At 34.2% G+C, this 144,179-nt stretch overlaps 7 protein-coding genes, 3 long non-coding RNA genes, 1 other non-coding gene and 3 pseudogenes across 14 annotated transcripts; 5 read left to right on the forward strand and 9 right to left on the reverse strand.

Annotated features, from left to right (window-relative positions):
- Positions 1-2,038: 2,038 nt before the first annotated feature.
- On the reverse strand, positions 2,039-4,140 carry LOC142609503 (protein EARLY RESPONSIVE TO DEHYDRATION 15). The gene is made up of 3 exons (XM_075781097.1): positions 4,035-4,140; positions 2,539-2,885; positions 2,039-2,421 (listed from the first exon to the last, which is right to left on the reverse strand). Exons 2-3 carry the CDS (start codon positions 2,849-2,851, stop codon positions 2,264-2,266), a joined length of 471 nt encoding a protein of 156 aa, XP_075637212.1. The 5' UTR covers positions 2,852-2,885; positions 4,035-4,140; the 3' UTR covers positions 2,039-2,263.
- Positions 4,141-10,567: 6,427 nt separating this feature from the next.
- Positions 10,568-39,331, forward strand: LOC142609500 (N-acetylglucosaminyl-phosphatidylinositol biosynthetic protein gpi1). 4 transcript variants are annotated; one of them, XM_075781092.1, is made up of 10 exons: positions 10,568-10,667; positions 31,404-31,620; positions 33,014-33,406; positions 33,545-33,685; positions 33,792-33,895; positions 33,991-34,212; positions 34,759-35,253; positions 38,042-38,466; positions 38,699-38,792; positions 38,917-39,331. In XM_075781092.1, the coding sequence occupies exons 2-10, from the start codon at positions 31,453-31,455 to the stop codon at positions 39,029-39,031; spliced, it is 2,157 nt and encodes a 718-aa protein (XP_075637207.1). In that variant the 5' UTR covers positions 10,568-10,667; positions 31,404-31,452; the 3' UTR covers positions 39,032-39,331. The 4 variants fall into 4 exon arrangements, with proteins under 4 accessions (XP_075637207.1, XP_075637206.1, XP_075637208.1 ...); XM_075781091.1 differs by lacking the exon at positions 10,568-10,667 and adding an exon at positions 30,335-30,548; XM_075781093.1 differs by lacking the exon at positions 10,568-10,667 and adding an exon at positions 30,356-30,548 and having other exon boundaries at positions 33,014-33,449.
- On the reverse strand, positions 10,653-15,450 carry LOC142609502 (V-type proton ATPase subunit c''2). Its single transcript, XM_075781095.1, has 4 exons — positions 15,032-15,450; positions 14,847-14,924; positions 11,186-11,356; positions 10,653-11,070 (listed from the first exon to the last, which is right to left on the reverse strand). Exons 1-4 carry the CDS (start codon positions 15,151-15,153, stop codon positions 10,902-10,904), a joined length of 540 nt encoding a protein of 179 aa, XP_075637210.1. The 5' UTR covers positions 15,154-15,450; the 3' UTR covers positions 10,653-10,901.
- On the reverse strand, positions 21,671-24,148 carry LOC142609232 (protein FAR1-RELATED SEQUENCE 5-like; annotated as a pseudogene).
- On the reverse strand, positions 30,129-30,202 carry TRNAI-AAU (transfer RNA isoleucine (anticodon AAU)). Its single transcript has one exon. It is a non-coding gene; the product is annotated as a tRNA-Ile (tRNA).
- A 7,294-nt stretch (positions 39,332-46,625) lies between the features above and the next one.
- LOC142609233 (O-fucosyltransferase 13-like) lies at positions 46,626-48,336 on the reverse strand (annotated as a pseudogene).
- A 121-nt stretch (positions 48,337-48,457) lies between these two features.
- LOC142609234 (guanine nucleotide-binding protein-like NSN1) lies at positions 48,458-55,220 on the forward strand (annotated as a pseudogene).
- A 6,762-nt stretch (positions 55,221-61,982) lies between these two features.
- On the forward strand, positions 61,983-68,926 carry LOC142610347 (uncharacterized). Its single transcript, XM_075782151.1, has 8 exons — positions 61,983-62,177; positions 63,552-63,664; positions 64,080-64,151; positions 65,833-65,868; positions 67,263-67,308; positions 67,569-67,656; positions 68,222-68,279; positions 68,731-68,926. Exons 1-8 carry the CDS (start codon positions 62,099-62,101, stop codon positions 68,779-68,781), a joined length of 543 nt encoding a protein of 180 aa, XP_075638266.1. The 5' UTR covers positions 61,983-62,098; the 3' UTR covers positions 68,782-68,926.
- A 2,757-nt stretch (positions 68,927-71,683) lies between these two features.
- Positions 71,684-77,781, forward strand: LOC142610348 (uncharacterized). The gene is made up of 5 exons (XR_012839815.1): positions 71,684-71,776; positions 75,439-75,484; positions 75,770-75,857; positions 77,174-77,233; positions 77,645-77,781. It is a non-coding gene; the product is annotated as an uncharacterized LOC142610348 (long non-coding RNA).
- Positions 72,093-73,669, forward strand: LOC142610346 (pentatricopeptide repeat-containing protein At1g80150, mitochondrial). Its single transcript, XM_075782150.1, has one exon. It carries the CDS (start codon positions 72,232-72,234, stop codon positions 73,429-73,431), a length of 1,200 nt encoding a protein of 399 aa, XP_075638265.1. The 5' UTR covers positions 72,093-72,231; the 3' UTR covers positions 73,432-73,669.
- Positions 77,782-93,272: 15,491 nt separating the features above from the next.
- Positions 93,273-94,700, reverse strand: LOC142609235 (ubiquitin-like modifier-activating enzyme atg7). The gene is made up of 7 exons (XM_075780828.1): positions 94,688-94,700; positions 94,436-94,653; positions 94,047-94,238; positions 93,892-93,946; positions 93,696-93,790; positions 93,485-93,571; positions 93,273-93,416 (listed from the first exon to the last, which is right to left on the reverse strand). Exons 1-7 carry the CDS (start codon positions 94,698-94,700, stop codon positions 93,273-93,275), a joined length of 804 nt encoding a protein of 267 aa, XP_075636943.1.
- Positions 94,701-94,901: 201 nt separating this feature from the next.
- LOC142608633 (phosphatidylinositol:ceramide inositolphosphotransferase-like) lies at positions 94,902-95,423 on the reverse strand. The gene is made up of 3 exons (XM_075780332.1): positions 95,269-95,423; positions 95,133-95,179; positions 94,902-95,050 (listed from the first exon to the last, which is right to left on the reverse strand). The coding sequence occupies exons 1-3, from the start codon at positions 95,376-95,378 to the stop codon at positions 94,920-94,922; spliced, it is 288 nt and encodes a 95-aa protein (XP_075636447.1). The 5' UTR covers positions 95,379-95,423; the 3' UTR covers positions 94,902-94,919.
- Positions 95,424-97,330: 1,907 nt separating this feature from the next.
- LOC142609609 (uncharacterized) lies at positions 97,331-97,845 on the reverse strand. Its single transcript, XR_012839637.1, has 4 exons — positions 97,818-97,845; positions 97,648-97,703; positions 97,501-97,555; positions 97,331-97,422 (listed from the first exon to the last, which is right to left on the reverse strand). It is a non-coding gene; the product is annotated as an uncharacterized LOC142609609 (long non-coding RNA).
- A 968-nt stretch (positions 97,846-98,813) lies between these two features.
- LOC142610161 (uncharacterized) lies at positions 98,814-99,184 on the reverse strand. Its single transcript, XR_012839778.1, has 3 exons — positions 99,128-99,184; positions 98,947-99,026; positions 98,814-98,826 (listed from the first exon to the last, which is right to left on the reverse strand). It is a non-coding gene; the product is annotated as an uncharacterized LOC142610161 (long non-coding RNA).
- Positions 99,185-144,179: the final 44,995 nt, after the last annotated feature.

The following is a 144,179-nucleotide window of genomic DNA, read 5'->3' on the forward strand; positions in this document are numbered from 1 at the left end:
TTTTATTGTGTTGCTGTAACTTGTGTTTTTTATTTGCTCGTAATGAATTGGCAGGAGATGTTATGTAAATAAAATATTCATATTTGTGAGGTTACAAAAGGTAATCGGAAATTAATTTGTCAGCAACACTGTTTTGTTTCAACAATGACTATTATTCAAGGTACAAAACTACAAATATTTCTAAAATACAATCTTCTTCTCCCTCTACCACCGATAATTTTTTTCCTTTTGAATTGGGAAGATTGTAAGACAATATTTTTTGAGTTCTTCCTGTAAGATTGTTGGTAACATAACTTTTAGGCGTTCTGGTTTGAAGTTTAAATGGTAGTTCTGCACCACTCCTGATAGTGTTTTAATCTAGTAGCATTTGTTTTTCAACATCTTCTAGAGAATATGGATTACTTTTTCTTCCTAACCATTAATGACCGATGAGACGTTTTGAGCACATTCTTCCCTGCACTAATTCCAATTGAGTGTTTCACAAACTCTGAGAAGCAGCAATTCTATCATTAATCATGAAGAAGATGAACTTTAAATGAATGAAATAGAATTTATAATGAGATGGATTTTCAAAGTGTAGTCTAACTGCTGGATTAGGCTTTGGTCTGATATATACCTGGAATTTGTTGGTATTAACAAACAATTCATACCTCTTTCTTTCTTTCAGGTTTTTCCCATGGTTCCTGTGTTTCTCAGTACACAAACATCTTAGTCAAAAACTTTTTTTTTTTTTAACTTTTACTTTTTAAAGACATTCAAACTCAGTGAGTTAATGTAACAAAAGGTCACCAAAAATTAAAGAAAGCATAACTATAGTCTTCGGTAAAGTAGTACCAATCTACTTCAAATTTTCATCTTTTATCTGTTAAATCAACTCACTGTATATATATAATTTGATATTTACAACAGTGAGGGAAGAGTGACTTAAACCATGACTGGCTCTTTTAGAAACACTAACATCAGTTGAACTACAAGGTTTTTAGTAAAGATAACGGTTGTATTATTTCTCAAAACATACTTAAATTTTAAGGAACGATTTGTGCCAATTTAATTTCATCTTACAAGATAAAGACAACAGCTGTATTAGTCTCCTTTTTTTTTTTAATCTTTTGAAAATGTTGTTTTAGTCCTTATCAATCAACCTACGAAAGAGAATAATAAATATACAGGTATTGCGATAAAACAGATGAGTAAGATTTGTCAGTTGAGCTTGAGGCCCCATTTGGGCAAATTGTAATCCATACTTTCATAGTACTCACAGTGTAACAAAAGAAATAATTTCTTTTTCAAGCTAAGCATTTTGACATGCAAGTTATACCATCCCCACCCATAAAATATACACCCAAAGCAAAGGATGTTATCCTAATTGGAGAAGCAGCCAAACAATCGTATCTGCAGCAGTATTATGATGCGTGTAAATTCAGTATGGTTGGTCAATTGTCAGAATTAATAAATCTAAAAGAGTCCCTTGTACCCATCAAAAATTTAAGAGCTCAGGTTGCTTTCAAGTGCCTTCAGTATCTTCAACAGGGGATCCAATCTCGAACGCTGGATAACATGCTTTGGTTGGAAGTCTCTTTAGTCCCTTTTCCTCCTTTCATGCACAGCATCATTAATTCTCGTTAAAACGAGCTTGCATTGCCGGATCCAAGGCTTGCCAAATTGGAGGTTTCTTCACAACTTCCTCTCAAGTAAATTCAAATTTGACTATAATGGTAAAATCCATGCGTGTTTGAATTAAGAAGACAAGCATATGAATATGACCGTAACTTGCAGGCTTACTTTGGACTTTTAAGGCTCCAAAGTCTTTACAAGCAGAAGAGTTGCAAACATTGAATATCAGCCATCCGGGTCATTTCAACCACCCTAGTCTATGGGCGAATAATTGAATATGGAAACAGTAGCTATTTGATTTTTAGGTCTTCAAGTTTAATCCATGAAAAGAGAGAGGAAATGTGTAACACATTGGAAGGACATTTTGCTTGTCCTCAACCAATTTTGAACAAAGAACTTGAGAATCAAACAGAACACAATAGTGTAGGAAACAGAATCTTTTTTTTTTTTTCTTTGTTAAAATTTTACATTTTTTTAGTTTTACATTTTCATGAAGGTTTTGTTGGTACATTGACTGTAAACTGAACAAAAGAAACTAGGAATGAACAAGGGTGGATACAAGAGTTAATAGAATGCAAAAGCTACACATTACTTTGTTCAACTGCTGGATAAACTACAAACTAAAGTCACGGCAAGCCCTTGTTCTTGTTTAACGGGGCTGCTGGATGCGTCGGGGGCTGCATTTTGCACTCAAGCCCTTAGTTGCCTTTTCTGCATACTTTGCTGGTTGCACTGGAGCCTTGGGACTTCTTTCCTCCAAAGACTTCAGATTCTTCATCACTGCCTCAGCGGCATTCACTCCAAAGCCTATCATCCCAAATCAAGATAAGGTATTAGCAATTAAGTCCAATGGTCTAAAGGGGTTTTTGAATAATACAAGGACAAGAAATTCAAATCACTGCCATTACAATTTATTATGCCCACCTTCAGTTTCGGAAGATTGGATGAACTCCTCAAACTGAGCTTCCATACTTGAAAAATCGTCATCATCATCAAAATCAAAGCTCTCTGGCAGTAAATCAGCTACATTAACACCATTAAAGTCAACCTCAGCATTGTCATAGAAACCATCCTCGCCCTGATGCTGGCTTAGCCAGTAGTCACGGTACCATGTCGAGGTGGTGATCAGTTGCCACCATTCTGGAGAGAAATCCTCCACTTGGCGGAAAGCAGCAGGAATGAAAAGCGGGGCATTGGGGTTTAAAGTGGACGACCTTCCTCCTGAAACCAGAGCCATCCTTCCCGATCAAATCTAACTTTGTACTTTTTATCTGTTGATCAAGTCAGAAGAAAGAACGCGATAAGAAATGAGGACTTTGACTCGAAACAAATGCAGTAAATTAAGAACTCATACAATATTTTCAATCTTTCTCATTGGTAAGCTATTCACACACCCAATGGGTTTTAACTTTTAAATCCACAACTTCCCTCTCCACCCATTTGCATAGATTTTGCAACTACTTCACTGATAAACAAAAAACAGGCTTTGATCCAACCAACGATACAAAGATGAATTCTTTTTGCACTAAATCAGTTGTTTCTACGAAATTCAACCAAGACTCAGATTAACTTAACATAAAATAGCACATCTCAAACCCCAAATCAAGACTCTCAGCACCTGTTATTCCCAAAATTTTGAGACTCAACTACAGATTCTAAGAGACTCGTCAAGGTCAACGATACAACAACAACAACAACAACAACAACAACAAACCCTTGTCTCAAAATTTTGAATGTCTAAAACAATAACAATCCCTTATCTCAAAATTTCAAGATTATACTAAACAAACTAGTCAAGGTCACATGTATTCCGACCCTTCGATCTCACTCTTCACCCATTCTTTTGGTACCAACAATTCATCGCATTCTTAATCGTTTCCAGTACAATTCAAATCACAAAATTATAAAACACATCAATTACACATTCAAATTTTATAGCAAGAACAACAAGTAGATCAGATTTCATGTTCTTTTTTTTTTTCAATTTTATTTAGATATTACATAAATCGGAAAAAATTATCCTCACAACGAAAAAATTAAAATTAAAAAAAAAAAAAAACTTTATTTTACTTGTAGATCTCAAAGCAAGGATATCAAAAAAAGAAGTTTCTTCACGATCATCAAAATAATAAAAAATTCAAAAATTGATCAACGATCAAAAAGAGTCAAAATTCACAAAGCAATGACAACAAAGAAAAGGATCTTCATGATCATCAAAGTAAAATTTCAAAAAAATTGAATTATAAAAAAAAAAAAAAAAAAAGTCAAAATTCACAAAACATATCAACCTAATTCGTTTCACTTTCTCAGCAACCAAACAGACATTCAAAAATTCAAAAAAAAAAAGAAAAAAATCCTTTCAAATTTAAATCACACAAACAGATCGCAAATTCGTTTCTAGATCTCAAAAATAATTTTACCTTTTTTGAGCGAAAATATCTTCGACGAAGCGTTAGGTTCGGAGTGTTCGAGCGGAGAGAAGATAAGCATGAAACGCGTGAGAAAATGAGTGGGAGAGGTATCGTTATTTATAGGGCAAATAGTCCGAGCCTAGGTGGTTCGGAGTACGCGGTTTGAGGTTCGGGTAAACCGAGCCTGTCCACTGATAGTATGAACAGTTTGAACGAATGAATAAAAGTGTACTGTACGGGACTGCCTAGTCAGCGCTTAGTCGTCGCTACCCCTTACGGGTATTTTCTGGACGGTAGACGTGTCCTTCTTGTTCACCTCTCTAGAAAGTACAAGGTACAAACACAAAATCAATTTTTTTTTTTTAAGTTTATAATATTACTATCTTCCTCCTAGAGTTTTTACTTTCAAATTTATTTTTCCATCTTTAAATTTTAGAAAGTTAAAAAAAAAATTATTTTGTTTTGAGGCTATAATTGAGATGGAAAAATTTTAAATAATTTAATAATTTAAAGATAAACAAAACAATATATATATATAAGGTCATGTTAACAGATGTCTTTAGAGTAATTAATAAATCAAATTAACAAAATTTTAAATACCATTTTTATGGGAAATATAAAATTTGTCAAAAAAATTAATTAATCTATCATTTTTTTTTCATAAAATGTTTGTAAAAATAGTTTCTAAACTAATGCCGTTAGGAAATCAGTTAACATTCTTCAAAAAAATTACTTTTTTTAACTTTAATGATAGGAAGCGAGACATTTTTCACTAGTTTATGGAAAAAAATAAAGAATTTTTTATACTTTTTTTTTAAGAGAAAAGGATAGTAGACTTTATTAATTTAATAACACATTATATAATGTGAAAGAGAAAAAATAAGCATTCTCCTCAATCTCTTTTGCAACAGTAGCTAAAACTAGAGCAACATGAATACATCATAAAGTAACAATAGCAAAGGATATACTAACAAAATATTCCTACATTAGCTTAATATCCTCATGAATCCAAGCCACTTCCAATGACACAGATCCTATTGTGAGAGTTCAAAAGATCCACTAATTCAGTAATAATCACATTCCACATACTCCATTATGTAAGTAGCAGCTTGTGATCATTAGCGTCAGAACAATTCCATATCATTCTTTATGCAGCGCATAATATCTTCCTAGGAGTACAAATCTTGAGGGGTAGAATTTATGACTTCCTTAAACCAAATATGTATAGTCAAAACAAATGTGTTCCAAAATGAAGCCCTAAGCCAAATGGCTTGTGCTAAGAACATTCTCATAACAAGTGATTACATGATTCAATTTAGGAGGGTTCAAAGACCAGACTCAATTTTAGGAAGAGCGAAAATATGTGGGACTTCAATGCTCTATGTCAAACCCTATTATTCTTCAAGTTTACAAAAAACAATGAAAATCAAGTTGAGCTTCACAAAGAAACAAAAACTAATGGCCTGTTTGGGAGTTTAGAGAGGGAGGAGAGTAGAGGGGAGTAGAGGGGAGGAGAGTAGTGGAGAATGATTACCCTCCACCTTGTTTGGATGTTTTTATAATTAGTAAGGGAGAAGGGAGTAATTAGCCCTTCCCCTTGTTTTTAACATTGTAATTTTATAAATATAATAAGGGTAAATTAGGTAATTTACTTTATAAATAATTTTATATGCTCTACTCTCCCTCCAAATCTCTCCAATTTGGGGGAATTAAAAATGAGGGGGTTGGAGGTAGTTGAAACCCCTCCAAACCCCTCCAAATTCCTCCCCCTCCTTCCTTAAAAAACTCCCAAACAAGGTAATTGAATTACTCCCCTTCCCTCTACTCTACTCTCCCTCCTTTTTTAAACATCCAAACATGCCATAAGGGACCATTTTCTCTAACTGAACAACAAAGTTCATGAATTGCCTCTGGGATCCCAAGCCCACCGCAGTTTAGGTTGAGAATTTTTATGGGGGACAGGGAGGTTGAGTACCAACCCCAGTGATGGGAAAATCTGAAACTAGTTTCATCTGCTTGGTATGAAGTTCAAATTTGGTATTCAAATCAAAAACTATGGCAGACCGTTTGGAATGAAGGTGTGAAGGATTGGAAGAGCTTTTTGAATTTGAATCTCCTTTGTCTCGCAAAACACGCTTCCATCTACGAAGGGAATATTTTTTCAGCTCCAAATTCTTAGCATTTACATCCGCAATAATATTTTATACTTTAAGAAAGAAAATAATATTTTTTCTTAAAAAAAAAACATTATCATTTTTTGCAACATTTTTCATAACAATAGAATTAGTAAGATTTCATTGATTATCATTTTAGTACACTATTAAATATTAATGTCACTTTATCATTTACAATTCAAAACTTACCACTTTGACAATTGTAAAATACGTTTTGAAAATGAGTGTCTCTTAACTTATTGTTTGTTGTTTATTGACTTTCATCTCGTCGGAGATTTATAATGATGAAAGGGTATAACTTATTTGCATCATTTAAAAAAAAATAGGGTAAAAGTAAGATATAGTAATATCTTACGTCACTATATTAGGTTTTTGAAACATTTAGTTGCATTGACCAATAAATATAAGCTGTGGAGTGCAGAAATCCATTGAGGGGATCATACCACGGGTCATAGCGTAAGCCAGGGAGGCCTCTATAGCTCCAAGAAGATCACGTCCTCGGATGATAGAGCCACCTCAGTGGCACAATATTAGAGAAAGTCACACGGAGGGAAAGGAACTTCGGGGAATGTGCCAGCCCTGATTGAAGGGATGGAGGCTGCCACCATATTTAATGCCTCCCACCAAACTTCCTGGTCGCATTTATGTGGAGAAAACATTTAGACAGTGTTATCTTGGTTGTCCCGACTCAAAAAGAGCTGAGAAAGGTGTTTGATGGGACAGGTGCTCAAGTAGTGGCCTGGACGATTAACAAATGAAGGGCTAGGATTATCTAGGGGGAGCTATATAATGTAAGGGACCCTCAGGGAAGGAGGGGAAAAAAAGGGGCGAAGAAAAACACTGTAGTGCCAAGGACTGTAATCAGATTTGAGTTCAAAAGGAATATAGGCCAGGATCACTCTCCTTGGACGTTGCCGAGGAGGATTTCTTTTGTTTAAAGGCTTGTTCTCCCTACTTTCCTGCTATCTTTCATTCACTGTGTGTACTTGGATCCATTGAAGCCTAGCTTTTAAGCCCACTTTCTACAAATTCATTGTATTGGGCTCTTTGGACTTTAATCTATCCACCTCTTGAGCTTGAGAACCAAAAACCCATCCGTACATAAGCAATATTATTATTTTTTAAGGACAATTGAATTCAATGTAACCATGTATGTTGATCGAATTGGATAACCTAACGCATTGCACCTAAAATAATGTATTCAAGTGTTACCCTTAGATTTAATTATTCTTCAAAAAATATAATATTATATATGCTTTATTGGACAATGCAACCTTGTGTTTGAATTTAATTGGGAGACCAAATATATAGCACCTAAGAAAATTTATTCAAGTTCTTTCCATGGTAAAAATTCTTATTACACATAATTACCTTGATGTCAATTACTTGGTGATGCTACCAAAGTGACGTTAATAATAAACCAACTATAACCAGTAGTATCCCCCTAAAAAAAAAAAAAAAAAAAAAACTATAGCCAGTAGTAAGCTTAAATCAAAATAATGTTGCACAAATCACAACTTATAACAAGATAATTTTGAATTGATTGAATTAGACATTATTTTTAAAATGTCTAATTTTACCTTTTCATAAGGGGTTTATTTATTTTTCCTATAAATACCAAATTTGTATTTGAACAAAATTCCAAAAAATGCTTAACTTCTCATTTTATATTACTATATTAGTATTTTGGTAAGTTTAATTTTCTATTGTGTTATTTTAGAACTGCAAGAGTTAGAACATAGTTTAATTTTTTTTTTCTCGTGATATATTGTCAAACTTAAATGTGTAAATTAGGCAAATTGTATCTATTAAATTTATTTGGTCATGTATCAATTATGCATGATCATGGGTTGATTATTAGGTGTGATCATAGGTTGGTTAATTTTGGATTGGGATTCAACTCGTCACCCAATACTATCTATTTGGGTGGTAGACATTCCACCATTGCCATCCATAAAAATCGAATGGTTTCTATTTGCTCCCCATTTTTAAGCGGATCGTTAGGTATGATAAATATCAACACCCAACAAAAAAATATATACAATTTTATAGAAACTTCCTTTTAAATATTCAATTTTTAACTCTTATCAAAAAGCAAAAACTATCAAGTGTTTATGAAAATATATCTTTTAATATTTAAAAATAGCCATAAATACATGTCTAAACCAAGGAGCCAAGCATTGTCCTCATCAAGGCAGATGAAAGCTCAATTTGGTCTTTCATGGCCATGAGTCATCGTCTTTGTCAAGGTCCTCTTTGAGACAAGGTCATGTTGCTAAACTTTTCTTTAACATTGGATTTTTTTTTTTTTTTACCCTTTTTATGTTAGACCACTGTCCTTTTATGTACTACAGAATCCTCCATTCTTTCTCTACCCTCCTTCCCCATCACTTTGTTTTTGGTTGGTTGAGTCGGATCAAATGAGTGGATCTGATCTACAAGTTTGTTAACCACTCATAATATTAATACATATAGAATTTGAGTACAAATTATCAAGTCATTATATTAGTAAAAAAATTGTACAATAATTAATCTTTCTTTAAAGAGAGAACAAAGAATGTGTTACTCTTGTAAATTTTATTATTATCCAAAATTGCATTGTTTGAGGGATGCGTCCAATTAAAACGTAAGCATGCATCATTTTTCTTTTACTTACCAATTAAAAACTCAAAAAACCTTCGGTCAAAGTTGACGTGGTAAGGTAATAGAACAAAGAATAATGTTAAAGAGTTCCACCAATTTCATAATATAAACCTTACAAAATAATATATCAAATTTTAAATACAATAACTAATAATAAAAAATATTATTATATTATTGAAATGACATCAATCACAATTATTATTACATCAATTTATAAATATTCTATACTAAAAATCACTCGATAAAATTGATAGTTGTCTTTGGAATTTTTTTTTTTTTTTTTTGGGAAACCTAAGTCCATGATTAACAAGTTATTAACTTAAAATCATGTGGGCCTCACGCACGTGAACTAATATTTGACTTTATGCAAAGAGAAAACTGGAGAGTCCTAATCCACTGATGTGAACCCAAAAAAAAAAAGATTTATTTTATTAAAGGCCAATATGATTTTGCCAAATAGATTTGAAACTCTTTTGTATGGTGGTGGGACCAGTTTAGGTAATCAATACCCGATTATGCGCGTATTTTCACATGGCTTGTTGGTCGTTTAGATTAAAATTTTGGTAATGAGAATGATTCCACTTTATCCTGCCTAGCAAAAGACACACATTCTTAATCATAACTTGTTATCATAATCATATATTATAAGTTTAAAACCAAATTGTGGGATCCAAGTGGCACCATTTGTCTTTTCTTTCTTTTTTTTTGTTAAGGGGAAAAGAAAGTGGCACCATTTTCGACACTTACTCAATAATTTTATTTTATTTTAATGCATATATTATACTATCCTCTCAAAAAAATATATATATATATATATCATATTGTATAGATTATAATAAATGTTGTACTAGGATTAAAAAAAATGGTGTACTCTTCAACTATTCAATAGTAAAATTAGGAGGACGTTGAAAATGATTAATTTACACAAATGATTTTTTATTAAACTCAATGTTGGCATTTTTGTATCAACCTAATTGGATGCAGATATTGTCTATGAATCAAAATTAATAAATAAAGGACAAAACTTAGGTACATTACCTTAGGTGCCGTTTCTTAAATTCTCCTTTTAAGATTCAACCATGTAGCTACATAATTAAAAAATACGCTTTCATTCTATAAAAAAAAATTCACATGACAGAATCTTAAAAATGAAACTTAAGAAACAACACTTAAATACTGTACATAAGTTTTGCCCATAAATAACTACATAAAATTGCCTTTTCAAAAAAAGAAAAAATCATAAAACTGGAAGTCCCATTTAGAGCCTTGAATCTCTTGGTTATTGTTCAAATCTTCTTTTTGCTCCCATTAAAAAGGAAGAAGGAGAAATAAAAATACAAAATAATGGGAAAATAGTTTTAAAAAATGGAAAATTGTTAAAAAAAACAAAAAAGTTTATTATGCGCATGCAGGTCTCGAACCATCAACCTTCGCGATGTTAACACAATGCTCTAACCAACTGGGCTAATAGGCAATCGGTTGCTAAATTACTAGAACTCTAATTATAACGTTATTGTAACTAAAAAGCGCACCGTTTTAACCGCTGCTTTTTTTTTTTTTCACTGCTCCAAACTCCAAAAGTAGTAATTTCCCAGATTTCTCCTAATTGCAGCCTTCTCTTCCCAATTGCTTCTCTCTCTCTCTCTCAATATCCGATTCCTCTTCGCAGCGGCATCTGATTCAGGTTTGAGATAAGTGAAGAAACTTCACTGTTACAATCAGAGTTGCTTCAAGGCCATAGATTTCTCAGCTAAATTACTGTTTGGATGCCGATAATTTGCAGGAAAAGAAACCACAGACAGACTCAAACTCCACTAAAATCGAGGTTTTTATTTATAGATGACATCAAATATGAACGCATTTGATTTCATTTATGTTAGTGTTATTATAGTGCTTTTAATTTTCCTAATTTTTAAGATCGAATAATCTCTATATCCACACCAACTTTTATGATGCCTATTAATAACGGCTGAAAGTACAAGATACAAAGTCCATTTACGATACATAATACACTGCACTCTGTCTAACCGCTTCATAGTGTTCCAATGAGAACAACAAATTACGCTTTTGCCGGCCATGTGGCTTGAGCTGACATGATAATTCCCACAATCACTCCGAACAACCCAAGTGCACTACCAAAGATTTCGATCACAAGAATCTTCACAAAAAGAGTGGAGTTTTGAGCATCAGATAAAGCACAGCTGCTTCCAATGATTCCAACACACAACCTGTTGTCAAAAGAAGAATCAGAAGGATTGTAAAAGCAAGGAAAGAAAATAATTTTTGGGTTTTGATTAGGAGAATTCCAATGGAGTATGTAAGAGTAAGAGAGGAGATTTGAACCCGCAGACAAGGTTTGCAAAGCCCACGATAATCCCAGACGCAAAGATCGCATATCCTGCTCTAAGAGACTCGGGTTCATAGATCTGTGATTGTGGAACACTCTCTAGCTTTGTTTGTAGAATAATTGCCACAATGACACCATAAATAGCAACAGCTTCACAAAAGATAACACTGAAATAACAAAAGAACCGGAGCCATCATCACATAAAGAGGTATCATAGGTTTATACCACAAAATAATAAGTAGTTGTGCATGAGAAGTTCAACTAGAAGAAGTGCTTTGCTGGTCATTGAATGGGCTAAAAAAATATTCAATTCAAGGTATCATTGAAGGTAAAAAATTGCAATTTCCATATCCAGACATTATATAATTTGGAACCATATGGTATTGTGTGCTTCTATATCAAATTCTCTAAAGCTTGAACTTGCCTTAAATTTTAACATTGTGAGGATGATTGGAGCATAATATATAATACTTGAAAACAGAAACCCAGTTACCCATTTATAAAATAAAACCACAAATTGGGTTGAGCAACTTCATCCATTAAAATATATATATATATATATATATATATATATATATATATATCTCCAAGCTTGCTTGTACAGAAACGTATTTAAGGCATTCATCAAATCCAACTCATGATGAGCCAGAGAAGTCTATATACTATATAGTAGCTTGTACATTGTATTTGCTTGAAGACAATGTAAGTGAGAATTGTTTTCTATCATAGTTTGAAAGAATGCTATATCTCTAAATTAAAACAAAACGCTAGAAATATTAGTGCTCCAACTACTTTTTCATAATTTCAAGTTTGATGTCGAACCAATGCTATTTCTTCTATTTTGGGTAATATATATATATATATATATATATATATATATATATTGATAAGTAAGAAAAGATTTGCTAAAAAAAGACTACTTCATGAGAAAAGATCATAAGGCAGCCAAGAAGTACAAAGAAGAACAAAAAAAATGTTATTGGAAGAGAGCCACTAGATGTGAGTCCCCAAGCCCAAGACCAATCAAACAAAGGGTCCATAAATGAGGCAAGAAGCTGATTCCCCAAACCCTCCTCATCCTCAAATGTGTGATTATAACTCTCTTAGAATGCTCCACATCAAACACAACGGTGTCAAAATCCAAATATCAAACAAGCGCTAACCAATTCCTCCATCCAAATAACAGATCTACTACTACACCTAGATATATAAAGATTATATTGAAGGATATAAGACAATCTACCTCCTAGGCTTAAAAATCATCATGGCAAGAAACACCCCCACCCCCCCCCCCCCCCAAAAAAAAAAAAACACCCCCAAAACCCAAAATTATAACCAAATACACCTCAAGCGACCCATGGACAAGAGAGAGATAACATCATTCTCATCATAATATTTACCAAATCGTCTTGATTGATTTGCTTAATGCCAAGTTAGAAAAACTTGACCAAATGTTCTAGAATCTAAATGCTTTCAATTAAGTAGGACCAGAACAAAGTACATGGAATGTAAATTTAGTAAAAAAAGAAACACAAACGAAGGGGTGGTAAGACTTGATGGTCAAGGATACTAAAGTGACAACTTTCGATATCTTAGATCAATAATTCATAAAGATGGATAGATTGAAGAGGAAGTGAATCATAGGATAAGAGTAGGGTGGATGATGTGGAGAAGCGCATCAAGAGCGTTGTGCAATCAAAGAATACTAGAATACCTATTAAGTTAAAGGAAAAATTTTATAAGACTGCTATATGACCAGCTATGCTCTATGATATCGAATGTTGGGTATTTAAGAAGCAGCATATTCATAAAATGAGTATGGCGAAAATGAGAATGTTAAAATAGATAAGTGGAAATACATACAAAGATAGAGTTCGAAATGAAGAAATTTTCTTAAAGATAAGGGTAGCCCCTATTGATGAAAAGATGAGGGAGAGTTGACTTAGGCAACAGTGAGAAAGAACAAGTTGATCAAAGTTGAAGGAATGGAAAAAAGGACAGGAAGACCAAAAATCACATTAGTAGAAGTAAAAAAAAAAATGATATGACAATTAAGGGAGTAATAGAGAGTATGACTATAGATAGAGTAGAATGGAGGAAACTATCCTATTGAGAATCCATAGCCGACCCCAAAATTTTGGGACTAAGGCTTTGTTTGTTGTTTATAGGTAAAGAGAACTTTATTAAAAGAAAATAGAAAAAGTACAAAATGCTCCCATGGGTACACAAGCCGTGTACTGAGGGAATACAAAAACCTAAGCAAAAGTACACAAATCTAAAAAATCCAAAAGTGAAAGAATAAGCCAATCAAAAAAAGAAAGCAAAAAGAACTGTTTCAACTCAAGGATGGTTCTGTTCTCTCCAAATAGTCCCCATGAGACACAACAGAATCACCCCCCAAACAACTGCTATTTGACACCGACGAACAGCCCTATTCCAACAAGCTGCCAAGTTCACCACTTGCTTAGACATCACCCATGAAACACCAAACAGGCTAAACACAAATGTCCATAAATTATATGCATAAGAACAGTGCAGGAGCAGGTGATCCACTGACTCCTAACTATTCTAACACATGCTGCATCTGTTAACAACACATGTTCCTCTTTCCTAATTGATCTTTTATATCATCTTTAACCTTTCCTCCTGTTTCCCATGAGGTTTTGTCGGATTTTAAGTTAATCCTATTGATGAGGATGCTGAATTGGGAAAGTAAATTCACAGAATAAGGAATTTAGTGAAACAAACACCTATCTCCACAAAATATGATTCCCCTAAATACAACAATGATATCTAGCTCAAACAGCACCTGAAACCATTAATATCTCTGTTTTCCTTATTCGTTAAAACTTCCAATCAAGCCTTCCTGTTACCTATTAGAACTCTAATCATCAAACCAACCTTTGATTCCTAAACAAAACTGTAACCATTATTTTCTGACAACTTGTTTGTTTCAAGAAATAGTAGATTGTCCTTTTTTCCCATCTTATCGCCCTAACCCCATCTTCTTAAACCACGAATCCCAAGTCCACAATTTTTCATAACTCTAAACCCACCACAAGCACGCTAGATAGGTTTCCACAATTTGTCCTACGTCACCAAACCACTGAATACTAGGCTTAAGGAGTGAGTTCATGTTCTGCATAATACACAAATGCAATGCACATTTACTTACAGATTTCAATTCCACCATTGTAGTCTAGGATGCATGTATACTACACAGTAGAAGCCGTATCTGTATCCAATCCGGATACTCATGGGATACAGTGGCATAGTTCTTTAATTTTATTTCTCTCTCCCTCTCTCTCAAACACACGCGCATTTTCGGCTTCCTAACATTTCTTAGTTATCTATAAAAATAAAATTTAAATAATATGCACTAAAAGATAATCACAACTTCTTCAGTGACTTCTGCATAGATATGCATTACACTATGACAGAGCGACGTAACATAGGAAAGGGAAGGATCTCTTAATACATAGGGCTTATTTTGCATTTCAATTATAGAAAACACCAAGCAACTGTGAGTTTGTTATCAAGTTCAATTCAATTTTAACTGAAACTGAAGTTCAATCAATGGCTAATTAGATTTAAGATACATACCAACAAATAAGACTAATTTTGTTTTGAATAAAATATGAAGAAATGATAGAATACCTAATAAGATTTTTGGAAGTAATACGGGGAGCTTTGATCGCAGCGCCGATCAAACTGCTTCCGGTTATGTAAATACCCCTATCAACAACCACATAATTACAACATTAGGATTTTCACAAATTTTCATAAATTAAAAAAAAAATGATAGGAAAGATATTTAGAGAGTAGAGAATTGAGAGAGAGACCAGGCGGCGCCGAGGACGGAGACGCCGATGGCGATGGCGATACCGATGGCGGAGAAGGTGTAGGGGGACACCTTTACGAGCGCGTGGGCCCACGTGCCCGGATATGCTCCTGTGCTTGACATTCCGATCCGATCCGATCCGATTCGATCCAATCTGATCTGAATCTCTCAATGCTCTTCTGCTGATTTCTTCTTTTCTTTTTTCTGTGAAAAGCGTTTGGTGCTCGGTCTCTCTCTCTCTCTCTCTCTCTTTCGCTCACAGTGGCTAGCTTGATAGTTACGTTACGCAGTGTGTGCGAATGTGCGATTGGATTTGGTGGACCTTTGGTCCTTTGCTTTGGGCTTTTTTTTTTTCTTCTGAAAGACCCGCTTTATGTTTTGAGGTTGAGCTTATTAAGATACTGTCCAATATGTCAGTTTACGTTTTGAATTAGATAGAGAAACATTAGAAGGTAAATTCGACTTGATCCGTCGTTTGGGCTTAAGAGATTTTACTATGTTTGAGTGATAATTTGTTTGGGCTGGGCTGAGCGAACCAACCATTTCCAAGTACGTAAGATGTGGCTGAGTTGGATTAGAAATGTTCAGAAGAGTATAATAGGTAGCAACCCACAAGTGGGCTTTGACGTAAAGTAACCCATTAGCCATGGAAGTAGGGTAGATTCTAGCCTTTTGTCCCTATTGAGGGCAATATTTAGCAATATGTCCCTCTTTCCAAATTATATAGGGGTGTGTCCCTGTTTGGATACTCAATCTCCACAAAGCCGAGTTTTGGGCAGGTTCTTGCTACAATGGTGATCCAGCGTGGATTTTGGGCATTAAAATATTACTGCGGTACTGTTTAGAACTCGGTAATGGGGAAACCGAGTTATGTGCAGAATAAAAATGAATGAATTTTGAAGGTAACATCTCCAAAACAATTTGTCTCCCTCCCTTAGTCCGATCAGTAGCCACCCTCAGTCCGTTCAGTAGACGCATCTTCAACGCTTCTTCAAGTTCTCTTATTTCTACCTATAGGCCGAAGCTCAACCCAAACCCACATCTTTTCACTCTCACCATAACCCTCACCATAGCCGAAGCTCAACCCAATCCATCTTCAAAGTTAAAGTATTAAGGTAATTTCAAAATGCTGAGTTCAATTTTTTTTCCCTTTGCATTTAATATGAGTTAAGTGTGGCTTGTACATGTCCTCTGATTTGAGTGTGGCTTCTTAAGTTTTTCTCTATTAGAATTTTCTCTATTCATTATTATTGTTGCTGTTTTAGCTTTGTTGGGTTTGGTTTTGAACAAGGTTTTAGCTTTGTGGCTTCTTAAAGAATTCGGTTTTATTAAAATTGTCATCTGAAAAATATGAAAATGATGATGGGAACAGATGGTCATCAATGTTTTTTCTTTCTGTTTCTTCAAGAAGGAATACATTAGAAAGGGGAAAACAAAGAAAAACAAGAACATTACAGAGGAGATGAGGAAATCACTAAGTCTATAGCTTTATTGAGTCTGTAGTTAGTTTATTATAAGTATTTGGAAAAGAAGGGAAAGAAGAAGGTTTTAAAAATTGGTTGGTTTGTTTTTTAATAAAACAAGTTTTATAAGACAAACAAAATTGCCAGCCTTGTATTGGTAGCTGGCATCAAATTTTTCTGTGTTATTGATCTACCTATTTTAAAACACAGTTGTAGGATCAAGGTCATGCTATTAGTTGTAATGCATGATTAATATGATAAATTCACCTGATTGACTCCACTTTTATTGGTTCAATATGACTACTATTTCTTGTAACAATCTTAAATCATGTACAACCAAAGACATGGAATTACGTCGTGGTCTATATACATAATGCATTGCTTGCATCTTTTGGAAAGTAAAAAATAAGTATGTTCTTCTATCTTTTAAGGTTTTATTGAATATATGTGAAGGTTATTCACATATGACTACTATTGAATAAAAGGTGATTTGGTGAGTTATTTGAAGGTTATTCAATAAAAGGAAGCATGTTACATTAATGGGACTCTTTCTTGTATATAAGGACTCTTTCTTGTACTAGCATTAGGACTCCTTAGTTTGATCAGTGAACTAAAAACCTAATAAAAGGCTAACCTGGATAAACAAAATAAAACCTAAAATGCTTAAAACTCTTCACTGCTTCTTAATATCCTCTATTTGAAGTCAAATCAACAACTATTTTGCTTAGTCTTAACCTAAAACCTTTTCTTTTGTTTGTGCCGTGGCACAAGGGTCGACTTGTTGGCTACTGCTACATGAAAGCCAATTCATTTTACTTTCTTCTTCTACAAAGACGTACCTTGTGTAGTTTATTTTATTTTTACCATCCTTGTTTTGAAGATTATTAGCTCCCTATGATATAGGGTTGTATGTTTCCTATTTTTTTTTCTTTTTGTCATGCATGTATTTATATTTGGTGGCATATTTGCAGGTTTCCATAGCTGCTGATGATATTTTTCAATCCTTGAAGACCACCATGTTAGAGACTTTTTGAATTATATTTTTGAAGAGCATGTCTTACTTGCCAAGCTAAATATTTTTGGATAATTTCTTGCATAGCTAATAGAAAAAATATTGCACATACAAATGACAGCTAGAGGATAAGAACATATTGGACAACTTGTTTGATATAATATCTACCAGTTTTTGTTACTAATGAAGCTCGGCAAACATGTTTGGTTCTATATTTGCATGTTTGAAGAGTTTCTAGTAAGACACTATGATATATGTAAAATGACAAATATCTTTAATTGTAATGGAAATGTACAGTTCTATATGTTAAAATCCATGTGTGCATAACTACATATTATGTAATGAAAAAGTTTGGCAAATGTCTTTTTTGCTTCGTTTCTAGGTGGTGTTCATTTCTGGATTTTATGTTTGGAGATGTCTTCATTTCATGCTGCAAAATCATAACAGACAGGGGGTATATTACATAAGCGTTATGACTTTCCAGATTGCCCGTTATATTCGCAACTTCTTCAGAACAAGTGTATTTATTGAGCTAAGCACAAAGATATAGAGAAAGTACTTACAGGCTATCCAAAGCCAAGCACAATTACCAAAACAACCTAGCCAATGTTAACAATAATACAAGCAATTACAGGCCAAGACAGATTCCAGAATAAACTTCTAAAAAGAAACCAAAAGGCTATTCAACAACATTTCAGCTAATCTCTAGTGCAAACTTGAGGTAATATCTCCCACAAACACATATGGTAATAATACTAGATTCATAAATACCACAAGCAGGAGCCATAGTTTTGCCTTCATTTTGCGCTTCCTTGTCGTGTCAAATCATGAACTTCATCATCCCCCATAACATAGGCTACCACTTCACTAAGCATGTTAGTACTCAATGTTGTAATCCTCCTTGCGTGGTCATGCTCCTCAATGGCAATGTCTAACTAATACCTCAACAATCTGTTCCTAACGTCTCCATCGCAATAGCTGGTTCTTTTGCTTTAAGACGCCCCCCTGGACTTACTGTCGACATGGTAGGAGATGTCCACGATGGGGAAGCATCATACTGCACGTTCCTACCATTACGTTGCAAGAACTCCATGTATGCATACTCTGCTTCCTGTCGATCTTTGTATGACCTGTGTTCAGCGTTTGCGAATTTACAAACTTGTCTACTTGCTTCTGCCCAATTGTCGTATATGTCAGGAGCACAACCAATGAAAACAACATAATATCTGCCACCCTAAAAGAGGAACATACAACAGGATTGTATGTTAAAACCGCATGAGCTGTGCAGGGGTTAGAACTTACCAAGTTTTGAATCGGAGCTATTAGATAAACATGTACCATGTCGCTCTACCAACAGGTGCCAGTGGACTACAACAACATTGACGTTGCTTGTTCGAAGATTTGACAAACAGTTGCATAATCTACAATTGTACAATGGTAAATTGTTTAATCACAATTATAAAACATGTGGGCATGTTACCTCTAGAAGCAAAGGAGGCTTCTCTTCTCCATGTCTGAATATTTTCTTCTGTTTATACCCCCCAACTAGAATAAGAGGAAGCTGGCTTTTAATATAACAAGGGTACAATACTCTACTTCTATAGGGTCGGGTACAATACTCGATTATCCACAAATCAAGTTACGTGGAGGCTCGACCCATTTGGAAACTCTTCGACCCATCGAAGACAATCCATTCCAATGCCTCCCTATTGCCTGATTCAACTCATATTCGATTCCTCCTTGATTCCTATATAATTTGCCTATCAGAGAGACGAATATGTATAATTACTGTCCAACCGTTGTTAGGCGAAGTAAATAATACTCAATGTCCTCAGGGCTGAGTTATATGTAACATTAAACTCGATTTCAGTATAACCGAGTTATATTGCAAATCCGTACTGGGTTTTAATAGTACTCGGTTCTTGTATAATTGAGTTACTTATAACTCGATTTACATAAATTCGAATGCTGTTAAATTATGTCATCTCCCCTCCACCCTCTGGGACCACTGACCATTTGCCATGCATGAACTGTGGGGTTTCCTTCTGAATGTGTACCCTGAGTCTGAGAGTTCTATGTGATTTTATCACCACTTCTACTGCCAGTTTCAAGTTCAATTGACCAGCTTCACCAAGTGCAGTAATTGTTTGTTGTCCACGTCTTCTCCATTCTGTCAACATCTCACCTGATAGGTAATAACTGATAACACTTGTAGTACCATTTATGATAACACAAATTATTTGAATGTTGTGATAGAAATGGGGGGTATTTGAACATAATAATGTGGTACATGTTGCATGCTAGGAATTATCTCCCTTATTTGCAATGCTTCTGAATTCTCATTTGTTTAACAATATCCCACATGAAACCCAAACACATTGTGCGAACATTTTTGTTTTCGAAATCTCAGTCTAATGGACTAGATGATACAATTATTCAATACTATTTTTTTGCATCAAGACTTTATGACTCGCCTAAAATTTATGATAAAAAAGATGGGGGTTTTTTTTTCACACAATTTGCTTAGGTTTGTTTAGCTGCATGAACACCCAAACATAAGACATATAGTTAGCCTACGGTTTCACAATATTACACAGCATGATATAATTATTACTATTTGTGGTTCAGGTCCGTTATGAGTCCGCATTACTTCTACGTTTACTACGACGGGGAGGCATATATTAATGATTTGCATGAGCTATCATACCGAGGTTTAAACCAAAAGCAGACGCTTATTGAAGTGAAATGTGGGACATACATGAGAAAACTGAAATGGAGGATAATGTCAACTTTGGGGTTAGACAAGGATTCCTATGACATCTCCACTGTATTTCAGGCTCCTCAGCAACTAATGGGTACCCAAGTTTTCTACAATTCAATTCATTTACAATGCGACGATGATGCGGACATATTGTGGGGAGTGATAAATCAGGCACCGCAATTCATAGGTTCTGACTTGTATGTAACTGTTGACACTATTGGGTTTAATGTCGACGGGGGTTCGCAGTATGCCAGTAGAGCTAGAGAGCAAGAATCAGTTCCTATAACTAACATGTACCCTTCAGTTACAGCCGAGATGTCTTTGCCCTATAACGTTTGACCACGTAATGCGGTTGCTATAGACAATATTGAAGACGCCGAAGTGTTAGGGTCTATCCAACCCGTGAGGGTCGATGGTATACTCACGAAAATGAAGATATCCAAACCTAATTGGACAAGGCAATCGAAATGGATGACACTCGAGATGTGTACGAGGAGTTCATTGATAATGATGGACTGGAGGACAATCCGGAATTTTTAGATGAACTACAAGTTGAAAACAATGTGGATGCTTGCCCCAATCCAAACCCTAACCCCGAATGGTTCATGTCAAACACATGGGATAACGTTCATAACCCATCACCTTCCATGGAAACAAGTCTACTGAGTTGGCGATCGGGGGACGAATTGAACAAGGGGATGCTATTCAAGAATAAAGTTGCGGTTCAGCACGCGTTAACCGTGTTCTCTGTGGGGCTCAATAAGAAATTTAAGTAGATGAAGTCAGACCTTGAGAGACTGGTTATGACATGTGTACACGATGCATGTCCGTGGTCAGTTCGAGCTATTTGCAGCAAAAGGCACAAGATGTGGATGATCACAACATGTAAGGGTCCCCACACTTACTCGTCACTCCAGGTGGATCATGATGGAAGATGATGGATTTAAAAAAAAAAGTAATTAGTAGCATCATACCTGAGTAATGTTATCTACTAATTGTGATGGTTGTTCAACATTACTATGTTCTTTGTAAGAGTTAATATTAACTGAGGAATTGACCTATGTGGAAAAAAAACAATTGTCACATAAAACAAATTTATGAACCTACAAATTCATGTTCTATAATGGAATGTAAATGAACTTACTCTATTTAGGTCACCAAGTGATTGAACTTGTCTTGCTCCACTAGTCTTTTTAGGTTGAGCCTTCTTACTTTGAAATTTTTTTTTTCCCTTTCTAATGGACTTTTCAACATTTTTCTTGGACGACCTACAATAGGTTTTGTTTTGATCCCACATATGCCTTGAGAAATGTCCACATGTGACTCAAATCTAACATTCTCGGGAACAACTTCACCATGGACCTCACCCTCCATAGAGGACAAACAACATTTATTTCTCATTTCTTACAAATCCTTCAATATTTTGTGAAAACATTTATCAACATGTTCATACACCATCTCTCTCTCTTTTGTAAGTGTGTTAATTTGAAGACATTTGTGACTCAAATGAGAGAGACGCTTTCCCATTGACTCTTGAACACTACCTTTAATATTATTATCACGATAGTCCTTTATAGAACTAACCTTTGCATCTTGAGTTTATCTTTTCAATACATAATGGGCTGGAATTCTCTTAACATTTTTCTCGTCATAGACTTTCAAAGCGTGGGAACATAGAATTCTCAAAAAGCTAAACTTCATGCAACTACATTGGACTGTAGTACATTTCACTCTATATTCTGTGATAGAATCAGATTTATTAGCCTTGCAAATAGTACAATCCACAATCTTCACATATTCATCTTGAAACATTTTGAATATTTCTGGAGTGTACAATGCTTCAGCATGTCTCAACATCTCAAAATCAAATAGTAAAACCGGTGTTGTTTGCCTCATTTTGAACTCTGCTTGTAGTTCTTGACTTCGCTTATCATACAATACTCTAGAATAATGTCCAAAAAATTATAAAAGCCCACGTTTTGGCTTCATGTATTTCTTCAACACACTGTTTATTGACTCACTGCGTTGAGTGCTTTTCATATCAGCAGTGAACATATGTCGACCATATACTATAGACCATTTCTCGTTCACATCAAACATTTCACACAACCATGGATTATCAGTAAGATCATATGTCTCAAGCATGTTATTCCAAGCAACTATCGATTCATCTTCATCTTCAAAATCATACACACAATTACTAAGATCATTTCGAAATTGGCTTGATGAATTAAATATATGATGAGACGCTTGACATCATTCTGATAAATATGCCACACACATAGACGGTGATTTGATTCAGGAAACACATCTTCTATTGCATTAGCTATTGCAGCAGATTGATTTGTAAATATAGTTCTTGGTTGTTTTCCTGACATTGCATTTAAAAAAGTTTCAAACAATCACTTGAATGACATTATAGTTTCATCATAAAGTAAAGCTATACCAAAGATAATTGATTGTTTATGATGATTAACCCCAATGAATGGAGCAAAGGGTTGACTATATGAATTTGTTCGATAAGTGGAGTCAAAACATATAACATCCCCAAAGTGTCCATAATCAACTATAGATCTAGAATCAGCCCAAAAAATGTTTAGAATTTGATTATCATCGTCTAAAGTGATCCATCACAGTACGACCATCTCCTTTCTTTAAAGTCTCTCTCCTCTTGGAATTCACATGATTTTTATTATCAACATTCAAAAACCCAAGATTTTCATAAACACCAACTTGTGTACTCAACAAATCTATGGTTTGTTTTATTGATACCCTAGATTTTTCTACATCATCAACAAAAGCTTGTTTGGCAGGTGTAATTTTTTTATTTGATCTTAACATATGTTTCATTGGCGAAGGAGCAAACTCATGATTATGTTGTTCGTTAAAAGAAATAACTTCTAACATACCATCCTTTGAAGTTGACAAGTTATTTATGCTAAACAACCAATTCGTGAAATTGGGTGATGGAAAGATATTTGTTCACGACATTTGTCAATAGTTCGTTCACCTTGTTTTGAACAACAAAATGTTCTCCTCTTAACATGTCCAGCACTTCCTCGCCTAACATATTGTTTCCTTACACTGAAGCCCATTCTGTGAGCATATTGTTTGTAAAACTCATATGTACTATCATCACAATCAAATTTCATTCCAATCGTTGGTGCCTTAATTTCCTTATTGTGCTTACTCAGAGTGTTAGGACTTCCATCAGTAGGTTCTATTTGAACTTCTTCCTAAATCCAAACCAATAAAAATCAATAGTGTTAAGAATATTCAATATGAAAAATAATATTCAATTTTTTAATAAATGCAGCAAAAAAAAAAAAAAAAAACCATAGTTACTTATGGTCTTCCAAACAGCCACGATGAACAACAACAACAACAACAATATTTGGAACTCAAAATACCTAAAAATCTTATTCAACAGAAATAATACTCAAACTCCCTAAAAATAAATAGTAAATAAATCATTGGCACTAACAATAAATACCCATTCAAAATCAACAAAACCATCAGCTCTTAAGCTATAGAACTCAACTATGGTAATAATCATAAGAAAAAATATTCAAACTTCAAATATAATGCAATTTGAGAAACCAATTTGAGGAAATAATTATATTTAAAAAAACAATGTTTTTTTTTTCAAAACAATAAATTCAATGAAAATCAGACCTAAACAGATTGAGAACCATTGCATTTGTCACTGTCAAGGAGAATGCCGAGAAACAATGGAGTGGTAGGAGTGGTGGTCCTTGGCAGTGAATATATGGGAGTGGCATTAGCTAAGTGAGAAAGTGAATGTGGCGGAATCGGCAAAGGGGGAAGCGAGTGAAGAGGAGGAATGGAGATGTGGTCAGGTGAGATCGGCGACCACTGCATGTGGCTGCCCCTTTTTGGCCGGTCTAGGGTTTGAGAAAAACAAAGGTGGTGGAGGATGAGAGGGGCTTGGCTTAGCTGTGTGCCATATGGGTTAGATTGAGGGTCTGTTTGGATAGAACTTATTGCTAAAAACTGAAAACACTGTAGCAAAATAATTTTTAAATGTTTAAAAAATACTGTTCATGCCAAAAATTACTGTTTATTAGCCTAAAATCACTGTTCATGGCCAATGAACAGTGACAGACACGCTTGAAAAAAAAAAAAAAAAAAACTCAGATGTGGACATGGACGCGCAAATGCGCAATCCAAACGCCCTCTAAGAAAGTAGATGCCCTTGCTGGTTTGAGGTTGCTGAAGAAAAACAGAGGTGGCCGAAGGTTGAGAGAAAGGAAGCTCTGTGAAGGAGATGAGAGAGAGCAGTGAGAGGCGTGTTTGAGAAGAAGACCTCTTTCTGGCTAACAGTGTTAAAGTTAGGGTTAACAACACTCAACTTAAATGCACATGACCCTTGCTTATGTGTTTCTTTATGTGCTTGACACTTGTCCCTGTTTGCAGCAATTGCTGCAAAGATGTTTGGAAGAAATTTGTGTCCATATTAAAATATTATATTATTAAAATGAGATCGATCACAATTATTATTACATCAATTTATTAATATTTTATACTAAAAATTACTCAATAAAATTGATAGTTGTTTGTCTTTGGAAACTTTTTCTTTTTTGGAAACCTAAGGAGCTGTTTGGTAATGTTGTTCTAGTATCGTTATTTATATTTTTTGGAAATACGTGTAGGTAAAAAAGTGTATTGAAATACGTGTAATATTGTTTAAAAACTGAAAACGTATGTTTAAACACATGTACCAAACTGCCTAAAAGTTCATGATTAACTAGTTAAAACTTAAAACTCAAAATCGCATGGGCCTCATGCATGCAAACTAATACTGACTTTTTGCAAAGAGAAAATTGAAGAGCACCTAATCCACTGATGTGAACCAAAAAAAAAAAAAAGATTTATTTTATCAAAGGCCAATGCGATTTTGCCAAATAGATTTTTTACAATTTGTATGGTGGGATCAGTTTAGGTAATCAATACCCGATTATGCGCGTATTTTCACATGGCTTGTTGGTCGTTCTGATTAAAATTTTGGTAATGATAATTATACCACTTTAGCAAAAGACTGTTTGGTAATGATAATGATACCACTTTTAATGAAATTGATTAAAATTTTCACATGGCTTGTTTGGATAGAACTTATTACTGAAAATTAAAAACACTGTAACAAAATAATTTTAAAATGTGTGAATAGTACTGCAGAACCCATTTTTAATGAAAAAGTTGTTGAAAAGTAAAATTTGTAGGTGCATAAATAGGAATGGCAACGGGTCGGGTTCGGGCCGGGTTTTTGCATACCCGGACCCGACCCGCGGGCCAAGACCCGGAACCCGGACCCGGCCCGATTATTAATCGGGTTTTTTTTTTCGGGGCCCATATCCGCCCTGCCGGGCCCCACGGGCCCCGCGGGCCCCGTTTATCTTCTTGGGCCCAAATCTAGCCCAACAAATTTTTTTTTTAAGCCCATTAAATTTTTTCCCTAGATTCAAGCCTATTCAAGCCATTTAACATGGCCCAAATGCCAAAATTTGGCATTTAGGCCACATTATAAGGCAACCAAATCAAACCAAATTATAAGTTAATCATAAATCAATAAATCACAACTAAGATTTTAAATCAACAAATCACTTAAAAAGCTACAAAATAAATCCCACAAGTCTAAGAAATTACAAAATATCTTATCCTCCAACTAACAAATGAAAAAGACTAAGAAATTATTACAAAATGTCTTATCCTCCATAACCGGGTTTTTATCCGGGTCGGGTTTCGGATTTTTTTATAAAACCCGGACCCGACCCGAACCCGCTTCGGGTTTTTTTTTAAAAACCCATACCCGACCCTATTCTTTATCGGGCCGGGTAAAATCCGGCCCATTAGGGTCGGGCCGGGCCGGGTATCCGCGGGCCGGATCTAAATTGCCATCCCTATGCATAAACAATACATGAATACACTGTTTATGTAAGACTTAGTCAACAACTGCGGCTGAAAAAAAAAAAAAAAAGTTAAAAACGCGAAATGGGATCCACCTAGCAAAAGACACACATTCTTTTTTTTCTTTTTTTTTTTTGTGCTAAAAAAAGACATACATTCTTAATCATAACTTGTTATCATAATCACATATTAAAGTTTAAAACCAAATTGTGGGATCCAACTGGCACCATTTTAGACACTTACTCAATAATTTTATTTTATTTTAATGTATATATTATACTGACCTCTCAAAAAAATAATATATATCATACTGGTATAGATTAAAATAAATGTTGTACTAGTATCAAAAAATAAAAATGTTGTACTATTCAACAGTAAAATTAGGAGGACGTTGAAAATGATTAATTTACACAAATGATTTTTTATTAAACTCAATGTTGGCATTATTGTATCAACCTAATTGGATGCAGATAATGTCTATATGAATCAAAATTAATAAATAACGGAGAAAATTTATATACAGTATCTTAAGTGCTGTTTCTTAAGTTCCTCTCTTAAGATTTAGCCATGTGGCTACTTAATTAAAAAATATACTTCCATCCCATGAGAAAAAATCCACATAACAAAATCTTAAAAGGGGAACCTAAAAAATAATACTTAAGCATTGTACCTAAGTTTTGCTCATAAATAACTACATAGAACTGCCTTCTCAAAAAAAAAAAAAAACTACATAAAACTGGAGGTCCTATTTGGAGCCTTCTTCTTTGTGCACTTCTATTTGGAGTCTTGAATTTCTTGGTTATTGTTCAAATCTTCTTTTTGCTCCCATTCAAAAGGAAGAAGAAGAAATGAAAAGTCTCCAATCCAATTAAAATGAGTTCTATTTGGAGCCTTGAATCTCTTGGTTATTTTTGTTCAAATCTTTTTTTTTTTCTCCCGTTTATAAAAATAAAAAAGTATTCTTTTTTACTGTCAAGCCATGTTGTGCAATCTTATTTGTCTATGCTACATATTTAAAAATTAGTTAAAAAAAGTATAAAAAAAAGTTATTAGAAAACTATTTCAATTGCATATTTTAGAAATTTGTTAAAAAATTTGCCCCACAAATGGTTTTTCATAATTGGGCGATCAAAAGGTCGAATCACTATGTGAATTTGTTAAAAAAGTAAAAAATGTTATTAGAAAAACTATCTCTACTGCATATTTTAGAAATTTGTTAAAAAATGGGTGATCAAAAGATCAAGTAAAAAACTATAAAAAAGATAGTTGTCGTTCGTTAGCCCCTGGTTCTCCTTATTCAAACTTTTTTTTCCCTCTCAAGCCACGTCATGCAATCATATTTGTCAATCTATGCTGCATATTTTGAAAATTGTTAAAAAAAAAATTGTTTAAAAAAGGGAAAAACTAAAAAAAAAAATGTTTGTTAAAAAATGGGAAAATTATTTTTTAAAAAGGTTTTAAAAAAAATGGGAAAATTATTTTTTAAAAAGGTTTTAAAAAAAATGGAAAAAAAACCAAAAAAAGGTAAAAAAATTAGTAGTTATTGGTCTGTTAAGAAAAGGGAAAATTGTTTAAGAAAAATGTTTGTTAAAATTTGTTCATCACAAACTGCCTCGTGTGGCACGCCTTTTGTCACTTCACACTGGAAACCATCAGTAAAATTTGTTCATCTTTGTGTTTGAACCATTCTCCTCAATAAAAATTGAGAGTTTTTTTATATGTCCCCATTAGAAAACCAAAACCAAGAGGTATTGGTTGAGTTATATGGCTATTGACACTAACATGTTCTCTTAATTGAAAGAGAGTATATAAAATAAATAATCAAAAATAAAAAATCAAACAATCAAATGAACATTGAGAGTGAGCATATTGGGTGTGTTTGATAACTTTGATTGGCAAAGGTTATTTTATTTATGAACATATTTTTTTAAAAGAATAAAAATATAAAATTAAGTGGGCCATTCATATCGGGTTTTGTAAGAAGTGTTGTCCCAATGAGAAGATCTCAATTCTCATGCATAGACCCAATAGAAAACAGCCAAAAAGAATTTTCTACTGCTGGTATTTGAACTTGGATTCAATATTCAATCATATTGGATAATAGAATTGCTAATGTGCTACAACAAATTTCACGTCTTATTTATCATTATAAATCCTATTAAACCTGAAATTCCAAGTAAATGAGCTAAACCCTGAACTTTTTAAAATAACAATTAAACCCCTGGGCTCTAGCCAAATTATTCATTTTAACACCGTTTGTACTTAACAATAAAATGGCAGTTCAGTTCATTTCACGCTACTGGAGGAGAGAGGATCCCGGCAACCACACACCACCTCACGTGGCACGCCTTCTGTCACTTCATGCTGGAAACCACCGATAAATTTTGTTCATCTTTGTCTTTGAACCATCCTCCTCAATAAAAAATGTGGATATTTTTATATGTTCCCATTGGAAATACCAAGAGGATTTGGATGAGTTATATGCTATTGACACTAACATATTCTCTTAATTGAAAGCGAGTATATAAAAAAAATAAATAAATAAAAAACAAACAAACACCAAGAGTGAGCATATTAGGTTTGTGTGTGTGTGTGTGTTTTTTTTTTGTGGAGAAACCAGACCTGAAAGCTTGGCTGGGCTTTATTGAAACCAAAAGAAATTAGGAAACATCAGCCATAACCAAATGGGCTATGTCCTCGGGACAGTCTTCCAACCAAACTTGAAAGTCAGATTGGCAAAGGATATTTTATTTATGAACATATTTTTTTAAAAGAATAAAAATACAAAATTAAGTGGGTTATTCATATTGGGTTTTGTAAGAAGTGCGGTCCCAATGAGAAGATCTCAATTCTCATGCACAGAGCCAATAGAAAAATAGCAAAAAATTGGGAGTGTTTGATAACTTTGATTGGCAAAGGTTATTTTATTTTTGAACATATTTTTTTAAAATAATATATATACAAATAAAGTGGGTCATTTGTATTGGATTTTGTAAGAAGTGCGGTCCTAATGAGAAGATCTTAATTCTCATGCACAGACCCGATAAAAAAACAGCCAAAAAGAATTTTCCGCTGCCTTGATTCGAACCCAGATTTGATATTCAATCACTTTGAACATAGAATTGCCAATGTGCTACAATGGATTTCATGTCTTACTTATCATTATAAATCCTATTAAACCTAAAATTCAAAGTAAAGGAGCTAAACCCTGAAATTTTTGAAATAACAATTAAAACCCTAAGCCCTAGCTAAATTATTCACTTTAACATCGTTTGTACTCAATAATAAAAGGGTAGTTTAGGTCATTTCATGCTATTGGAGGAGAGAAAATCCTAGCCACCATATACCGCCTCACGTGGCATGCCTTCCATCACTTCACGCCAAAAACCACTAGTAAAATTTGTTCATCTTTGTCTTTGAACTATCCTCCTCAATAAAAATTGTGAATTTTTTTATATGTCTCCATTAGAAATTCCACGAGGTTTTGGTTGAGTTATAAGGCTATTGACTAGGCATGCTCTCTTAATTGAATGCGAGTATATAAAATAAGTAATCAAAAACAAAAACAAAAAAATGTTTGTTAAAAAATGGGAAAAACTGTTAAAAAAGATTTAAAAAAAAACGTTTTTTAAAAAATGGGAAAATTATTTTTTAAAAAAAGTTTGTTAAAAAATGGTAAAAAAAATGAGTAGTTATTGGTTTGTTAAAAAATGGGAAAATTGTTACAAAATAATTGAAAGCGAGTATATAAAATAAGTAATAAAAAAATGTTTGTTAAAAAATGGGAAAAAAAATGTTTGTTAAAAAATGGGAAAAACTATTAAAAATGTTATTTAAAAAATGAAAAAATTATTTTATAAAAAAAGTTTGTTAAAAAATGGAAAAAACCAAAAATAAAAAAGAGTAGTTATTGGTTCGTTAAAAATTTATTTGTAATTGGCCCATGCAGGTCTCGAACCTGCGACCTTCGCGTTATTAGCACGACGCTCTAACCAGCTGAGCTAATAGGCCATTTGCTGCTAGTTTACAAGAACTAGCAATATAATGTCACTATAAGTACAATTTACCCTACACTTTCGCTGCTTTTTTTTTTCACTGCTCCAAACTCCAAAAGTAGTAATTTCCCAGATTTCTTGTAATTGCAGCCTTCTCTTCCCAATTGCTTCTCTCTCTCTCTCAATATTCGCTTCCCCTGCGCAGCAGCGCCTGATTCGGGTTTGAGATAAGTGAAGAAACTTCACTGTTACAATCAGCGTTGCTTCAAGGCCATAGATTTCTCAGCTAAATCACTGTTTGGATGCCGAGAATTTGCAGGAAAAGACACCACAGACAGGCTCAAAACTCCACTAAAACCGAGGTTTTTGTTTATAGATGACATTAAATTTGAATGCATTTTGATTTCATTTATGTTAATTTAGTGTTATTATAGTGTTTTTAATTTTTCTAATTTTTTTTCCAGTGTTATATACTGTGTAAGATTTTCATTTTATATTTGGTTTAATTTTTGTTCATTTTTTTTATTTTTTATTTTATGAGTGTTATGATAAAGTTTGAATTTTTTTATTTTAAAATAATGTGTAAAATTTTCATAATTGTTAAAGATGGATTAAGTGGAAATACCCAAAAGATAGTATTTGAAATGGGGAAAATGAAAAGAGGAGAGAGAGAGAGAGTTGTTGTTGTTGTTTGAAATGGTTTGGTCATGTTTAGTGCAGAGTGATTAAAATGCACCAGTGTGAGTAAAAGTGAGTTGATTCAAATTGACGGAACAAAAAAGGTAGATGAAGACCAAAAATAACATTAGCAGAAGTGGTAAAAAATGATATGTCAATTAAGTAAATAACATAGATTACGACTTTGGATATAATAGAATGGCGGAAGAGAATATATATGTGGCCGAATCAAACTAATATGTTAAGAATTCATAGCCGACCCTAAAAAAAATTGGGATTAAGCTTGGCTGCTGCTGTTGTTGTTGTTTCTTATTTTATTTTTATTAGGAAGTAACACACACGGTACGCTTAGTAGGTTTTGAATCCACAACCTCACTCCTGAACCATTATTGTGGAAGGAGGTAGGGCCAATTGAGTTATAGTTCATTGTATGGAAATTATTTTAAGTGTTCTATGCAAATTCAATAATATTCACAATTTTTTGAGTTACTATGCTCAATGTATAAGATTATATAAATGGCTGCTTTACTCCATTACAGGATTTAGGGGACCATTGAATGGATAAAGAGGCACAATCATGAGGTGAAAATGAGAAGAAAGTGTAGGATATGGTGGCCGAAGGAGCTGGCATTGAGTGAACCGTTATCCTCCAATTTCTTATTTGGGTGGTTTGTGTCTTCTTCAGTTTCTCTTGACATAGTGGTAGCTTTTGCGTGTAGTGAAGGCTCTCTTTTGCATAATCAGTCTGGCCTTGAGGTATAGCACCTGTAATTTTTGAAGAATGCCTGTATACACTTACGGAAAATGGGGCCAGATACTCTTAGCATTAGTAATCAGTTGCATCCTCATTTTTTAAGTTCAAATATTGTAAAAGTATGACTTAAAGAAACACTATATGTTAAATGTTGGTTGTAAAATACCAGATTATGTTAAGAGCGATTTCTCATTTTTCCACCCTCAGGGTGAGGTAGAGAGGTGTGCTTGTCGTTTTTATTCTAATACACATTAATGCTTGCTTTGGTATTTGGGGTTTGTCTTAAATGTAGAATTCATGTTCCCACTTTTTAATTCATAACTTAGCAGGTATACATTGGAATTTTTGTTTTTTGATAAGTCACAAAAAAAAAAAAAAAAAAAAAAAAACTAGAAAAGAGGAAACTAAAGTACACAACACAAGTAGTTTACTATGGAATCCCAAGAGTTACAAATGCACATAAAAAGCATACAAGTAGACCGAAAAAGTGATAACTAACTGCCTTCAGAGTAGACATCCCCTGATACCTATTCTTAAGTTAAGCCTATTAGAGGAAGCTTTATTTTGTCATATTTCCTCCAATTAAATTCACACTGTATGGTCCACAACTCCACATTTGGCATAACAGTAGCATATTAGAATATTATATCCACAATGTTTTTATTTTATTTTGTTTTTTCATCAATGACCACTTGCTAGTTTTCACTTTCCACCCTGAATGGATCAAAACAGAACTTATTTTTTGGTTTTCTGGTGTCATTTCCCACTGTCTAACTAAAGCGCAATTCTTTATGTAGTATATATCTAATGTGATGTATGGAATACATGACAAAGGTCAAGTGTTGAAGCATATTGATTGATTGGTCATGTCATATAGGCTCAAGTTGGATTAGTGTATCGAATTATTGATTCTTGGCTAATGTACATTTCTCTAAATGTACCTCTATTGTTCTTCTATCCAATTATCTGTTATGATTTTGTTGTATAGGAGCTCTAGCACCATTTGAGCTCTAGCACTTAACTTCTAGATGGAGGGTGAGGTCATGGGTTCAAAACCCATTGGGTGCACCTATAACTTACCAATTAAGAATATGTTGTATAGGGGCAGTATGCTAGTGGTCACTTTTGTTTTATTATGGTAGCCCTTAATTTGGTGATTTTTACTTTTTGATGTCTCTACAAGAAGCTACCGAGATTTCCTAAGGAGCACCTGGGTGGGTAATTAGGAAAATATTTGGTTGGGTAAATGTTAAGCTATGCAACAACTCCAGAATGAAGTTTGCTCTTGTTATGGGAACCATAATGACCTTTAGAATATTTTTTTTCTTGGTTGGGTACCTGAAGGTGTTTTGATATGGTAAGTAAATTACAGTCTGAACAACTGCTTTTTATCAGGGGACACTTCATGATGCAAATGGGAACATGCCCAAATTTCTTCAGGATAAATCAAAGCTCTCTATACTAGGACAGCATGGTGTAGATCTTAACAATGATGGCCTGTTGTTAAGCTCCGGAACAAAAGAAGATCAAAGAAATTCCTCAATTTGTGGCAATGCTTGCGTGCAGAACAATAGAGGTACATTTAGAGAAAACCAAGGACACTGGACTTATGGGTGCCACAAATATGATGGATTATTAGGACAATGTACACAAGCTTCTATTGGAAGCAGTAATTGGATCCTGCTGCTAAATGATTTTCCTGAACAGTGTGGTGGAGAAATTTATCGGATTCCTAAATTGCATCACTTTCATTGGAATGGGCAAATAGTGTTTCAGTGTGATGTCCACGTATGTAAGACATGATGGCTACTTTTTTTCTTTTTTGATAATCGTAAGTCATGATGGCTTCTACTCCATGCTTGTGGCTCCTTGAAGCCATATTTGTTAGTTGTGATTAATCTCCTCTTGTTTATTTGAACAATGAAGGTAGTACTTTATGATACTCCCTCATATGGTGGTCACCATTTCTCGTTGCACCTGTGGAATTCATCTGAGCAAGTGAAAGCTGATTTCAAGAAACCCAAGTGGGTTGATGAACTTCACCAAAAGCAGCCACTAGTTGACTTGGTACCAGAGTTTGCAAGTTTTTTGCTTTGTTGTCTATTTTTTTGGTGCATTTAGACATTTTGGCTGCTTATTAAAATGCCTTTTCAATTTTTTTTTTAAAGTACAGGATACAGTAATTTTGGCAATTAACAGTGCTGCTTCTGCTAAAATATTTTTCGAGAGACATGTGGCTCCTAGGAGGCCCGTTGTTCGGTTTTTTATTGTTTGCAGGTATCTCTCTTGAAGACTCTAGTCTTGCATCCCGCCTTCCTTCTTCCCTCACACTTTGGCCTGCAATATCTGATGGCCTATGTTTTGGCTTTCAGGTTTCTTACCTTCATTTGGCAACTATTTGCAATGTCCATGGCTTCATTATCAACTTTATTCTACTTCATTCTTCAGCTTCTCCATATTCTTTTGAGTTCTGGATCACAATCATGGATATATATTAAATCAGCAAGGATATTCAGGTCTACATGGATAAGTATTCAAATCCGCTGCTGTCAGATCTTGTATTGGCCAATCTTCCTTCAAGATAATGGCCTGAGGTAAGATGAAGTTTCTGAAGAATACTTTTTATTTATACATCAGGTTTTAAATGCTAATTAATACTAGGGTTCAGTCTTTAATTAATACATCAGGTTTTACATCAGATTTGCACCTAAAGTTAGGTTTAAAGCCACTGTGATTTTCAATCGGTTTCTGCCTTTTCCTTTTTTTAGATTTAAGCATTTTAATTAGATTTTCTATCCTACTGAATCCCCCCTTACCAAAAAAGAAGAAGAAGAAGAAGCTCATTTCATGTAATTCTAGGGTTGAAGTTGATATTCAATTTGAGTATAAACTCAATAAATAAACATCTGTAGTCTATCTGCGGGGAAGGGAAGAACAAAAAAAGTTGGGTTGGGGGGGGGGGGGGGTGGAGATGATGGCCCAATCATTTAATCAGGGTGTTATTGCAGGCCTACAATACCTTGAAGGAATATCTTCTTAAATTAGCTAATGTTTTTATTATTTATTGGCTGAATTCATCGTTTGCAGTAGGTTCCTATTTTTCTCAACTCATCAACTGCATTTTTTATTCTTTTTTTAAGGTCTCTATCATGCGTTGAATATGCAGAGAAAGCTGCATTACGTAGGCATTCCATGTGGTCAAGCTTGGCTCTTGATGTTCTCTTGGGAAACTTGTTTGGTTGGGCACTGTTATACAATGCAGAATCTGCTTGCTGGTGGGTTATGAACTTTACTGGTGAAATTACATACAAATCAATGCGGTCAAGTTGTGCTTGGTTGATGGGAGCCCCTGCAGGTTTCAAGTTAAACACAGAATTGGCAGCCGTTCTTGGCATGGTTTCTCTTAATGCAATCCAAATATGGTCTACCCTTTCAGTCTTTCTGGGTTTCCTTTCCATTTATATTATTAAAGGACTTGCAATATCAGGGATTCTATTTGGGATGACAATACCAGCTGCTTTGATCATAGACTTTTTTTTACTAGCAACTTTGCATATCTCAACTCTTCATTGGCTGGTCTCACTTGTATATTCAACACAGACACAGGCATTAGCAGATTTGTGGCGCCTTTTCAGGTAACACTTTGTGATTCATTTCTTGGTTTAATTTTTACAACTCTTAAAATGGTCAAAATTCCAACTGGCTGTCATGGTAGTCACTTTTATCAAAACAATCATAAGCATTAAAAAGTTAAAAAAAAAAAAAAAAAAATCTTAACATTTAAATCAAGACATCATGCAGTTCATGCAATGCACTAGTGATTGATATAAGGAGCTTAACATGAGCAATGAATTATTAAAATCTTGTCATTTTCAGCTCCACAAAAATAAGGGAAGCTGCTCTTATAAGAATAGAGAGGATCCGTATGTTGTGGATTCAAAATCATTGGGTGCTGGGTATGATGTAGCACAAATAACATCAAGACCCTTGGGTCCAGACGTGGTAAGACCCTTAGAATGTATAACTTTAAGAAGGATTTTGTGGGAAACAATTAGAAAATTAAAACAAAATTAGGAATTAGCACCTAGGGTTGCTTTGAGTTTGCACCAAACGGGATAGAAAACCTAGGAATTAGCACCAAGTCATTGGAAAAATTCCAATAGAAAATGTATTGATCAATTGTAAACTTATCTTTGTCGGAATACAATAATGCGCTTAAACTCTAATCCAGATCGACTTGGGGCCAAGGCCCAATTATTGAATTATGAAAATAACGTTGACTCTAGGAAATTAAATATTATAATTGACTTCTACTTATCCAAATATATAAAATTGACTTCTAAAATTAAATAAACTAGATTAAAATATAACTGTCTTCATGCTCCATACATTAGGGCAATGTATCAATCAAAAGAAAAAGAGGAAAGAGAAAAACCTAATGAGAAATTTAGATGTGTGAAAGTTCATTGCAAAATGGCAGAAACTTATGAGAAATTGTGGTTTTTATGAGTTTTGAGGTAAGGGATAATTAATTTTGAAAATTCCTTAAGAAACATCCTTGTTTCTCTTAAACTAACCGTTTGATTTTGTCCTTTCGCTTTCTTTGTTCCTTTGTGTTCATCATTGTGAACTCAATGTTTTAAATATTTTTAATCTATATAACTACTCTTATTACTAATAAAAAAAAAAAAATCATTAAGAAACAATTAGAGATATTGGTTCATTGAGTGATTCTTCCTGGTGTTGCTGATAGTTTAAGAATCATTGCAGTTTCTTAAATATCTGAGCTGACTTGTCCGAAATCCTGTAAGTGCTATATTGCCTTTTTTCTCATCACTGTGATAAGCAACTTCGTAAGCATCCCTGGAGGTCAAGGAAAACACAAAATCAGTATATGGTACCTTCCTTATAGTGGGGGAAAGGGGGAAAAGATAATAAAAAAAAAGAACAAGGAAAAAGAAAGAAAAAGAAGAAGCAATGCAAAGAAGAATGAGAGATGGGAACTAAATACATAATAAGAAGGGCTTGGGGTTCTTCACAATGTTCTGATATTTTTGAGTTTTTAGATTCTCTTAGATCTAGAATTTGATTTATTTGTATTCTTATGATCCTTTGTGTTCATTATCTTAAGCACAAGGTTTGTTTCTTTATCAATAAAATTGAATTCTTGCCAATCAAAAAAAAAAAGAAAAAAGAAAACCATAATAAAGAGGAGGAGAAAATAAGAGATGGGGGAATTGCATGTGCCATGCATGCTGATTTATTGCCATTGCAGCAGTTTATACAGAACACTGTGTGTATATATACGGTTTTTTGGTAGATATGATTTGTCCTTGGTATGTTTTAACTCTTTATCTAGCCTTTTGGATTGCTAGATAATGGTCTTTGGATCAACTGAAAACTTCATCTTTTATGCGTTCTTGAACATCTGTTGCTATTGTTATCCATCTGTTTCAATTGAGTTCTCATTCATAGTTTCTTTCTAGGGTAATTTTGAAATGAATCTTAAATGTAAGACTTAGAATTCTTAACTTTAAATTCATTGCTTATGGACTTTGTAAACTTATACTCACCTTGCTGTTCTTTATCTGTTTCAATCAAGATATGAGAGGTCATGGTGATATTTGATTGCCTTAATTGATGTTGGTTCTACTGATTAAAAAAAAAATTGATGTTGGTTCTTATATGGTTGATGCTAGAGTTTTTTTCTTCTGAAGGGTATCAATCCCTGAGCTAAAAGACATGTTAAATGTGTAAGGATGCTAAAGAAGAGGAAAAAATGGGGATAAGAAATTGATTTCCATTTTACTTGTGAGCTTGTACATTGGCCAAACTTGCCTGTCTTTCTTCCATGATTCAATAATGCTTGTTACCCATTCATATATTCTCAAATACCTTGGACACCTTTGATTGTTCACATTTTAACATGAGTGCTAATTTGAATTGGTAATATCCTCCCAAATGATGTAATTTTTGGTCCCCATATCACTTGAGCGGTTGACAGATTGTGGATGTCCAGGTGCTCTTTAGAGATATGTGGCTCTAGTTGCTTATGTGGCTAGGGCCCTTCTTTGCCATATTTCTAGAGAGATGCTTTTACCGTGAACATTTAATGGAAGAATGATATTCTTATATCTTAGAAAATTAAAAGTGTTACTTTTGAAAGAACTAATTTTAAATTTTGGGAGGCTTCCTATGCAAAATAGGTTAGTTTTTAGTTGACATTTAAGAAGAATTCCTCTTTATTTGGTTGATGAGAAATTCTATTCTCTAAAAGAGATCAGCTTGTGCACTTTGCTAGATTCAATATTCTTTGCAAGACAGAACTTCAAGGTGTAAACTATCTTTTTCCTTACTTCATTGATATCATATCTTTTCTTTCCCTGTTTCAAGCTATTCATGTAATTGCTGATTCTTTGGCAGTGGTCGAAAATGGAATCCTCTTCGTCAGAGATTAGATAGCTATGACTACACTGTGAAGCAACATGTCATTGGATCTCTTCTGTTTACACCACTCTTACTTCTCTTACCAACTACTTCTATTTTCTATACCTTTTTTAGCATTGTGAACACAACCATCAGCCTTATATGTATACTTATTGAAGTTGCTATCTCTGTTATTTATGCGACACCTTATATCAAAATATTCCTTTGGTTGGCAAGACGAAGAAGATTTCCTTCTGGGATATGGTTTGAAATTGTATCTTGTCGGAGTAATCTGATTGATGATACTGCGATTTGTAGTCCTGATGAATTTGATTCTTCATCGGAGAATTTGCATCGTAATGAACATGGAGGGAAATCTGGTATTCTGGTTTCATTTCTACACAGCAACTTCTTGAGTATAGGTGAGGGAGGCCTCTAGCTATATTATCATTTGTGATATTATTTAGTGATGATTCTGTAGGGATGAGTCTTAGCAAAGCCTCTCATTTCAAGACTTGGGCTTTGCTAAGGAAATGCTCTCTCTCTCTCTCTCACATACACACATCTATGTTTATATTTTACCATGTCACATCTTTGACTTTCAATGTATGTGGTGTTTTTTTTTTCTAACCATAACTAGAAATTATATTTCAGGAGAGCTAGTTGTCCCTCACTATAGAAATGTCTTCTCTGGGGTTTTTGGTTCTTTTTTTGCTAAATTTACTCATGGTGTCCTCACTGGGAAAAGGTGTGTCTTCTTTGCCTATTTAGTTTTCTTCTTGCAGTATCGTTTCGTAGTTACTGAAATTCAAACTTAGTTCCTCTATCTATCTTTCTATCTATCTATATCTATCACATGTTTATATGTTCAGGGTAGCTTCTACATTGGGTACTGCTCTTCCTTCGCCATTGCCATGGATGTTCATCCCCTACAAAGAGTATTGGTATCTCTGCTATGATTCAATTCTTGCCTGCTGCAGATTGTGACTGTCTTCATATTCAATGATTCTTCCACTTTTTGACTAACATATTCTCCCCTGCAACCATTTCATGCTGCTCATCAGTTGCATTTAGAATTTTGCGGGCTATTCATCACATGATTGTACATCCTGATTCAATTCTTGGATTGTTGTAGGAATGAGTTGATTTAAGTATATTGGTTCCTTTCTAGGTTCGTTATGTGTTTATTGAAGCCTTCTGGTTTAGTTAGGATCAATGCTTGGTTTTTTTGTATGCACTGGTTCCTTAATTCAAAATTTATTGATCAAATTTTGTACTTATAGACAACATGTACTGCTTCTTCACAACTGATCATGACTTCATAACCAAGCAACTGCAAAAGATTTATAACTGATTGAATAAAAATAGTGTTCAAGTGCATCTGTCGAGTGGAAACAAACAGTACATAAGGCACTTGGCGAAAAAATGAGTGTCATAGGCAAAAAAGAGATTGTTTAAAAAAAAATATCTAAAATATAGAATATATCACAGCTGCTTGCTTTGCCTAAATATGTCCTTTTTTATTATTTATTTATTCTACATTCCTTGTGCAAAAAAAGATAATGAAAACAATATGATGTGTGAACAAGGATTAATTTTACTTCCCCACCCAAGTCTAAATTGGGGAATTGGTTCTGGTGGGGAAGTTGTAGATATTTTTCCATGTTGTGTCGCTGGAGTATAAAAAGGATATTATAAATTAGAGTTTTTGCATTGACTTAATATAATATTTAGTTGCCTGTTAAATGTCCCTCTTTCTGTCTTTTTTTGGGCACTTGTGTGTTACTGAGACTCAAGGTCATTGGCAAGCATATTTTGAGTAGTTGGAATGCATTAATTGATCTACTTGATGTTGTTGATTCTCATTGAACCTTTTGAAGTTACCAGTTCTCAACCAAATAAGTTAACCTACTACAATGGCTGATATTCCAAATAAGTTCCGAGTATGCAGGCATTCATTGCCCTTGTCAACCGTAAAACCACCTACTTCACCAGACCTCAACTGAAAACTTGAACAAATCTAGTCACACAATATGGTTATTAATTTGGCTAAACAAAAGTGTTTGTAATCCCTTTCAAGTATGCTGAATTTTTATTTTATTTCATCCACAAAAAAAGAAAAAAGAAAAGCGAACAGGTTGTTTATACCTAAGTTTGAAAACATCTGATGATGATATTGATATTTTTTAGATGGTAAATATAGCTTTTCAGCATTTGATAAGAGCAGCCTCCAATTTTAGTTGATCTTAACTGGGATTGTTACAGTGAATTCAAACAAAACCAAAAGAATTTTGAGCAATTTTATTATAATTACCAAATTTCCAGCTTAGAAAATTAAACCCTTTTCTAACAGGGGAAAGGTGTACATCTCAATATTCTACATTTCTACTCATATATCTCCTAGTTTGCAGAGAACCCTTCTAACCTATTTAAACAGTTAAATTATCCACATTTCCCAACTTCAATGAATGATGTTTTCACTATATTAAACATTTAATAGAATATCATACTGATGGGAAAAAGAGCAAGCTTGATAAAAACCTGCATTCCTACAAGAAATAGGCAATATAAACTCCAACAACTTCATGAAAATTGGTTGAAGACTGAAAAATTTTGAGTCCACCAAGGTTTGATACTTCAAAGAATTTGGTCATCGGGTTGAGTCATTTTGCTCATCGACACTTTACCTCTTTCCATTGCAACAAAGTAATTAAGTAAGTTTGGAAACTTGACCCGACCACAGCTCTTGTGAAAGGAGCGTTGTAAATTGTACGATACATCAATAAAAAGACAAGATTACTTATAGTTATTGGGACTACTTAAGTACATATATTCAATTTTTGAAGGACACTCATAACCAAACACTCATAACTCGTGAGTGTTTGGTTTAACACATGCATGAGGTGGAGGACACAAAACTTTAGTTTTTTACTACGCATGTACTATTGTTATGTTTGAACCATTGTATTAGTAAATTTAGTCATAGAGGATGCACTATGCTCTCTTTGCAATAAATTCATTCAAATTCATTCCTTCATCTAAGGTTTTCAAGAAATGATTAAGTCTTCGTTCATGGCATTATTATTTACAATTTCTCTCTTTCTTTTGCAAACCCTTGAGGCCCTGCTTTCTCTTCGAAAATGAAGCAAAACCTCCCTAAGTAAATGATTTGTCTATGGCTAACGCTAACTCTGGAATTTTTTCTAAGTCTCTCCACTCTTTCAACTCTTGCTGAACTAAGGAAACAAAAAGCCTATTTATAGGCAAATATTTTACAAAAAGACAAAATATTTTACAGTCAAGAGATGTGAATGCTGACTTCCTTCTTTACAGTTGTCCAAAATTTTTGAGGGTTCAGTGCCAGTTGTCTTCTGAGTGTGCATAAAATATTCTCTTCAGGATTCATTACTGACAATGAGCATAATAGAACTGAGCAAAAGACGTTATTACATTGAAGAAAGTTGTGACGGTAAGAAAGAAAGGGAAAACACCAAAAGAAAAGTGGGTCCCACATTTTTTTTTTCCATATATCTTTTGTACATATCTTTCTTTAATCATCTCTTCATTTGGATAAACTTATTTTCACCTTAAAAGAGAATGTACAACTTTTTAAAATGTCATACTTTTTAAGGTACAATTGTATTTTTACACAATAAACAAAATGAGACAACGAAGGGTAATAATTCATCTACCACACAAAGACTTCATGTCTGAAGATAGTGATCCAAATAAGACTAAAAAATTAGCAAAACAACCTTAAATATTCCTTAGAGAAAATCAAGAGTTAAGTAAAAGACAAACTGCCAAACTATATTTATAAAACATTAAAAGCCTTGAATCATAATTGGAACCCAATTTTCTAGGAAGATTCATTTGTTTGTCTGACAAGGCAAACCAAACTAAACTTTATTAAAAAATGATGCAAACATTTGCCTAATTTCACCATCAATTTTCTGTTCAAAAAAAAAAAAAGTCGTCATGAATTTTTTTTATCAGGTTAACAGTGCTTCTCTCTTCCTCATGAAACATATGTCTATAACAGTATTGGCAAAACACACCAATAAAAAACAATAATGGCAAGATACTTACTTGCATCGTATTACCACAGGAATAGGTTTTAAAGCCTTTGGTTCATTTCTTATGCCTCTTTTATGTGGAGAAACCTGAATGATAGATAACATTTTTTAAGAATCACTTTCGTACATAACAAAGTATTCCTTACCCAAAATATCTACTCATAAAGTAAGACAATGAAAACTTATATTAAAGGAAATAAAATCAGAAACTAGTCTAAAACAGAAAACCTAACACCTTTGAGGACCAAAACAGGCGAAGACAAACATGGTTAAAGGACATGCCTAACAAGCAAGCCAGAATAATATGATTGTTAAAAAGGAAAACTATATAAAGAGATAAATCATTGTTTCCAAGAAATATTTTGATAGTCCCTACCCCAAAATCAAATGCCCCTATATTGCAAAATCTTGAACCAATGAGATGGGATGTTGCCCAAAAATATTGCCAAGAGGTTTTATTAGCAAAGATTTTCTCTTTGATACATGTTTAAGTGGGGAAAGGGGATTCAAACCGTAAACATCTCTACTAAAAATATTATGCTACGTCATTAAGCTACAAAGCTCTTGGTGATTTTATTTAGCAAATATTAAACAGTCTCAACAAAAAATTAATAAAAAAAAGGAGGAATTTATGTTTTCAAGTGCCAATAACACCCAACTTGCACGAGTAACATATTTAATGTATAAAGTCAATCGGTTAATATATTTAATGTTATTAAAAAAGTAGAGGAACATATCAATAAAAAAAATGGTGATGTAGTGAAAGATGTGGCTTAACAAAAGCGTAACAATATTAAATGCTATCATTAGACTTTTAATATATATAGATTTAGGCCTCCTATGCCAAAACGTTCTGGAACAATTTATTTTATATATATTTTAAATTCAATACATTTTAGTTATTATCTTATGTGCAAACAAGAACTAAACCAAAGCCAAAAGAAATCTCACAGAATTTCATATCAACATGAAGATGAAGGCACAAAAGAAACTAAAATGAAACATTTGGAGAGAGGACAGAGATTATCATGAAGAAAAACCAAGAAATGTGTTCTGAGATCTTAGAATATTCAAGTGCATACAAATACAATGTGGTGAGTCTCTTTTCAAAATGTATTCCAAAGATTAATCTAAAGAAGGTGCTCCACTGGAAAATTTGTCTCTTTGTTTAGTGTTAATTTAATTTATTTGTAAATTGATTAAGGCAATAACAATTTCCAAAAAATTATTGAAGCCTTCTTTTCAAAACTTTTGTAGTCATTTTTAGTACATAATGTTATTGCCTAACATAATGCTATTAAACTTCTTGAAGTGACACCAGGATGCTTTAATTAATTTGCCTAATGGGCATCTTAGAGAGAGTGAGTTTAGAGAGAGAAAGAGTGAGAATTTTGATCAACGATGGTGCATATGGTAGTCGGTGCAAGGCTGTGAGCCTAACGGCTATTTTTTTTTTAATTAATAATATTTTAATAATTATAATTTATTAAATAAAATTGTTCAAATCGTACTATCATAGTACAAGATCTGACAGCAGAGGATTCGAATACTTATCCACGTAGACCTGAATTTCCTTGCTGATTTAATATAAAATTAATTCTCAAATTTTTTTTTTTCAAAATAATTATAAAAAAAAATAGCCGTTGGGCTCACCCCCTTGCGCCGACTATTATATAAGGCATCATCGTCATTCTTTCAATCAAAATTCTCATTCTCACTCTCTCTCTCTGAATTCACTCTCTCTCTCTGAATTCTCTCTCTCTCTCTCTCTCTCTCTCTCTGTCTGAGATACCCAGAAGGGATGAGTTTTCTCCGGCGGAGGCTTCCTCTGCCTCTGCCGTTGGGGGCGAGGTTTGAGCCCTCCGATGCAGTGCTGATTTCGAGTTACCTTTCTCCGAAGATTCGAAAGGAGGTTTTGGCTTGGGACGTCATCGGCTTTTCTGATGAAATATACGATAAGCCCCCGTGGGATTTCTGTACGGACTCAACGGCAGTGTTGGATGACGAGAAACATTACTTCTTCACCATGTTAAAGAGGGGGAAGAATCGTGTGCTTCGGTCTGTTGGTTCCTATGGGACTTGGCATGAAAGTTCCACCAAGAAAATCTATGATTCTGGGTCTGGGTCTGAGAAGACGATTATTGGGTTCAACAAATTGTTGAATTTCAGGGTGACGGGTGAGGGTAAGGAGATGAAGACCACTGATTGGTTAATGCATGAGTTTAGTGTTGCTGAAAAGGGCTCCGACTTGGTTCTCTGTGTAATTTACAAAAAGAATAAGAAGAAGGAGGAGACGGGTTTGGCTTTGGCTTTAGCTTTGGAAAGACCACCCTCTGTTGTTGATTCTGGTATTTTGGGTTCTCCAAAGAGTGTTTTTGATCAGTTGGATTTCTTTGATGACACTGACATGGGGGGTCAGGATCCATATGATGATCAAGACCCAGTTGTTGATTCTGGTATTTTGGGTTCTCCAAAGAGTGTTTTTGATCAGTTGGATTTCTTTGATGACACTGACATGGGGGGTCAGGATCCATATGATGATCAAGACCCAGTTGTTGATTCTGGTATTTTGGGTTCTCCAAAGAGTGTTTTTGATCAGTTGGATTTCTTTGATGACACTGACATGGGGGGTCAGGACCCATATGATGATCAAGACCCAGTTGTTGATTCTGGTATTTTGGGTTTTCCAAAGAGTGTTTTTGATCAGGTGGATTTCTTTGATAAGCCGGGCATGTGGGGTCAAGACCCATATCATGATCGAGACCCAGTTGTTGATTCTGGTATTTTGGGTTCTCCAAAGAGTGTTTTTGATCAGGTGGATTTCTTTGATGACCTGGGCATGGGGGGTCAAGACCCGTATGATGAGATAGCTGAGAAGATGGCCGACCTTGCTGAGGAGGCCGATTTTGACCCACTTAGTTTTCTGGATCTTCAGGATTCAGAAGAGGGTGTCCGGCTGAGCAAGAAGATGCGACTTTTCTGATAGCTTATATTTTTGATTTACTTACTTGTACTGGAGAGCAGAACTCCTGCCAACTCCAAGTCCAAGCATTAGAATAGGATAGTATCTTGTACTTAATTGTTTGTTCATTTTAATGTAATTCTCTTTATTTCTTTTATTTTGAAACAAAGTTACTGTTATGATTTGAGTTTCAACAGAAAAACAAATACATCGTGCGACTACTCTGATTCTAAGTTTGTAACACTACACTGTTGATTGTACTGTGGCCATCTGTTATGTTATGATTGTGTATGTTATCAGATTTTCATATTTTTAGCAGGTATCTCTGTGAGCATTCTCCTAGACACAACAACATCAACTCCAAGGGCCTGGTTGGTTGGTGCTTTTTTTTAAATTTTAATTGTTATGTGTTTTAAAAAGAAATAATGATAATAATAATAAAACAGTTGGTTTATCTTGACAGTTTTCTTTGACAAATTCCACCCTTTTCATTGATAGAACAGTATAATTTCAATAAATATTGAATCTTATTGCAAAATGGGATTCAAAACTTGAGCTTATGTAGTTGATGTTAGATTAGTGGACCGTCTCCCACTGACAAGCACTCAACCAACTGAGCTAGCAAGACTTACTCAACCATACTATTCATCGTGATACTTCAATTTCAAGTTGCAAGGAACTTCAGAAGAGAATTGTGTTGGATCAACTCCATGATGCTATACTGCTTCTTGGTCACGACTTTGTCATTTTATGAAGATGGCATTACAAAAACTAAAACTAACATTTGAAGGTCCATCAATTAGTCAGTTATACAAGATTTCAAGTGATAACAAATAGAAGAAATTCTGCTTGCAATAGAGGAAAATTCTGTCTCCTGGGAATACATGTGGAAATTTTCCTGTATACCCCAGATCAAAGCTTGCTCAAAGGTGAACCAAAGCATTAAAATGGACTTACAGTGTCCCTTTTTATCTGCAATTTCACTCAAAGAAGGAGAATGTGATCTTAGGAAATCTTGTAACCTAAAGCATATGACAGCCGCAGTCAAGATGCTCAAGGCTTCAAGCATACCAGTTATACTAGTACTGATCGATGAATGAATCCTTTTTGCCTACTCGTAGAAACATTCTTATAATGTGACATTCATCTAATCAATCTCAATAATTCTAGTGTGGTCTGCGGGTAGGATAACCATCAAAACCAATGAATACACAATTAAATAAAACACATTAGAGCATAGGTAATGTAAAGAGATGGATTAAGAATTTACAAATGTAGCAAAAGGAAACTTGTTTAGTAGAAAGAGTGAAAACAAAATGGTTAGGTGCAATGCCCAAACTTTGGCCAAGACATACATAATTAAAGTCAGTCAATGACATTACAACTTGTAAAAACAAGATATAAGGGGAAAACTCTTTATTCTACAAGCCCTAAATTATAGAAACACCTAACAAAAAAACTGCTTCTAGAGTCATATCACATACAAAAAATGAAGAAATACAACATATGGCAAGAAAGATGAACCTGAAATCACAATTTGAACTCACAAAGCAGAACCTCTCCCCATGACATAATCATCTAGATGAGCCTTCCATAGGGCTTGCATCAGATCTTTCCCACTAAAACCTTGTGAAGTGAACTCTGCAAAAGCTCTTCTGCTTAAGAAAAGGGTTTTATACAAGCCCTTAAAAGCTCGCATTGCTGCAACCATCTTATCCATATTTCAAAAATATGTAGCCACATAAGAATCACTATTAATAGACACATAATAATCCAATGCAGCTTTTGTGTTCCCGTGCATACTTGTGAAATCATCGTCACTTAGGAGGCTAGACTTGGTAATTACATTGGTGTAGACAGATGTTAAGCCTTCAATTTCCATCAGACCATCCCCAGCTGCCAAATATATATTTGTGTCTGTTGGAATGGAAAGTGATTGAAGTATGAAGGCCATCTCATTAGGGGTAAGAGGACATTTTCCCCGTTTTCTCCATACGTGGGCTAACTCTCCAGTCCATGGTTTTCTATCTCCTCATGCCGCTTCAATGGCTTTGACAGAAGATGGAGAAAGACCTGAGTATTCACATTGGCTGTGTGCTACCATGTCAGGTTCAAATCGAAGGTGAAGTGAGAGAAAGGGTTTGGGTATGGCTTCTAAGAGCTCAGAAGCCTTGTTCTCCAAGGATCTAGTGAGGCGCAACACACTGTAACAAGCTTGAACATCAAAGATATGGTGGCATTTTTTTTTAATCACTATTATTATTTTTTTAAAGCACATATATATGGAAGTTAAACCAATCCTGTTAGACATCAAAACTCATATGAGAAAGATAAAGATGTTCAGTCAACTTTCAATTTATCTTTTTTTTTTTTTTTTTTCAAGTGTATAATTAACGCAAGTCAAGTACAAGGGTGTATATGGAAAAAAAAAATCAAACAAACAACATAGGCTAAAACATAAAACAGTTATAATCCCAGGGAGTCCATAAACTCTAGGAACCCCTCAATTGAAGAGGACATTCAACACAGTATCCACTCATATAGACTCCAAATACACATGCTTCAACTCATCTGAGCTCCTGGCCCTCAAATCACCTTTTCTTTCTCAGCACTAATTGAAAGTTTCCTAAAATATGAAACAGGTATACACACAAGACCCAATCAAAGATACGTGGCCAGTGCCTCAAATTAACATGTTGAAACCAAACCACATATTGCATTTGACAATTCAACTCTATATCATAGAACTATTGGCCATTATACATCTCATTAATCAACCTTCTCCGAGTGGGATGAATTTCTCAGTCACAACAATATGGTTCCAGTGTCACCACTAAGCAAGAAAAATAGAACTACAAAGTAATACTTATCTCTTCTTTGGCTCATTGCTGGTGTAATTGAAATATAATGATGTTCCAGCAAGGATGGAAGAACACTTTCAATGTAATCAAATTGGCCTTTGTGTTTGCTACAGTCTACTCAAAAAGGTTCTTTTGATGCAATTTCTGGTGGCAACTCTTTGACAACCTTAATAAACCCATTCATCTGTTGAATAAAGTAGTCAACGTCAAATACATCTGCAAAACCACTAAGGTGAAACCAAATGGTTATAAAAGGATACTGCCTTAGTAAAAAGATGATAAATTTTATAAGATTATGAAAAATAAAAGAATAATGATTTTTACTTATAAAAAAAATAATTGAAAGAAGAAGAACAGCATTACTCTTTTTGCTTGAGGAGACCTTTTAGCCATTGACACGTAATATCATACAATTAGAACAATTTTATAAGATCAAATCGTAGATAAAAGAAGGCTTATTCTATACAATTCATCAGACTAAACTGCTGAAATGAGAGAATGATCAGAATATAGGATGAGAAAAACACCTATCAAACCATCTTGTTAGCCTTTGAGAGTTAATTAAAAATTATAATTGAAGCTGTTGAGAAGTGGCTTAAGTATCATAGGGGAGAATTACTAGTTATTGCATTTAAGTGCAGTACACAAGAGCAGAGATCAAACTTAGGGTGGAAATCAAGCTCAAAGGCAGCAAAACCAAGCAATCTTCTACAAACTAGTGATTGTCTAGGAGCTGAAACACTTATTAAATTGTTGAAGAATTGCTCAAGAAGCCATGATGTAAGTCTACCAAGCAATGACCATATTTTTTGTTCACAATGACTTACATGTGTCCCATTGACGATATAGCATTATGCTTTTTATTGTACATGTGCTGTGTTGTCTTGATCTGCATGCACGCAACATTGAATTTTTTTGAACAAATTAGTTTATATGATAGCATGTGGAGTTTGCTTGACTTGCTATATCTCACTCTACTTGGTTGGATGTTAGTTATTGTTACAAAGAGTCTTTGTGCAGTTTTTTGGAAAGTAAATATTATGGATGAGGTGAAATAGGTTTGAAAAGTTGATAATTATTCAGTTGATATGAGTCAGTTAGATCATTTTTTATGCAATACTTATTTCTTTTGTTCTACTGGACATCAGGCAAATATACGATTAGTTGACCAAAACCTAATGTTCTCTTTAAGGAAGTTTTGTTCTCAAAGTATGGCCTTCAAAACCTGTGTTAATGGTGTTTTAATTCCACATATTAAAGCTTCTCAATGAGGAACCATGGTGAAGATTATTTTACCATATTTTTTTTAATACTGAATGGTACTTGTTATGCTGTATTTCTGAATTTGGGTTTTAGAGTTTGAATAATAGTGCCAGCCATATTAACAATTGTGCTTTGTTATTTATGGCAGATCAAGAAATCAATTACAGTTGGTAGTATTGGCCTGCCTAATCTTGGTAAGAGTAGTCTCATTAATAGCTTAAAGAGACCCCATGTTGTCACTTGTCAATGTTGGTTCTACTCCTGGCTTAACAAGATCTATGCAAGAGGTTCAGTTAGACAAGAATGTAAAATTGTTAGACTGCCCTGGTGTTGTGGTGATTAGATCTGGAGCAAATGGTGCATCTATAACTCTTAGTAATTGCAAAAGAATCAAGAAGTTGGATGACCCGATTGGTCCAGGTGAGTGAACTCATCCTTTGTCCTTGTGCTGGTTTATTTTCTATTCTGTTTGAGTACCTTTTCATGTGGCAAAGGAAATACAACATTCTATTCCTTCATTAATTCAAATTCTCCCTCCAACTGCCTTTGTATGTAAGGAGATTGCATATATAGAATCAAGGACAATAAATGTTAATTAAAGAAGTTACAGTGACATCAAATTCTATTAATATGTATTCTCCACTATCTATTAAGCTCAATTGGCATCTCCTGGTGTTTCTAACAGAGACGCCTAGGTTCAAATTCCCCCACCCCCAACTATTGAATTATCAAACAAAATTATTTACAAAAAAAAAAAAAAACATATATATATATATATATCTATTTAGAAATTCTGGTGCATATTTCTTTAGGAAGAAGTCCTTTGGATAGTAAAATTTTTGTGAATTCTGTGTTATTATATTAAGTCATATCAGCAGACTTTGATATTATACTGTTCCTGCCCCATCTGTGTAGTGAAGGAGATTCTAAGGCGTTGCCCACCCAGCATGTTGGTAACTTTGTACAAGCTCCCTAGTTTTGACTCGGTCGATGACTTCCTTCAAAAAGTGGCTACTGTTAGGGGTAAGCTGAAAAAGGGTGGTGTTGTGGATGTGGAAGCTGCTGCAAGAGTTGGTCTGCATGACTAGAATCAAGGTATGTGTTAGGTGTTTATGGTTTATGTGCCCCGGGAATATGTAAACAAACAAAGGGATAACAAGAAAAGCAAATTGTAATATATAAAGATGCAAAGTGATGTTAATAATTTAGGTGTTAGAGGTGTTGAGTTTGATTCTCAGAATGCCCCTAATTATCTATTGTTTTACTTATATAAAAAAGTAAGTTAATAATTTGATTTTTTGTAGGTAAGATTCCATATTACACTATGCCCCCAATTAGGAATCAAGAAGAGCCTTCAAAGGCCAAGATTTTTTTTGAGCTTGGGAAAGAATTTAACATTGATGAGGTTTATGACACTGAATCTTCATTCATTGGAAGCCTCAAGTCTGTTGATGATTACAACCCTGTGAAGTTCCTCTGAGTTGCCCCCTCAATTTTGATGAGGATTTACTAGAGGTTTGTGAGCTCTCTTAGTTTTAAGCATCTATTTATGGTCTTAGGCTGTGAAGTGACTTTGGGCGCTCCAAATCTCCACCCCCGAGAGGAGCACACCTCCTCATTGTTTTCATTATACATTGTTTTCTAAATGTATGAAACTAATATGTTAAGGTACAACTCTTTTTTGCATTTTCATGCATTAGAATGATGAACCAAAACATTCAATCCAAAGTGGTGAAGGCCCCAAAGACATGGATAATGATGGTGACAATGTGTCCGTGGCATTTGAAGAAGATGAAGAAGGCAGGAACAAAGGAAAAACTGCTACTGTCAGGCAGAACGAGAAGTAATATGCGGTTGAAGGTATGCTTAATATAAAGATGAAGAAAGCAGAGAAGAAGAGAAGGAAAAAAGCTGAAAAATCAATCCCAGAAGATGCCATGGACGATGATTATGACTTCAATGTCAAAAAAAGATCTGCCATGGATGTTGGTGATGAGGATGATGGTAATCAAATATTCATTGATGAGTGATGGAAGACTAAAAATGGCGAATTTATTTTGGTAGAGTCTGGCAAATTTTGGTAGAGTCGGCAAATTTTGGACAGGATAAAGCGAGTTAATTGAGTATTGTGATTTGGCTACCTATTGGTTCATTGAGTGATTCTTCCTGGTGTTGCTGATAGTGTAAGAATAATTGCAGTTTCTTAAATATCTGAGCTGACTTTTCCAAAATCCTATAAGTTCTATATTGCCTTTTTCTCATCACTGTGATAAGTAACTTCGTAAGCATCCCTAGAGGTCAAGGAAAACACAAAATCAGAATATAGGACCTTCCTGAGAGTGGGAGAAAGGGGGAAAAGATAATAAATAAATAAAAAAGAAAAAGAAGAAGCAATGCAAAGAAGAATGAGAGATGGGAGCTAAAATACATAATAAGAAGGGCTTGGGCTACTCTTTTTGATTGGCCCATGGCTTGGGGTTCTTCACAATGTTCTGATATTTCTGAGTTTTTAGATTCTCTTAGATCTTGAATTTTATTTATTTGTATTCTTATGATCCTCTGTGTTCATTATCTTGAGCACAAGGTTTTGTTTCTTTATCAATAAAATTGAATTCTTGCCAATCAAAAAAAAAAAAAAAAACCATAATAAAGAGGAGGAGAAAATAAGAGATGGGGGAGTTTCATATGCCATGCATGCTGATTTATTGCATTTGCAGCAGTTTATACAGAACACTGTGTGTTTTTATATATGATTTTTGGTAGATATGATCTGTCCTTGGCATGTTTAATACTTTGTGTAGCCTTTTGGATTGCTAGATAATGGTCTTTGGATCAACTGAAAACTTCATCTTTTATGTGTTTTTGAACATCTGTTGCTATTGTTATCTATCTGTTTCAATTGAGTTCTCATTCATAGTTTCTCTCTAGGGTGATGTTGAAATGAATCTTAATATGTAAGACTTAGAATTCTTAACTTTAAATTCATTGCTTATGGACTTCAAAAACTTATACTCACCTTTTTGTTCTTTATCTGTTTCAATCACGATATGAGAGGTCATGGTGATATTTGATTTCCTTAATTGATGTTGGTTCTGCTAATAAAAAAAATGATTTTGGTTCGTTTATGGTTGATGCTATTCTGAGTGCTTTTTTCTTCTAAAGGGTATCAATCCCTGAGCTAAAAGACATGTTAAATGTGTTAGGATGCTAAGGAAGAGAAAAAAATGGGGATAAGAAATTGATTTCCATTTTACATGTGAGCTTGTACATTGGTCAAACTTGCCTGTCTTTCTTCCATGATTCAATAATGCTTGTTACCCATTCATGTATTCTCAAATACCTTGGACATCTTTGATTGTTCACATTTTAACGTGAGTGCTAATTTGAATTGGTAATATCCTCCCGAATGATGTAATTTTTGGTCCCCATATCACTTGCGTGGTTGGCAAAGTGTGGATGTCCAGGTGCTCCTTAGAGATATGTGGCTCTAGTTGCTTTTGTGGCTAGGGCCCTTCTTTGCCATATTTCTAGAGAGATGCTTTTACAGTGAACTTTTAATGGAAGAACGATATTCTTATATCTTAGAAAGTTAAAAGTGTTACTTTTGAAGGACTAATTTTAAATTTTAGGAGGCTTCCTATGCAAAATAGGTTAGTTTTTTGTTGACATTTAAGAAGAATTCCTCTTTATTTGGTTGATGAGAAATTCTATTCTCTAAAAGAGATCAGCTTGTGCACTTTGCTAGATTAAATATTCTTTGCAAGACAGAACTTCAAGGTGTAAAATATCTTTTTCCTTACTTCATTGATAATATCATGTCTTATTTCAGAGTTCATATCTTTTCTTTCCCTGTTTCAAGCTATTCATGTAATTGCTGATTCTTTGGCAGTGGTCGAAAATGGAATCCTCTTCATCAGAGATTAGATAGCTACGACTACACTGTGAAGCAACATGTCGTTGGATCTCTTCTGTTTACACCACTCTTACTTCTCTTACCAACTACTTCGATTTTCTATACCTTCTTTAGCATTGTGAACACAACCATTAGCCGTATATGTATACTGATGGAAGTCACTATCTCTGTTATTCACGCGACACCTTATATCAAAATATTCCTTTGGTTTGCAAGATGAAGAAGATTTCCTTCTGGGATAAGGTTTGAAATTGTATCTTGTCAGAGTAATCTGATTGATGATACTGCAATTTGTAGTCATGATAAATTTGATTATTCATCAGAGAATTTGCATTGTAATCAAAATGGAGAGAAATCTGGTATTCTGGTTTCATTTCTACACAGCAACTTCTTGAGTATAGGTGAGGGAGGCATCTAGCTATATTATCACTCGTGATTTTATTTAGTGATGTTTCTGTAGGGATGAGTCTTAATAAAGCCTCTCATTTCAAGACTTGGGCTTTGCTAAGGAAATACTCTCTCTCTCTCTCTCTCTCACACACACACACACACACACACACATATGTTTATATTTTACCATGTCACACCTATCTTTGACTGTCAATGTATGTGGTGTTTTTTTGCTAACCATAATTGGAAATTATATTTCAGGAGAGCTTGTTGTGCCTCACTATAGAAATGTCTTTTCTGGGGTTTTTGGTTATTTTTTTGTTAAATTTACTTATGGTGTACTCACTGGGAAAAGATGTGTCTTCTTTCCCTATTTAGTTTTCTTCTTGCTGCTCTATCGTTTTGTAGTTACTGAAATTCAAGAATTGTTCTGCATGACTGGAATCAGTGTATGTGTTAGGCATTTATGGTTTATGTGCCCTGGTAATATGCAAACAAACAAAGGGAGAACAAGAAAAGCAAATTGTAATATATAAAGATGTAAAGTAATGTAATAATTTGGGTGTTAGAGGAGTTGAGTTTGATTCTCAGAGTGCCCCTAATTATCTATTGTTTTACTTATATAAAAAAGTACGTTAATAGTTTGATTTTATGTAGGTAAGATTCCATATTACACTATGCCCCCAATTAGGAATCAAGGAGAGCCTTTAGAGGCCAAGATTGTTTCTGAGCTTGGGAAAAAATTTAACATTGATGAGGTTTATGACAATGAATCTTCGTTCATTGGAAGCCTCAGGTCGGTTGATGATCTCAATCCTATGGAAGTTCCTCCGAGTTGCCCCCTCAATTTTGATGAGGATTTACTAGAGGTTTGTGATCTCTCTTAGTTTAAAGCATGTATTTATGGTCTTAGGCTGTGAAGTGACTTTGGATACTCCAAATCTCCATCCTCGAGAAGAGCACACCTCCTCATTGTTTTCATTATACATTCTTTTTTAAATGTATGAAACTAATACGTTAATGTACAACTCTTTTTGTATTTTTATGCATTAGAATGATGAACCAAAACATTCAATCCAAAGTGGTGAAGGCCCCAAAGACATGGATAATGATGGTGATGATGTGTCCATGGCATGTGAAGAAGATGAAGAAGGCAGGAACAAAGGAAAAACTGCTACTAGCAGGCAGAATGAGAAGTTATATGCAGTTGAAGGTATGCTTAATACAAAGATGAAGAAAGAAGAGAAGGAAAAAAGCTGAAAAATCAATCCCAGAAGATGCCATTGACGATGACTATGACTTCAAAGTAGATTATGTCAAGAAAAGATCTGCCATGGATGTTGGTGATGAGGATGATGGTAATCAAATAATTGGTAAGGTGCCTATGTCTGGTTTTGAATTCATTGATGAGTGATGGAAGACTAAAAATGGCGAATTTATTTTGGTTGAGTCGGCAAATTTTGGACAGGATAAAGCGAGTTAATTGAGTATTGTGATTCGGCTACTTATTGTTTAATCCCATGCTTTTCTATTCCCTCTCTCTCTCTCTCTCTCTCTCTCAAAGATGAAGAAAGCGGAGAAGAAGAGAAGGAAAAAAGCTGAAAAATCAATCCCAAAAGATGCCATGGATGATGACTATGACTTCAAAGTATATTATGTCAAAAAAAGATCTGCCATGGATGTTAGTGATGATACTGCAGCAAATGTAAAAATAAACTTAACAAGGGAGGCTCGAAGATGAGATTAGTTCTTCGTTATTTTTTTTGGTGCTGGAAAAGAACCATGGCATATTTTAAAAATAGGAATATGCATAGAAATTAAATAGTTATAAGTCTATTACAAGATCTGCCCTTTTTATAAAGGGTTGCCAAATTCTCCACCACAAGCAGTGGGTTATTGGATAAAACATAAGTACTAATTACAAAAATTCCGAGTTTAGCAAGAGCATCCGCACAGTAGTTTGCTTTGCATAATGAGTGCTTAATTTGGCTGTTAGGGAAGGTCTTCGAAAGGTTCTAGTGAGTGATTGGCCATAAGATTTTTCATGAGATGAAACACAATCAATGAATCAAAGCATCCAGCTCTACATCCAAGTTAAAAATTCCAAGGTCTTTGGCTAAAAAGAGGCTATCCTGGAGAGCACAAAATTCAGCCATAACCCTGGTTAGTGACCTGAATATCTGGCAATGCCTTTGATCCAATCACCATTTCTACTTCTTAGCAAACCACATCCACTTGATTTGCTTGGATTTCCAAGAGATGAACCATCAGTTTCAAGTTTAACTAACCCATCTTGAGGTTTACTCCATGAAACTACAATACAAATCTTGGTGGATATCAGCCTCGGACTCTTACCAATTGCAAAGAATTTTGCCCCTCTTTTAATGCAAACTTCATGGGATTTTGCGTTTATGACACCAGCACATACATTCAAAAGGGATTCCAAAAACGCTAGTAGGTAATTTGATCAACTTATTTCTTTTGAGTGCAACTGGTGAACATCACTCATCAAGACGTGTGATAGTGTGAGAATTGGTGTATGACTAATCGCAGGCTTACGCAATGTGTGAGACAGTTACAATTTTTTGTGTCAATATTTTTTTTAAATTTTTTATCAATAAAAAGTTTGGTACTTCGTTCAACCACACAATATAGTCATCAACATAAGGAGTTTATTTCACGCGGCCTTGTTTTGTCATATCAACTATTTTGAGTGTTTATATGAAACTATATATAATCATTCTTGTTAGAGAATGGAGAGGACAATAAATTTATTTATAAATAAATTTTTGCCATGGTATGTTGAATAATTTATACATTTCAAGATGAACTTCACATATCAATAGAAAAACTTATCTTGCAATGTATAAGTTATAAATACAACATTAAGCCTTCTTTTGAAAACTTTAATTTGTTTAGTGTTAATTTAATTTATTTGTAAATTGATTAAGGGTCTGTTTGGATACTACTTATTTTGCTGAAAACTGAAAATAATAAAAAAATAATAATTAAAAAGTTACTGTTCACAAAGAAGTTACTGTTCATAAGCCTAAATGTACTGTTCATGGTCCATGAACAGTACAAAAGGCGCTATCCAAAAAAAAAAAAACGCAAAACGTAGGATGCTTTTCAGCTATCCAAGCGCTCATTAAGACAATAACAATTTCCAAAAAAAATTATTGAAATCTTCTTTTGAAAACTTTTGTACTCATATTTTAGTACATAATGTTATGTTGCCTAACCTAATGCTATTAAGTTGATGTGACATCAGGATGCTTTAATTAATTAGCCTAGTGGAGGTTTTTCTCTACAAATGTAACTTAAGTCATTCCGACATCAAGTTAAATGAGAACATGTTATCATAGATAGTAATTATATTTTAACTTTTAAGGATGATTTCTTACCCTTGATTATACTTGTCTTATGATATGACTGCATAGTTATTTATTTATGTTAGCAATTGAAGATCCAAATGTATCTTCTAGTCAAGTGGCATTTTATTTTCACTATTGCACAATTGAGACAGCTTTAGAATTTCAATGGTGATGGTCATCCATTCACTCAAAGTAGACCGAATTGGACCGAAGTAGATCAAAATAAGCCAAATTAGACCGAAGTGGACTGAAATAGATAGAAGTAAACCGAAATGGACTAAATGGACAAAAATGGATCTCAAGGACGTAATTGGACCTAAATGGACTGAAATGGAAAAGATTAAATCGAAATGGACCAAATAATACCTAATTGAATTGAAATTGACTTAACTAGACTGAGGTGTACTGAATTAGACCGAAGTATACCAAATGGACCTAACTAGACTGAAATGGACAGAGTGGACCCAATTGGACAGAATTGAAAGAAATATGAATATTTATTTTTTAAATTCAAGAAGTAAAGTGACCCTTTGTGCATGTTATTTTTATCAGAACATGGATGAAGAAAACTGGTGGTGACCTTTTGACTTTTGTGTTTGTCAAACAAACCTCCATTTACAACACATGAAAACAGTGCGGGGGAAAAAAAAGTAGAACTAGCACTAGTTATCTAAACCTCAGCCATATTACATAAAATAAAAAAGTTCGTAAAAAGCTGTGTTAATTTTATGAAAATTCGTAGACACTAGTTAAGTTTTCTCTTCATGTAAATTATGTCATTATTTATTATCTTCTCCATATTTAATTGCTCACCATGAAATAAAAATAAAATAAGAAAACAAATGAAGAAAGAAGGTTATGTACGTATGGGTAGGGTACTTGAGTTTAGGTCTGTAAAAGAGCCAACTTTTGTCGAGTAGTATATGTTCAAGCTTGATTTGTTAGTAAAAGTCAAAAGTTCAAGCTTGGCTTGAGCTTGAGACAAGCCTAAAATATTACTTGAGCTTGAGCTCGTGAGAAAGCCAAAAAGTTTGAGCTTGACTTGACTTAGCTTGATTCATTAGTCAAGCCAAGGTCAAGCTTAATATCAAGCTCAAACTCGAGCTGAGATCAAGCTTTTGAGCTTGAGATCCAACAAAGAAGCCCAATAGAATAGTATTGTCATGGTGCTAGATCATGGTGAGGTGTGAGGTTCCTATAGATATGGAAGTGTGGGCCGGGTTCCCATATATACCGTTTAGGGTTGGCATGTGGTTTTTATGGATGGCACATGAGAGGTTCATGGATGACATGCTAGTAAAGAAAAAATCCCATAGGCAAAAAGGGAGCAAGTATGACTTATTTGTTGCCCCAAATAGAGGTTCGGAAGCTCATAGAGAGGCAAATACTTACACGTGAGATAGAGTTGTTGGTTATAACATGCGAGCGAAGTTGAATGAGTGATTAATATATCATAATTGGGCCCAAACATGTAAGCTTATCTTTTCAGGTTTAAGTGGTGTTTATGTAAGTTATATTAACTACTCAATTAGAAGCTCTCTAAGACAACATTTATGGACTAAACTTTGTGCATCATCAAAGTATATTAGAAGTTAACTATTATTCCCCAAAAAAACATATTACAAATGTAGTAAAAAAATTACCTATCTTAAAATTTTATAAATCAAGTTTAAAAAATGAAACAAAACACTTTTAGGATCCAAAACTCAACAAAACCACGATTCAAAACCAAAAAAACCCAACAATTTGTTTTGCTTTTAAACTTGGCTATTAAAGTAAAGATTATCACTCACTTGCTATTGCACACTCATTGTAACCAAACTGTCACTTGGACTAAAATTGTGTTTTAACTAAAATTGCATTTCAAAACTCGATTTCAAAGGGAGTGTTAAGTGTGTAGTCAAAGAAGTGTTGGTAGCTACCTACAATTTAGATAGGAGGAAAATTTGAAAAAAGAAAAAGAAAAAAAAGAAGAAATTTTGATTGGACAAAAATTATGAGTTGGTGGTTGGTAGTGGTAACTTGGTAAGTGAATCTTATAATGAAGGACGAGGATTACCTTTTCCTTTTAAGCCAAGGTTTTATCTCTATTTTCTCCTCGATTTAGGGAGATTAAATTTGATAAGCTCAGGCGAAAGACACTTGCAACACCCTTTTTCAACCAAACAATGAAAATAATGAGTGTTCTTTCTAATTTTCTCTCAATAACAAATGCTAAAGAATAATTGAAACAAGATCAATACATGTAATTTGAACATTAACCTATATCCATATGAATTGTGGTCATTTGACATTATAGTTGTTTCTAATTCCAAATAATTTCATTACACAAGGAAATGTTATTATTTGAGCAATGTTTGCTATTAAATAAAGAGTGAGAATTTTGGAGGAGATGCCACCCCTACTTGCCTAGAAGAGTCCTGTTATAAGTGTGTGTTTGACTCTAAATTAAAAAACTAACTTATTTTATTATTCGGTTTTTTTTTATTCATGGACCCCACTACAGTTTTTGGTACTATTAATAGGTTCTACTATACTATTTCAGCTAACCTTTACCTTTATCTATAGTATTTTCAGTAAAAAATTTTCAGTTTCAGTAAAATAAGTGGATCCTAAACAAACCTTTAACAATTCTTTGTCCCTAAGACCTAGCTTGCCTGCATGTTTTGGTTGACACAGGGTTGACCAATGTAGCCAATGGATTTTTATGTCCAAATATGTTCCTTTTATCATATTAAAAGAGTAACTTTTTAAGCTCTTGCAAAAGACAGTAGCCAAACATTTCTCATGATCTTTGATGATGCTGAAAAAGTCACTAGTAAGCTGCACGCACTCCCAAATCGAAATAACACCTGCAAAACGAAAAGAGAAGACCTAACAGAGAGCACCGGTGTGGTGCTGGTCAAAAACCCTCCGAAGGTCAAGTTAGAGTTTTTCACAACCCTAAAGTGCCAGAGTCAAGTTAATTATGCGTACCTTGATTTACGAGAGTTTTGGAGTATTTATATTGGTGTAGGGTTAATCATCCATGCCTTGGCCAGGAAACCCTTTCCTTTTAGGATAACACCTCTTCGATTCTGCATACCTTATAGAGTTCTTTTCCTTATAGGAGTCTTTTGATTATGGTGAAATGTGTAACGCAAGAACTCTCTTTATTCATGTTTGTGTGGAGATCAAGCAAAGCCATATTAGACTTATCGCGAGATGCAAGTTGATTCCAATTAGGAATCCTTAAAGCCTAATCAATACCAACGGAGGCCAAATGTTACAACCATCCACTACGTGTCCTTGTAACATTGACCCGTTGACCATCCACATGTCAATACCGTACCGTCATGCTTCACGAAGAAAGATCCGTCTCCTATTTTATCCTCTTCAATCTTAATCTCAAGAACCCCCCAAATTTGTTGGACACTCGTATTTTGAGAGAGGAAAATGGTTGTCTTAGATATTAATTACTCAACGTCTCCACCAACTTCTCACAATTTTGGGCTGTTGCTTGACAAAATGACAGTATATTATCAGCAAGAAAAACTTGGATGGGCTTGGATTCCCTGCTAGTAGCAATCCCTCTTACATCTCCTTCCATATCAGCCTGTCTCAACTCTTAACATGGAAGACATTCAACATAGAGAATAAGCAAATAAGGTGGCAAGGATCACCTTGACATATGCCTCAGATTACTCGAAAATAATCCACAAGTTACACTGTTCAACCTCACTGAGTGGGAGGTAGAAGACAAACGCATCATGATTAGAGAGCATTTATATTATCTTGTGTAATAATTCTTGTTTATTTTAACATAAATACTTATTTTTTTTATTTTACACAATTATTTTTCAAAAATCTCTAATTGAGAATATCTATTCTAAATGCTATTTCAATAAAATATTCATTTTTCATTCACATACCACTTTCTTAAAACACTCATATCACTCACGCACAGACACACACTAACTGATAAAGTGAATTGAGAATGAATAAAATATGTCTTTATACTTGAACAGACATACACCAATGCACTAATGCAAGTGCTTTTTAAGACTGATGTAAATTTTAGGCCTATTTTGCATTTAGTCTTATTCAAGACGTTAATCGATTTTTGATGTAGGTGAGAATTAAACCCTAAATCTTTTATTCAATAATTATAGACTTTACTAATTGAGCTAACTGAAATTTATACTTTTATCAGTATTTTGAAAAAACCTAAACCTAGCTATAAGAGCTTCCAAAAACTTCCATTCAATCATATTGTAGGCTTATTCATATCTAAATTATTTAGTGCCGACCAACCTTTCCATTTTTCTTTCTACTGATTGAATGTAGCATCTAAAGGGCAAGTAAAACATTATCAAAGTTTTTAATTTTTTAAGTATTATTTATTTATTTATTTATTATTTAAATAATTCTATAATTACAATGCAATGAGGAATTAAAATACTGAATGTTTTCATTAAAAACACCAATATAACCATGGGTAACACGATTTTCAATCTATTAACTAACACCTTCAAAGTTAGGATAAGTAAAATATTTGTGGAAATGGAAAATATGTGTTAAGGTTAATAGTTAGCAACTTGGCATATCTTAGTATTTTCAAAACATCTAGGATTTAAATTACTTCTCCTTTGCTTGAATAGCAATATAACTATGGGATTATAATAAAATAGAAAATAGTGGGCAACATGTGGCATGATCTCAACACAAATGACACAACTCTGGTTATTACTTATTACTTATTTCTTATTATAACCATACAACCTGCCAATACTTTTTTTTTTTAAATTTCCATAAAAAAACTTTAGAAAATAATCGAGAAGGGGTCACTTATAGAAGAAAATTTTGAAACTTCAAATATCAAAATGACATCAATTTCACATTAAAAAAAAAAATGACATCAATTTAAAAGTTGAGGGGATGAGTTACAAGTTTTGGAAATTTTTGATTGGTCAAAATGACACTATCACTTAAATTAAAAGAAATAAAATATATTTTAGCCCAAAAAAAAAAAATTCTAAAATTAAAATTAAAAAAATAAAAACTTGAAAAATAGAAGATATAAAAAAAAAAAAATAATAATAATAAAACGGCCCTTTACAGAAACAGTAGCTCTCCGGCATTATAAGACGCACACACAAACATAAGCAATAGAATAAAACGTGGGTTTGCTTTGATTTTTGTAACTGAGGCTCAGAGAGAGAGAGAGACTGTGAGAATGGGTTGGATCGGTGAGACAATGGACTCCATCAAATCCCTTCAGATCCGACAGGTCCTCACACAGGCCATCAGTCTTGGTTCGCTTCCAATTCTTCAATCTTTTTTTTTTTTTTTTGGTTTCATTTCATTGATTCGTGTTTGGAATTGGAATTTTATGTGTTTTTTGCTGTCTTTGGGTGATAATAAATTGTGGGTATGCATTAAAAATTGAAGCTTTATCGATTTTTTTTTTCTTGTTGGGTTTTCTTTTGGGGCTTAAGAGAACAAAACCCAATTGTTTGTTGAGGCTGATGTGATTCTATATCGCTCATTTGGATTGGGATTTCCAAGTTTTATTGTCTAGGAAACAGAAGCAAAATCAATTGTCACATTCATAATCATTGTTTATATAGGGTTGGGTGATAATTCATGCCCACAAAATAAAGTTATGAGTTTGCTTTTTAGGTTTGAATGCTAAGACAATACGAATAAATACATAAAAAGGGTGATTTTTTTTTTCTTTTTCTTTTATATAAAAAAGATAGGAATCTTGTATTTTTTTTTTTTTTTATAAAATAAATTTGTGATATAAGTTTAACTTTGGATTGTCTTAGTAATAACTTTTAATTGTGTAAACCTCAAGGGGTAGCATAGCACAATGGGTTAGGGGCCATGGAAGTTACTAGTTTGAATCTCCCCTTCCCCTTCTTTTTGGCTACTGTTTACTCTTGGTTCTTGACTTTAACATTTTTACAATTATAGGTCAACATATGGTAATTACTCAAATTTATATTTTTCGAAATTGTGTTCATAAGAAGAAGCAGCACAGTCCAACATATTAAAAAATCAAGCATTATTGTTAGTCAGAATGTTTCAGATTTTATGGAGTTTGAAATCTTATGAACCCTCCAAAAAGTGGCTGATTTGCAATAGAACATAATTTTTTTTGATAAATGATTTGCAAAAAGCATAAATTATGGTCCGAAGTCTTTTTTTACATGGTTAATGTGTTATTTTTGGATGAGCTTTTTGCTGAAAATTGGCAAAAGTACAATTGTACACTGAAAAAGTGAGGCTTTAAGAAGCAAACTTGCTGTCGCAAAAAAGCTAATCCAAACTCACACTCTGTATGAGCAGATATGGCTGCAAGGTTATTCATTTTTATTATCCCATTATAAGATAGTTTGCTAATTTTCAGAACCTCTCAGATTGTAAGTTTTTGATACTGAAAGGGTGGTTGCTTTTGAAATGGAGGGGGTTCTCTTTTGAAATTTTGACCATTTTGCTATCTTGCCTTTGTTATAACAATATTGCAAAAAACTGTTTTGTTGAAATGAAAAAAATTTGAATATATTGGTACAGATGTTTCACTTTGAAGTAGAAATCTGTTTGTATATTACCGCTATCATGTTGTGGTTTACTAACCTTTTTGCACAATATTTGTTCGCTTAAATGTTATGATTTTCTCCCAGGGATGATTGTTACGTCTGCACTAATAATATGGAAGGCATTGATGTGCATTACTGGCAGTGAGTCTCCTGTTGTCGTTGTGCTTTCTGGTAGCATGGAACCAGGTTTCAAGAGGGTAAGTCAACCTAATTTGTGAATGCTTCAACATGTTTTTTAATCAAAATTGGTTCTTCATGGAATTGTTTTCAGTGTGACTTGGAATTTCAAGTTTGAAACTATCATTTCATTTATGAAACTACCTCGGTTAGCGTAGAGGAAAATTGCACACCCTTTCATATCCATAAGAAACGAAGAGAAGATATATCTCTTCTATCCTTGTTTCTATCTTTAGGGAGCAGTGACTGGTTCTTTTTTCCACAAAGTGTCTTCTTAGGGTGTTTTTTCTATGGAGAAAGTGCAATTGAGGAGCAATTGCAATTGTGCCTCCAAGAATTTTATTTTAAAATTTCTGCTGCACATGTTTGATATCACCATGTCAATCTTGTTCTCATGCTGCCTAAAAAATGATAACCTTTCATATCATAATGCAGGGGGACATCTTGTTCTTGCACATGAGCAAAGATCCTATTCGTGCTGGGGAAATTGTTGTCTTTAACGTCGATGTAAGTTTCTTCTAAAGTGTTATTTTTTATTCTGCTTGTGGTCATTACTATGTTGGTGTTGTATATATCATTTCTGATAAGATTCTTCTAGTAAACTCACTAGGTTTTTAAAATGTCTTTAGAATACTTTTTGTATCTGTCCTTAAACTCATTGTTTTTATGTATATCAATTTGACAGTGCTTTTTTAAAATTTTATTTTATAAGTAAAAGTATTTTATTAAAAGAATAGACTACATGTACACAGCAATGAACACAAAGTAGCCTAAAAAATAAAGTTTGTATCAAAATAAATTTTTATTTTTATTTTTTGTATTTTGTTTAGGCTACTTTGGAAAATTGAGAATACAAAAAAAGAAAAACATTTGGCTTGGGATGGACAGTAGTTAGAAAGAAGCAATTGATGTATCTTACGAAAATTTTGTGAAAAAAAATAAAGAAGAGGTTTAATTAATTGTTGAATTAATTCACCAACCCCCCCCCCCCCCCCCCCCCCAAAACAAAAAAAAAATGGAAGAAGGGGGAGTTTTTTTAATTTTATTTTTATACTTTTTTTTGTTTGATCAGAAGATGGGGGAGTATTTCTTTGATCAGTTTTCCATTCCAGCCTAGTAATACTTAATGTCAACAGGACCTGCACCTTTCATTTTCTAATCCACATATCCTTTCGACTAATGAGCCATAGAAATTATTCAAGGGATCATATAATTTGTAAATATGTAGTTAGATGGATTTTTATGCTGAGACTTTGAAATTGATCCTATTACCACCATAGTAATTTTATCAGTTACTTGTTAATGGAAAAAAAAGAAAAAAAAAGAGGATCTGTTGGCTGTAACTGTATTGTTTTTGTTTTGAGAAAGGTACCTTCTTTATATAGGGTCATGATCAAGTTTTATATGAGGTAATTTACCCCACTTAATAACTCTCTATTGGATTGATATTTTGAAAATCCTACCATTGGATTTTAGGTTCTCTTTGTTCTTAACACATGGCAACTTGTGTCTTTCACCATTGGATTATAGGTTCTCTTTGTTCTTAATGCACACCAAATAGTGTCAGTTGGATTTAATTGACTATTTGATCCATAGTTCTTATTTTGGGTATAAATTTAAAATTCAAGAAACTAGAAATTTAAATATTTTATAGATGAGATAATTTTTTTTCTTTGATCATCTTGGTATTTCATAAGTGTGAAGGACTTAAGATACAATGTAATCCAATAGATAATTTATCAAAAATTACATCTGGTATAAAGTTATTAAGTGATGTGACATTGAAAAAAGTCTGACCAGGTGTAGTTTGAACTTCTAAAAAAAAAATAGTGAGCAATCGCAATAGGATAAGCAGATGTTAAATAATGAATATAATGTACATGAAAAGGAAACTGAACAAGAAAACTTGACTAGTGACTGAATTTTCATAATATTAACACAATTTTTTACAAACATTTTGTTTTATGTAACGTGTTGAGGTTAAGATAACTAATGCTATTTATATTTTTGTACTATTTTGCATTATGGTGTCATGCATGTATGCTTGTTTAACTTATTTTTGAGTTCTTGTTCTCTCTCTTGAGATCTGCTGCTCTCTTGTTCTTCAACTTCTCAGCCTCCCACCCTCTTTTTTTTTTTTTTTTTTCCAATGCTAATATTTATCTTTTTCATGTATGTATTTGTTCAGGGTCGCGAGATTCCTATTGTCCATCGTGTCATTAAGGTAAACACATTATCCTGACCTTGTACTACACATTGATTTCCATAGAATACTGGTGCCTTTGTTACTGTGGTGGAAGCTATATCAATATGAAGTAATGCACTACGATTATGCTGCTAAAGCTCTTATGTTTTTATCTGAGTTTGTCCCTATTCGAATAAATGACTGGACTCACATAAAGTTGGGTTCTAGCATGCAGCATCATTCGTCCTATTCACTTTTAAGAGTATTAGATTAGATTAGACACTGGGCAATAGAGGTTCTCAATTGGATGCTTGTATTGATATGTCTACACCTGACCCCATAGATGTTGATGCTTAAGGAGGACATGGTATGTTGTGCTTAGTTTTATTAAGGATATTTTGACTTGACCAATGAAGGTAAATTTCAAATTTTTTTTATTACCATTTTAGGCATTAGATCAAACCCCAGAATTTTTAGCTCGTTTGCCCATAGGTCAGGTGCCCTGTAAAGTCTGCCTTGTTACAATCTCTTGCCCTTGGTTCAAGTGATAATAGATTAACTTTTTGGTCAAGTTAATTTTGAGTAACCTGGGAAGTTCTCTCAATTATCTGAAAACTCTCCCCACCCCAACACCCTTAGCTTGCATGGCAGATGCTCAACTCAACTCAACTCAATTAAGCCTTAATTCAAAATGACTTTATTGGCTACATGGATTCTTTTCCAAATTAATTGGGGTTGAGTTGCTTGGAAGAAAGCTGACTTATTTAGATAGGACTAAGGCTTAGTTGAGTAGAGTTAAGTTGCAGTGCTTTGAACAAATACTATGTTGCCAAACAGTGGGTACCGAATATGTCCTTATACAGGGCAGGCTATGATGAGAATGCTGTTTGGTCTGGAGAGCTAGTCATCTCTTTATGCTGCTGTATGGTTGGCATCTGTAGATGTATTGTAACTGATACCTGTTTTCTGTAGATGTCATTAAGATTATTGACCACATTGTTAAAATTGAAAGATATAATTGTTGTAACTCTAATGCATCAAACAGATGGCACCTGTTATGTGATAGTATTTTTGCATAGAATGTTTATGAGAGATGTTCTAGATTAATACAAAAAGTTCATAATCTATAATGGATATAAAAAAAAAGATGCCTTAAGATAGAGCAAGCAAAGAGCTTCATTTGCCAGAAAGTTTTTGGCTTGTGAAATAAGTTGTCACATGACAGGTGAACATGTGACAGCATTTTGATTTCTGAGAGTTGAGTTGTGGCATTTTAGCTTTTGATGCCAAAAGCCAGAAAGAATTGTTTGAAGAACTGACAGAATACCTTGAAGTGTTTACCTTTTGCGTATATGTCAGAGCTTATGCCTTTTCATTAGTAAACATTAATACTGTGTTGTTTAGTGAGTCTTAATAGTTAATTCCTTTTGCAGGTTCATGAACGGCAAGATACTGGAGAGGTTGATGTACTCACAAAAGGTGCTGGCTTTTGGAAAATTGAACTTTTTGATTGGAATTTATTGAGATGTAATCCATGATTGTTATTTTTGGAGGTGGTTATCATTATACATGGGCGGGTCTTAGCATCATAATTCATCTTCTTGCTTTCTCCTTACTATACCTGCTGCAGTTTTAATATGTTAATGATATTAATGCTGTATTTAAAAAAAAAAAAAAATGGTGGGTCATCTGCTGTTATCCTGACATTCTCCCTCTCCATATGTTGCTGTCTATCTCAGGAGATAATAATTATGGGGATGACAGACTTCTGTATGCTCATGGTCAGCTCTGGCTGCAACGGCACCACATAATGGGCAGAGCCGTTGGGTAAAAATTCTAGCAATAGTCTTCTTACTTGATCTTATTCATTTATTTTCATTATTATTATTTTTTGGGTTAATTGCACCATGTTAGCATGGAGGAGTCATCATTTGTTGCAGCCTTGCTGAGAACAACGTGTTTTGCATGGATGCATTTTATTAGCAATTTACATACATAAAGACACCCACATGCATGCATGTGCGCCTACACACAATTGGGGTGCATTTCTGTGGCAGTTTGATGTCTCATGGTTATGGAGTCATCATATATTGGGAAGTCCAATGCCCTGTATGTTCTGAACCTTCTGGCAAATCACCAACTATTTTGCAATGCTGGATGAGTAGGGTGCCTTACAAGTTAGTGACGAGTGGTTTTATGAAGATGGTGTAGATGATCTTGAAAATACTTTTAACCAAGTTTTGTGTTTGACAAGCACAATAGATTGCCACCAGTTTTCTTCATTCATTTTCATATTCTTCTTTTAAAAATAGCATATCCAAGGGTATCTGCACCTTTATTTCTTGAATTTGAAAATAAATCTTCATATTGCTTACATTTCTGTCGCTGGCAGGTTCCTACCTTATGTTGGCTGGGTAACAATTATCATGACTGAAAAGCCAATTATCAAGGTTTGTGTCTCTGACCAAAAGAACTTCTTGTGCACATCTTATTATGTGTCATTCTCTTTTCCTTTTCTAATAAATTTTTTATTATATATATAAAGAAGAAGTTATTGAGAAGAACAAAGAAAAAAAAAATGTTCTCTAGAATTTTGTTTGGTAATTTCTGAAATTAAATGTTTTTTTGCTAGTCTATTTCTGATTCTTAATAATATTATTTCTTAGATTTCATTGTATGTTGAAATTTTTTCCTCTCTTTGGTCAGCATCTGATCGAAGTTTGTTCATAAATGTCTTTGTGGCATCTATGAGTTCCACTTTAGAATCTCAAACTGGAACTCTGTTTGAAGTACTAGAATTTTTTTCATGAAATGTAATAATCAATTTAACTTTAGAATTCTAAAAACTGCAAGGCTATTAAATTTACACAGAAAGTAACATCGGTCATTTCTCTCTTGCAGTATATTCTTATTGGTGCATTGGGGTTGCTGGTTATAACATCAAAAGATTGAAGAATGAAGCGAATTCAAGTTGTGTTTGATCTCCGATACAAACATGTTAAGAACTGCCATCTCTTAGATGTCTCATTTTTCCATCCTTTGTACATTGGATAAGTTAAATTTTAATGATAAATTAAATCAGAATAGTTGGTGAAAATTCTGCCACCTTTATCTAGCTCTTTTAACTAATGTTGCACTCGTTCAGTTGATTAATGCTTTTTGTCAAATTTGATAACCCCTTTCTTGGAGGCCAGGCAAGGATGCGTTTTGTGACAATTAAGGAAAATATCATGTGTGAAGTATTGAGCTTGTTACCACTGCTCTGTCATACATGCACAACTGGGAGAATGGAAAACCTTAATTGGCTATCCATACCAAGCATTATCTCATTGAATCATTTAAGCGTAACTGTATATATGGACTGAACCTTTGCAGATTTTGATAGGAAGAGAACCTTTGCAGATTGCACGGGTTTTGAGTGTTGATGTAGAAACCTTCAGGGCAGATTGCAATATCATGTCATCTTAAAATCTGTAGCATTTGATAAGTTCTTTGGAAGTACTTGTGAAGTTAGAGATTTTCTGCTCTCTACATGAGAGACTAAAGGGTGAATTTTGGATGCATTTATTATCTTATACATCTGATAAATGCATTGTCGCTCATATGTTGGTCCAATAACCGTGTGAGATTTCAGATTTCCCTTAAAAAAAAAACATCATGTGAGATTAGCAAAAAAACACCATGTGAGATTAGCACGCTCGGAAAGGGAAGATGACTCTTTATTTTGGATAAGGAGGGAGGATGACTTTTGGACTAGGGGGGCGGGGGGAAGTGGGGTTTTCAAATAGGGCTATAAATAAGCAAGCCAAGCCGTTCGTGAAAACTCGAGTTTGGCTCGATAAAAAATTTATTCGTATTTGTTAATTCATAAATGAGCCAAGCTTGAGTCTTAATTTTAGATTTGTTTGATAAACAAATTGATCTTATGCAAAAAAAAAAATCTTTGTGAACAATAGTGCTCAATGAAAAACAAGCTGAGCTTAGGTTGGTTTATGGGCTAGGTGATTAGATTGATATGGACTTAATACATAAACTAATATTTTATTAAGTCGTCAATTAATTCAAAGTTGGGACCACATGTGTAAATCAAATGAGCTTGAAAATATGTTAAATATGGGCTTAATATGCTCTTGTATTGTATCGAGTTCAAAAGCTTGACATTAAGCTTGAGCTTGAGCTCAGCTTGATTTATTTCATAAGCTTGGTCTAAGTTGAGTTCAAGCTTTTGGACTATCTGACAAGCTTAAGCTCAAACATAGTTTGTAAGATTGGTTCTAGCTCAAGTTAAGCTTGAACACTTTATATTTGTTATTGAGCTGAGCTTGAACATTTAATAATCGACAAAGCTTGGCTCACTTAGAACCTTTAAAAAAAAAATTAAGATAGAATTTTATTTCAATCTTAATCTAAGTGTATGTGTTTGAAGTTTCCCTTAAAAACTTAAACCCCACTTCCAAAAAATACCTCACAAGTAGTTACATCATGCTAAAGTGTACGGTGGTAGAGCCCTATTTTCAAAGTAAAGGATATTAGCATTTGATAATTTATTGATGTGCAGCTCCCTAACGATAAATGGGCTCTCTTTTACCGGTTAGTCCAAGTTGTTGGTGGGGGTGGTTTGTCGAATAAGATAATAGTATACATTTCTATCCGTGGTGAGAATGTCGCATTAACCTATGATACTAACCCATTTTTGAAAATAGTGTGAAGTTGACTGATTGAAGTAAGATTAATTGGAGGGCTACTTATTCTAATGTTAGCAGCCTAACACATTGTTGGGTTTAAATTGTTATCACAAAACGTCCAATTTGACACCAATGGTTTCCTGTTTCCATTTTCCATTCAGACTCAAGTCCCAGCTAAATAACTTGATTTATGTTTTTTTTAAAATGAAAATTTTGAATAAATTATATAACACTACAAAGTAATTAGATGATCAAAATTAAGTAATTTTGGTGAAGCTTTTTCCTTTTCAAGGTGTATTGTTGTCACAAAAATATGACTAGTTACTTTGCATTTTCTTTAAACATAAAAACAAATCATTAATCTCAAGGAGATAGTTTTGTAGTTTCCTAGTCATGAAATTTATGAGATTTTGAATTCAAAACTTGTAATCCACATCTTGAGGCCGTCCTAAAGGATATAGGATTCTTCCTTGGCACCATATATGACCTACACATAATTATTTTAAAATACGACAGAGTTTGATTCTAAACATGTTTGGGATTCCAACCATCAATAGAAAGATGACATTTGTACTTGTCATATGAAATGTCATTACTCACTTTATGAAACCAGCCAAGTGAGTCATGTGCATTGCATGTACTATTGCCATAACAAAACCCACAAATTTTCCCACAATTTGTCCATATGGCAAGATGTGAGTTATGGAGTTGTGAACTCACCACTTTTATTGCACCACTCACAATTTGCCAAATAAACAAATTGTGGCAAAAGTTGTGGGGTTTGTTATGATACTAGTATTTTTATGATATTTTCATCTGATAAGTTACAACTTATAACGTGAGCAAATTATAACAAAAATTGTGAATTTTGTAGAGGAACTTGTTGTATTTGGGTCCATGATGCCTCCAATGAACAAAAGCCCTGGAGTGAACCCAAAACCCTTCACTTCATCTACCAATCAAGTTCAATCGTTCAACAACATTTTAACACTCATAATTTTTTTTAAAAATTATTATTATATTTAATGTTTTTAATTTTATTTTCCCAGAATAGGGAATTCCAAAACCCAAAAACCTAAACCCCCCAAAACCCCCATACAAAATAACCAAAACTCGGAGCATGAGCTCCTCCCCGGTTCACAGCTCCTACTGAAAAAACGAATGCACCAACAAATAATTTCACTGGCAACTAAACCCACAAGCCGCCTTCTCTCTCTCTCTTACTCCTCCATCCAGCTAAAGAGGCGGCCGCCCCATTCCAGGTGAGGATTTGATCAGACCTTGCTCTCTCTACCAACTAGGCTTTGCCTAGAATGTTGATTTCACCATCTGGGTGTGTTTCAGTTTGAGCAAAATCCTATTTTGGCTTCATATTCTTTCGTATTTGAGTGTTTATGCTTCTGGGTTCTTCAATTTCTTACATGGGTATTGAGTATTTTCTCAAGTTAGTTTCTTGAATGTTGATTTCAGCATCTGGGTGTGCTTCATTTTAAGCAAAATCAGATAAGTTGATTTATTTTTTTGGGTGTTAATGTTTCTGGAGGCTGCAAGTTCTAATGTTGGTATTGGATATTGCATTAGAATCTTGATTTTGAGTGTTAAATAATTTTTGGGATTTCCAATTTGTTTTGAGGGTATTGGATATTTCCTGAGAATATTGAATGAAGTCTAGATTTTGATGGATGTGTATCTTTCAATCTGAGGAGATTTCTAGAATATGCTCTCTCTGCGATATGTTCGCAGATTCTATCATGCTGTTGCTGCCATTTCATCAACTGAAAGCCCTGCAGCTGTATCCAATTGCATTCGGAATCCAAAGCCATTAGAAGAACCTGCTCTTGTGAAACTTAAGAACGAGCGGGACCCTGAGAAGTTGTTCCATTTATTTAAGGCCAATGCACACAATCGGCTTGTCATTGAAAACCGTTTTGCATTTGAAGACACGGTGTCTAGGCTAGCTGGTGCAGGTCGCTTTGATTACATCGAGCATTTGCTTGAGCATCAGAAGACTCTTCCCCAGGGTCGGCGTGAAGGGTTTATTTTGAGGATTATAATGTTGTATGGTAAGGCTGGGATGACTAAACATGCTCTTGATACTTTTTCTAATATGCATCTGTATGGTTGTCGAAGGACTGTTAAATCTTTCAATGCTGCACTTAAGGTTTTGACACAGACACGTGATTTACATGCAGTTGAGGAATTTCTTAATGATGTACCTGTGATGTTTGGTGTTGAACTGGACATAATTTCAGTTAATATTGTTATTAGGGCTTTCTGTGAAATGGGTTTTTTGGATAAAGCATATTTAATCATGGTAGAGATGGAAAAGTTAGGAATAAAGCCAGATGTGATTACGTACACAACACTTATTTCAGCATTTTATAAGGAAAACAGGTGTGAGATTGGTAATGGGTTGTGGAATCTAATGGTGCTAAAGGGGTGTATACCGAATCTGGCAACTTTTAATGTTAGGATTCAATATTTGGTTAATAGGAGACGAGCATGGCAAGCTAATAGTTTGATGGATATGATGCAGAAGCTTGGGATTGCACCTGATGAAGTTACCTATAATCTGGTAACCAAAGGGTTCTGCCAGGCTGGCTATCTTGAAATGGCCAAAAGGGTCTATTCTGCTTTTCATGCCAAGGGGCACAAACCCAATGTTAAGATTTACCAGACCATGATTCATTATCTCTGTAAGGGAAGGGATTTTGATTTAGCATATACAATGTGTAAAGATTGCATGAGGAAAAATTGGTTTCCAAATGTGGATACCATTCATATGTTGCTTGAAGGCCTTAAGAAGAATGGGCAGTTTGGTAAGGCCAAGCTGATCCTGACATTGGCTCAGAGTAGAGTACCTCCTTTTTCTTCAAGCCAATTGGGTGCTTTGAGGTCCATATTGTCCAGGAGTTAGTAGAAAATGATGAACTGGTGAACCAGTAATTGTTTGATTAATGTAACAGGACACAACTCAGCAGAAGCTAGTATTCTTTTTACTCAATTCATTTGTAAATTTGGGAAACTAATTGGATACAGCTTTTTAATGGCTTTACATCATACCAAAGGCAGATCCACTTTACTTCAGTTAATTCGTTGTAACACTTGAATAAAGATCGTGATGAATTGAGAGTTCTAAATGGATGGTGTTCACCCAAATTCTTGTAAGTTCTTTGTGCAGTGACTCTCTCTCTCTCTCTCGTGCATGTGTATATGTGTCATGGGCATACATCAAATGGTTTCACTCAGTTGTTGTAGTTGATTGTGCAATGCCATTCCTTGTTCAATTTTAGTCTCTTCTTTTCACTTTTCCCTTTTCTGCAAGTGCAATGCCATTCTTTGTATTATGAGCAGCAAGTTTGCTCGAGTTCATGTCTGTCTACATTGACCATAGTGAACTACTCTTAATTTCTATTTCAAAAAGCCATAATTTCTATTTCTATCTTGTTTGAAACCAGAATTAAAAAAGAAAAAGAAAAAAAGAATTCCATTCTTTTGGTTGAAACTATTTATTTTCAATTTAAGGAAAGCTAAGCCTTCCATACATTTGATTTAACTCTTGGTTAATGTTACATCACTTAATAAATTTTATTGGGTTAATTTTTTGAAAATGCCACCAGTCAATTAGACATCCTCTTTGTTCTTAATACATGCCAACTTTTGTGTCAATCTGATTTTTTTCATTTTTTGGATAAGTAATTCATGTTGTCTGTAATTAAAACTCATTGAACTTGAAATTTAAATATTTTATTGATTGGATAGTTGTTGATCTCTTATCATCTTTATATTTCATAAACATGTAGAATATAAAGATGCAATGTAATCCAACTGTAGATTCATCAAAAAAACCTTGTTACCATCTCTAGCCCTTGGTTCAAGTGAAAATATCCCAACTTTTTGGTCATGCTAATTTTTTAGTAACTCGGGAGCTTCTCAATTTTATCTGAAACCTCTCCCCACCCTAGCCCCCCTTTTCTTGCATGGAAGACGCTCAACTCAACTCAATTAAGCCTTAATTCTAGTTGACTTTGTTCTGATTATATATATATATGTGTGTGTGTGTGTGTGTCTGTGTATATATATATATATATATATTGGTTACTGAATACATGGATTCTTTCCCAAATTAATTAGTGAGGACTAATGCTTAGTTGAGTTGAGCTGAGTTGCAATGCTTTGAAGAAATAATATGTTGTCAAATAGTTAGTACTGACTCTGTCCTTGTACAGGGCAGGCACTTAGAAGAATGGCCTGAAGAGCTAGTATTCTCTTTAATCTTTATGCCGCTGTGTGGCTGTCATCTTTAAATTTATCATGACTGATACCTGTTTTCTGTAGATGTCATTAAGATTATTGAAAGCATTATTAAAATGGAAAGATATACTGATTGTAACTCTATGCATCAAACAGAGGGCACCTACTTTGTGATAGTATATTTGCATATGATGGTCATGAAAGATGTTCTAGATTAATACAATAAGTTCATACACAAGAATTTTACTATTGTAAACACATTGTACTTTTCTTTTCAATAAACTTCTATTACCTATATATATATATATATATATATATATAAGGTTCATACTTAGAAGAAAAAGCTATCAAAAAATAAAAGAAATAGATGCCTTGAGATAAAGCCAGCCGAGAGTTGCCTTTGCCAGAACTTTCTTGGCTTGTGAAATAAGTTTTGTCACATTAAGGGAATAATTGGGACTGCATTTTGGTTTCTGAGAGTTAAATTGAGGCATTTTAGCATTCAATGCCAAAAGCCAGAAAGAACTATATGAAGAACTGACAGAATACTTCAAAATGTTTACCTTTCGCGTACTTCGCTTATCACTGAGCTTATGACTTTTTCATTAGAAAGTATTAACTTTCATTACTGTGTTGCTTAGTGAGTTTTAATAGTTTAATGTTTTTGCAGGTCCATGAACGACAAGATACTGGAGAGGTTGATGCCCTTAGTAAAGGTACCAAATTTTGGAAAATTAAACATTTAGTTCGGAATTAATTGATTTACTTATGTAATCCCCACTCCCCAGGTTCCTTAAATGAAAGTTATTTCTGGAGGTGGTTTGGTATCATTATACATGGGCTGGTGTTAGCATCATAGTACATGTTCTTGCTTTCCCCTTACTATATCAGCTGTAGTTTAAATGTTAATTGATGATATTAATGATGTATTTTTTTTTTTTTGGAAGGGTCATCTTGTTAACCTAATGTTCTCCCTTTCTATATATTGTTTTCTATCCCAGGAGATAATAATTATGTGGATGACAGACTTCTGTATGCTCTTGGTCAGCTCTTGCTTCATCGGCACCACATAATGGGCAGAGCCATAGGGTAAAAACTCTAGCAAATAGCCTTCCTATTTGATTTTATAATTTTATTTGTAAATTTTTTGGTTTTACTTGCGCCATGTTGGCATGGATTCATCGTCATTTTGTGCAGCCTCATTGACAACAAAGTATGCATATGCATTTTATTTTGCATGATTTACACAGAGACACATGCAAGCACACACACACTTGAGTGGTAAATTTCAAGCGCAGTTTCATATCCCATGGTTCTGGAGTCGTCACTTAGATTAATTGATTGTTTGTTTGTTTTGCTTTGCTGCATATTGTCATCTATATTAGTTAAGGCATGATCCCTTCCTTTGAAATAGATAACAGATTTGATACCAAATCTGATGGTAAATATATGAGATATCATTGTTTGATTAACCATAACTGATCATATCAGTGCAATTGAAAGGAATTTATTGAAGGCCAAAGTGCTAAAAGACCCCCTTAGATTTGGGTCAATTTCAAACTGATCAAAGAGAAGGGGGGGGGGGGGGGGAATTGAGGTGGCAGTATTTGCTTTTGTAATCAACATTTTTATCATGATTCAATGGTAGATCTTAGCAAAAAAGATTGTAATTTGATTCAAAATTATATTCCTTTAATTTTCTTTCGTTTCTTATTAACCAAGCTTATATTTTATTTTAAAATTTATTTTCAAAGGATTTTTTATTAAATTATAATTCTCATGAGTATTTCATTACATTTTTGTTTTAAAATGATATTAAAATTGAGTTTTTTAATTAAGTTCTACCAAAAAAAAAATTTATAACAAAGTGTCACATGCAGTGCACATGATTGAATGAGATGAAGGGGTCAATTTTGTCATCATGGGTCAATAACACAAAATTGAAAAAGAAAAAAAAAGGCACAAAATTGAAATTTGAGGGGGTCTGTTTGAAATTGACCCAAACCATAAGGGGTCTTTTTGCAATTTTTTTTTATAAGTCTTTTTGCAATTTGGCCTTAGTTAAATGCTATGAGCAACACTTAAGGAGTTTTGTGTAATATTGGTTGGGAGCCCAATGGACCATATTGTAAACCTTCTGGTGATATTTCTATCATCACCAACTATTTTGCAATGCCGGCTTAGTACAGTACCTAATTGGTTAGTGATGAGTAGGATTCGTGAAGATGATGTACAAGATCCCGATAAGACTTGAAACCAAATTTAGAGTATGACAAGCACAAGAGGTCACCACCAGTTTTCTTCATCCATGTTCTTATTTTTCTGATAAACATAGCATGCACAAAGGGTCACTTCTTGAATTTGGAAATAAATATTCATATTGCTTACATTTCTGTCACTGGCAGGTTCCTATCTTATGTTGGCTGGGTGACATTTTTCATATGACTGAATAACCAATTAACAAGGTTTGTGTTTGACCAAAAGAACTTACTGAAATATATATATATATATATATATATATATATATATATATATATATATATATATATTGTTTTCTCTAGAATTTTATTTGATAATTCCTGAAGTAACTATTTTATTGCTACTGTTAACATCAAATTCTTAATAATATTAGCACTTAGATTTTGTTATATGTATACAAATTGCCCTCTCTTTGGTCAGCATCTGATTGAAGTTTGTTTATAAATGCTTATTGTGGTATCTACGAGTTCAAGTTTGGAATCCCAAAATTCAAAATCTGTTTAAAGTATTGAATTTTTTTCAAATAACATGTAATAATTGGTTGACCTTAAGAATCCCAAAAATGCAAAGCTATTAAATTTATACAGAAAGTAACATGTGCAGTTTCTCTCTTGCAGTATATTCTTATGGGTGCATTGGGGTTGCTCGTTATAACTTCAGAAGATTGAAGAACAAAGTGAATTCATGTTGTGGTTGATCTCCAATTTGTACGGTTTTGCAGCTGCCGTATCTTATGTGCCATTTCTCCCATCCCTTGTACATTGGACAAGTTAAATTTTAATGATAAATGAAATTAGAATAATTCATAAAAGTTTTGTTATCTTTATCTAACTCTCTGGCAAAGATGTAGCACTTGTTTATTGTTTTTTTTTCCCTGTTTAATTTAATAACATTTTCTTGGGGGCTAGGCATGGATGCAATTTGTGACAGTTTAGTGAAAAAACGTGTGAAATATTGGTATTGTTTCCATTGTTCTTTGTCATATACGAGGGAAAATGGACAACCCATATCGGTATGATTTTACACAAAACTCTCTCTTAGAATCATTGAAGCTTTCACTATTTGGATTTTGGATGAAATGAAAACCTTTACATCAACTATTCAATTGTTGATAACAGAAGTGTTGTTGATGGGAAATAAACCGATGATATTAACGTGGAAATCTTCAGAGCAGATTGCAATATCATGTCATCATATAATCTAGTGTTTGACCAGTTCTTTGCAAGTGTTTGTGCCTTTGTGGAGAGAGAGAGAGAGAGAGATCAACTGTAATAGTGTAGTATTCTAAGATCTCAGAAACTACAAGCCCAATAAGTACACTACGCTTGAGAAGTTTCAACAAGGTCGCATTCACAGTGCAACTGGATGAGCTCCATTTGGTCTTAGCGTGATTCAGCTTGGATGGCTCTCCTTCTTTAGAAGCCACAAGATAAGAGCGCTCAAATGTGTGTACAATAGAAAAATATGTAAAATTTACATATTTTTGCCTAAAAATGATTCACATGTATATAATTATGTAAATTTACAAATTTGTTATAGTAATCCTGTAAATTAACACTAACACTATTTACAGGGATGGAACTATGCCTTGACTCCCTGAAATTTTAATTTTTTTAAAAATATTATATATATATATATATATATATATATATATATATTATAAGTGCACAATTGCACCTGGACCCAAAGAAGATTATGGACTCAGGCCCAACGAGCCTTAAACAATAAAATTTGTAGAGTGCAAATCTGTAGCAGGTACTGAGAACTTGACAACAGCTTGAGAGTTACAAACACTTATGAATAACAATTGTTAATTACAAATAGGCCTCCTCGGATGTAAGCCAAGGACCAACTCTGTATTATTTCTCTTTCTTTCTTACAGGTTACAATCCTTAATTTCCTTTCTTTTTCTCTAGAGAGAGAGAGTGAGCCCCTTTAAATACCCCTTTTTCTCATGCCTTTTGGGACCCTGACTAGAAGTTTCTGCCCTACTGTTCAGGGGTCACTTCCCCATTAATGCGGCCAGGGAGGTAGGTGCAGAGTCTTTAATGCGGAGGTGACAGCCTTTACTCTAGATATTTTCCTTAACACTGGTGTATTGAGAAGGTTCAGGGTTTCCCCCTTTAACCATTAGTCTTTCTAGAATTGTGCTTTGACCTTCATAATGAAGCTTTGAATTCTCTTGGGCTTGTCCGAGGAGAAGCTCGTCCCTCGGCCACACCCCTGACCCCGGCGTATGGGCCAACTCGTAAAGCTTCAATTCTGAGCAGTTGGCCCTCCCCGCTAGTCCAAAGCGCCCATATGCCCACTTGGGCCATTTTACACCTCACATATATATATATATATATATATATATATATATATATATATATATATATATATATATATATATATATATATATATATATATAAAAGAATGAAAATTTAAATTAAAAATTATTTATACTTGGTATCCCTAAAAATTAAAATTGATCACGAAAGCCAATAAACACAATAGGCATCTCATTCCTTGAGACTTGCACTATGTGATCAAGTGTTTCCATGTGGATTGTGCACTAATGTGTATTTTTTTTAATTTTTTTTTTTTGTAACTTTAAAACATATTTATTGATTATTTAGCATTTTTTTTTATGCAAATGACTTAAGTTGTTAAGTTGTCTTTGGTTATTTGTTGTCTAATACTTAAAGTTAGAAGTGTGGTTCTTTTTATTTCCTTGGCAATGTTAATTAGTTTTTTAGTTCAATAATATTTGACATATAATTAGATTATAAAATATAACTTATATTTGATTGGAAAATCTAGCTAAAATATTTTCATTTTAAAAGAAAAATGCAAATAATTCAAAAACAACTGGGGGAGTAGACTAAATTTGCCCTAAAGACGTTAACCCAAAGAGAATGGTCCAAGAAGCCCTATCTGTGAAACGGGCCTAGCCCATGTGCCAGTGTGAGATGATCGAGCCCCCCATTGAGAAGAGACCATCCAAACCCATTACCAAGATAATTCGAGAAATTCACCTTCCTGAGAAAACATAACTTAACTAAGTAAGCAATAGGTTGAAACTTTCTTATTTCTTATTTATAAAAATAAATAATAATAGTTTCTAGTACAGTTACCCTTCTCGATTTTTTTAAAAGTAAATCTAAAGGCATACAACAAATAATTGAAAAATTGTTGATTTGATAATTTAACTCATGCTTAAATAATAACAAATATTTGTGTTTACTTATTTTTTTGCTCAATTTGCCAAGTTAAAAGTCATAGTCAATTTTGTCTTTAATAAATAAATGTTTAAAAAAATGCTAATATGCAAAATTAACCCTTTAAGTTTCACCAAAATTCATTTTAGTTCTCAAACTTTACTTTTGGGCAATTTAATTCTCTAAGTTTCAAAAGTGTTCAATTTAAGCCTTCCACTAACTTTTATTGATGCTCTACCCTAAAGTACAATTTTTTAATTAAAAAAAAATAAATTAAGAAATCCACACGAATTCAACAAACCCAGTACATGAAGAAAAAAAAAATTACATCAATCACAACAAAAAATGACATCCAATTCAAGGTTTTGAATTCCGCTTTGGAGACCATTCTAAATTGGTAACTTGAATAGAATATTGCAGTACTAGTGTATACCCATGCACCATTTCGAGATTACGAACTGGATGTACATATATATATATATATATATATATATATATATATATAATATATATATATATATATATATATATATATATATATATATATATATAAATTAATATTTTATTATATCTGACTAACCAACATAAATTAAAATATGATATGAGAATAAAACATATTAAATGACAAATTTGGGGTTAAAAAATCCAACATAGTCCAAAACAGCCTGTAATGGTTCGGAACTAAGAGACCAAAACAACGACAATTTGTTCGAAACACCAGAACAGTCCTGAATAAGTCAGAATTAGACTGAAATGGAATAGGGGGAGTAAGTGCACTTGGTTAAGCACCAGAATGGAACAAATTTACAACCTTGATCCAAATACAAAATTTCAATACTCAAATTCAAAACAAAGCACCAAAAAAAAAAAAAAAACGAACAATAGGATCCAACATCAATCATCACTGCCACATATGATTTACAAATTCGCTTCCCACAAAATCTTAGCCAACCCATCAGATACACACCCAACAGAGGAAATCTCTATGTAACTGAAACTGAAATGAATACTATGTTTGGAAGTTTGGAGGGAGAGGAGAGTAGTGAGAAATGGTTATCTTCCACCTTATTTGAATGTTTTTAAAATTAAAGGGAGGGGAATAATTAGTCTTTTCATAGTTTGTAATTTTATTAATATGGTAAGGGTAAATTTGGTAATTCATTTGGTCAAGCATTTCTATGCACTATTCTCCCTCCAAATCTCTCCAATTTGAAAAAATTAAAAATAAAGGGTTAGAAGTAGTTAGAGCATCCACATCAGCTCGTTTAAATTTTTTGTCTATTTTACACGAAAAAACCTACTTTTTCTATTTTACACCTCCACTTTTACAAAACACCCACATTAGTTTATCTATTCTACACATTTATTCAATAAAATATTCATTCTTTTTACATATTTTATTATTTCTTTCCCTCCCTCACTGCATCTTCTTCGGCGAGCCACTTTCCCTCCTTCACTGCGTCTTCAACAAACCCATTCATCGAACAAAATCAGCGGCAAGATCCTTCAACAAACCCACCGATCCGTCAAGCCAAACCTACCGATCCGTCGAGCCTCACCCACACCCAAACCCATTCATCGCCCACCGATCAGCCACCCTTCAACAAAATCCTTCAACAAACCCACCGATTCGTCGAGACTCACCCACACCCAAACCCATTCATCGCCCACCGAACAACCACCCTTCAACAAACCCACCGATCTGTCGAGCCTCACTCACACCCAAACCTGTTCATCGCCCACCGATCAGCCACCCTTCAACAAACCCACCGATCCGTCGAGCCAAACCCACACCAGAAGAAAAAAAAAAATAAAAAATAAACAACCAACGAATCGGAGCAAGATCGACGCCTCGCAGCACCGCCACCTCCTCGCGATGGCCATCCGGCGACTCAGCTTGCTCGACCTTGTTCTTATTGGCGGCGATGGCGATCGGCGGCCAGAGGAAAAAAATAGATGAGATGAGAGAAAGATAGAGTTGTGCTGTGTCTGAGAGAGAGAGAGAGAGAGAGAGAGAGAGAGAGAGAGAGAGAGAGAGAGAGAGGGAGGTGAGAGTCAGTTGGGAGGAGAGAGAAAAAACTATAAAAAAAATCAAATACGCCTGCTACAGTACCGTGTAAATTTACACAGTACTGTAGCAAAGTGTATCATATAGATGAGTTTAGAGGCACTGCTGTAGAGACTTTTTTGCTCAAAATATGTAAAATTAATGATTTTTTCTCATTTTGCACATTTATACACATTTATCCATCCAATGATGTGGATGCTCTTAGAACCTCTCCAAACCCCTCCAAATCCCTTTCCCTCCTCCCTTGAAAAATATCTAAACAAGGTAATATAACTTACTCTCCCTCCCTCTACTCTCCCTCCATTTAAACAAGCTATAAGGGTAGACATGGCTTACCCAATAAAGGAAATCGCTAAAAGAGGGATCATAGTGGAAACAAGATAAGGATATGTTTGGTAACTGTTTTTTCCCCTTATTTTCTGTTTCCAAAAACTTTTTTTTTTTTTTTTTGAGATTAAAAAACTTGTTTGGCAACCCCAAATGAACAGAAAACAAAAACTATTTTCAAAACTCAGTTTGTGAAGGAAAGTGAAAAAATGCAAAATGCTGTTTTTAGTTTCTAATTTTCAAAAGTCAATGAAAATGCACATTTAATTATTGAATCTATCTTATTTAATGAGTTACCATTAGAGTTCAATCCTTAGTAACAACATATTTTAGTATTTTCTATTTTTTTCTTCAATTTGTTTTTTTTAAAAAATTTCAACTAATCAAACATGTTTTTAATTTTAAAAATACAAGAAATTTGTTTTTTCTTTATTTTTTCAAAAACAAGTTTTCGAAAATAGAAAACAAAAACTGTTACTAAACATAGCTTAAATATCCTCTTCTCTTTTACATTCTCAGTCGTGCCAGGTTAGGTCTTTGCTGAAACCATCACTCCAATGCTCTCTCTCTCTCTCTCTCTCTCTCTCTCTCTCTCTCTCTCTCTCCAAGTTAGGGATTTGGTAGGGATGGTTGATTTTTTTCTTTTACAAATTTAGGCATTGTGGTACGATGGTGTTTAATTTATGGGTTATTATTATTATTATTTTAAAATTTAGAAATAAATAATAAATTTAATAATTATACAATAAAAGACACCAAAATGACATCGTTTTAGGGGAGGGGGGGGGGGGGGGGTTAATGGCAAAGCCTAAACTGAGGTCTAATGAAAGATTGAATTGAATACTTTCAAAACTTGGAGGACTGAATTGGTTGAAACTAAAGTTTGAGTAGATGAGTGATTTTTATAAATTTTGGACTAAAATACAAAATTCACCCTCTAATTTTTACCAAAATTCATTTCAATCCTCTAACTTTACTTTCATTAATTTTAGTCCTTTAAGTTTCCAGTTTATTCAATTAATGCCTTTTCGTCAACTCCTGTCAAAATATTTTTTTAAAAAACTTATGGAAAATATTTTTCAACCATTAATTGAATTTTTTTTAATTAAAAAAATTGAAGAAAAAATTTGAACAATTAACCTCAACATATAACAAAGTTGATGAAGATGCCTTTTTTGAATAAATTTTAAACTTAGAGGATTGAATTGAACAAAATCAAAGTCAAAGAACGAAAATGAATTCTAGTGAAACATACCATATATTTACTCACCTGCTCATGTAAGAGTAGCTTTCATCATTTACCATACATCCTTCCACCTATTCCATAATGGGTATAAGAACCTTGGTTAAATATTTGTTGCACTAAACTGGTTTCTTTCTCTCCCTTCATTTCATCCTAAATTTTTCTCTTTTACTTGTAATTATGGAGCCTTTAATCATTGTTAATTGCTATTATAATGAAGGTCATAATATCTTGGTTACCATGAGAGTTTTCCTTCATGCTGACTTAATTTATAATGGAAAAAATATATGATTTTTATTATGTAAACACAATTATCAACTTATCAGACGTTACCGCTAGAGGTCATATTTTGTTGTTATTTTTACTAAGATGCAATCTATAACTTGACCTAAGGATGAATTCATGCCATCACATGACACTGAAAACCTTTGGGCCATGCTTAGAAGTTCAACGTTGAGTCTCGGTTTTGAGTTCCCTAAATATTTTATTAACGGGAAAATAATAATGAAGTAAATACATTATTTTTATGATGTGAGTACATTTATCAAAATTTTTAGACATCTACTGTTGAACTTTTATTTAAACACTTATTGTGGTAGGCCATCCTTTGTGCTAGTTTATTTTTACAAGAGGTATTTTTGGGGCCTAATTATAATCTTTATTGGGTGCAATCCAAACCTTGAGCAAAACTGGAGGGGGAATGTGCAGATTAGGCATGTGGATGCATGAATATAGTAAGTTAGGCATAGTTTGAAACTATGTAGGAAAATAGCAACTCGAGTTTTTGAAACTCGAGATTTACATAATAAATCGAGTTTCAAAAACTCGCTTTCTGCTCGCTTTGGGCTTGCTGAGGTGGAGAAAATGCCACCTGGATCTCGAGTTTTATAAACTCGAGTTTTAAGTCTACCTAAACTCGAGTTTATAAAACTCGAGTTTACCTATATCTTATTATAAATTATGTAGTTTATACGCATATAACTCGAGTCTTAGAGACTCGAGTTTCATGCAGTAACTTGAGTCTTAGAGACTCGAGTTTCATGCAGTAACTCGAGTCTTATAGACTCGATTTCCTCTGGGCATGTTTATTTAAAACTCAGCTCGTGGCATTTAACTCTCTCACATTCTCCACTCTCACTGCTCAACACACAGAGAAAACCTAAAATCTCAGCCTCACTAACTCTCTCACTCACTCACCCTCACTAACTCACTCACCCTCACTAACTCACTCACCCATAACTCTCTCACACCACTCACTCTCACAAAACCACATTCTCCACTCTCACTGCTCTTCCCTCTCAGCAAATTCATATCTAAGGTAAGGGTTTGCATAATTTGATTGTCATTATAGTTGGGTATGTTGTCTATGGGTGTGGGTTAAAGAGTTTACCATTTATTTTGTAGATAGTTAACATAACTTAGTTAATTTATCAATATTGTGAATTATAGAACTTTGTTTTGTTAGTGTTAATTTTTTGAGTATTTATTTGTATAGTTTTTGCTATCAAAATTTTATTCATCATTTTATTTTGATCATGATCTTACAAATTTCTTTGACTTTATTTATCATTAGTTTGGGTATGAAATGGGTAGTGAATGAATGTAATGAATGGGAATGAGTATGTAATTATCAAAATTTTATTCATCATTTCTAGGTTTTTATTTTTATCATGATTTTACAAATTTCTTTGACTTTATTTATCATTGGTTTGGGTATGAAATGGGTAGTGAATGAATGTAATGAATGAGAATGGGTATGTAATTATCAAAATTTTATTCATCATTTCTAGGCTTTTATTTTTATCATGATCTTTCAAGTTTTTTTGACTTTATTTATCATTGGTTTGGGTATGAAATGGGTAGTGAATGAATGTAGTGAATGGGTATGTAATCATGCTCCTCTACCCACCTAGTTCTTTCAGAACCCTTTTAGGCATTATAGGTCACCACACAATGGAGTAATAGATAATTCCGTCTCTCCATCCACTAGGATTAGAAGGTTTATGTCTTGGCCTTTAGATATTAATGGGCACTCTATAACCTGGCTTGAATATGTTCATTGGTAAGATTGCATTACTTTTTTCCCTCACTTTACGACTATGTGATTTAACTAACATAGGACTTGACTTGAACAGGTTCACAATGCCTGATATTGTTATAATCATATACCATGGTGGTCCGCTTAAGAATCCCAATGCGAACAAGGGATTGCCATTTGAGGGGCCGGGTATGAGAACTTATTATGCCGAAGTTGATCGTAGGTTGAAAACCCTTGATGAATTGAAGATATTTGTCATGGAAGAGTTGGGTAAGAATCCTGATGCGTACAACATGCAAATTACTTATCGTATGCCAAATGAAATCATGAAGCACCGGATTAATTACAAGTATATGCTGATAGAAAAAGACAAACATGTGAAGATCATGTTTGACAAGTTGGAGAGTATAGCTGAAGTAAGTAACATTGAGTTGTACATACAGTTGGAGCCGCGTGCAGGATGGCAAGAGGATATCCAACAAACAACTAGAAGCTTACAAGTTGCGCTTCCGGATGCTCAATATGAGTATTCTACACATGTAGAGGATGATGATGTTCATGCCGATGGAGATGATGATGATGATGACGACGACGACTATGTTGATGAGACTACTGCCGTTAACAATGATGATGACGATGATGATGACGACGACGACTATGTTGATGAGACTACTGTCGTTAACAATGATGATGACGATGATGATGATGATGATGATGATGACGACTATGTTGATGAGAATCTTGCCATTAACGGTGAAGATTTTGCCGATAAAGATGACTATGAAGACATGATTGAGAGAGGGGACTTTCGGGACTTTGGGGACTTTGAGAGGGACATTGATGACGATGAGACATTGGACGGCGGTGAACCTGATGCAGACAATGTTATTAGTGTCCAAAACATTACAAACACAATCCCTGCCTACGCACCTCCTGCGTTGTCATTCTCTGCAAATACTTGGGAAAATATGGTTGATCCTTCGCATATTGAGATGCCATTTGTGTCTACTTGGAGAGAGGGGATGAATTTGTGCAAAGGGTTGACTTTTGCGAGTAAAGTGGAGGTGAAGCGCGTATTAACAATTTGTGCCCTCAAGGAAAACAAAAACTTTAAGATCACTAGGTCGACGAGGAAAAATTTTTGTGCGAAATGCGTGCATGAGTCGTGCAAGTGGTATGTCTACGCAGTTATAAAGCCCGAGCTCCAAAATCTATGGATGGTCACCGTGTATGTGGGTCCTCACACGTGTTTACCGACTGGGGTGCGAAATGATGGTAGAATGATGAGTTGTAATTTTATTGCAGCAGAAATCCATAACAAGTTACTTGAGGATCACACCACTCAAATTAAGCATCTCAGATCTCTGATAGAGGCGAAATATAATGGCCATAAGCCTTCTTACTACAAGGTATGGGATGCGAAACAAAAGGCGATTGCGCTTATGTTTGGAGATTGGGAAGAATCTTACCAAAGGCTGCAAAAGTTGCTAATGGCGTATATTGATCAGGACCCGACTACCCAGTTTTGCTATCGTGTCACACCCACCGATGAAGATCACACCGTATTGTTGCATTATGTGTTTTGGTCTTTCGGTCCATGCATATCAGGATTCAAATACTGCAAGCCGGTTATCAGTATTGATGGGACCCATCTGTATGGTAAATATCAGGGAAAGTTGTTGGTCGCAATGGCAACCGATGCTAACAACAAGGTATTCCCTCTCGCCTTTGCTGTTGTGGATTGTGAGTCAGGGTCCAGTTGGAGGTGGTTTTTACGATGCCTCAGAGAAACGATTGGCCACCTGATACCTGACGACGGCATTTGCATAATTTCTGACCGACATCTCGGTATCAAAAACGCCATTGCAAACTGGCCTAGAAGGGATGATGGAAAAGCAAAGGTATTTCATAGATATTGTCTTCGACATGTTGCTAGCAACTTCAACACCCATTTTCAGAACTCGACTCTAAAGTCAGCGGCGTTGAAAGCGGGATATGCTAGTCAGGTAGTTAAATTTGCTACCATAATGGACTCCATTAAGCAGGTGGAAATTGAGGCCATTAGGAAGAAGAAGAAGGTGACGGGGAGGGATGGTAAGGAAAAGAATCAAGATTATCTTCCATACACATACCTAATGAGCGAGGATGTGGACATGTGGACCCAGTCATACGATGGTGGGAGACGTTTTGGAGCAATGACAACCAATATATCAGAGTGTTTCAATGGTGTGCTGAAAGGTGCACGGGGCCTTCCTATTGCCGCGTTGGTTGAGTTCACTTGGAGCAAACTTGTTCAATATTTCCACGACCGGCGCAAAGAATACCATTATGAGTTGTCAGAGGGTAAGAAATGGAGTGAATATGCCTTATCCACGTGGGATGGAAATAAGCGTAAATATGAGAAACACTATCTCAAGCCATTTAGCAATGAAGAGCTGATATTTCAAGTAGTTACCCAACTCAACGTATCTAGCGCAGGAGGGGGAAACCACAGTTACGAAGTTCGGTTACGGGAAAAAACATGCAGTTGTGGGAAATGGCAAAATATAGGGATCCCGTGTTCACATGCAATTAGAGTATGTGACTATTTACATATTGATTCGACCACGTATATTCACCCATGTTATGGTTTGAACCATGCCCTTAACACTTATGAGCATGCATTTGTGGTTCCTAAGTCACAGTCATTATGGAGGGATCCCATGGGGCCAAAGTGGTTGCCTAATCCGGCATTGTTGCGGGCCAAAGGTCGACCGGTGAAGTCACGAATAAGAAATGAGATGGATGGAGTGAGGAATAAGGATCAAGAACCGGGATGGCGGAGGGAGGACGCAGATTTGATAGAGAGTCAACCGAAGCAGACATGTGGACTGTGTCATGCTTCCGGGCATAACCGCAGAAAATGTCCGCAATCCCGCGGTGCTTTCACAAGCGGCCATGTTCCACACTAGGTAGGTTGGCAAAAATTTATGCATCGGTTAAATAATTGTTGTTCATTCGATGTTTACCTAATGTTTACTATCTTGTCTCCTAACGTAAATACTCTACGTTTTTCAGGCATCCTTCCATGGACGACGTTGTATTGGCTCTATGTGAACTTTTTGATTGTTGTTGAATGTACTTGTAATTCTCTATCCAATGTACCTCTATGAAGATTGTGATTTGAGTAGTATGGTTAGAATTGCAAATTAAGCGTGGTTGGACATGTTTAGAATGGTGATATATTGAGAATGGTGATATATTGAGAATGACTTTTGTTGTGATTTGAGTGCATTTACATTGTAAAATGATGCCTGAAACAGAGCATTTTCTGCTGGGAAAAAAAAAATTTGCCCAGTAAAAATCGAGTTTTAGACACTCGAGTTCCTTGGGAAAAAAAAATTTGCCCAGTGAAAATCGAGTTTTAGAAACTCGAGTTCCACTGGGGAAATTTTTTTGAAACAGGGCATGCCTCTCTGCCTCTCTGCCTGAAACAGAGCATGCTGTTGGGGAAAAAAATTTGCCCAGTGGAACTCGAGTTTCTAAAACTCGATTTTCACTGGGCAAATTTTTTTCCCCAACAACATGCTCTGTTTCAGGCAGAGAGGCAGAGAGGCATGCCCTGTTTCAAAAAATTTGCCCAGTGGAACTCGAGTCTCTAAAACTCGAGTTCCTTTGGTTACGACCTCCATTAATACTGGAGTTATAATGGAAAATAAAATCGGTCCATTTGGTCTAATTTGGTCTGATTTGGTCTAATTTGGTCTGATTAATCTATTTTAGTCTAATTTGGTCTTACTTGGTCTGATTTGGTCTTATTTGGTCTAATTTGGTCTGATTTGGTCTTATTTGGTCTAATTTGGTCTTACTTGGTCTGATTTGGTCTGATTTGGTCTGATTTGGTCTTATTTGGTCTGATTTGGTCTGATTTGGATATTTTGGTCTAATTATTTGGGGGTCAGCTGTCCACCATTGCTACACTGATATTCATAGTGCTACATGTGCTGCTCAATAGCTCGGCACTGTTGAACCCTATCTAGTCATATCATTCACACTCACGTCAATACACAGATCTGCATCATTTTGCAATGTAATGCAATGCACTGTATTTTAGTGGACTATATTTAAGTTCAATCAAGACATCCTCTGCTTTAGCCAAGAGAGAGAAAGAGTCTCTATGATTGAATTCAGGAAAATAATTTCAATACAAGAGGTCTGTAATGCAAAGAAGCTTGCGTGTAAATTGCACACTTCCCTCAGTCCCTGTAGCAACCAGGCTACCCCCACAGAAATAAGAAAAAAACAATGTCCATATTTGCATTGTCATTAAGTTTAGATTAGACCATTGAAAGGATTTACAATCTTCACTATTTTAATCGATTAATGATCAGGACATGTGACTTCTTGAGGTAAACAAAATATCACTTAATGGACCATTCTAAGCATTATCATGTGTTTCATGATGACTTACCTCTATAGCTAGGAGCTATTGGGATGCTTCTATGTTTTGGTTTCATTTTTCTGTTACAGCTGGTTTATGATCATATTGGTTTATTATTATTTTTTAAATGTCTAAAATTAAACAGGGTTCAGGCCTTGATCTTGTCACCAACAAGAGAATTGGCATCTCGAACGAGAGAAGGTGATATTGGCAATGGGTAATTTCATAAGTATTAAAGTACATGCATGCATTGGACGCAAGAGTGTGGGTGATGATATCAGAAAGCTAGAATTAGGCCATCAGGTGGTGTCTGGAACTCCAGGCAGAGTTTGTGACATGATCAAAAGGAGAACACTGAAAACTACACACATCAAATTGTTAATTGTTGTAAGTCTATGTTTTGTGATCCCTAACCTTACTCTTTTAACTCTCCTCTCTCTCTCAGATGTGCAAAATGCCTATGAATGTTGCTGATCTAATATAAGTTTTGCTGGCCGTCTTGTGTGTTGATGCATCACAGTTGTGCGGTTTAGACCATAATTTTCACCAAGCACTTATAATTCTTGCAAACACTAATACAAGTACACCTTTTCATAACATACCAACAACGAACAGCAGGGAAAAAATGAGCAAGTAGACATCAACAACAACAACACTAATACAAGTAGGTTCACAAAACGTGTAGACATCAACAACAACGTTGAATGTTCGTAGGTAGAAATTTTTGGAAGTCATCATTGCTTGAATCTGAGAAGTCTGAAATGTCACTTTCATCATTTAGCACAGTAATTTCATTAATAGACTTCATGGCTCGCTCTTGCGCCTTCCCCTTTAGATGCTTCCTAGCTTTTTGGACTGCATGAAAACGGTCTAGCCGCCTTTGCATTTGATTGTTCTCTTGTTCAAGGCGAGCAAGTATGTTGGCAGGTTCATCTCTAGGTAACTCGGCTGAGCGTGCCTTAGGAACTCGTAACCCGTGCCATCGACAATACACCTCCAACTCACACCTCTTCTCGTATAGGGTTGACCATGGTGGTTCTGCTACGGTGAACTCCATTGCGGTGGTATCTGTACTTAGTTTTGTAGGTTTGCCGACCATGATGTGGCCAACGCTTCCAAGACTCTCGTACGTGTATATTGGCATATTAACGAAATCTCTCTTCTTTCCAACCCATTTCCTTCCATAGTGGTCTGTGTATGTTTGTAGTTGTTGATCTGCTGGAACTTGTGATGATTCATTTGTTGAAGTAGATTGAAACTTGTTTCTACGTGTACGAGATGATGTTGAGGCGTTGCGACTCATAGCTTACTCAACCTACAAAGTTAGTGGTGTAGGAATAAGAAAAGAATTGTGGTACATTTATAACCTCATTCCACCGTGTATTCAATAATAAAATTTAATATATTCGGGCTTGTCATGTCAATACAGTGGAAAACCACTACACGAATTTTTTGTTCAAATGTTCCCAATGTCACGGTGAGATTCTCTTATTCGGGCGTAGTTGCGGTGTACTGCCATGACTATTCAGCTGAACAGTATTCATGTGAAGAGTATTTAGCATGCTTGTGTTTCATCTGACATGAACTTGACAAGATAATACCGAGTTGTGTTAAATGCATCATAAACTTTTCAGGGGTCTTCTGCATCCTTGAAAACAGTGCATTGCAAAATGATGCAGATCTGTGTATTGACGTGAGTGTGAATGATATGACTAGATAGGGTTCAACAGTGCCGAGCTATTGAGCAGCACATGTAGCACTATGAATATCAGTGTAGCAATGGTGGACAGCTGACCCCCAAATAATTAGACCAAAATATCCAAATCAGACCAAATCAGACCAATTAAGACCAAATCAGACCAAATCAGACCAAGTAAGACCAAATTAGACCAAATTAGACCAAATTAGACCAAATCAGACCAAATTAGACCAAATAAGACCAAATCAGACCAAATCAGACCAAGTAAGACCAAATTAGACCAAAATAGATTAATCAGACCAAATTAGACCAAATCAGACCAAATTAGACCAAATGGACCGATTTTATTTTCCATTATAACTCCAGTATTAAGGGAGGTTGTAACCAAAGGAACTCGAGTTTTAGAGACTCGAGTTCCACTGGGCAAACTTTTTGAAACAGGGCATGCCTCTCTGCCTGAAACAGAGCATGCTGTTGGGGAAAAAAATTTGCCCAGTGGAACTCGAGTTTCTAAAACTCGAGTTCCACTGGGCAAATTTTTTTCCCCAACAGCATGCTCTGTTTCAGGCAGAGAGGCAGAGAGGCATGCCCGGTTTCAAAAAAATTTCCCCAGTGGAACTCGAGTTTCTAAAACTCGATTTTCACTGGGAAAATTTTTTTTTTCATCATTTTGCACTCGCATTATAGGCAACAGATGGAATGGGACACTCTGGTCATGTAGGTAATCAATTGTGCAAATGGATCTTAACAAAACTTTTAAAAACCACCACTTTAGAGTTGTAGTTGCATCGATAATTTTCGAGTTCCAAGAACTTGAAATTGTATATGTCAAATTTCTCTTGTCGTTTGGCAGCGAATATATGAGATAACTTGCAATTACGAACAAATCCTAATATTAGGCAATGTGATTTCTTAATAAAAAAGAGGAAGAGAACAAAAAAATCAATTTGGTTTGGGTTGTTATTTCTGTCAAGTTTGCTAATCAAACATGATGGTTAAAATTTGCTTTTGAATTTTATTGCCTTGTCAATAGACCTTAAATTGTCAAAAATTTATTATTATTCAGACAAGTGATTAACATCAAAATTTTAACATCAATTTTAACATCAATACACAAGCTTTAGAAGAAAGAGCATCTTGTTATTAATTTATTGGACAGTTCACAATAAGTTCTGGAATAGAAACTCTTAAGTATTAACTTAAATTATTACACTTTAGAAGTTGGCATTGCCAGATTAGCTCCAGTTTTCTAGAATATTACATCAATTGGCGCAACCACATCACTGCAGAAGTAACAGCCCAATCTCTGCCTTTCATCATTAGAGCTAAAAGGACCAGCTCCATGGCGCATAACCAAGAAGCTATCAAATCCTAGAGCTGCAGTTATGGTAATCTGCAAACAAGTGAATTTGATATCTAAATAAATACACCTTATTATTGCAGTTGATCAAATAAATCAACCTGAACAAGAAGTGAACCAAGCATCTCAATTAAAGCCCAACCAGGATTATTTGGAAGATGACATGGGTCATAAAAACCAAACAGCAACTGCCAATAGCAAAAATAGTAGCCTTAAGAAAAACACATCAATTAAACATCCCACATAAAGCTATTTCTAGTAGCAAAATCCCATTAAGCATTCCAAGTAACTTGAGGAGTCATACAGACAAACCTTGTTACCATCACTTTGGCAGGTTTCCCAATCCTTTATATGCTTAACCGTAGCTAGTGAATTTGGATCAATACAGACCAAAAAGAAGGGCACATCTGCATCAGACAAATTGAGCATACATTAAAAGGAACATAAATAAGATATAATCATCCTTTAAGATAAAAAAAAGTTCAAAATAATGAGGAGGCATATCTACCGGCTGTTAAGCTTGAGTTTCGCCACTCATTACAAGCCACTGAAACAGATTTTGCCTGCATGTTACAAAAACAATCAAACATGAACAACGTAATTTAATTAAAATAGTTTGGTTCTCATTTTAAAATAGTTTCCAACAATTATCAGTCTCAGCACCTCGTCTAAGCTAAAATACTGTGAAGCTCGCTTTAAATCAACCAAGGTTGCTGGAGGATCAAGCACCAGAGCAGGGAAAGCAAACCAGTAGTGAAACGTCCATTTTTTCAAGTCTGCAAATGAGATAAGAAGGAACCTTGAAAGTACGGCACTATCCTCCACAGCTTTTCCAGTATGAATGTCATCCCAAATCTAAATATCAAGAAGATGGAAACTTGTTATGTAAGATCTACATTCACATTTGGTCAAAATGAATTCTTCTACTTTCAATCAAGTTACACAACAATTATATCCATAATTGCTAATCGGCACTTAACTTAGAAATTGAGCTACAGAGTACAAACTGACTGCACATAAAATTAAGGAACTAAACCTATTTCAAGGAGCACCTTTTTTGCTTCTGCCCTTAGCAAACTCTTCTTATCAAGGGCATGGAAACTTTCTATTGTATTCGTGTTATAAAGAATGCCTGGGACAGGGCACCTGTTTCTGTTGCCACCACTTGTGGCAGCTGTTGAAGATTGCTCATTCGATTCAGAAGGCAAAGAATCAGCTAGTAGAGTTAAATGATTTGATACTTGAGGATGTGAGCAAGGAGCATAAAAACCTGCAAAACAAGGTCAGTTTGTACCCCAGATTACACCAAAATATCATAAAACAAATAAGGTTTAGTTTCTCATTAACACAAACATGTTTCAATTATAATAACTTTTTTTTTTATCAGTAATTACACACCCGATGGTTATTGAACCCACAACCTTAACCTTAACCTCAACCTTACTCTTACGAGAAGAGGAGGTGCCATTTGAGGTTAGAGATAATTGGCTTCATGTTCAATTGTGATAACATATAAAAAAAAATAAAACTGATTCACTATACCCGATCAGTAGGGTCTCCTGAGTTCCCATTCAAGAGCTTGTGATTCTCTTCTTTGTTCCTGCTATCCTTGTCTTTAGAAGTCAAGGGTAACAATAATGATGCTCCACTTGTCCGATCAGGCATTTCTGCAGTAACAACACAAGTCAATGAAACTGCCCAAAGACTGTCAACCAAGAATTTTAGTAATAACAGTGGCAGATTCCTAACCTGGCAATTTCTTGTCTATAAAGAACACAACCAAATTAACAGTATACCTGCAGGGGAATCATAGAGAGAACTGTGAACAAAATGTAAATTTTATTCAGAAAATGTAGAAGTTTATAAAGATGAAAGAGGACCATACCATGCAACAACAACATCAACCGTGTAATGTTTGCGGGATGCTATGATCAAGAAACTCTGGATCACAGCAAGTAACCAAGCAAACTGTTTTATAAACCTGCAATGATGCATAATAAAAATTTAAGATCAGTTGGAACCACATATCACCAAGATAGCATTTGGTCAGGTAGCATTGTGAAGTAAGATTTAAACAAGTCAAACAAAACTAAAAACAGCGGTCACAATCTCTACCCAGAGAGTCAAAGACAATCAGCTAGCTTAGAAGTCAAACTGGGTTCATCAATATTTATAACCTGCATATGTAGAATTCATAACCTGCATTAAGAAATAGAAAGGCAATTAATGAGGGGAGTAGGAACTAAGAACGGTAAGTATATGAAGGCAGATGTCATAAAAGATCATAATGGAAATGTAAACCAACATGCTCTTCATTTTTTTGAGCATTTTCTGTTTTTAATTAGATAAAAAATCTGTAAACTTTTCATTTGAGCCACTGCAGACTGGATGATGTGCTTAGAATTATCAAAGGTTTGCATGCACAACATACATGTTCCAAACACCCCTCTTTTTTATTATAAGAATACATTTTCCAAACGCAAAAAACAAAAGTTGAACCTCATAATCACTCGTGGTCAAGAAAGCAGCCCCGTTTAGTTGATTTATAAAAGAGAAGATCCTTAACATAAGTTACCCATCCAAGGCGAGCTTAGACTTTAGGCTTACTACCATTCATGATAAACATATTGCTATTTATTGACTGAACCAATGAGTACTCATGTTAGTGGGGATCATTTAAAAGAAGGGCTAGGTCAATGAAGTGTGAGGTGTACATCTAGAGACTTGAGAACCCCATATTTTACAATAAACTTAAATGGGGCCATGTAGAGAATGGTAGTAGGAAACTGATACACAAAAACTGTATAAACAGAAGGAACAAATTGATTTCCACTGGAGCTCAAATAACATTTTTGAGTTAGAAAATTCAACTCTGCATCAAGGGCAAATAAGTAACTAAATTTTATAGATGTCCCCAGTATAATCCCAAGTAGCACTAGGATTAGGCAGTAGGGATAAAAATTTGGGTATGAGTTGTCAAACCTAGGAGAGGAATACCGGAAAAGTACATAATGTGACAGGCTCCGATACAGTTCACATAAGTTCATTTTTAAATGTTGCTCCAACCATCCGGTCACACAATCCAGCAACCCCAAACAGAAAAATCAATTCCCAAATTCATCACCCAACCCACAAATTAACAAACAAACCCATAACTGGCCACCCATTAAAGCCACCAAGCCCAAAAAGCTTTAAAAAAAAACCCCTAAAATCATTTTCGTCAATTGTGCCCAAAATCACAGATCCTTTGAGCACTGTCACTCAGCAATGCTAAATTTCCACTTAAATGAAGAGGCAGTAAGCAAGAGAGATAGATAGTTAATAAAAAGAAAGTATTCAGCAAATATTGGTGTGGAGGTCATTTGGAGCACAGTCAGAACTTTGACTTGACAAACCAACTTACTCAAGGAGGAAATAGAGAGAAAATTATGCAAAAAGTAGGAGGGCACTTGATAATGGCGATGCCGAGACCCGGGATAATGAAAGCAGAGAGGCAAAGTTAAAAAGAGTTTGGGTTGTTTTCACCACTTTGATCCAGGGAGGAGAAATAGAGGGGAGGCGCTAATTTTTTTGTTGTTGAAGATATGTGAAAAAAGGAAGTAGATAAGGAAGGAAGAAATAGGTTTGGGAGAAAGATCAAGCCTGCCATAAACAAGACTAAGAAGATACAAAGATCCTTCCACCCTGCTCTCTACCTAACAAAAGGTATCATAAGCATGTTGGCATAAGTCCAAGTACAAAATTCTATAACTACCAATGATTCAAGATAGTCTGATGGGCACACATTATCCTAAGTCATCAAGGCATCTACAGAGTTAACAAATAGAAAAAACAAGTAAGAAATAAAATAAATGAAAAATGCATTGTATATGAAACCTATGACACATAACTAAGGATAATTTGAACTTTAAAAGGGAGCTCAGGCAAAACATAAGTAAATAATATACCTCCTCATAATCATAATCACGGTCACTTTCTTCCCAAGGATAACGTGGTTGTAGTGATATTCCTTGTCCTTCTTCATCCTCACCAATGTGATCTAAAAGGAAAACATAAGATTTCTAGTGTGAAAACATTTTCAAAACATAATTCAAAGACTATACATGCATCAAATTACCATCCAAATCTTCCGTAGCATCCCCACTCTCATCATTTAAGGAACTGGCTTCAACCTACAATCACACCAACTATCAAATTTTATTACTGCTGCCGACATATAAATACACACACACATTTGTTCATTGTAGGTACCAAGACCACTTACTGGCTTCTTCTTCTTCTTTTTCAAACCAGAGAACGTACTTTCCAGCCCATCAGAAACTACAAATGAGGAAAATATCAAGCCTCTAGCTATCTAATGCATGCAATGGCATTCTAACATAAAATTAAAGGAAGAACAACATCAGATAATTAAAATTCATTCAATTCAGATACCTGACAAGTTTTCGGTCTTCTCGGCTAACTGTCCACGTAATCATCGCAGAGTCCTGGATTACAACCTTCTTCTTCTTCTTCTTTTTAGTGGGATCAAATGGGGCAATCTGCAGCCATGTTTCAACATAAATAAATGCCTCAAGAGGCTGCTTTATGAGGTTTGTACAAATAGCCTTAAGTAGACCTTTCGTACATGAGAATATTTACAACTCTAGACCTTCACCAAACACTCAAAAGTCTCAGAATTGACATAATCATTCAGTTCAAGATCCATTTATACAGTTCACATAAGTTCTATTTTATTTATATTTTGGAGTAATTGGAATGGTCCTTGAAGTTCTACCCTTTTTTTTTTATTACAATACTAAAATTCAGAGAAAAAAATATTGGTCTTTTATTACAATACAAAGCTGAATGAATGATGATGGGACAGCAGTGAGCAGCCAAATGGTTGTGGAATTAACGTTCAGCAATAGTCCAATAGGTGGGGCCAATGGTCAATTAGAGACAGTCAATGATAGTTCATTACGATGGATTTGGACATGAGGTAACCACAGCAATGAGGATCATGGAATCTGGCCAAAAGTGAGGGGAGACTAACCGGAACGTGCCGATAGAAATGACAATAGAAATCCGGTATTGATCGTTAAGATGATGATATCTAAATTTGGTCCTTACAATTTGTGAAGGAGAAGACACAATCCTTGATTAGACCGTATACCCTGCCTAGTAACGGATAAGGAACTAATCCCGTCCCGAATATTGTATTATTGGTTCAACCTTCCATAATGCATACACATCAAAACTAAAAGCATCATTTATACAATTTTTTAATAAGTTATCTGATAAAGAACAATAAATAAATCATCTTCCAAGAAAAAAAATCAAAAGACCATGTAAATTAATTAGGCTGCAACATTCAAAAATTTTGACCAACCTTGAATCCAACTTTGTTATCAAGACAAGCATGCCAGTCAGACTTCATTTCTTTCAAAGGCGATCATGAGGTCTGCAAAAGATAGCAGTTACTTATAAAACGAATAGTACAACAAAGGAATGTTCAAGAACCAAAATTTGAATTAAGTAGGGTCAATGTGAGAGCAAGTCTGTGCATGAATAAAGTATATACCTCTTTGGTCCTGAAATACAAGGTTCAACATCCGCAAGATCCAGTTGTAGATAAGAGGAGTATACTCTTTCTAGTTGAGGCTGATTTAGGGGAAATCAGTTAGCATTACCCCTATAAGAAAATCAGATGCAAATATACCTCGGACAATTAAGAAATATAGAGAATATATAAGGACCCTTACCTCATTGTAGTCAACAAACAGTTTGTTCGCCCGGAGATATGCTTCTATCATTTCGACCTAAATTTAAGAAGGAAAGAAGTTACACAATGCTATAGGAATTTCACATTGCAAGGGAACGAATACGGTGAATCACCCACCGTCTCATCACTTCTTCCAGTTAATTTGAGATACCGTAAAGTGACACGGTCTACGGGGAAGAACCCCATGGTTGCACCATATTCGGGAGACATGTTGGCAATAGTGGCCCTGTCAGCTAGTGATAATTCACCCATGCCTTCCCCTACAAGTATATACAAACATGATAACCTCATATCTATCTAGTTCCATGGACCAAATCATTGCAATTTAAGATTAGATAAACTCAACTTCCGGAAAGTTAAATTACCATAGAACTCAACAAATTTGCCAACAACACCATGCTTCCTCAGCATTTGTGTCACAGTTAAAACCAAGTCGGTAGCAGTAACACCATTGTGCAATTTTCCAGATAACTTGAACCCAACAACACCAGGCAACACCATGCTCATGGGCTGTCAATGACAAATAAGAAGGCATTAGAAGTATAATGCAGCAGAAATCTTCCCTTAGCAGGGATGAAAGTGAGCCACAGGGTGTATATTGAAGTTTAAAATAAATGAGCAGCAGAATGTAATTACCTGCCCAAGCATTGCTGATTCTGCTTCAATACCTCCAACTCCCCAGCCAGCAACTCCTAACCCATCAAGTTCCAACCACACTATCAGGATAGAGTAGGCCCTCAGTGTTGAACACAACCCGTCCAAGGTATTCAAGATTAACCTGTGAATTCAACACATCAAGTCATTCCAGGCCACATCTTTTTAAAAATGTCAGGATCAAACACTCAATTTTCATTTGACATACAGTGATTGAAAGAAAAAAGGATATGATTTCAATATGTAGAATGAGAAATAAAAGTGATGTGATTGATACACCAAGGTCGACATTTAAACCAACATTATCTTATCTTTCACTTCTCCTTCCAAACTACTTTACCTGATGCACAATACCAGAACCAGGAGGAACAACGAGCATGTTGCGGAAAGCAGTAGACCCCCATTTAAGAAAAGCAAATCTCTCCTTGTAAACTTAAAGCTGTAAAAATATGAAGCATCAAACACACACACACAACAAATAAGAGCCCCAACAGGAAAAAAGATCACATTAGACATTACCTCTGTAACAAACCTCTTTTTCAAGGTTCACCAATTTTGCGTTTTTTAACCCTCGTGTAATGTTTGGGCGGGGGAGGAGGCTGCGGGGCATCATCCTTAGGCTCATCATCGTGCTGCAAAGACATTAGATGCATACAATCAATATTTGGTGAAATGATAAGGTGTGTGAACTGCAAAATAGGCCTATACATCGTAATTAATGGTATCGTACCATAGAGCTGCCTTTGTGTCCTATTTTGTGTCCACCTGTCCCACAAGTGGGAGCTCTTCTAGCACGTTGCGGTCGACCTCGTGGGGGTGAGGGCTGATGAAGGGGATGCTCGTCCGGTACATCAGTATCTGGCTGAAGAGTGTCAATCCCAACTGGAGGTCCTAGAGGGTCAGATGAGGATGAGGTAGGTGGGTAATGATGCTCTGTGTACAGGCCAGGATTGGGGATCATTGTCATGGGTTCAGTACGGGGTGGGTCTATGGGCAAAGTGGGTGCACTGGAGCTGGTGGATGGGTTTGAGGGTGTCTCGGGGTGCATAGGAGGGGTCAACTGAGAATGAATACCGAGATCGAAACTGGGCTGTGAAGGTGGGGTGGGTGAAGGGACCTCGGGCTGAGGAGATGCATCTACCATGGGTGGAGGGACCTCAGGCTGGAGAGATGCGTGCGGGATGGGTGCAGGTATCTCAGGACTACTTACAACCCGAGCGGTTGTTGCACACTGACCACGGCCCCTAGCTGCACTTGTCCTTTTGCTTGCTGTAGCAGGCCGACCATGGCCCCTAGTTGCGCTTGTGCTTGGGCTTGCTGTAGCAGGCCCACCACGGCCCCTAGCTGCAGTAGCACGGGTCGGTGTACGTACAGGTGCTGCGCTTGTGCTTGGGGTTGCAATATCTGCTGATTCAGTCTCATGCCCATTGTTTGCCTCTCCATTTGGTGCAGGACCACCACCAAGCCCAACCAGATCATTTAGGACGCGTCGGACATGGTTGTGGGCTCGGCTGCCTACAGGAAGCATCTCCAACAGCGCTAAATGGCTTTCAATCTGAAACCGAGAAAGAACCAGTACAATTAGATTTGAGACATTTACGTATCAATTGTAGAATAGATAATATAGTACTTATTAATCTACCTAAACACTCAACTAAGATATATCTAATTAGAACACATTACCGATATATCTAATTTTGCGCTGTTGCGGTCGACATACTTTCGAGTGACTGGACGGTACCAGCGGTAATAGTCATGATCGCGAGGCATCTCACCAGTCTGAGGAGGTGCATGGCAAAGTCGTTGTCGTCTCTCATCCCATGTAAGGATATACGGTCCATGCTCCTCCCTCCAATTCTTCTCCACCTTCCCACGCAAGTCTATTCTATGCAGTCTTTCATCGTACACAACATGGTCGGGTCGCTCTTGCGCCAACCCAAACTGACGAAGGACACGATCTGGGTGGTGTATCTCTACTATGCAAAAACACACAAGTGGCACCCTTGCCGTCCACGTATCCCTCCCCGCAACGCAAAAGTCAGGAAGGTGGCCAAAGTCTGCCTCGTATGGCTGCCACACAATCTACAATAGAAACAAAAAACAATTATCATAACATCAAGTTTATTAAAACAAGGGAGAATACATAGATAAAGGGAAAAACAAAAATTAAAACAGAAGATGTGTTAAAGGATGAAACAATCATATTCTTAAGGAAAATTAACATAACCAAACAGAATTTTTGTTTGTCATACTTGGTCCGGCTGAATTCTAACTAATTGCTCGCGATAGTGGATCAAGGCCATGCCGGATGGCCTACTCTTCGAGCTTGGCACCCGCACCCACCTACAGTTAGAAGCGAATAACATAAGATAAGATAATACCCATGTTATAGTTACTAAGAAGAGTACATTGCACACACAATATTAGAAAAATACTTACTTAAATGCAAGTGGAGCATATGGCCATGGGCCATAATCACATCCAGGTGGGGGCTCTATCCTCGGGCACAAGAATGGCAACCTTGCCCATGCCCAATACTGGACCAATGTGCACGCCCCACCAATCTGCGATGCCCCTTTCTCGCTTGCCCGACACAACTCTCTGTACAACCAGGCCAAGCAACCACTACCCCAACTATACTGTGGCGGATCACAAAGGTCACGCAGGAACGCCAAGAACATCAAATGCACCCTATCTCCCGACTTGTCCATGAAAAGCTTATCCCCTAGCAGCGCTAAAATGTAGCACCGAGCATACTGGTGTATCTGCATCTCCGTTGCGTCATGAGGCAGTGGCACTGCAATGGCGTGAACAAGGCGGCTGATGAGAATTCTTTGCCCCACCAAAGTTTTGTTGTCATTCGCCGGAGTAAAACCAAGCAACTCCATGCACAGATCTCGCCAATCCCCATCCACCACAGCAGTCGGCCCAACCAAGACCTCACCGTCTATAGGAAGTCCGAAAATGACCTCCACATCTTGTAGGGTGATTGACATCTCACCATGTGGAAGATGGAACGTATGCGTCTCCGGCCGCCATCGCTCAACTAGGGCCGAAATTAGGCAATGATCTATCTCTCTGGAAGGGGCCCTAAACAATCCTTCCAGCCTTAGCAACTTGATAATGTCAATCACCCGATTATCTTCCATCTGAATGCTTGCCATCTCCTTAGTGCGACCACGGCACGTAAGTGGGCCCGGGTCCTGCAAAATCCATAAAAATTATAGCGGTTATTACAACTACAAACTGTGTTTTGAAAGAACTTGCTAACTAAAAGTCAAAGACAACGTAAAAATTAAAGCGATTGTTAGAACTAGATATTTCACCTCGCCATTCCAAATGTCCTCTGATCGATGATATCGTTGTCGCGTCAACAATGACTCGTCAAGTGGACCAGGGTGCAAGATCTGTGGCTCGTCATCAATCCGAGGCTCCATACTGCAAACATTTAGAAGGTATCAAAACTCAAAAGCCCCAATTTTTTTTAAAAAAATTCGTAATTATAACCCAAGAACAAAAATAAAAGCACAAATGATTAATTAGCATAACCTTCTAAATTTGCATAACCTGTTGCAGCCGAGGCAAAGAAAGAGGAAAAGGTGGAAGAGAAAGAGGAATCAGATGATGTAAGCATTCTACAACAAAATTTAATAACCTTGATTAATTAGCATAACCTTCTAAATTTAGTTGTTGGATTTGGTTTCTTCTTCCCTTCCAACCAAATAAATATTCCGAACCTCTCAATTCAGAGCTTAGTGAAGTCAGATATGATATTGTTTCCAAATGAGGATGGTATCATGCAAAACTCTATGTTTGTTGTGGGATGCGTTTTGAACGTTTTATTTGTTTTTGCCTTCGCACCACGGTTTTTATACGCATAAAAACTAAGTTGGAGACACGTAAGCTATGACATTCGCTACTTCAATTCCTTTATAAATACCCCCAATCAACTCATCACAGCTCTTACAGAATCTCACATTGCTCACAACTCCGGAGAAGAAGAAAGAAAGTCGGATTTGACCTGTGCAACTTCTTTCTTCTTCTCATTCTTTTTGCTTCTCTTCCTTCTTTCTCTATTCTTGTTATAGCCATTGAGTTTTAATGGCTCAATTAACAACATTACTGATGTCCCTATTAACCCTTTTTCTATCAACACCAGGTAAATAGCTTAGAAACTAATAACAAATCAACAACAATTGCTTTTTATAAACAAAAATGGGCAGGGGCGATATTCCACCAGACACGACCATTGACCATAGTAGCATTCTAACATTAAAACATGCCAAATTCTAACAAAGTTATATTTTCTTTTCTGTTCAATTACAGGAGTGATTTCAACGACTTTTACCATATTAAACAAGTGGTTTTAATTCCTAATCCTTATATTTTTTTAATACCTCAATAGAAATATTTCATGGAGATAGATTTGAATATTACCCAGAAACCAACAAAAACAGAATATGCCAGCAACCCAAATTCATTTTTTCACATGCTAATAAGTAAAACAGATAATTCGTTACTCTTTTAATATCTTCTTTAAGGTTTAGCTTTGCCATGGATGATGGAAGCACACCATCAAGATCCTGCCTTCAAGAAAGCTATAACAAATGGATAATTTAAGGTAAAAGATTGAATGTGTTTTGATTATTTGGAATCCCACCAGTATTTTTTAAGCCATAATCTACTAGAATATGAATCATATTCACATGTATCGATTCCATACATGACAAACAGGAGCAGCCTATGAGTGAACATGACAATTTTGCACCCAATCTCCTTTGCATTCTAAAAACATGATGAAGTTTTATGAGGCATGCATAATACATTTTTGATCTCTAAGAATAAGATGACAAATGGTTTTATGTGGCAGACTATCTAGAGCACTAGTAAATCTTAATAGAACCTTTGCCACAGCATTGTTCACACAATATTCTCTTGCCAATCTACATCAAAGTACCATTTGATGACCTACCTCATTATTAGCTCCCTTCTAAGCCATCTCTCGGTGCCTAACCTTGTCTCTTCTGATATGTAATTTTTAGTTCGATGCATAAATTTTTGAACTGCTTACATCCTATGGACTATCATGTTTCATTATATAGATATCACTCTTCCAAGAGTAGCTATCAGGGAATCGGTCCATTGCGAAGCCTATCATATGTCATGTTCCTGTGCAGTCATCTTAGTAAACACTCTTTTAAGAATTTTACAATTCTTTTTCATACAAACACAGAGATATAAAATAAATAAAAATACTGCAGAAACTACTATCAATAAAGCCTGAGATTTTCAATTGCAAGCGACATTATGGGGACAATCTATCCAATGAATAAATAAGGCTGACAAAACAATGAACTGGAAAGTGACGTGATCTTGCTGCATTGCACGAAAGGACACAAAGACTCTTCTACGCCTACACCATTGGGAAGTGCAAATATGGTTAGATACCTCTTTCGCTTTGTTGCCATACGTTATTAAGTTGATTAATGGCTATTCAAATTCAGTGGAAAACCACCCCAATCAAATTGACTGTAGCACCCAATATTGTACGGCATAAAAGGCACATTAGGTTAGTAAGGCTAGGGTGGTAAAAACCGTTCTATAGGAGCTAATATATCAGCTAATACTTAGGATTTTTCTATAAACCAATCCCTTAATGTGGCTCTGGAAAACAGAAAACGCGGAATATGCTTATAGCAAACACTTCGATCAGGTCTGTTTAGGAAGTCCTTTTCAAACTATGGGCTAGGCCACCGCCAAAAATGAAAGAAATAATATATAGAGGCAATAAGATAAAGCACCCATGTGGCTTTGTTATTGAAACATGAAAAGAATCATGATGCAAGTCAAGAATTAAGAGCGTCCCTCAGACACAGATATCTTGTGAGTAGTGAGAGATATAATTTTGTTTTGTAAGTGGAATTTCTTTACCAATGGTGTAGTGCATGCCATCGTTGTCATGTTGAAATTATAAGCATTATTTGTTGAAGTTGATAAAGCATTTAACGCACCAAGTAGGTTATAATTTATCGAAGACATAAAAGACAATCACAAAAGAGTATAACTTCACAACTCTACATAAAGTAGGTATTATAGAATTTTCTATTTTACGCCGAATGCTTGAAATTTTGTCCATTCGTCCTCTCAATTTGTGATTTTAAGATCAATACCAGCAGCAAAATTGTCTTGTGGACTTAATCCACAAAACGATTGGCTATAAATAGTACAAGATTTATATATATATATATATATATATATATATATATATATATATATATATATATATATAGGTAATACAACGGTTGGTGAAACAAATTTTAAAGCCAGCAGAATGCAACAATTCAACAATCAATCCACAAACAATACAACAATTCAACAATCAACCAAAAAGAGTTATCAAAACAAAAATGTTGCTGAATGTTTTTCAAAAAAATGTATGTTAATGGATATTCGGTTTGGCTATTTAAATATAAAGATGGAGCAAAGAAAAGAAAGATGAAGGAAATGGAGAGAAGGGAGAGAGGCTTACCGGCGGTGTTACGGCGGACCGGCAGTCGGTGTAGCAGCAGCTGAGAAGCGAGAGAGAGAGGGTTCTGAAAGAGGAGAGAGAGCGTTTGAAAGTGACTGGTTTGAGAGAGAGCGTTTGAGAGACTGAGAGTTGAGAGATTGAGAGATTGAGAGACTGAGAGTTGAGAGAGAGACTGAGAGTTGAGAGATTGAGAGTGTTTCAGTTAGGCGTTTGAAAGGGAAAGTGAATATTGTGTGGATTTCGAGTCTTATAAACTCGATTTCTACGTGGCTAAATTCCTCCAGGTGGAAACTTTGTCCACGTAATCGAAGAACAAACACGACAACTCGAGTTTTAAAAACTCGATTTTTAATTAAATCTCGAGTTTCTAAAACTCGAGATGTTAGTTTCCCACATTCTTTCAAAACCGGCCAACTAACGAAATCATTTGTACAGTAGCGTTATTTGGAAAGGGTGTCCCAAAACTGGACCTTTCTCACTTCACCGATAGACTTTGAGCCATATTTTAAGCTAAAAGTGGAGTCTCGGTCTTGACTTCCCAATTATCATATTGGCAACGAAAAAAATGCCCCTAGATTATGGTATAATTTGGGTTCCTATCATATGAGTGTCTTGTGCATGGACTTCATTGTAAGCAAAAAATGGAATGAATAAGGAAATTTTTACTAAAATTTACATATTGTAAATTGAAAAATTATCTGGTCTAATCTTTCTTAAATATATATAAATTATTCATAGCTGGTCTGTTTGTGTATTTGGTAGTTATTTTGGACTTTGGTTGCTTCAATGACAGCGTATATAAAATCTCTCGGTTTTGATTTTCGCAAATGCAAATATGCACAACTTCACACTTTTTCCTCCAAATGTGCATGCACCCTGCACTCTAAGGTACAAATTTTACATATTTTTCTTGATTGGATTTAATTTTATAGGTTTATTCAATTTAAGTTTATTGGATTTTTGCACATGTTATTTTAGCTTCACTACGTGATTGTGTCAACTACTCTAGCTTCATTGTCTTATTTCAACCAAATTGTGCGTGTTTGCTTTTTGTTTCATTTCCTTTTTATTTATTTTTATATTTTGAATTTTATGTTGTAGTCAATGTCATTGTTGGAAAGTTGGAATGGTGATATAGGGTGCTCTACATGTTACCTAGAGAACATTGACTTACTAGGTTTTAATCTTTTAGACCTATCATCTTATCTAATCGAAACTTTGATGACACATATGCTTTTTGTTATCTTGTTCATTTTTATTTATTTTCTCACTTAAAAGGGTGCTCATTAAAAACTAAGGAAGCTAATATTATAGATGCATAAAATCTATGAAGATAAAAATGAAGTATGAATAACAAAATCTTCATTGGGGATGGTTGTAATTGTTTGATGAAGAGCTTCACATTGCAGGGTATGAAATCATTCATTTAAAATTTTTAACTATTATGATAATGTCTTAGCAGAACATAGTTACTTATCGTTGGAAGATGTTAATATTTGTTATCATCTTAGTTGCTTAATGAGTGGATATTGCCTTTAACAAAGAGGTTCTCAGGAAGTATCATAGTAAGATATATATATATATATATATATATATATATATATATATATATATATATATGTGTGTGTGTGTGTGTGTGTGTTAAATAACCTCTATAAGTATTTATGTCATGGATATTCTTATACGAATGCCAATAGCATTCTATGACATTCATTTTACAATACATGGTTTCATATTTCAAATAGAAACTCTTATCTTAATTTTCACACTCATCTAGCATGTGTTTGGAAGCTAAGAAAATGAATGAGAAAACAGCCTTATAAATAAAATTCCTTTTCTTTTCTTTAAAATTAAGTAATTAATTTTTTTTAATTTAAATGCTGATGTGATAATTTTTAATGTTGATTAAAATATTTATTATTATTTTATTAGCCACATCAGCTTTAAGCGTGACAAAGGTGCACGACATGTGTCACATAGGCGTTTTCTGTTAGTTAACGGTAGGACGATAGAGAATAAATTGATTGTAAATTAAAAATAATAATAATAAAATTTACTACCAAAATGTACTTACCAAATTATCTTTCACCCTAACTTGGATGCAGCTGGCCAACTTGATTGGCTTGGGAAAAAAAAAATGCCAGTGGGAACATTAGTTGCAATGACCTGAAATTTTTCTTTTGTTCCGAGAGATATTAATTTTTTGTCCCGTTAGTGTGCCCATTGGGAATTGGGCTGCTAGTTGTAATTGGGGACCCATTACAATCTCCTTTCTTCACACTTGGATTTTCTTCCCAGAAGATTGAGATGGATTGGACTATCCACGGTTTATTTTTTCTTTATATATCATGATGACATGATCATTATTCATTAAAAAAAAAAAAAAGGGAGAAAAACTGAGTGGTCCAAGGAAATGTTGTTGACAAAAAGCATTAAATGTGGAACAAGGTGATGCAATCCGATCCTTGGACGGATTGGACTCGGCAAAAGCTTTTTGTTCGGCAAAAAGTATAAAATAAACAAGTACTTAACTGCAACTACTCCTGGTATGGAAAGTCAGCGTAATCATTTACTCAGCAAGAAAAAGAAAGAAAAACCCCGGGAGGACATAAAAAAGGAAAAAAAAAAAAAAACAAAGTAGAGCTTTTCAATTTTCAATACCAAAAAATTATTAAAAATTATTGAAAATTTAAAAAATGGGAGAAAACAATATGGAGGACTGCTTTGACAGTCTCCTATACACAGAGAGATAAAATTTATAATTTTCCAAATTTTCTCTAAATTATATAAATTTATAAGTTTTATTGTTTTGATAAGTGATAGAAAATTACGGAAAATTATAAAAATTTGAATGTAATCGTTTATGGATGCACTAATCTGTTCCTATGGTCAGAAAGTATGAAATTAAAAATTTACCCACACATTTATTTATTTATTACCTTCTATGATTTTATATAATTTTTTGTTGGTTTGATAAACAGTTAAAAATTATTAAAATAAGGAGAAAATAATGGGAAGCCACGTTAATCTGTTCCTATGGACCTACATATAGAAATTAGAAAGCATCAAATTCTCGTTGTTGTACTCTAATAGTTTTCAATAAATTCAAAGGCATAAATTAGATAATTGAAATTTTTTTGAATTAAATTTAAATTTGGTGAATTGTGAAAACAACATGCTAGATTTTAAAAACCACCTACACCGAAAACCGACTTGTATATTGGTCTGATGATAAAAAATTATTATCAAGATTGGATATCATAGATTCAAACTATCTAAAAGAAAATAATTTAATTAGATAGTACATTTTAATATTGGATTTCTTTGGTAATTAAATTTTATAATCTATTTGCATACATATAAAAGAGTGTGTTGTTGTGTGTAGTATAACTTGCTTCACTTTCCTTTAAGGTGGCGTTTGGTATGAGGTAATGTTTTAGGATTCCCAGGAATGTTTAAAGATTCTCATGTTTTGTTGCAAATTACACTAAGGAATCAGATGTCAGGGGAATCCTTAAACCCCTCTCGGTAGGAATGTGGATTCCCTTTAAAACAGGTGAGAATCCAAATTCTCAAACTTAAAAGAAATTGTATTTTTATAAATTGACAATTTTAACTCTTTTTCCTTATCATTTAAGCAATTAAGATAAATTATAAAACAAATTATCAATATCTTTTCTCTTGTCTTTATCTTTTCCCGCCAAAACAACATAAACAGGATAAATAACTCTGCTAATAGTTATTTTTGAATTATTCTTGTCATTTTGAAATGTTAGATCACAATTTTAATGAATGTGTTGCTAATTGATAGTTTATATAATGTTTTTTTTATCTATCTATTTAGAGTAAGATATTTTTTTAAAGGACTAATTAATAGTTTATATATATTTTTTCATTATTTATTTAAAGGAAGATTTTTTTTTTTAATGGGCTTAGTACTTCACATTCAAATCTAAGTACAAAATGGGAAAAACAAATAATTCATTTAAGATTCCTGCGAATACACCAAACATTATCATCTCACATTCCTGAGAATCTCCCAATGAAACCAAACATAAGAATAGCTACATTCCTAGGAATGTGATTCCTAAGAATCACATTCCTGGGAATCTAGATGCCTGGAGTAATGTGGATTCCCCGTACCAAACGCCACATAAAAGTTACCTCGACTTTTGAATAAGGATTGCAGTATGCTTTTGTGTTAGAACCTTATTCTCTCTTCATTATGTCTATGTTTATTTTTCAAAAAACCAAAAAAATAAAAGGTTAAATTTCAAAACTCAATCTCTAAGTTTCACTATTTTTCATTTTAGTTTTCTCAATTTGTCTTCTTTCATTTCAATCCTAAATTTCAAAACACCCCAATTTATACTTATTGTTATCTTGTCATTTCGCTGTTGCCGTTAAATCATCAAAACTACATCATTTCGCCAATTTAAATTTAATATTTTATTTTGCAAAAAAAAATTAAAATGTTATTTGATTATTTATTTTCTGAAAAAACGCTAATTAAAAAAAGTCCAGAATTTTTTTTATAAAAAAAATTCCTTATACGGTCTAAACACCTCCCCGTTAAATCAAAGAAGAGATTGGGTTCTCTTCTTTGGAATTTGTCAAATCACGCAACATCTTTTTTTAATTTTTTTAATTTTTATGGGACGCAACGTCGGCTTTGAAATTTGTCAAACCAACTCAAGATAGTCCCATCAATATTCACAATTTCACACACAGTAGAAGAGAGACCACTCATTTCTCATCTTATCTCTGGGTTATATGTGTAATTAAAATTGAGAAGGTTTTGCAATCAATTTTATTTTAGTGAATTTATTTTGAGTCGGTCCCGTAAAATCAAAGAAGAGATTGACACCCTCCCCGTAACATCAAAGAAGAGATTGGGTTCTCTTCTTTGATTTTTTACGGGGAGGGTGTTTTTTGTTTTTTGATGAACAGGGAAGGTGTTTAGAGTTTAGACTATAAGGAATTTTTTTTAATAGAAAAAAATTATTTCTGGACTTTTTTTAAAATTAAGGTTTATTTTAGAAAATAAATAATCAAATAAAATCTTAAATTTAAATTAAGGGTAAAATGACGTAGTTTTGGTAATTTAACGGCAACGACAGATGACAAGATAACGGAAGTTTGAATTGGAGTGTTTAAAAACTTAAAAGATTGAAACGAAAGAAGATAAACTTAAAGAACTGAAATGAAAAATAACTTAAAGAGTGAGTTTTGAAATTTGGTAAAAAAAAACATGAAAATAAAAAATATGAAATTGAACCCCAAGTTGGAAGCAGTTGACCAACTTGATTGGCTTGGGATCATTTTTTTTTTTTTTGATAGGGCTTAGGAACATTAATCGCAAGAAAAATATTGTGAAAGGGTTATGAAAATAGGATGGATGCCACATTTATCTAATTACAATGGTCAAAAGCTGTGGGGTCTACATGGATGGCAATATGAGTATATATATGTATTGGTTTTTTTTAGGAAAGAAAAAAATGTACTTGAAAGGAGAGAAATATCAAAGAAGCATTAGACCTTGAACTTGGCGATGCACCCATCTCTTAATCCAATCCTAGCTAGGATTGGAGTGCGCTCTTTTGTTTGGCAATAGTATAAAGTAAAGAGAGATTTTTACAACAAATCACAGATGGTCAGTCGTTATTGGTTTAAATTTGAACCTAACATGAAGATTACTTTTTTGTCCTAACAATAATAACTTGTCACTTAGAATTTGTTGTAAAAATATTGTGAAAATGTTATAAACATGCCATTTCTTTAAAGTTATTTGGGACATACAATACAAATACAACTATATAATATACTATGTAGTACTTGACCGCTAGAAATGCTAAAATCAGTGGAGTCATTTAGTCAACAAGAAAAAGAAAAAACCCGGGGAGAAAGTAAAAAAGGAAAAGAAACAAAGTAGAGTTTTTCAATTTTCAATAATTTTTTTAATCTTTTTTTTATACTACCATAAAAAATGATTGAAAATTGAAAAAACGGGAGAAATGCAAAAAATATGGATGTATGCTTTGCATTGATATGCTCCTATACACAGAGGGTTAAATTTATAATTTTCCAGTTTTTCTCTGTATGACATAATTTTATAAGTTTTATATAAGTGATAGAAAATTATGGAACATTATAAGAATTTAGATGTAATCATTTATGGACGCACTAATCTGTTTCTATGATTTTATATAAAATTTTGTTGGTTTGATAAATGGTAAAAAATTATGGAGAATTATAAAAATATGAAGAAAATAATGGGAAGCCACGTCAATCTGTTCCTACATATAGATGATCCACATTGTTGTTGTACTCTAATATTTTTTTTAGTAACTTTAAAGGCATAAAATAGATAATTGAAAAATTGTTGAATTAAATTTAAATTTGCTGAATTGTGAAAACAACACACCAGTTTATAATAAAAATTATATGTTAATGTAACTTATTTTCACTTGATATAACAAGTTCCAAATTTAATTAGACAGTGCATTTTTATATGCGATTTCTTTAATAGTTAAATTTCTTGATCTATTTTCATATACATAGAATAGAGTGTGTTGTTTTGTCTAATATAACTTGCCTCATACTTCCTTAAAAGTTACAATAAATTTTAAATAGAGTTTATTGTGTGTCTTTGTGTTAAAACCTCATCCTCCCTCCCTTGTATGCATGTGTGTGTGTTTGTTTTTATATATAAAAAAACAAGAAAAATAACAATTTTACAGATTTTTCATTGTCTTTAAAATTTTATATAATTTTTAAATATCCTTGACAAGAGATTAAAAATTATTGAGAATTGAAAAAATGAGGAAACAAATATGGATGGCTACACTAATATGTTCCGTTACACACACAGAAAAAAATTTATAATTTCAAAATTTTCTCTAAACTTTATAATTTTATAAGTTTTTTTTTTTTTTTTTTTTTTTTTTTGTGTTTGGTAAGGGATAAAAAAATTATGGAAAATTATAAAAACTTGGATTAAATCATATATGGAAGCACTAATCTGTTCCTGCAGTAAAAAAGTATGTAATATAAAATTCACCCAAATTCTTGTTTTCCGCCTTGTATTATTTTCTATAAAATTTTTTTTGTTGGTTTGATAAATGGTTAAAAATGATGAAATTTATAAGAATATGGAGAAAAAAATAATGGAAAGCCACGTTAGTATGTTCCTACCTATTAGTGTATTAAATGCACATTTGTTCCACATTTTTGTTGTTGTACTCTGATAGTTTTTATCGAATTTAAAGTCATAAAATGGAGAACAAGAACATTGTTGAATTAAATTTAAGTGTGAGGAATTGTGAAAAATAACACGACATTTTTAAATAGAAATTATATGCTACTGGAACTTAGCTTCACGTTAAATAACAAGTTTCAAGTAATTTAATTACATTAATGCAAAAAAAAGAAAGAAAGTAATTTAATTAGATGGTACAATTTAATATAATTTTTCTTTAGTAATTATTCTCCAAAAAAACAAATGCTATGACTATGCTTATATATGGTCCTTTCACCTTCATTCAGACTGAGACTGAATTCGTGCATTAACCACTCGGTGGTCTTCATAACCTACATTCACCTTCACCCCTCCACTTGAAATTCAGCAATTTTTTGTACCCAACAATCACATTATTGTTGTTCCGTATTTTCTTTTTTGAGCTTTCATGCTAGGACCCATAAGAGCCAACCGTGTGAACCGCACGTTGATTGAACCTGTTTAAGTCAGTGAAGAAATAGGGCTTCGCAATGTTGTCGTCCCCAAACAATGCCGTGGAATCAGTACAGAACTCTGAGGGTGGCTTTTCATAAACGCCATCAGAGAATCTAATGAAGTCGGCAGGCAAATTCTCTCCTCGAAACTTTGGTATAAGATAGACTGAAACCTAATCCATATCGGTAGGCTGGAACTTAAACCCCAATGGCAGACGTATCAAAGGCATTCTCTTCTTCTTCTTCTTCTTCTTTTTTTTTTTTTTTTGATAAGTGTCTTCTTCTTCTTTAGTTTTAGACACTAATCAAAATTTGTGTTAATATAGGATGGAGCTCTCTAGAAATAGTCATAGCCGTAGGTAGAATTACTTTTGTTGGGGGTAAATAATTTTTACAAATTTAATTTAAAAAAAATCATATTAGGATGTATATCATCTAATTAATTAAAAAAATTTGTATTAATATAAATAATTTACTTTTTTTTTTATATAAGATAGAATTTCTGCTCTAGTCTAATTTAAGTGTATATGTGTATGAGCTTCCTTCTAGAGATTTGAACCCCAACTTTTACTCCCACACTCCACAAACACTTATATTTGTGAGTGACCATTGCACCAAGGGTGTACGGTGGAAAAAACTTGTCATTTCACGTGAAAGCAATTTTCATTAACTCAATTAGTAAAGTTTTTATAATTATAGTTTTTTTTTTTTTTTTGAGAATCTCTTTATAGTTATAGTTAGTTATCCATTTTATGCCTTTAAATTCAATTAAAACTATTTAGAGTACAACAACAAAAATGTAGAACAAATGTGGCTTCCCATGATTTTTTTCTCCATATTTTTATAAATTTCATCATTTCTAACCATTCATCAAACCAACAAATATATATATATATATATATATATATATATATATATATATATATATATATATATTCTATAAAAGCAAAAAAAAAATTTATAGAAAATAATACAAGCGAAAAACAAGAATTTGGGTGAATTTTAAATTACGTACTTTTGACCGTAGGAACAGATTAGTGCATCCATAAATAATTTAATCCAAGTTTTTATAATTTTCCATAATTTTCTATCATTTATCAAAAACAATAAAGCTTATAAGTGGGTTTATACTTAAGAATTGCAACACTCGGACACTCCAATTCATGGTAGGATTGGGGTATCTAAAACTTCAGGCACCAAAGTATCAGCAATAAGATAGCCAAATTGACTAAAAAGTCAATTTAGCAACCAATACCCTTTAAGTGTCCAGTGCTATATGATATACTACTATAATAATTTTTTTGACTATTCACGGACATTATATTATCCAAGAGAACATCATCCAGCGAAAAATCAGTAACCTCCATCTTGAAGTGTCAATTTTGACTATTCACGGACAATAATGTGATTGTTGGGTACAAAAAATTGCTGAATTTCAAGTGGAGGGGTGAAGGTGAATGTAAGGTTATGAAGACCACCGAGTGGTTAATGCACGAATTCAGTCTCAGCCTAAGACTTGGGCTTGGGCTGCGTTCGTCACACGCGGCCTGAACTACAAGCTGTGGGTGCGTTTTTTAGAAACGGGGCCCAAGTAGGGTCTTAGGCCGCGTTTTTGCAAACGCGGCTGAAAAAAACGCGGCCTAAGACCCGCGTTTTTTGTAGTGCCACTTATATGTTTTGTTGTTTTTGATAAGTGATAGAAAATTATGGAAAATTATAAAAGCTTGGATTAAATTATTTATGGATGCACTAATCTGTTCCTACGGTCAAAAAGTATCTAATTTAAAATTCACCCAAATTCTTGTTTTTCGCTTGTATTATTTTCTATAATTTTTTTGTTTTTGTTTTTATAGAATATATATATATATATATATGTATATATATTATTTGTTGGTTTGATGAATGGTTAAAAATAATGAAATTTATAAAAATATGGAGAACAAAATAATGGGAAGCCACATTTGTTCCACATTTTTGTTGTTGTACTCTAAAAAATAAAGGACCAATTTAGTTCTGTGTGTGATTCAGAATAAGAAGAAGGATGAGAAGAAGGGTGTTAGGACATATGTCGTTTACTTGATAAGAATATATGTCATTCTTTTATGTAATTAGCTAATCCTTTGACAAAATGCACTCTATTTGTAATTGGGTAGAACTAGGATATTTTTAATACTTCAAGAAATAAGATTTCAAGATCAAGTGTTAAAGCCATGCAAGTCTGTTCAAGAAACAAGCTGATAATTGCTCTTCATTAAAGTTTGATAGTTGGCTCGACAGCTGCATCTATCGAGCTTTAAGAAGCTGTTCCAGCCTCGTGGCTCGATAGCTGCTCGACAGCACCTCGACACCTCTAGCTATCGAGATTTAAGAAAAACAATTTTTCAGTACTGTTTTGATTTTAATCTGTGGATATGTCTTTGGGCCTTCTTTTCTCACAACCTTAGACATATAAAAGGATTATTTTAAGGGTCGTCAAAGTAAGCACAAGTTGCACAAGCATTGAGCAACGTCTGTTCAAGCAATTTGTGACCGCAGACAAAGTTTGCCCTAGTTCATCTCTTTGAAGAAGCTGCTGTGTCTTTGCATCGTAGGGTTTTATAACGAAGCATCTTCTTGATCTTCATTGTGAGGATGAACTGAAGAATTTTGCAGCCAACATCTTTCTCAAGTTGGTGATTGAAGTTGCGTACTGGAATCCGCGCAATTGGTTAGTCACGTACTGGGAGCCGTGCAATACAAGGAGAGATTATCACTACAGAACAAGTCCAATTGGGTATTGGGGTAAGGGTTCAACTGTAGGTTGGTAGAAGGTACTGGGATTCCTTTACTTGTAACCGCTTGTTGTGATAATAGTAGATTCTCGGGAGTGGTGACCTTAAAATCACCCGGTGGGATTTTTGCCTTAGAGGTTTTCCCCATTCGTAAATAAATCACCGTGTCAATTTTATTTTCCGCTGCACTTTAGTTTATTGGTGATTTGTTTGTGCTACCACGCGTTTGCATGTTAAATTGGTTAATTAATTGAACTTGGCTAATTAGTCAATTAATTCATCACAAGGGGTCAATACGTTTTTGGCCTATCAAATGGTTCGGGTTCGCGTTTGGTTTTGGGTATGGGTTCAGATTCAGATTCAGATTCTGGTTCTGGAAGAAGGTTAAAAATTGCATCGGTGGAATCCTTTGTTGATTCTCTAGATTCGAATTCGCCAAGGAGTTTTTTTGATAATCTGGATTTGTTTGATGGGATTTACACAGACCACCAATTTGACGAAGACATAGCTGAGGTTGAGAGGGGGATTGGGGGGTTTGATCATCATCTTGCTGATGACACATTCACCCAATTTGTAAAATGGTGAGTTGATTCATGGATCATAATATGCACTGTTGGCTCTGCCCTTTTGATGATTCATTACCAGGGGCGGAGGGAAGGGGGGGGCGAGGGGGGGCAGGTGCCCCCCTGAACTTTCAATTTTTTTTTTTTACTGATAATGATAATGTATTGAACTAAAATGTCTTATTTACCCCTTGCACAAAAGACAAAAAAAAAAAAATTTCTATTTATTGAGAACAAACAGCTATATGGTTTAGAATTCAACAGCCTTAACTAATAGAACTCTAAAACTACTATAACTTTAATATAAAACTACTGGTCCTACTTAGTAATGATTAAAAGAAAAAAAAAAAAAAAAACCTACTGCTAACGCTATATGCCAATAGGGAATAGGAATCACACCAGCCTAATACTAATAGAACTTTTTTGTTTTTTATTGGAGTACTAATACTAATACTAATAGAACTCTGAAAAAAAAAAAAAAAAGGTGTATATCTAATATAGTAGTTCTTTGGATTTTTTTTAAAATTAAGTAAGGGGAGAATAATTAATTTTTTCATAATTTGTAATTTTGTTAATATAAACTCCGCCCTCCCTCAAAATGTCTCCAATTTTGGGGAATTAAAAATGAGGGATTAGAATTCATCCAAACCCTCCCAAATCCCTCCCGCTTCTTTCTCAAAAAATATCCAAATAAGGTAATTTGACTTACTCTCCCTCTCTCTACTCCACTTCCTTGTACTCACCTTCCATCCAAACAAGCTATTAGAGTTTCTGTTGAGTTTTTAAAAGCATTCAAACAGAGTTTTTAGAAGCATTCAAGTCATTGAGTCACATTTAAATATTCACAGGTATATTGCATACTCTTAATATTCATATTTAAATTTTTTAAGACTAGTTTTTTACTTTCAATTTTATCTTTTAATCTTGCCCCTCCTGATCTAAATTCCTAGCTCCGCCACTGTTCATTACTGATATCTTATAGTAATCTTGCCATTGACGGCACTCTTGTAAGTGCTCAACAGACCAGTAGTGTCTGTTTTGCAAACATTAGTATAGTTCTGGATTTTTTTTTTTTAAGTAAAGGCCGTTTGGATCACGTCTGTGTTTGCACGTTTTTGCGTTTTTTTCCCCCATGAACAGTGCATTTAGGCAAAGCTACAGTAACCTAGCAGTGAACAGTAATCCGTAATTTTTTTTTTTAATTGTTTTTAGTTTTTAGCAAAATAAGCGGTATCCAAACGCACACTAAAGCACTTATATTGAGGGTCCCGAAGGCCATCAAAATTTCTTTTCGACGGTTTATGTTTCAAAGGTTATTGTGGGTCATCTAGACTCTCAAAATAATTGGTTTTTCATACATTTTTCAAGAGTTTTGACCCTAAAAAAAGAAGAAAAACCTTTTATTTTTATCTAGTGAAGTGAATTTTATAAAGGATCGTCCCTACAACTTCTGTGAGATTATTTAAGTAGGTAGTTAACAACTGATGAAAAAAAAAATTGGCAGATTTCAACAAGGAACCATAGCACGTGATAATAACCGAATTGAAGGAGGCATTGGAACCAAGGTATGATTTAGATGATCACTACTAATTTTGGTTATCTGCATCACTAACTGGCATGACATTTATAAACAACTCTTATTGCTTTCAGGCTTACACCAAAATTTGCATACAAGAAAATGCAAATTGTGGAAAGGGCAGGCTTGGATGTAAGTCTTTATTGGTATTTTATTATGATGAGGCTAGGGCCAAAAGTGAAAAAAAAAAAAAAACACAATGAACAATCTTTCAATATGTACACATGTGATTAATATTAACAATTTCTTAATTAGAAATTTATTCACTCATCCTAATCTTTATATTTTTTTGCAAAACATGCATGGGTTTCATCATTTACCACTACAAAATCATAAAGAAGATTTCAATACATCAATACAGTTGCATAATGGAGCAAGATGTCTTCTAAAAAATTAAGAATAAAATACGAAACAAACTTTAATATGATTGCAAAAATGTTCTGTTTAATTTTTAATTTTTTTGTCTTCCTTCTCTATCTTTTCAAATATACATTATACTTCTTTTCTCTTTTTTATTTTATGGGTGGGTTTGATCTGTAAGTAAATTGACAGGTCCATCCATACTTGTAAAATTACATTATTTTAAAAATAGTTATTTAGGGATCTTTTTTTTAATCATATTTTTTAACACAATTCTGATTGTTAGTATTTTGAAAACATGATTTCACTTGAAATTGTGACATGTTTTAAAACACATTTTGAAGAAAAATAGTACTAGATATACAAATAACTGGACATGGCAAAACGAGTCAAAATTTTCTGACCCGACTCAAACTCAAATTTTTTTTTTAACCCAAAGCAAAAAGGGGTTGACCTGTGACCCGATCTGCGTTTTTTCTGGGTCAACCTGACCCGTGACTCAAACCATTTTTTAAAACTTTTTTTTTAGTAAAAAAATAAAGTAAAATAAAGACAATATTAGTTTTATTGTTTTTTGTGATCTTTAAGGAAACAATTGAGACATCTATATTACTGCATGCAAATGAATTGAAAGGTGAATGGTTGAACATTCTGTAACGAGTACAGATTTTTAGATATCAAAATGCAAAGTACATGTCAAGATAATCTGGTTATAGTAGAGTTAAAAATATAGACTTAAAATTGTAAACATGTGTGAGAAACATTCATAAGTATGAAAATATCAAATTAGCATAAATTATGAATGCTTAGACCTATTTTTTAACAATTTATGCTCAAAATAAATATTTTTTCAAAATAAATTATGATATTTCCTAGAGTGTGTGTTGCTTAACAATGATATGATATTCATAAAAGAGACCATGTATAAATAAGTAAACAATCAAACTTTAATATATATTTTCAAATTGAAATAGAATGTCAACCATAATTGATAATAAATTATAAAATTAATTTTCACAATTTTAAAAGTTTTATATGTTTTTATTCTTTGTTAAATGGGAGCAAAAATATGGATGACTGCATTGATGATGAATTGAAATTCTACTAAAGGCTTTTTTTTTTTTTTTTGAGTAAATAGTAATACTTATTAGAATACATATGAAAATAGTAATAATAGTGTTTTAAATTGGATATATAATACATTACATAACTAGAGTACAACTACAAGAGGGCCTAACCTTTGTAGTTGTAAATTGGGGTTAAAATTCTGCTAAAAGCAGTTAAGGTTGTATGTTAAAATACTAAAATACTTAAGACTATTGCGGACTTATTTTTTAAAAAAAAATATTATATTAATTATATTTATTTTGGAATTTTTTAATCATATTTACTTAACACGACTTTAAGTGTTAGTATTTTTTAAACATGATCCCACTTAAAAATTTTGACATGTTAAGAAAAATTGTATTTTCAAAATAAAATTTTAAATCTTAAAATCATGTTTCAAAACGCATTTGAAAGAATATGCGGGATGTACAAATAAATTAAAAAAAACCTAGTATTGATTTTTGAAATTTAAAACTTAAAGGGACATTTTAGGTTCTCTGTATCTTGTTGATGGGTGCGTACAACTTCTTAATCTAGTTTTTTTTTCACTAGTTCACTAGTTTTTTAGTTCTCAAACTTACTCCTCTTTTTCTTTTTGATGATACAAAAAAGCTCATTCAAAATATTGTCTAGACCTAGCAAATGGGTTGGGTTAGTCCATGAAAGCATATGGTCATCTTAGGGAAGGGGAACTATGGAAGTGTGCGTCCTAAAATTGGGGTTTTGATTGCAAGTTTTAAAATTTGAGATGCAATGTTATAGCACCAACCAGCTATCAACATATTTAAGATTCAATCTTGAATTTGATTGAACTGAGTCAACCAATAGAAGCTTATTGCTTGTTTTTGATGTTGCAAAGCAATTTTGGATTCCAATATTTGATATTGTTGTGTCCTAATTATTGCCTTTTTTTTGTATGTAGGACGTTCCTTTGATCCAACGATCTCTAGCTCTCCTACAATCCCCGCTCTCCAAAAATCATCAACTGCATCCCACCAACCAAGTAGCTTATAAGTTTTATGTTGATGTTTGAAGACCTTTTGTGTACAAAGAACCACATTTGAGCAACCACATTTTTTGCAAAGTGTTGAAAAATATTTTAAAACACTTTGAAACTTTGATTATGGTATTAGCATAATTTAAGTGTTGAAGGACTTTTTGTGTACAAAGGACCACATCTTTTTTTTGTTAATTTTATGATGATGGTTATAGACAATGTTATGAATTTGATAATATATCTCTATGTTAATATAATGTTAGTTTGGAGACATTTGTGGTGTTATCTAGTTACATTTGTGGTAATGTCTTAGTGGAGCTAAAATTATTACAGGTTATTTGTAATAGAAATGTGGTTTTAGAACCCAGAGGGAAAAAAAAAAAAACAAAAATTAACCTATAGCGGTGGGGCAAAAACCGCCGCTGAAGGACTAAAATTATAAAATAATTGAAGGACTAAAATTATAAAATAATTGAAGATCTATAGCGGTGTTTATCACCCGCTGCTAAAGCTTCAAACATATAGCGGTGTGCAAAACCACTGCTAAAAGGTACATAGGGTATGTTGTACATGAAGCCCTATAGTAGTGCTTATTGCCTGCCGCTAAAAGGCCACTTGACCTGAATGGCAACCTCATATGGCTGCAGTTTTTAGCCCACCGCAATAGACCAAAAGCGCCACTAAATGGTAGATCTATTGCGGTGTTTTTGTTACCGCCGCAATAGAGCTATTGTGGCGGCTTTTTGGGCTTTTGCGGCGGTTTTTTGGCCCGCCACAATAGTACAGTTTTTTTTGTAGTGAATGTCATTGTTGGAAAGTTGGAATGGTGATCTAGAGTGTTCTACATGTTACCTAGAGAACATTGACTTACTAGGTTTTAATCTTTTGGATCTATAGTCTTATCTAATTGAAATTCGTTGACACGTATGGTTTTTGTTATCTTGTTTTTTAATTTATTTTCTCGCTTAAAAGAGTGTTCATTAAAAACTAAGTATGCTAAGATTATAGGTAGATGCATAAAATCTATGAAGATAAAAATGAAGTATGAATAACAAAATCTTCGTTGTGGATGGTTGTAGGTGCTTGATGAAGAGCTTCACATTGCAGGATATGACATCATTCATTTAAAAAATTTAACTATTATGATAATGTCTTAGCAGAACATAGTTACTTATTGTTGGAAGATGTTAATATTTGTTATCATCTTAGTTGCTTAGTGAGTGGATATTGCATTTAAGAAAGAGGTTCTAAGGAACTATCATAGTAAAATATTTGTGTGTGTGTATATGTTAATAGCCTCTATAAGTATTTATGTAATGAATATTCTTATATGAATGCGAATAGTATCCTATGACATTCATTTCACAATGAATAGTTTCATACTTCAAATAGAAACTCTATCTTAATTTTCACACTCATGTGGAAGCACGTGCCTTGCATGTGCCACCCAAACTAGTGTGTGTAAAAATGTTTGCTTCAATCTATGCGTCTAGCTGCTAAGAAAATGAAAGAGAAAATAGCCCAATAATTTTTTTTATAAATAAAATTCCTTTTCTTTTCTTTAAAATTGAGTAATTAATTTTTTTAATTCAAATGCTGATGTGATAATTTCTAATGCTTATTAAAATACTTTATTAACCACATCAACATCAAGCATGCCAGAGGTGCACGGCGTATGTCACATAGGCGTTTTCCGTTGGTTGACGGTGGAGAACAAATTATTGTAAATTGAAAATAACAAGAATTAAATGAACTATTATCAAAATGTATGGATAAAATTATTTGTCACCCTTACTTTGATGCAACTGACCAACTTGATTGGCTTGAAAAAAAAAAAAAAAAAAAAGAGCTAGTGGAAGCATTAGTTGCAATAGCCTGAAAATTTTCTTTTGTTCTGAGAGATATTAATTTTTTGTCCTATAACTATGCTCATTGGGCACCAGTTGTAACTGGAATGAGCCCATCACTATCTCCTCTTTTCCGTCTTGGGTTTTCTTGAGATGGATTGAGACCATCTAACTGTTTTTTTTGAAAAAAACATTTCTCAATATATCATGATTCATGATCGTTATTCATAATAAAAAGACAAAAGTTTTGGGGTCTACAAGTTTGACGAAGATTTCGCATATATATATATATATATATATATATATATATATATATATATATATATATATATATCAATATCTCCTATTTTCCGTCTTGGGTTTTCTTGAGATGGATTGAGACCATCTAACTGTTTTTTTTTTTTTAAACATTTCTCAATATATCATGATTCATGACCGTTATTCATAAAAAAAAAAAAAAAAGACAAAAGTTTTGGGGTCTACAAGTTTGACGAAGATTTCGCATATGTATAGAACTTGGCGATGCAATCCGACCCTAGGACGGATTGGAGTGGACCCTAGACTGAGACAGTCAAGACTCCTACACAATGCTATTGCTACCGCCACCAATGTAAAAGTGTATATATGCTTGGCTATGCACCCCTCTCTTAATCCAATCCTAGATAGGATTGGAGTGCGCTCTTTTCCATAAATTTTTTTTTTATCTTTTTTTATTCTACCATTAAAAAGGATTAAAAAAATATTAAAAATTGAAAAAATGGAAGAAAAAAAAAATGTGGATGTTTGCTTTGCATTGATATGCTTCCATACACAGAGGGATAAAATTGATAATTTTCCTGTTTTTCTCTATATTATATAATTGAGTTTTACTAACATATCAATAAACTATTTTAGGAAAAAATTAATGGAAAAATGAAAAAGTGGTTGACCTTTTTGACATGTTTTTTTTTCTCAATTTTATATAAAAAGTTTCTTAAAATAGATAATTAATATATGCTATAAGGGCATACATTAATTGGACCCTAACTATATAATTTTATAAGTTTTATTTTTATTTTTTTTTTAAGTGAGAAAATTATGGAAAATTATAAAAATTTGGATAATGTAAACATTTATGGATGCACTAATCTGTTCCTATGGTCAGAAAGTATGAAATTTAAAATTTACCCATATATATTGCTTTCTATGATTTCATATAAATTTTTGTTGGTTTGATAAATGGTTAAAAGTTATGGAGAATTATAATAAAAAAAAAATTGGAGAAAATAATGGGAAGCCACGTTAATCTGTTCCTTCATATATAGATTTTCCATATTGTTGTTGTAATCTAATATTTTTTAGTAAATTTAGAGGCATAAAATAGATAATTGAAATTTTTTTAAGTTGAATTTAAATTTGGTGAATTGTGAAACAACACGCTAGTTTTATGATAAAAATTATATGTTAATGTAACTTATTTTCATATGAGATAACAAGTTCCAAGTAATTTAATTAGATAGTGCATTTTTATATGCGATTTCTTTTGTAATTAAATTTTTTGATCTATTTCCATACACATGAAAATGAGAGTGTGTTGTATTGTGTAATATAACTTATCTCATCATTTGATCTATTTCCATACACATGAAAAAGAGAGTGTGTTGTATTGTGTTATATAACTTATCTCATCATTTTTTAAAAGTTACAATGACTTTTAAACGAAGTTTGTAGTATGTCTTTGTGTTAAAACTTCATCATTTTTTTTTCTTGTATGCATGTGTATGTGTTTGTTAATAAAAAAAATGAAAAAAATAACAATTTTACAGATTTTTCATTGTCTTCAGAATTATATAAAAATTTTAAATATCTTTGACAAGAGATTAAAAATCATTGAGAATTGAAAAAAGAAATGAGGAAAAAAAATATGGATGGCTACATTGATAAATATGTTCCTATAATCACAGAGAACAAAATTTATAATTTTCAATTTTTTCTCTAAACTTTATAATTTTATAAAATTTATTGTGTTTGATAATGGATAAAAAAAATTAGGGAAAATTATAAAAACTTGGATTAAATCATATATGAAGGCACTAATCTGTTCCTAGGGTAAAAAATTATGTAATTTAAAATTCATATATAAAATGGATAACCAAAACATTGTTGAATTGAATTTAAATGTAGGTAATTGTGAAATATAACAGTGACAAATTTTAAGTAGAAATTATATGCTACAAGAACTATTTTTTGAGAGAGTTTTGACCAATATACTACTAGAATTTAGTTTCACATGAAATAACAAGTTTCAAGTAATTTAATTAGATTAATGCAAAAAAGTAATTTAATTAGATGGTGCATTTTAATATGAGATTTCTTTGGTAATTAAATCTGCACAATTATACCTATTAATAACGCATTGAGTTAGACATCTATTAATAAACTATTTTTAAAAAACTAATTAACTTTTTTGGGAAGCTCTTACAATTTGTCTTACAATATACCGCTAGAATAATTCTTAAGTAGTTCCGGAGCAGGGAGAATGGTGCTCTTTTCTCTCACATTCATGGTAAGGTCCACTCATTAAATTTATGGTGAAATCTACCATGAATATAAGAGAAGGGAGCACCATTTTACTGTACTTCAGTACTGTCTAAGAATTTTTCATAAGTCTATATGTACCTTAAGCCTTCTTCAATCATGGTGCCAGAGTACCAGCACTGTCTAATCTTATAATTGAGAGTGACATAGTACCAGTACTATCTAATCTTATAATTGAGAGTAGAAGAGAATGTATCGAAGGCCGGTTCTGCCATTGGGAGTGAAGTTCGATCCAACTGATGTTGAGTTGATTTCGGGTTATCTTTATCCAAAGTTTCACAGGGGAAGGTTGGCTTGGAACGCGATTGGGTTTTGCGATCTAGTTTATGAAAAGCCACCGTGGGAGTTCTGTACTGATTTGACGGCTTTTCCGGGCGATGAAAAGCACTATTTCTTCACTGAGCGAAAGAGGAGTCGGAATGGGAATCGTGTGGTTCGTACTGTTGGTTCTTATGGGACCTGGCACGAGAGTTCCAGCAAGAAGATATCTGGGATTGGGTTCAACAAATTGTTGAATTTCGAGGTGAAGGGTGAGGGTAAGGAGATGAAGACCACTGATTGGTTAATGCACGAGTTCAGTCTGCCTGATAAGAAAATCAACTTAGTTCTCTGTGTAATTCAGAAAAAGAAGAAGAAGCAGAAGGAGGAGATGGGTTCGGCCTATGACACAAACCCCGAAACTGACCCCAATTCTTTTCTAGATTGTGTAGATACAAGCCCTGCTGCCTTGGATACAGAAGAAGAAGAAACCCGGCCAAGCAAGAAGATGTGGTCCAACCCTAAATTTGATGATGACCCGTTCTATGGTGGAGATCCATGCCCTGCCCCTGCCCATGGTGATCACTTCAAATTGCAAGCCTTGGATTCAGAAGAACAAGAAACCCGGCCAAGCAAGGAGATGCAGTCCGACCCTAATTCTGATGATCACCCGTTCTCTGTTCCTAATAGTAGTGCTGATCATATACCTGATTTTTGGACGGACTTAGCTACGGGTTTCCCTGACGATGAACTTGGTTTACCTGATGATGTGTTTCTACTTACAAACACCTACTTTTGAAGGTGATTCGTAGGCAAGTGTTAAAGCCCTTTAAATAAGATATCCTTTCTCATTTTTTCTTTGGTTGCTTTATCAGGATACTTTATTTTTTGTCAGCTCACTTAGAAGTTTCTCTTTATCTTGGCTCAAAAAGCGAGATTTTCTTTTCTATTGCTAGTTTGGTTCGAGTATGTTCCACGAGACTTAAATTCTTGCTGATTTATCACCTGTTTAATAGAGCATAAATTCTGCCAATCACTCTAGTGGCCAATATTTTAACTGTTTCTTTTATTCTGGATTTTTGCCTTGCTTATTACAAGAGTTGGAGATCGAGAAATGTAAGAGACATTTAAAGCTTGAGTTTTTTTAGCCACTTAATACTGCGTTTGAATATGGATGGTGATGTCTAACTGTTTTTTGTTACCAAATAATGGAGGAGATTGTTTTCTTATTTTTGAAGTATGGTGGTCTTTGAGGGTGACTTATAATTAGTTCATACTTAGCCATGCCTATTTTTTTCTTTTCAGATATTGATAAAAACGATGCCTACTTTTGATTTCACTTAAAATGTCCCGGATGAAAAGACAACCTTGTGTGAGAAGGAGGAATTGGCCAAAGCATATTCAATTTGTCCCAGGACAACCTTGTCTGAGGAGGAGGAATTGACAAAAGCATATTCAATTTGTCCCGATGAAGAGACGACTTTCCAAATCCAATCTAGCTAGCTCATTGAGGTAAAAACCAAATGTAGCTATTATTATTATTTTTCTTCTTTATCCTTAATATTTTTGTCCAGCTTGTTGATTGTTACTCTTGTTTTAGTTTTAACTCATATTTGCACTTCCTGAATGAAGCCGATATTTTCGAAATCGCACAACTGCAGAAGGACAGTGAAATACCTATATAAATCTGAGTTTCCACTTATACAACTCTACCTATAATTGTGTAAGAAAAGAGGCATCACACTAGTATTGTGTCAACCTTTTTAGTGTCATCTTTAATTTTGTAGGCAAGCATGTGTCAAGCGTCTAGCTTTATAAATCTTTGAGTCTGTTATAGTAAGGTGCCAAATTCGGCCTAACCTAAAATATTGATTATATGGACTTGGTTGGATACAGTTATCTAAAGTATCTCACATTACCCATACACACAAGTAAAATGAGCTAAAGTTCATATTCAGACCTCCAGAAGTATATCAGAAGGGAACCCTTACGATGGAGCTGCATTTATATATTTTTCTTCCAAGCAAAGGGCTCTTGAAACCTATTTTCCAGATTGATAAATTTTGGGGTTTGGGTTGAAGGTCAAAAGATAAGTGGCTCAAAAGTTAAGTGTCCTATTTAGGGCTGTCCAGAAGGATCCGGTAACCCGATCCACCCGAAGAACCGACCAGATCCGACCCGAATCCGGCCGACCCGACTGCTCTGGCGGGTCTTCACCACCAGAAACCGATTTTCGGCGGGTTGGTTTCGATTTTCCTTCCCTAAAACCTGAAAAAACCGAACCGATCGAGAGATTTCCAGATCCTGGCGAAATTTCCAGAATCCGACAAGTTTTTTCCAAAATCCGGCGAATTTTTTCCAGAATTCGGCGAAAAACCCAGATTTCGGCGATATATTTCCTTAGATCTGGTGAGATTTTGACTGGATCTGGCGAAATCTCATCAAATCCAGTGAGATTTTCGCCGGATCTTGCGAAATCTCACCGGATCTAAGACAAATATCGCCGGTATCTGGAAAATTTCGCCGGAATCTGGGTTTCTTCGCCGGATCTGTGTGTTTTTTCACCGATTACTCGTCGTCTTCTCAGATCTATGACTCCGACCGACCCGCCCGCCACCCGTTGATGATCTGAACCGCCCGACCCGATTACTCCGGCGGGTCGGCGGCAAGTGCGTTTTTTCTCCACCCGATCTCGGCGGGTCGATTTCGGGTTGGGCACAAACCCGACCCGGACGGACCCGTAAACAGCCCTAGTCCTATTTAACCAAAATTACAACATTGAAACCTATTATAATTAAGTGGTCCATAGCAAACAGAATAAAAAGCTTTTTTAATTGCATGTGTGTTCCCTGCAGAAAGACAACTGCATGGTATTAAATGTGTACCATAGACGTGCTGCAACTAAGTGTACTGTGTAGTCTTTTTTTTATTTTTTTATTTGGGGGGAGTGGGGGCGGGGAATCAGTCGTACAAAATCAGCTTATCTCATTTTATCAGGTGGTCTACATACCTACAAAAGCTTCTTACTAGGTTTCTTTACATGTTTCTGCGGTTATCCAAATTTAAGACTTGCTCACATGATAATTCAGCTGGTGGTCGAGTAGATTCTTTTTCTCTTTTGCGGAAGTAGGCCATGACCTGTCTTTGGACTTTCATTATCTACGTTCCTTGAAGGTCTGTATGCATTTTTAGATTATTAGAATACTCAAACAGTGTTAGGAGAACTGTTCATACAGTTCCAATGAAGAATGACATTGCCAATGCATCTTACTCCTCACATAAAGTAATCTTTTTGTGTTCCAAAGACAGGTCATGCCCTACTTCCTCGCATACAAGTAATCTTAGAGTTATGTATTATTACCTTATCCTATCAACTAAGTTGAAATTCCATTCCTCATTTTTAGCTCATATATTTGGCGGTAGTTTGCAGCCATGAAGAAGTTTAAATCCTATTATTTAATAGAGAGTTATGATTCTCTAGAGTTGCTAGAGTAATTTTTCGGCATTCTTAAAATCCTATCCACTTCTTAGATTCTTTTCTGTTCATTATATAATAAGTGGATTGAATCATTGTAACCCCAAGAAATAGCACAATCTGTTAGGAATCATGTCACGTGAAACAGAAATCACTAGCCCCTCTCATTAGGGGTTTGAAGGTATAAAGAGGTAGTTTGAACGTCCGCTTTTGCTTGGTGCTTGGGCACTTGACATCATGTTTTGATATTTTTTCTCTTGTCAACATCTGTTTATTAGAATACTTTCGTAGAAAAAAATTGGTCATTCCATTTCTAAATTTAGGTTTTGTAAAAAATGAATACAACTGCAGGGTTTTTTTTATTAATAACAAAGGTGGACAATAAGAGTAGAGCTCCTACGTCACCTATTAAAGCTGAAATATGTAGAGCATTTATGCTTTCCTGGTAGTTTCCTCATCTTAACAAGGACTTTAAGATAATTATGCGGGTTCTCTAAGTTGTGAATGCCCTTAAAAGCCTCATGAGAAGTCCTCATCATCTGCTGCTATTGGAGTTCAATTTCATGGAGTTTCTATAGAGGGTTATCGTACTCCAAAGAAACATATATGGAATTACCTCTGGAACTGAAAACATTCCACCTTAAGTGTGCGTTTGTACACTTCTAGAGCTCAAAACGCACGTTTCTAAGCCCAAAATCTAAAATGTTTGTTTGGTAAATTATTGCCAACATGAGTTATCAAAAAGCAGTTTTCCAAATACGAAAGAAAATCGCGTTTTGAAAATGGATCTTGGAGTTGCTTTACCGAAAACGCAAAGTTTGAAATGTTACCGTTGGTCATTTTCAACATTATCCCTAAACTACCTTTTTTTTTTTTTTTTAAATCCCAATTTTGCCAAGACCTCTATTAAAAAAAAATTGTGATTCTTCTTCAACTGCTGCAGGCTTCTTCTTCAATTCCAACATAAACCCATAAACCCACTACTGCTGCATGCTTCTTCTTCTACTGCGTGATTCTTCTTTAGCAGTTGCAGCTTCTTCTCTCATTTTTTTTTTGTGTGTAATATATTTCTTTCTTCTTGTCTTTTGGGTGAAGAAGAAGAACTGCATTTTTGGTGAGGAAGAAGACCTGAAGAAGAGACAAGATAGTGAGTGGAGGAAAAGAAAAGACATTTGATGCATGGGAATGGGGGAAGAAACGGGTGGATGAAAAAAAAGGGAAGGAAAAAAATAATAATAAAGGTAGTGAGTGGGACACGTGGATATGATGTAAGGAAATGTACTAAATAAAAATTACAATTGTGTTAAAATACAACAAATTTTCACAACAGTTAAGGTATCAAATATTTCATATGTCAAAATAAAATTAAATAAATTAGTAAAATATTAGACTAGGATTGACCACAACTAAAAACAAAAAGTAGTGTAAAAATATTGTGACATTTTATTATATCTCTAAACTTTTTAAATTAGTACTATTTAAAAAAAAAATAGTGCTATTGACAGAATATTTTTATAAAAATTTCACAATAAAGTTTACATAGTAAGTTGTTATTGGTTCTCATCTAGACCTACTAGTGACATTATTATTTTTTCCCTACCATTAACAACTTGTCATATAAACTTTATTGTGAATTTTTTGTGAAAATATTGTGTCCATAACTTGTATTAAGAGGTAATTAAAATAAAGAATTCTCTTTATATATATCTTGTCATTTTTTGTTATTTACAACTTAAACTGCTATTTTTTATTATAAATATTAGCTAAACACTCAGTTTTTTCAAAAAGCAATTTTTAACATTTTTTTCCAAACACTTAGCCTTTTCAAAAAAACCTAATTTTATACCGCACTTTTTAAAAACCTCACTTTTTCAAAAAATCCAATTTTAAAAAGTTGAACCAAACTCACCCTGAGTATCAGTGAATAACAGCCTTTCACAAAATGATGACAAGTTAGATGGTAGGTAGAATTTACTTTATGCCATTTCCTTAAAATTAGCTGGTGTTTTCAAATTTCATGCCATTTTTGCATCATAAATACACTTATAAGAGAAACCACACTAGCTCGTGAATAGTATTCTTAAGTACAAAAAGTACTCAATTTTGCACATTTTAACTCAAAAATTCCCCACATCAGTCTTTGTAAAAATGTTTAAATATACACAATAGTCTTGTAAATGAACAGTAACCGTGCATATATACACGGTTACTGTTCGCTATGTAATAATTTTTTATTCTTTTTTCTTTCTCCTCACCATATTTTTCTCATTTCCTTTTTCACCTCACTCTCATGGTTATTGTTCACAGTGTTAAAGAAATGAATATTTTATTTGAATAAATGTGTATAATAGACAAACTTATGTGGGTGTTTTGTAAAAATAGGTGTATAAAATAGAAAAAGTAGATTTTAGATGTGCAAAATGAAATTTTTTTTGCATATACTGATGTGGATGCTCTGACAATACCAAAAATAATTCCGTTGTCACTTTTTCTCCCCTAACTTTTTGGGCTATTTCACAATTTTTCTTGTAGAACATTTAATTTATTTCCACTGGTTTTCTTATCTTATTTCCTGATTCTACATGATTAATTGTTGTAGGATGAACAGATCAGGACCTACAAGGAAGTGGTTGGTTTTAGAGGAGTAGCTAATTAGTTAAATTCTTGTGTACTGGATTGCCTGAAATTTTACAAGTTAAGCTGCAAAGCCTTGATTTCTTCCTGTATTTAAGTATTTTGGTGGATCATTATGCACCTTGCTAATTGCTAAGCCTTCCAGCTCTACTGGGTTGAGATTTTGATGGCTATTGCCTTCATGGCTATGTTCCTCAATGATGCAAGATAACCTAGGCTTCCTACCTATATTAATCTCACTGTAGACTTGGGGCTTCACCGCCTAAGGTTGTTTGGATTTACCACCAAACGTAATGCAAATATTGCGTAAATAAACATAGAATAATATTAATAATTTCCTTAATACAAAAGAAATCATTTGAAGTTCTATATACATTTCTAGGAATCCTAAGGCCCAAAGGCCCCCAAGGCCCAAGGCCCAAGGCCTAAGAAATCATAACACCTAATTATATCCAAATTGAAGGAGCAGGGCATGCATGCTCTATAGTATAGACAAATTAGGCAATCGCCCAAGGCCCAAGTAGAAAAAAAAAGAGCCCCCCCTCCCAAATTTTAACCAATTAGGTTATTTATTTCATTGTAATAGTATTAATTAAACTCAAATATTAGCCAATAAATAAAATAATAATTTTTCATCAAATGAAAAGTGGAAAAAAATGCATATATCCACAATATTTTCACAACAAATTTTAAGTGTCAAATTATTACTAGCTGTTATTAGTGGGGCAAAAATAATTTCAATAGTAGATTTAAATTAAAACCAAACAACTTAACACTCAGTATTTGTTATTTTTTTTTATGTTAATTGCATTTTTTTAATATTATTTTAGAAGTCACATAAGCATCAAGTGTGCCATTAATGCACATCGTTTACCACGTAGACGTTTTGCATTAATGTTAGGGACTAAATTTACTGTAAGTTGAAAATAATAGTAATAAAATTGACTGCTACTATGTGGGCAATTTTTGTACTCCAAGGAAACTTATTGCGTACTCCCTGGAAACTTGTTGTTGTCCCGTATCGCAAAGATCCCTTCCCACTTTCTCACTTATAAGCTTGAGCTGAAGTGAGGAGTGTACCATCAGTTATTAATAACTGATGGTACACTCCTCTCTTCGGCTCAAGCTTATAAGTGAGAAAGTGTGGGGAGCAACTGATAAGATAGGAACAAGTTTCTCAGGGAGTACAAAAAATAGTTTCCCTAGGAGTACAAAATCCTACTTAAAAGAAGTTTCCTTCTATTGTGGGTACTCAGGATTTTCACCTCTCGGGCCAAGGGCTTTTTGCCTTGTAACCTTGTTTGGCTTGACACCTTGTATCCCACACCGAAGAGAACTCCTCCACTTTCTCACTTATAAGCTTGCGCCGAAGAGAGGAGTGTACCATCCTGAGTACCCACAGCTACCAGAATGTAGGGATCAAAATAGTATTTTCACATTTTTTTTAATCATATTTTTTAACACGATCATGAGTGTTAGTATTTTCAAAACAGGATTTCACTAGAAATTGTGACATGTTAAGTAAAACGTAGTTTTAAAACACATTTTGAAGAAAAATAGTACTGGATATACAAATAACTTCAAAAATAGTATTAATTTATTTAAATGATAATAATTATTAAAATAAAATTAATTTTCAAATAAAATTTGCGTCTCACTCTTTTCCCATTAGCATAAAACACGAAATTAACAGCTTTACAGATGTTTTGGCTGCCTTTAGAATTTTGTAAATTCTTTTTTAAATATCATTGACAAGAGATTTCCAATTATTGAAAAAAAAAATGGGAGCAAAAATATGGATGACTGCATTGATGATGAGCTGAAATTCTGCTAAAGGTAGTTAAAATTGTATGTTAAAATACTAAAACAACCCCTAAAACACTTAAGATTATTGCGGACTTATTTTTAAAAAATATATTATATTAATTATAGTTATTCTGGAATTTTTTAAATTATATTTCCTTAACATGACTTTAAGTGTTAGTATTTTTAAAACATGATCTCACTTAAAAATTTTGAAATGTTAAGAAAATTGTATTTTCAAAATAAAATTTTAAATCTTAAAATCATGTTTTAAAACACATTTGAAGGAAAATGTGGGATGTACAAAGAAATTAAAAAAAAAAAAAAACTAGTATTGATTTTTGAAATTTAAAACTTAAAGGGACATTTTAGAAATTATGCCCCAAATATAGCTGTTGAGGACCACATTCCCTTTTCTGCCCTTCTCAGTCAAAAGATTCAAAACACACACACACACTCTCTCTGTCTGTTGTTTAATGTTTTGTTTAGGTTCAAAAGACAAAAGTTAGGCGTCCTATGATCCTAAAATAAAGTACCAAAATTACAAAATTGAAACTTATTATAGTACCGTCTTTTATGAGTGAATTTGATGGTGATGTACGTTAGAGTAGTTTTATTATTGCCAATCATTAGGTGGTCATGTAATCAGTGGTTGAGTTACTTTATAGTTAAAATTAGGGGCAAAGTGAATGATTATTTTTTATTACTGTGCGAAAGATAACAATATTCAAGTAACTTAATTAGATGGTGCATTTTAATATGATATTTCACTGATAATTAAATTTGTATAATTAGGCATCTTATCAATTGTAATTGTACTTTGGAATAAATGATAAAGGTACCGTTGATTGTCTCGCGGTTTGAAAGGCACTACATCTTTAATTTGTCATCTTTAATCGATTTACATACAGACGAGCAATGAATGTTATTGCTATAATTTCAATAATATAATAAATAAATATTTTAATTTTTTTTGTTATCGGTAACACATTAATTAATAAAATTTATGTAGTAAAAACTAAAAAGTCATTAATAACAAAAAAAATTGGCCAATGCCTTATGACTCAACTGAAGTTTTTTTTTGTTAAAAAATCCCCCAATTATGGAAGTATAAAAAAAAATGAATTAGATTATCAAAATGGGGGAAATTACAAAAGTGCATATTAAAAAAATGATTTTTTCAAAATAAATTAAATTTTGTTTTAAGATTTAAGTGATATAAAGGTAAAGGTGATATCTATTTGAATTAAATTGAGAAAATAATTTTTCTATTGTCTGCAGGTAAAAAAAAAAATAATAATAATATTAGATTACCAAAAACAAAGGGAGAAAAAATAGACTGCATTGCAAGGAAAAAAAATTATAAAAGTACAGAAGAAAATATTTAGGGGCTTCTAAAAATTCTGAGTACAATACCTATTAAAAAAATATTCAAAACAAAATAAATATTTCATTGACTTCAACTCTAAATATTTGGAAAGAGTGAATGAAATGAAATGGAATGGAAAAAAAATGAAAGAATAATTTTATAATATTTTTCCCTTCCCTTTCCTTGTTTGGGAGTTTTAATGGAGGGAATGAAATGGGTAGGATAGAATATTCATTCCTCTTTATTCCCTTAAAACCTCAAATCTTCATTCCCTTCGAAATTGGGAGAAATGAGAGGGAATGAAATTTGATTTAATGAATTTTTTATTAAAACTCCCAAAATACCCCTATATATTCAACCCTTTATTTTATTTCCTTATGATCATTCCATTCTATTCCCTTATGAACTCTCAAACGAATCTCAAACGAAGTCTAAGCCTTCGTTTTTGGGAGGAGGGAATAGAATATAATGGAAAGAAATGAAAAGAATAATTTTATAATATTCTTCCATTCCCTTGTTTTGGGAGTTTTAATGGATGGAATGGAAAGTTCATTCCTTTATTTAAGAGTTTAAGTGGGAGAGAATGGAATGAGTAGGAGGGAACACTCATTTCTCTCTATTTCCTTAAAACCTCAAATTTTCATTCCCTCCAAAATTGAGAGGATTGGGAGGAAATGAAATTAGATTTAATGAATTTTTTACTAAAAATCTCAAAATACCCCTATATATTCAACCATTTATTTTAAAATAGGGGTTTAATAGTACTATTGTCATAAAATAATTTTATTTTATTCCCTCTATGTTACTCCAAACAAAATTACTTACATTCTATTCTTTTCCATTCCATTCCCTCTATTTTACTCTCAAACATCCAATCAAGGTTACTTGATTCCATTTCATTCATTTCTTTTTTCATTCCTTTTCTTTGCTTAAATGCATTTTATTCCATTCATTTCCATTCCTTTATGATTATTTCATTCTCTTATGAACTCCCAAACGAAGCCTAACACAAGAAACGCTACTAGTTCAATTGTTTCTTTTCTTTAAAGAGAGATCTGAAAAACATGATTATGATGATGATACGAAGACAACTACCTCTGCATCTGCATCTACATCTACCTCTATCTTTGCCAATGTGAGCTAAGTTAGAGCCAAGCGTTATTGTTTTGATAAGGGACTGTCTTTCTCCGAAGGTTTGAAGAAGTTAGCCTCTACGTTGGTATGTTATTGGATATTCCGATAATGCTTATTGTCACAATGCAAAACTTCCACATTTCTTTAGGGAGGGAGCTGAAATTTCTATGAGACCTAGAATATGATGATAATGATTAATTTGCTATGACAGCAGCTACCATTGTTATGATCCTAGAATCCTAGTCTTCCACATGGATTAAGTATAAATTTAACTATGTGTATATAAGTTTTTGGGCATTTTCCCATTACAAGCTGGTTTTTAGGGGCGAGTTCTACCATGAGTTTGTTACAAGCTGGTTTTGAGGCTTCATACAAAGGGGAATTAGAGGCTTCATACAAAGGAGGGGTTACCTGTGTATGTGTTGAATCCTCTTACACTAATAGCACCATTTGGATTAGCAAAGATCCAAGAAGAATATTTGTTGGGTTGCAAGAAGAATTTCAAGAATCTGCATGAACAGGTTAGACCTTTATTACTGGGATTGCCCAAAGTTAGTATAGTCACTGATACTAGAAATAAAATACCTATTAAGAGAATTTCACCCACTCAAATGGAAGAAAGAAAGAAGAAGGGGCTTTGTTATAATTGTGATTATAAATGGGCACCTAGGCCTAAGTGTAAGAATGCCACCTTGTTTTTGCAGGAAGGAATAGAAGTTGTTTAAGACTTTGTTAGTGGAGTGCAGCTTACAGAAATTGAAGAGGAGATTCTGACTACAGTTCAAGGAGAAGGGTTAGAGGCTGAGATTACTTTCTATGCCTTAGTTGGTAGCCCTTTCCTAGGCATAATGGGGGTTAAGGGTAGAGTCAAGATTGGGTCTTTGATTATTCTTTTTGATTCTGGAAGTATTCATAACTTCATAGATGTAGCTTTAATATTAGTTTTTCAATTCTCAGTTGATGTCTCATAGATTATTGAAGTGAAGGTTACCAATGGTGATATAATCAAAACATAGAGATTGTGTAGGGGATTTCCTATGATCATTCAAGGTCAAACATTTTTTGTGCAATTACACGTGCTACATTTAGGGGGTTGTGACTTGGTGTCAGGGACTCAATGGATCAGCACATTGGGAATTATTAATTGGGATTTTAAACATCTTACTATGGGGTTTCAATATGGTAGCAACCACATAGTCTTACAAGGGATCAAGACATAATCTGTAGGGTCTAAGTTGCAAGATGGGCCTCAATTTTTCAAAGTACCTACTAGAAAAGGGTTGATTCTTCATATATTAGCTCAATGTTCTGCAATGGAGCAGTCTTCCCTTCCAGCTGAGATTGTTGCCTTGTTGCAGGAGTTTCAAAGGTGTTTTTGCTACACAAGTGAGTGTACCTCCAATAAGAGGGCATGAACACCAGATCAATCTTAAAGAAGAAGCTCAGCTAATATGTTAGAGACCATACAGGTATTCCACTGCTGAGGATAATAATAATGGTTTATATATATATATATATATATAAATACTCTTAATTCAACAAGACAAAGTGGGTTTATTTTTTTATAGAATTAAACATGCATAAAAAAATGTGAGAGGGAAATAAAAAAGAAAGATTTTATAAGTAGCCTAAAATTTAGGATTTTAAAACTTTATAAGTTTACTTAGACAAGTGAAAAAGAGTAATGGATAATTGAATATTCATTTAAATTCAATAATAATATTATTACTTCAATTCCGAGTTCTTATTTCCTTCGACTGTATAGATCTTAGCGATGGAATAATTAAGTCATAATTTATTGGTTGATTGTATCATTAACTATTTACTTATTTTGGTGTGAGGAACTTATCATGAATCCACTGATTTCTGCCGCTTCCGTTATTGCTGCTGGGTTGGCCGTCGGGCTTGCTTCTATTGGACCTGGGGTTGGTCAAGGTACTGCTGCGGGCCAAGCTGTAGAAGGGATCGCGAGACAGCCCGAGGCGGAGGGAAAAATACGAGGTACTTTATTGCTTAGTCTGGCTTTTATGGAAGCTTTAACAATTTATGGACTGGTTGTAGCGTTAGCACTTTTATTTGCGAATCCCTTTGTTTAATCCGAAAAAAAAAAATACGTATTTTTTATTAGTTTATTTCCTTGGACTTACTGCTTTTTTTGAATTCGATTAGGATTTCACTCCTCCAATTATTTGGTGGGACACTAACCCATGGGAAGGACTGATTGGAGAATGGGGAATTAGCAGAACGACTCGCCTTCTTCCTTCCCATTGTTAGTCCAATGGAATAGTTTTTTAGCATGAGATAATCTCATAAAAATAAATAAATAAATAAAAACTAAATAGGATGATGGGATGAGGATAACATACTTTTTTCCTTTGAAAAAAAAAATAGTTGCATAGAAAAACTTGCGGCAATTTTTTTTTTATAAGATTTGCCCCAATTTCATTTTGGAAATGAGGAAATTTAAAAAAATAAAAAAAAGAAGAGTACATTAGTGAAAAAAAAAAAAGAGCAGTTTTATTTTATTAAAAAAAATTGAATTATACTTGATTACTAATGTGTGACAGAAACGTGGAGTGAGAGAAATGTGGTTAGAAAAAATAGTTTTTTTTTTTAAATTTAGCTTTTAGGAGTTTTTAAATCAGTAATTAATTATTATACATGTCTAAATTGGTAAATTTGAGAGTATTAAGCTTTAAAAAAAAATTAGGGTATTAAGCTTTTATTTATTTATTTATGGTCTTTAGGGTATTAAGCTAGTATAGATATATTGAATTGCCGCTAGCTCAACTAGTAAAGTCTCAAATAGTTGAATAAGAGATCTGAGATTTAATTTCCGCCTACATCAAAAACTGATTAGTGTCTCGGAAGCAAGTGAACCCAATAAGGTGAAACTCACTCTCACCCCAAAAAAAAAAAAAAAAAAAAAGCTAGTACAAATATAAGTTCGGGGAGAAATTGGACCGTTGGAATTTACTATATCTTCTTTCAATTCAAATTCAAAAAAGAAAAACTCAACCTCAACCTCTGCCTCTGTCATTTGTTAATAGGGGGCAGTTTCAACCCAAGTGATGAAATTTTGATAACAGAGTTTCTTTATCAAAAGTTTCGTAAACAGCCGTTAGCTTGGGATGTAATCGGATTTTCGAATAATGTACAAAAAGCCTCGATGGATTTTTGTAGTGATTTGACTGCTTTGCTTGATGATGAAAAGAACTATTTTTTCACTGAGTTTAAGAGTTTCAATGGGAAGAATCGCGTGGCTCGTGCTTATGGGACTTAGCATGAAAGTTGCACCATTCAACAAATTGTTGAATTTCGAGGTGAAGGGTGAGGGTAAGGTGATCATGGTTAATGCATGAGTTTAGTCTTGCTGAAAAGGGCACCGACTTAGTTCTCTGTGTAGTTTACAAAAAGAATAAGAAGACGGAGGAGATGGGTTTGGATTTGGAAAGAACCTCTGTTGTTGATTCTGTTGTTTTGGGTTCCCCAAAGAGTGTTATTGATTGGGTGGATTTCTTTGATGGAATTGATGACACGGGCATGGCAGGTCACGACTCATATGATGATCAAGACTCATTTGATGAAAATCCAAGATTTACTGCTCTTGATGATCATTCGTAATTCCAAGTGTTGGATTCACAAGAAGGAACCAAGAAGATGGGTTCTGAAGTTGAAGGACTTGATCAAGACAAGAAGGGCATGGAGTGTCAACCACTTCCGCTGTCTTTTGTATATTTTGTTGTTGCTCATGACCTGTTTGATGAAAATCCAAGATTTGCTGCCCTTGATGATCATTTGCAATTTTAAGTCTTGGATTCACAAGAATGAACCAAGAAGATGGGCTCTGACGTTGATGAACTTGATCAAGAGAAGGGCATGGACGGTCAACCACTTCCACAGTGTTTTGTAGATTTTGTTGATGCTCAGGACCTGTTTGATGAAAATCCAAGATTTGCTGCCCTTGATGATCATTCACAATTCCAAGTCATGGATTCACAAGAAGGAACCAAGAAGATGGGTTCTGAAGTTGATGGATTTGATCAAGAGAAGGGCATGGACTATCTACCACTTCCACTCTCTTTTGTAGATTTTCTTGATGATCATCACCCATTTGATGAAAATTTAAGCCCTCCTGCCCCTAATGACCAAGAAGAGATAGCTGAGAAGATGGCCTATGGAGTTGTTATTGGAATTGATGAAGCTGAGATGGAGGATCTTTACTCAATCTTACAGATGACACAGACCTGTATTTTGATCCACTGTCTTTTCTAGATTTTCCTCTTAATTCTACTTCCACTGCTAATGAAAATCAAAGGACTGCCCATGATGATCACTCCGAATTTCAAGTCTTCGTTTCAGAAGAAGAAACCCGGCCAAGCAAGAAGATGTGCTACAACCCTAAATTTGATGGACTCTATCTTGTTGATGATACCTTCTCTGGTCTTTCTGATATCAGTCAGCAGCCACTGACTAGTGTAGATCTTCCACTTGATTTATGGATGGGATTATATGCGGCTGACTTTTCTGATTATGTATTTTTTTTGATTAACAAACACCCCTTATACTTGTACTGGAGAGCAGAACTCCTGCCAACTCCAATCATTATTTGATAGGGTAGGACAATAATTTGTACTTATCTTGTTTGTTCAGTTTAATTCAAGTCTCTTTATTTCTTTTATTTTGAAAGAAAGCAACTGTTTTTATGATCTAAAAACATCCTGCATTTAGATGTCTCTAGTGGCCAATCTTTTCATAGTTGTTTTTATCCTGGATTTTTGCCTTGTTTATTAGAAGTAAGAGTTGGAGATCATGAATTATTTATATGCCGCCACAAAAACATTTAAGAGACATTCAAAGCTTTAGTTGTTTAGACATTTAATACTGTGTTTTATGATTGATTTTGATGGTGATAAAATTTAGAGCAGTTTTATTGTCACTAAATCATGGAGAAGATTGTTTTCATATTTTCATCAATCTTCCTCTCTCCAACTCTATCCTCTGATCCAATCCTCTTCAAAAATTGGAAATAAGCACTATCCGACTATCACCGGATGCATCTAATGATAACAATCTCTTGATTTCTCAATTCAATGGACCATTGAAGACATGCAATGAATCAATTAAGGTATGTCTGTATTTGATTTGTGTTTCAATTTATTCCATTGTTACTTTTGAAATCTATTTCAATGCACGAAAAGAATTAAACTTTAATTTGTACTCCATATATTTCCAGCGCACAACTCCAACAGGAAACAAACCTGACATGGTTTGAATCGCACCGGGATTGAAAGCTTGATCAACCCAGGCTGGATTGAATGCAACGACTGATTGGGAGCAACACCAGAAACGGTTTTTAATTTATAGTCCATCTGGTTAATTTTTTATAAAATTTTTAAATTTGGGGACAAGCTAACAAGTGCAGCAGCTGTAAATGTTCTGCCCATATGAGCAAACATTCCAGAAGATTGCAAATTTTCATTCTTTTATTAACTAATTATTTCGTTAACTAAATGGAGCAATAACAGGAAAATTGGCCAGTCTGGGTCATAGAAGCTAAGTCATACATATTAAGACATGGGAAAGCCTGGCCTGGTTGAGTATCAAGAAATTCCAATCTGCCCATTTGATTTGGTAGTAGTAATCAATCAATCCAGTTGAAAATGGGGTCATTCGAGGTAAAATCTAGACCCAGTCTGACCAACCTAGTTGTCCTATGTGTATGTAGGTATAAGTACTTTTATATGTTTATTATGTGCATAGCTGCATACTAGGTTCCTTATCATGTATCCAAATGTAGTTCATGGTCTAGTTAGTAGGTTGTTTCTTTCTTTTGTGAGGAAGTAGGGCATGATCTGTGTCTTTGGACTTCCATGATCTATTTATCTTGATTACTTGCTGGTCTGCATGCATTTTTGGATGAGTAGAATCCTCAAAGAGTGTAGGTCCATGAAGAATGACGTTGTTGATGCATCAAACTCCATGCTAATTTACTAGTTCAAATACATTAAGTCAGGCATGACTGTGTCCTAAAGTGCAGCTTTCAGAAGAAAAAAACATCTCCTTTTCTTTCCTTTAGTTCATAACCATCATAGTTTTATATTGATAATTTTGAATACTTATGTGTAGGTATATGTATAGAATTATTTTATGATAGGCTAGCAAATGAATTTTATAACTCTACAACATCTGTGAGATTATTTAAGTAGGTAGTTAACAAATGATGAAAAAAAAAAATTTGCACGATTTGGGCAAGGAACCATAACACCTAATTATAACCGAATTGAAGGAGGCTTTGGAACCAAGTATGATTTAGATCACTACTAATTTTGGCCATCTGCATCAATAACTGGCATGGCATATATGTACACAACTGTAAGTGCACAATTGCACCTGGACCCAAGAACAGTTATGGGCTCAGGCCCAATGAGCCTTAAACAATAAGAATTTGTAGAGTGTGGGCTTGAAACCCAGGTTAGAAGTATATGAGGATTAAATGACAAACTAAAGATCGCAAGTAATTGAAAACAACAAGGAATATTGTAACTGGGCCTCCTCGGACGTAAGCCGAGAGCTGTTCTTATATTATCTCTCTCTCTTTGTCTTTTTTTCTTTTTAGGTTACAAACAGTTCTGTCCCTCTTTCTGTTCTAGGTCCTCTCTTAAATACTCTTCTTCTTAATACTTTATCCACGTGTTGCCCTCAACTCCTCCCTTAGTATAGATATTTCTTTTCTTAGTGCCTTTGAACAGTAACTAGAAGTTTCCCTTCCACTGTTCAAGTGTCACCTCCCATTAATGCGGCCGAGGTGGTAGGTGCGGGGTTTTTAATGTGGAGGTGGCAGCTGTCTTTGTCATTTCTTCAACACCGGTGCTTCGGGGGCATTCAAGGGTTCACCCTTTTAACCATTGGTCTTGACCGTGTCATTCCCTAACTCGTACCATGAAGTCCCGGTTCCTGCGGTGTCGTCCGAGGATAAGTTCACCCTCGGCGAGTCTCGACCCTCGGCCGCATGGGCCGACCCATAGTATTAACAACTTCCAAACCCGGGGGTCGTCGGCCTTTCCTTAACACGGCCCAAAAGGCCCACGTTCCCATCAGATCTTTTTACCCCCACACAGCCCCTCAAAACTCTAATTTTCAACGTCCGAGGAGAAAAATAGGGTTTTGATCCGACGAGAACCTGCTCTACACACTTTATAAGTAATGGCACGTGTGGAAATCGTTTTGCGTCCCAGAAGATGACACTTGGCGGTTTTATTTTCGAAAACGCGCGCATTTATTACTGTAAGTTGCTCTTTGTCTCCCACGTTCAACGGTGAGATGGGCATCCAACGGTTCTCATTACTCCACGAAATTTTAGGCGGGACAGACATAATTTCGAGGCCGCCTTTTCGCACGTCGTGACGCTTCGGGAACCCGCGCCTTCATTTAATTCCTCAGGGGGTAATCCCATCAAGACATCAGCCATCATACATTACTCTGCAGAAAACCGTGGAGATTTGCACATCTTCGACCTTGTAAGTTCTTGCTCTCTCTAGTCTTGACCTTTTCTCCTCGGATACAGTCCTCGGCTACCAATACAATCATTCTCCCTTTTAAAGTTTAGTCTATCGTCTCTCTGTAATGGGAAGATTCAAGTGTCTA

Source organism: Castanea sativa, chromosome 9 (genome assembly GCF_040712315.1).
Source record: "Castanea sativa cultivar Marrone di Chiusa Pesio chromosome 9, ASM4071231v1".
NCBI lineage: Eukaryota > Viridiplantae > Streptophyta > Magnoliopsida > Fagales > Fagaceae > Castanea > Castanea sativa.

Coding starts and splice junctions, on each gene's coding strand:
- LOC142609503 (XM_075781097.1), bottom strand. CDS start 2,851: ATGGCTCTGGTTTCAGGAGGAAGGTCGTCCACTTTAAACCCCAATGCC. Junction 2,422..2,538: donor CCAATCTTCCGAAACTGAAG/GTGGGCATAATA, acceptor TTGGGATGATAG/GCTTTGGAGTGAATGCCGCT.
- LOC142609502 (XM_075781095.1), bottom strand. CDS start 15,153: ATGTCAAGCACAGGAGCATATCCGGGCACGTGGGCCCACGCGCTCGTA. Junction 11,357..14,846: donor ACTTCCAAAAATCTTATTAG/GTATTCTATCAT, acceptor TTGTTATTTCAG/TGTTATCTTTTGTGAAGCTG. Junction 11,071..11,185: donor TTTGCAAACCTTGTCTGCGG/GTTCAAATCTCC, acceptor TTTTGACAACAG/GTTGTGTGTTGGAATCATTG.
- LOC142609500 (XM_075781092.1), top strand. CDS start 31,453: ATGAGAAGAAAGTGTAGGATATGGTGGCCGAAGGAGCTGGCATTGAGT. Junction 35,254..38,041: donor GATTTGTGGCGCCTTTTCAG/GTAACACTTTGT, acceptor ATTCTTTGGCAG/TGGTCGAAAATGGAATCCTC. Junction 38,467..38,698: donor CAGCAACTTCTTGAGTATAG/GTGAGGGAGGCC, acceptor ATTATATTTCAG/GAGAGCTAGTTGTCCCTCAC.
- LOC142610347 (XM_075782151.1), top strand. CDS start 62,099: ATGGGTTGGATCGGTGAGACAATGGACTCCATCAAATCCCTTCAGATC. Junction 62,178..63,551: donor CACACAGGCCATCAGTCTTG/GTTCGCTTCCAA, acceptor ATTTTCTCCCAG/GGATGATTGTTACGTCTGCA. Junction 67,657..68,221: donor ATAATGGGCAGAGCCGTTGG/GTAAAAATTCTA, acceptor TGTCGCTGGCAG/GTTCCTACCTTATGTTGGCT.
- LOC142610346 (XM_075782150.1), top strand. CDS start 72,232: ATGCTCTCTCTGCGATATGTTCGCAGATTCTATCATGCTGTTGCTGCC.
- LOC142609235 (XM_075780828.1), bottom strand. Junction 93,791..93,891: donor AAACTCAAGCTTAACAGCCG/GTAGATATGCCT, acceptor TGTCTGATGCAG/ATGTGCCCTTCTTTTTGGTC. Junction 93,572..93,695: donor GCCAAAGTGATGGTAACAAG/GTTTGTCTGTAT, acceptor TGCTATTGGCAG/TTGCTGTTTGGTTTTTATGA.
- LOC142608633 (XM_075780332.1), bottom strand. CDS start 95,378: ATGCATCATTGCAGGTTTATAAAACAGTTTGCTTGGTTACTTGCTGTG. Junction 95,180..95,268: donor GTTGATGTTGTTGTTGCATG/GTATGGTCCTCT, acceptor ATTCCCCTGCAG/GTATACTGTTAATTTGGTTG. Junction 95,051..95,132: donor TATAGACAAGAAATTGCCAG/GTTAGGAATCTG, acceptor TTGTTACTGCAG/AAATGCCTGATCGGACAAGT.